The sequence below is a fragment of the Salmo salar genome, chromosome ssa16 (assembly GCF_905237065.1).
Source record: "Salmo salar chromosome ssa16, Ssal_v3.1, whole genome shotgun sequence".
In the NCBI taxonomy this organism is placed as follows: Eukaryota; Metazoa; Chordata; class Actinopteri; order Salmoniformes; family Salmonidae; genus Salmo; species Salmo salar.
In genome coordinates, this window is record NC_059457.1 from 63,548,439 (window position 1) to 63,658,714 (window position 110,276).

The 110,276-nt window shown below is 41.8% G+C and overlaps 3 protein-coding genes across 6 annotated transcripts; 1 reads left to right on the forward strand and 2 right to left on the reverse strand.

Moving 5' to 3' along the window:
• Positions 1-3,751: 3,751 nt before the first annotated feature.
• LOC106574380 (uncharacterized) lies at positions 3,752-6,888 on the reverse strand. The gene is made up of 6 exons (XM_014150234.2): positions 6,579-6,888; positions 6,300-6,362; positions 5,991-6,206; positions 5,578-5,722; positions 5,362-5,471; positions 3,752-5,251 (listed from the first exon to the last, which is right to left on the reverse strand). The coding sequence occupies exons 1-6, from the start codon at positions 6,711-6,713 to the stop codon at positions 5,144-5,146; spliced, it is 777 nt and encodes a 258-aa protein (XP_014005709.1). The 5' UTR covers positions 6,714-6,888; the 3' UTR covers positions 3,752-5,143.
• A 17,160-nt stretch (positions 6,889-24,048) lies between these two features.
• LOC106574379 (parathyroid hormone 2 receptor) lies at positions 24,049-52,142 on the forward strand. The gene is made up of 9 exons (XM_014150233.2): positions 24,049-24,140; positions 28,349-28,532; positions 36,318-36,471; positions 36,750-36,810; positions 37,529-37,595; positions 44,891-44,985; positions 47,336-47,474; positions 50,472-50,513; positions 51,304-52,142. The coding sequence occupies exons 1-9, from the start codon at positions 24,070-24,072 to the stop codon at positions 51,679-51,681; spliced, it is 1,191 nt and encodes a 396-aa protein (XP_014005708.2). The 5' UTR covers positions 24,049-24,069; the 3' UTR covers positions 51,682-52,142.
• A 37,721-nt stretch (positions 52,143-89,863) lies between these two features.
• LOC106574312 (1-acyl-sn-glycerol-3-phosphate acyltransferase gamma) lies at positions 89,864-106,162 on the reverse strand. 4 transcript variants are annotated; one of them, XM_014150146.2, is made up of 10 exons: positions 105,931-106,162; positions 96,537-96,594; positions 95,858-96,085; positions 94,339-94,508; positions 94,069-94,230; positions 93,362-93,515; positions 93,173-93,275; positions 92,934-93,009; positions 92,617-92,815; positions 89,864-90,896 (listed from the first exon to the last, which is right to left on the reverse strand). In XM_014150146.2, the coding sequence occupies exons 3-10, from the start codon at positions 96,033-96,035 to the stop codon at positions 90,805-90,807; spliced, it is 1,134 nt and encodes a 377-aa protein (XP_014005621.1). In that variant the 5' UTR covers positions 96,036-96,085; positions 96,537-96,594; positions 105,931-106,162; the 3' UTR covers positions 89,864-90,804. The 4 variants fall into 4 exon arrangements, with proteins under 4 accessions (XP_014005621.1, XP_014005624.1, XP_014005623.1 ...); XM_014150149.2 differs by lacking the exon at positions 105,931-106,162 and adding an exon at positions 105,805-105,827; XM_014150148.2 differs by lacking the exon at positions 105,931-106,162 and adding an exon at positions 102,115-102,198.
• Positions 106,163-110,276: the final 4,114 nt, after the last annotated feature.

Sequence of the window (110,276 nt, forward strand, 5' to 3'; positions counted from 1 at the left end):
GTTTTAAAGTCACCATTGGTCTCATGTTGAGCGTTTTTTCTTCTCCAGCAACTGAGTTAGGAAGGAGTTAGGAATTAGGAATTTTGGCACACAGAGTGAGTCCATGCAACTTATTATGTGACTTGTTAAGCACATTTTTACTCCTGAACTGATTTAGGCTTGCCATAACAAAGGGGTTAAATACGTGTTGACGCAAGATATTTAAGCTTTTCATTTTTAATTCATTTGTAAAAAAAAAACAACAAAAAAACAACATATTTCCACTTAGACATTATGCGGTATTGTGTGTAGGCCAGTGACACAAAATCCAAACGTTATCAATTTTAAATTCAGGCTGTAACACAACAAAATGTGGAAAAAGTCCAGGGGTTTGAATACTTTCTGAAGGCACTGTATACAGTATGCAGAAGTCTACTTTAACAATTTTACTTCACACATTTACTTGAGGAACAGTGCGGATGCAAAGCTTGTGTCACGACTTCCGCCGAAGTTGGTCCCGCTCCTTGTTCGGGCGGCGTTCGGTGGGTCGACGTCACCGGTCTTCTAGCCATCGCCGATCCACTTTTCATTTTTTTTGTCTTTGTTTTCTACACCCCTGGTTTCTATTCCCCAATTACATGTTCATTATTTAACCCTCTGTTTCCCACATGTTAGTGTGCGTGTCTATTGATTGTTCATGTCGGTACTTGTCGGCTGGTTATGTTTTCCGGGTTATGTATTTATGCCCGTTATTTTCGAGTGACCGGTATTTCTCAACACCTTGAGTATTGTCTGTATACTGGTGCTGTTGTGGAATTAAATACCTTGTACACTCATTTCTGCTGTCATGCGCCTGATTCACTGCACCAGTTACCCACCGCCTGACAGCTTGGCAAACGAATGAGAGTAAAATCTCCCTCAGTTTTTTACATAGCCACATTTTACCCAAATTCTGTTAAATATCTACTCTGAATAAAGATTCAAATATGTCTGCAGAAAAAGTGGGGTGTCAGCTACGATATGACACCTTGAGTTTGAAAAAATCTATTTTAGTTATTGAACTACAGTAAGCAAGGTTGACTCAACACTCGGTAACAGAATGACGGTAACCGAAGACACTAGACAATATTTCTTAAACCTATAGAAGGCAAATAATTTATGCAAAACTAAGTATAAATTATGATATTAGTTTGCAGGGGCCTTTACTTCAAGATTATTGTGTTTTTATGTATTTCTAATACCTTTTAATACTTCTTCTACTAAATGATTTCTAAGACCCCTTTTCCATTTTTGTAAGCAGACATTTTCAAGATGGGAAATGGTTGAAAAATGTATCTATGCCTTCATTTCCCCCAAATATAGAATCTTAGCTTTTATTTGACACCAAATGTTATATGCTCTTCTAAACTTCACATGTTGGCACTCAAATCAAATTTTATTGGTTGTGTACACAGATTTGCAGATGTTATCGCAGGTGCAGCAAAAGCTAGAAACACAGCAAAATGCTTGTGTTTCTAGCTCCAACCGTGCAGTAATACCTAGCATTAAGAAACAATACACACATAATCCAGAAAATAAATAGAAATTAAGAAATATCAGAATGTCAGAGACCGGAATATACATTTATATACAGTACCAGTGAAATGTTTGGACACACCTACTCATTCAAAGGTTTTTCTTTATTTTTAAAATATTTTCTACATTGTAGAATAATAGTGAAGACATCAAAACGATCAAATAACACAAATGGAATCATGTAGTAACCAAAAAAGTGTTAAACAAATCAAAATATATTTTATATTTCAGATTCTTCAAAGTAGCCAACCTTTGTCTTGATGACAGCTTTTCAGACTCTTGGCATTCTCTCAAACAGCTTCATGAGGTAGTCACCTGGAATGCATTGTGTGCAGGTCTGCCTTGTTAAAAGTTATTTTGTGTAATTTCTTTCCTTCTTAATGCGTTCGAGCCAATCGGTTGTTTTGTGACAAATTAGGGGTGGTATATAGAAGATAGCCCTCTTTGATAAAAGACCAAGTCCATATTATGGCAAGAACAGCTCAAATAAGCAAAGAAAAACGACAGTCATTACTTACTTTAAGACACGAAGGTCAGTAAATAGGGAACATTCAAGAACTTGTAAAGTTTCTTCAAGTGCAGTCGCAAAAACCATCAAGCGCTATGATGAAATTTGCTCTCATGAGGACCGCCACAGGAAAGGAAGACCTAGAGTTACCTCTGCTGCAGAGAATATGTTAATTAGAGTTACCAGCCTCAGAAATTGCAGCCCAAATAAATGCTTCACAGAGTTCAAGTAACAGACACGTCTCAACATCGACTGTTCAGAGGAGACTGCGTGAATCAGGCCTCCATGGTCAAATTGCCACAAAGAAACCACTTTAAAAGGACACCAATAAGAAAAGGAGACTTTCTTGGGCCAAGAAACACGAGCAATGACATTAGACCGATGGAAATATGTCCTTTGGTCTGATGAGTCCAAATTTGAGATTTTTGGTTCCAACCACCATGTCTTTGTGAGATGCAGAGTAGGTGAATGGATTATCTCCGTATGTGTGGTTCCCACAGTGAAGCACGGAGGAGGAGGTGTGATGGTGTAGCACACTTAACCAGCATTCTGCAGCGATATGACATCCCATCTGGTTTACGCTTATTGGGACCATCATTTGTTTTTCAACAGGACAATGACCCAACACACCTCCAGGCTGTGTAAGGGCTATTTGAACAATAAGGAGAGTGATGGAGTGCTGCATCAGATGATGAGATGGTTTGGGATGAGTTGGACTGCAGAGTGAAGGAAAAGGAGCCAACAAGTGCTCAGCATTCGTGGGAACTCCTTCAAGACTGTTGGGAAAGCATTCCAGGTGAAGCTGTTTGAGAGAATGCCAAGAGTGTGCCATCAAGGCAAAGGGTGGCTACTTTGAAGAATCTGAAATATAACACTTTATAATATAACACTTATTTGGTTACTACATGATTCCATGTGTGTTATTTTATAGTTTTGATGTCTCCACTATTATTCTACAATGTAGAAAATAGTAAAAATAAAGAAAAACCCTTGAATGAGTAGGTGTGTCCAAACTTTTGACTGGTACTGTACATATAATGTATATATTTATACATATAATCGTATGTTTTGTATGTAAACATTTGTAAACATTATTAAAGTCACAAGTGTTCAATCACTCTATGTACATAGGGCAGCAGGTGTAGGGTAGAGTACCGGGTGGTAACCGGCTAGAACAGTGACGAACATGGAACCCAAACCGGCTGTGCGCATGCGCCATCGTGCATAAATGTATTTTGTCCCCCCACACCAACCGCGATCACGACACGCAGGTTAAAATATCAAAACAAACTCTGAACCAATTATATTAATTTGGGGACAGGTCGAAAAGCATTAAACATTTATGGCAATTTAGCTAGTACTTGCTAGCTAATTTGTCCTATTTAGCTAGCTTGCTGTTGCTAGCTAATTTGTCCTGGGATATAAACATTGAGTTGTTATTTTACCTGAAATGCACAAGGTCCTCTACTCTGCCAATTAATCCACACATAAAACGGTCAACCGAATTGTTTCTAGTCAGCTCTCTTCCTTCCAGGCTTTTACTTCTCTTGACTTTATATTGCGATTGGCAACTTTCATAAATTAGGTGCATTACCGCCACTGACCTCGTTCGTCTTTCAGTCACCCACGTGGGTATAACCAACGAGGAGATGGCACGTGGGTACCTGCTTCTATAAACCAATGAGGAGATGGGAGAGGCAGGACTTGCAACGCGATCTGCGTCAGAAATAGAACTGATTTCTATTTTAGCCCTTGGCAATGCAGTCGCTCGTTGGTGTGCGCAAGTAGTGTGGGTGCAATAATTGAATAACATAGTTTTCTAAATTTATTTTGCAACGCTCGCATACGCGACGCGAGCGGTGTGGTCAGCCTATAAGAGTAGTGGTGACTGTTTAACTGTCTGATGGCCTGGAGGGAGAAGCTGTATCTCAGTCTCTCGTTCTCGGCTTTGATGCATCTGTACTGTCAACGCCTTCTAGATGATAGTGGGGTGAACTGGCTGTGGCTCGGGTGGCTATGATCTTCTTGGCCACCCTGTAACACCGGGCGGTGCAATTGCTGTACCAGACGGTGATACGGATACAGCCCGACAGGATGCTCTCAATTTCTTCAGCCTTCTGAAGTTGAAGAGGCATTGTTGTGCCTTCTTCTCCACGCTGTCTGTGTGAAGGGACCATTTCAGGTTGTCAGTGACATGCATGCCGAGGAACTTGAAGATTTTGACCATCTTCACTGGGGCCCCAACGATGCACTGCAAAAAGTCAGCTCTCAAAAACAAGGGAAAAAAACGCAGTAAAATTGGGGAAATATTACTTAAAGTAAAGATATCTAGTCTCAAAGAACGCAAAGAAATCTAAACTAGTGCGGCCAGACTAAAAACAAATACATTTGTCTGGATACAAAGAAAATATTTAAGAATTATTTTCTCAATATGTAGGAAAATGTGCTTAAATTTTGCATCCAATGCTATTGCAATCGTCTTGAAATAAGGCTATATTCCCTGGAATTTACAGAAAAATAGCATATTGTGCTTAAAATAAGTAATCCTGACTAAGATAAATGTACTTGTACTACTACTAGAAATGAGATAAATTTTCCTAAAGCAAGACTATCTAATTTCTTTTCACCTCCTTATTGAGGACTCAGTATATCCAGTGGCCGCATATGGGCAGAACAAAGGATGCAAAAACAACAACAGTCATTGGTGGTCAAGGTGAAAATGAAAATGTAAGACCTATGTCAAGATAACAAACGTGATAGTGCTTTAAACCTTATAATAAACAACAAACGCCCTGCCTATTTATTAAAGGTTATCGGATCGGTTCTCGGATCGGCCGATACACACAGTTCTGTTATCGGGACCGGAAATGAAAAAATTGTATCGTGCAACCCTAGTCAGTAATGAACTTTTTCCACTCGGCCATAGCCTTAGCCTGTCCCGGTCGTGGATGGCATCCGAGAGGACTTCTGTCTGCAGCACAGAGAGGAGTGTCGCAATGCACTTGGGATATGTGAGGTGAAAGGCATAATAACACGCCATAAGATACATTACGATGGCATAGATGTCCTCTTTTGGGAAGGTCAGCACAGGCATGTTCCAATGGCCAGTATGCAGATGGTTTCGCAGACAGTCACGACAGGGCTGAAGAGTGGTCTTGCCTGAAGAAAGTTGTTGGGGTCTTCTGCAGACTGACACAAACACAAAGAGAAAAACAAATATGACCACAAAAACAATTCACACTCTTTGTATGTTATGATCAAGTAATATGAAAATTCAGATACATGTACACATTTCTTACCTCAAGGATGTGAAGCATAGCCTCACTTGCATGTCCTAATTTCTTGGGTGGAGACACAGGTGATGGGAACATGTCTGGTAAAGTCTTCATCATGGCGATTGAGTGTTTGACTGTTAAAAAACAAAAATAGACTCATTTGATTTACTGCAGCCAGTTATTTAAACAAACATGAATACTTTCATGGGATTCTCCATTGTCAACAGAGCCAGTAATTACCTTTGTCCAGCAGCGGTGGCTTCATGACCTTTTTGAACACTCCATAAAACTGTGCCTGGTTGTAAAAGGTCCCCCAGCGGGTCTTCAGTTCAGGTATGAAGCGGGAGTTCCCTCGATCGAGGATCCGCCGGAGTTCATCCATAACCTGACACACACATACACACACAGACAGACAAAGAGAGAGAGACAGACAGAGAGAGAGAGAGAGCCTTACACTATCTAGCTGGAGGCATAGCACCAGACCGAATTCTCGCAAGCTCACTGTTTTACATTTGCCCGAAGTAGTTTACCCCTGTCCCTGCTATGGCTTCTAACGCTGCTCAGTTCCCACATCGTATCTCATTTGAGATTCAGTCTGGTGTTAACCAGGCTAAGGAAGCATAGGCCTACTTAAAATGAATACATTTGCTTACATGATCCAGTTCTCTGAAGCAGGGATACGCTTGAAGTATCTTGGTAGGCCTGTCCTGCTCCTTAGTTGTATCAGAGTCGATGAAGGCCCGTCTTGCTTGGAATTCAAGGTCCTGAAGCTGGGGAAACATCCTTCTGGTTGGATCTGGCCTTGGTTTTGTACATCTCCTGTAGAGTTTTATAATGTCTCGCCTGGTTCTGTAGGCTCTCAGTAATTTCTGATGCCAGAAAACATAACAAACCCCACCAATTAACATTTAAAAATGTAGCCTGAAATTAAGACCAATGTTTCATGTTTTCGCTGGTACTACCTGCTTCTTTTTGGGAGTTGTCACATTCTGAATCTTTTTCAAAAGCTGCTTCTTCACAGATTCCTAACATAAACAAACAACAAATTGTTTGTTTTATAAATCACATTAAACAAAATCAAATCCAGAAATGAAACAATACAAGCAGACACATGTTGCCCTGATTGATCTGGATGAAGCATATCCCTCCTATTTTGAGTGTCCAGATGTTTGCACTTTGATTACCAGGTATCAAACATTGCTGCGTTTGGAAACGTGTTGAATACCTGAGTAGTGACTTACCCACTCAGCTCCACTGGCTGCAGATCTGTTCCGCAGCATTGAGTAGTACTCTACGAGACGCTTCTTCATCATAGTGAGTTCACGGCTGCATGGATACTGGAAGTCATCCCCTGCCGCTCTCTTAATGGAAATCATGCTTGTTACTGTATTTCTGATTAATCGACAGCGAAGATCTTTGGAAACTATATAGTCTCCTTGTCCAGCATGGTGTTTTTCAAAAAAGGTGCTTCTTGATTGCTCCAACTCTGTGTCTGTGTATAAGACATACTGTGGGCTGACAAGCTGTACGGTTCTGGTGGCACCATGTTGGTCTCTTGGGTTTGGAGAGAGGTGGGGGGTGAAGGGGGGGGGGAGTGGAAGGGGGTGGAGGAGGAGGAGGGAAAGGAGGTGGGAGTGGGGCTGAAATCACAGGTCCCAGAGGAGGTGCCTGCTCTACACAGGTCTGATTCTTGACCCTGTATGACATACATTTATTCAATGGTAATTATAAAGGTGAAGAACACCACACTGTGTAACGTTTGCTTCCAGCTCACACTCTCAAACACATAGATCCCCTGAACGCAGCTCACTCTCCAGATCCCAATCACCTGAATTCTGGTCACCTGTTCAAATACCTGTATGTCATTTACACACACTATTTAGTTCAATTCTTTGCACCCCATCATTGTTAGGTATTGTTTATTTAGATACACATGTCTATATTTTCCGTATTAGTCCTCCTGTGTATCATAGTTTTTGTCCATCCTCACTAACGACGCCTTTTTTCCTATTCCCTGCCTGTACTTTTGCCGGATTGCCTGTCATCAACCTCTTGCCTGATACCCTGGACTACATTACCAGCCTTCTCCGTGCCAGTACTGTTGCCTTTTGGACCCGTGTATGACCTTCTGCCTGCCCCTGGACCCAGCTACCTGCCTCCTCCTGTGGACCTTTACAATAAACACCTGCTGCGCCCTGCGCTTGAAACCAGCTCTGTCTCCCATCGTATTCACTACACACTGTAACAACAACCAAACAGCAAACACCAAAAAAACTACATCTTTAGATAAAGGTATTGTAATGATGGCCAGGAAATGTTTCTTTGATAACAGGAAACACTGACTGCATGTTTAGATTAAATGCAATTTAAAAATAATTTAATGAACGGACAATACACGGACCAAAGTCATACTGTCCATAGGCTAATTGATAATTTTAGCGATAATGACTCTTATGGCTAAAGCTGGATTAATGTGAAAATAATCAATGATAAATAGGAACAAAACACTTAAATAGCTCTATTGGTGAAACTAAATACAATTTCAAATAATAATCTGTTTCTTTGATGTTGTAACGGCTGTCATAGAGAGGGGACCAAAGCCCAGCGTGTTGACTGCTCATGATGAATATTTATTATAACTCAAAACACTAAAGGAAAAATAACTAGGACCGCGCACAGTTCTGTCAGGTACATAAACTAAACAGAAGACAACTACCCACAAACACAGGTGAGAAAAAAACTCTACTTAAGTATGATCGCCAATTAGAGACAACTAGGACCAGCTGCCTCTAATTGGAGATCATCCCAAAAAACATAGAAATAGAAAACTAGATCCTAAACATATACAAAACATAGAAAAACACAAAACACCCCCTGACCTACTCTACCATAGAAAATAACATTTTACTATGGTCAGGACGTGACAGATGTGTGGTACACAGGACAACATTCAACCCGATCAGCTTCTAGCTAACTCCAGCATCACTGATCAGCAATTCCATACATCTGACTCAGATGAAGGGCAAAGGGGCATTGACCAACATGAAGCTGTCACAGTGCAACAAGTAAGTTACTTGGTTGGTGGCAATCTACTGAAAATGACCATATTTTTTAAAGTACTTGGCTTTTCTAATAGCATTCATAGTCAGTCTTCGCAACCACTTCTCCTGTCACAAACATTCTACTTGTCATGAACTAGTAATGTCCAGCCTGCACATGTCAGGATGCTACATTCAATGTCCACTTTTTTTTAGGATTCTGACAACACATGACACTGCTTTTGTGATAAATGCCAGAGCCAAGCATCGTCTCTCAGAGGTTTTTTTCTGAACAGAATTTGGTTAGTTACATTATGTAGAGCATTTTGTAGTAGTTCAGTGATGGTTGAGTTCATTGTTAGTGCTAGGTTGTCCACCTTACTATTGTTGATCCCTTACAGTGAGTGGGAAAAGTATGTAACGGTCATCGTAGTCAATGGACCAAGGTGCAGCGGGTACGTGAATGCTCATGTTTATTTACAAAATGAAACACAATGACCGCCAAACAGTCTTGTATACTCACACAGCAGTACAAAGAACAACCTCCCACAATTCCCAAAACAAACATACTCCTAATTATAGGACCTTCAATCAGAGGCAACGATAAACAGCTGCCTCCAATTGAAGGCGCCAATCCCAAATACCTAAACATAGAAAAAAACACCCTAGAACAGACATAGAAATATACAAACATAGAACATAGACCAAACCCCGGAAATCATAATTCAAACACCCCTCTACATAAACACACACTCAAACACACCCTGAACCACATAAAACAAATACCCCCTGCCACGTCCTGACCAAACAATAATAACAAATAACCCTTTTTCTGGTCAGGACGTGACAAAGTATTTGATCCCCTGCTGATTTTGTACGTTTGCCCACTGACAAAGAAATGATCAGTCTATCATTTTAATGGTAGGTTTATTTGAACAGTGAGAGACAGAATAACAACAAAAAAATCCTGAAAAACACGTCAAAAATGTTATGAAATGATTTGCATTTTAATGAGGGAAATAAGTATTTGACCCCCTCTCAATCAGAAAGATTTGTATGTCCTTATGTTAATTAATGACATTGTTGCTGGGTTACAGCAGTATCAATCATCACTAATGGACAACCTCAGGAAGCAGATGGAGGGAGTGCTAAAGAAGCATTCAGGAAGCACATCAGGTCAACTTGAAAAATATGCAATGGATATATTTGACAATTTCATTGACGCTTTTGCTGGCGTTGCAACAACATTTTGACAGGACAGTGTTATTAAGAAGCAGTTTAGCTGTTTGGACACAGAGGAAATTCCAATTGCTGAAACCATATGCAGGATCAAATGTGGAGGATCAAAATATTTTTTCATCAAAGACAAATTATTTCATTATATACCATTAGTCAAAAGTCTAGAACAGTTCTTATCACACCCAAGGATTTTGTCTATGGTTGAAAAGGACCCCAGATGTGCAGGGAAAGTGCTGTACTACACCCTAGGAAATCCAAATCCAAAATACAGGTCTAAACTGGCTGCTATCAGGCTGCTTGCCATGGCTAGATCAGCAGACCTACGTCAATCTGGTGTAGATGTACTATTGAATAGAATCAAGGAAGACATGGTTACATTGGGGGGTTAAAATGCAAACTATTAATGGAAAGAAAATTATATATGGTGCCATGGTCTCTCTCTGTGGAGATACCCTGAGACTGTATGAACTAGCAGGGTTCAAAGAGGGTGTGGGCTTTGCCTACAGTAAGTGCAGACACTGTGAGTGTTCTTTTGAGGACATGCCGACACACTTCAATGAGGATGCATATACTTAAAGGACATTGGTGAAGCATGTCAGACAGTGTGATGAAATAGAATAGGCAAAGATGGACTTGCTTCGCAACAGCCTGAGAACAACATATGGGATCAATAGCAGGAGCAAGTTAGTTGAGTTCCCAGCCTTTGATATTATACAACAAACTCCGCAATAATTTATGCATGTAATTCTGGAGGGCATAGCCCCATTGGAAATCAAATGTGTTTTGAATCACCTTGTTGAGTCAGGACAGATTGATCTGGACTCAGTGAATTCTGCTATTCTTGGTTTCCCTTATTCCCCTCTAGATGTTAGAGATCGGCCTTCCCCAATTTCTGTTAGTACATTAACGTCAAGTGATGGTAAACTAAAACATTCATCTGGGAAAATGCTTGTCCTGCTAAGGATATTGCCATTTGTTTTGGAACGTTTGGAAGTCAATGCATACATACTAATAGAGCTAATTGAGCTAATAGAGATTGTACAGATAGTATTTGCACCAGTTCTTTCCATTACGACTGTGTCTAGGTTGAAGTTACTCATTGAAAATCATTTGAAGCATTGGAAGGAGCTTTTTCCAGACCGCAATGTTACACCAAAACAGCATTATATGATACATTTGCCATCATAGATAAAATCATTGGGTCCAATGGTAAGACATGTGTATCCGAGTCTAAACATTGTTTCTTTAAACAATGGGGTTCCAAGCTAAATTTTTTCAAAATATTTGCAAGTCTTTGATTAATCAGAACCAAATATATGAATGCTGCCAAAATGTTGACATTTCAATGCACCCAATTTTTTCAAATGAAAGGGAGAGGTTAAATATCTTCTCACGCCCTGACCGTAGAGAACCCTTTTATTTCTCTATTTGGTTAGGTCAGGGTGTGATTTGGGTGGGCATTCTAGATTTTCTATTTCTTTGTTGGCTGGGTATGATTCCCAATCAGAGGCAGCTGTCTATCGTTGTCTCTGATTGGGGATCATACTTAGGCAGCCCTTTTCCCACCTGTGGTTGTGGGATCTTGTTTTGGTACTGAGCTTATGCCCTACTGAACGTTATGTTTTCTATTTATTTTGGTTGTTGTTTCGGTGTTCATCTAATAAATATGATGTACGCTTACCATGCTGCACCCTGGTCTCTTTCTTACGACGAACGTAACAGATCTACAATATTTATGTGGAAAATTGAGGGACTTCCTAGGTTTCAATGATAAATTGCTGTATCAGTCAAATGGCTTGTGATAAATTGTAATAAATACATAACTCAGAAGTCCATGATCTTTGCCAAAGTACTGAATGGTAATATGACAGACTTCTTTTTTGTCGATTCTAGGCTTTATTGTTTGGAATATCTACCATTTCAAACTATACGCTTTGATAGAAATGTCATGGCTTATCAAGTTGAGCTCCCACACTTTGCACAGGCCACTGAGTTAGTGGATGCTGAAAAGCTGGTTGATTTTACCTCTTATTACACAATTAACAACAAGAGCCAAGCTTCTGTACAAGTCAAATACCATCTTGGGGATGTAATAGAATTGTACAACAGTTGAAATGACTCAGTGTTTTCCCCAGATATGAAAAGTGTACTGTCTTTGTGCTGTACTGTATTTTGTCTATATGATTGCTGTGCTGTGTGTAAGAGACAACAGTGAATTCCATTTGGTCATTATCTGTTCTTAATATGTGAAGAGATGAAAAGGATAGGATGCTTGAAAGAAGAAATTCTGACTTCGACAAAGCAGTTTTGTAGTTGTCAGTGTTGATCAAACAGCTTTATAATTCTGGTAATTCTAGTTTCAAGTATTAAGTTACTCAGCATCAGTAATACAATTTTAGTAAAAAGTTATATCTTATTAAGATAATTAAGGACAAAAAAGCTTGAAACAAGTGAAATGCTCAAAGATAAAAACTGACTGGTAAGAAGAGATATCTTGTCAGACAAAAAAAAACATTTTCCTGCCATTTTTCCTGGCATTTTTAAGACACTCATGACTTTCCCAAAATGCATTCATTTTTAATTTATGTAAATTCGTTTTTAAGACACTCATGAGCGAACGCGAACACACACACACACACACACTGAATCGTGCAGACCGCTGCCGACATCTCTTCCCACATCGCAAAATTTCAGCACCACAGATAGCACCATTACGTTCAGCCGAGAAATGCAGTTATAGGTAGGTTGGTTAGGCTACAGTAGATATGAATAGTTATTTGGGTTGTCAGGTGTCAGCAGAAAACTCGATTTTACACGTCTAGCCTATGGATAATTCTGGTTGGAATTTTCTTGCGACTTTTTGACCGTAAAGAGTATTCGTGTTTAACATATATATTTTTAATGGCAATTAACGTTCGTGGCCCCTAAACGAGACAACATGCCCAAATGGTCTCTGTAAAGCAAACTTAGCCTACTAAAATTCTGTTTCAGAGAAAAAAACTACAACAGGACACAAGTAGCCTGAATGGCCAGTCATATAGCCTATATATTTTAAGGTACACAAGTGATCAGTAAACTTTTTGAACAAGTTTATGGTAAATCCTTATTTCAGACGGAAGACATCAAAACTCTGACCAATGCTACGCTATTTCTACGCCCTTTCTCCTGAAATCCTCTTTCAACAGACTTCCAAGAGCGTTGGATGGAAATACACAGAGTAGGCTAGGCTACATACAGTCGGACTAGCACGAGTTTGACACAACACCTGAACTACTGCGTGCTTCAAAAACACAGCTGATTTTTGAGTTTATCGAAACCTCTGTATGCAACGCTGTCCACCAATTATCTTCAAAATGAATACGATACTTCTGGGTAACTTTGCGAAGTTTCTTTTATGCTGGAATGTAGTTTACCTACACGTTTACGCACAGGTAAGTAGGCTAGCCAATCGAGTAATATTGTTTATGTATTTTTTTTGTGGAGGAATTAATCCACAGGGTTTACCCTTGTTTTGTTACAGGAGCCTACACTGTGCATATAATAAACCATACACATACGGAATTTGCATGAACATTTTACATAGGCTACCAGCCAGTGGCGGTTCTAGACCATTTCAACTGGGGGGGGGGGGGGCAAGCTGGGGCCAGTTGTACTGTTAGAGGGGCCAGTTACATTAGACGTTATTGTTGTCATATCGTTTTCTTCACTGCATTGCAGGCATTAGCAGGCAAAAGACCATGTTCATAATCATTAGTGTTCCGCGTTGCCACTGTCTAATAACGAATGTAAAAAAAGAAAGATAGCAAAAATGTGTTATGTAAAAATTATTTAATACTCCACATTTAGGGGGGCCACAAGGGGGTGCCCCCCCCCCGAACCGCTAGATTATATACACTGAGTGCACAAAACATTAGGAACACCTTCTCTTTCCACGACATACTGACCAGGTGAATCAAGGTGAAAGCTATGATCTCTTATTGATGTCAATCAGTATAGATGAAGGGGAGGAGACAGGTTAATGAAGGATTTTTAACCCATGAAACAATTTAGACATGGATTGTGTATGTGTGCCATTCAGAAGGTGAATGGGCAAGACAAAATATTGAAGTCCCTTTCAACTGGGTATGGTAGTATGTGCCTATTAGGGTGTTTCAAGAACTGCAACACTGTTGGATTTTTCACGCTCAACAGTTTCCCCTGTGTGTCAAAAATGGTCCAACACCAAAAGGACATCCAGCCAACTTGACAACTGTGGGAGGCATCCCTGTGGAGCGCTTTTGACACCTTGTAGAGTCCATGCCTCGACGAAACAGTATTACCCCATGTTTAGGCAGGCTATTGCAAGTCTAGTTGACAAAGTTCTTGGCATAATGAATTTGGTTGCTTTTTTCTTGCATCCACAATTCCCTATTCCTCTACTCCTTTACCATTTCCTCTCTGTCTATCTTTTAAAATATTTGTTCTGTAAATAATGGGAAAACTAAGATGGATATTTCTAAATATTTTCATTTACAAAGTTGTGGCCATCATCCAATTTCTTTTCCCCACATATTATGTTTCTTTCTTTGGTGCTATTTCATATGGAAATGTAATCGGTTATGTATTGTTATTCAGCCATGCACGCTTCCGTACTCATCAGTCAGTGTTTGCATATAAATTGTTGACTGGTACTCAACATCCACTTCCTCCTTGAATGCATTTAAATGAGGCGGAAGTATGAGCACAGTGCATCAGCGTGTGTGTGTGTCGATTGCTTACTGTGATGTATATGACTTATGTTTAATTTATGAAGTATGTGTTATGCTACGGTATACTGTATGTCACTGTAATTATGACATTAGATTTTATCAAAGTTTTTATATCAAAGCCACTTTACCATTTTTGCTCTTGTCATGTTTGAGATCCAAATTATCTCTGGGGTTAAGATTCCCCTAGGTACAGATCTAGGATCAGCTTCCCCTCTCCAATCCTAACCTTAACCATTAGTGGGGGAAATGCTAATCTGACCCAAGGTCAATATCTAAGGGACAACTTTTTGAATCAATGCTGCAATCTACTCTGTAGGTTCATCCAGAGGTCGGCCTCACAGCACAGGAGCAGATGTACCTACTGTATGATGTCAAAGTTGAATGCCATCAGAACATCTCCACACACAACCCTGCAGGTGGGCAAACACTGACTTACGTACATCGTTTTATCTTTGGGCAGCATAGGAAATGTACCAACTTTTTTGTTTGTGTTTCTGCAATTGGTACCCACTAAGCAGATGATTGGTCTACCTAGCTTTACCAGAGCCCCATTGGCCAGCGTGTTTCCAGGTGGATCCAGACAGACCTTTATGGTAACCGTAGCGGCCCGGGTGGCAGAGCCACCCACCATACTTCATCCTGTCTGAAGAGAACAAATCCCATAACTTGACCTGTTTTTGCCTCCTGCGTATTGGAAAAGGGGTTGTGTTTCGAGAGACGGGCAAACACTAGCCTGCTCCACGTCTGCCCACATTCTCCCAGGCTTCACTCAGTCAGAGATTGGAGTTGGTAAAAGAGACTGTATGTGGTGTTCCTGCATGTACACTTTGACACACTGAACTCCTTGCATTTCTCACATTGTCAGTCAATGTTCAACATGAGATTTACTGAATTGAGTAATGCTTTTAGCAAAAAATGTGTATTCTGATATTTATCCAAATTATTTATTATCCACCCCCAAATGATTATTATATATTTTTTAATTGGGGTAACTTGAGACAACTTTTGATACAGCATGGATGAAAACTACAACTACAGAAGTGGTCTTAGGGAGGGGGAAAAATAACTGGGATGATGGCCACCACTTAGTAAACGAAAACATTTCAAAAAATTCTTCTTAGTTTTCCCATATAGGCACTCTTGAAGAACGGAGGGAGGAACTTCTTGAAAAGCCTTTATTTACTTGGAATACCACTGCAGTTTGATTAGACAAAGATGACTTAAGATCACTGCTGTGTGTCTCCCTAGCCACAGAATGTGTGGGTGCTGAAATGTGGATTTATTCCATTCATTTGAATCTGCCAATTTACCAGTCCCAAACCTGCAGTTGTTTTTCTTTCTGGCTGCTGCTCTCCATATAACTATCCTCCATGTGTCCGCCCACATTCTGTAGCAGTGTGAGAGCTGGATAAAAACAAACCGCTTTGTGTGTTTGATCCAGAATCTACCAGCCGTTAAAACCAGGTGGGAGAATAGAAATATCAGAACATAAACAGATATTGGAGCATAATGGCTAATTACAGTGTATTTATTGTTTGGTGACTGTTTAAATATAAACAGACCAGCATCTGATACCCATCCAAATTTAGTCATGACGGAAGTATTACGGTTTCACTGGGAGGCAACATGAAAATACAGTTTGCTATATCCTCTGAGAGATGCAGAAATGACAGTAACACTTTATTTTAAGGGTCCATTATAAAACATTTATAAGGCATTTACAAACAGTTTTCCCACCATGTATTAATCATTATTCCCACATTTGTAAATATTAGTTAGCTAGTTATTCACACGTGTATATATACACATGACCAAAAGTATGTGGGCTTGCTTCCAAGAGCATTAGTGAGGTCGGACACTGATGTTGGGCATTTAGGCCTGACTTGCAGTCGGTGTTCCAATTCATCCCAAAGGTGTTCGATGGGGTTGAGGTCAGGGCTCTGTGCAGGCCTGTCAAGTCCTTCCACACTGATCTCGACAAACCATTTCTGTATGGACCTCACTTTGTGCACGGGGGCATTGTCATGCTGAAACAGGAAAGGGCCTTCCCCAAACGGTTTGCCACAAAGTTGGAAGCACAGAATCATATGGAATGTCATTGTATGTTGAAGCATTAAGATTTCCCTTCACTGGAACTAAGGGGCCTAGCCCGAACCATGAAAAACAGCCCCAGACCATTATTCCTCCTCCACCAAACTTTACAGTTGTCACTATGCATTCGGGCAGGTAGCGTTTTCCTGGCATCCGCCAAAGCCAGATTCGTCCGTCGGACTGCCAGATGGGAAAGCGTGATTCATCATTCCAGAGAATGCATTTCAACTGCTCCAGAGTCCAATGGCGGTGAGCTTTACATCACTCCAGCTGACGCTTGGCATTGCGCATGGTGATCTTAGGCTTGGGTGCGGTTGCACAAACAGTTCATGTGCTGACGTTGCTTCCAGAGGTAGTTTGGATCTCGGTAGTGAGTGTTGCAACCGAGGACAGAGGATTTTTACGCGCTATGCGCTTCAGCACTCGACTGTCTCGTTCTGTGAGCTTGTGTGGCCTACCACTTCGTGGCTGAGCTATTGTTGCTCTTAGACATTTCCACTTCACAATAAGAGCACTTACAGTTGACCCGGGCAGCTGAAATAGCTGAATCCACTAATTTGAAGGGGTGTCCACATACGTTTGTAAACATTCTGTGTTTCGTGCTTATTCTTTTACCAGTGTTAGGTTCTTGTTTTTCAGAGTAAATAACTCACGGACACTAGAGAAGCTAACAAAGTTTAATTCTGTCCAAAGGTTCTGTACAGCTGTAATTCAAACAACCCAACATTTCTCACATCACAGATATATATATCCCACTTAAGACACTCCTCCTTCTCTCCCATCCTTTCATCTTATGGTTTTACAGGAAAAGAGTAACAGGATACTAAACCCTTAATACTCCCTTCAGGGGATCTGACCTCACCTCCTTACCTCAACCCCTCCTTCACCTAATCTACAGATGTCCATCTGTCTTTCCTGTATCAACGCAGTGCTTTCCTCCCGTCCCCCAACACATTCCAACGCCGTCTGGCTTTCTACAGAGAACCATTAACTTCAGACATAAAACCCAGTCTCTTTCACTCCTAATATTCTATGCTTCTTCTCTATCATTTATTTAATGTCTCAATGTTCAAAATGTCGAATCCAACACCAGGTACTGCTGGAATGTTTACCAATGGCATGCATCTTTTTGTAGGAAATTACACTGGTCTCTGAAAACATTTATAAGCTATTTAAAAAGTATAAATAGTGCTCACTTTAGATTAGGGACTGAAAAATGACTTTACTAATCACACAATTTTTATAAATGCCATATAAATCGTTTATTATGGACCCTTAATAAAATAATGTGTTACCAAAATGACATCAATGAAACATCTTATTGGCTAAATGATATGCTGCCTTTCATAAGAGTAAAATAAATAAACATTTACAAAATTGTATAACCCCACTTTCCCTCAAACAGTGGTGTATTTGTCTATTGTATTTGGTTTTTCCAGATAACTAAATCCAGATCTAAATGATCTTGTGTTCCCCTTTCAATTTTAAAGGACGGGGCATCCATTTGGGATGGGCCTTTAAATGGATGATATATAGCAATTATATAGCTCTGTTGTTGTTTGATTCTGACATTGTCCCTTTAAAGGCAATGGTCCAATTCTAACCATTATTGGCCACCGTATTACTGGCAGGTGATCTCTCGTTAAACCATCAATATGGGCTAAGATCACCCACACACCTGATCCCAGTTGCAACCATTATTAGCCATCATATTACCATATTACCATATTACCACAAATACTGTTAACAAGGTCGCTGTTAACTTCAAAGATGCTATTTGAGCAGACTAAGGACGGCTGTATCTACAGTATTTGAGAATCATTTTATACATCTGAAATAAAGTATTTTCTCATTTACCACGACAAATCTACAGTGGCATTTTTCCCTACACAATTTATCTACTGAAAACTCATGTTGGTGTACATGAGTAAAAAAATAAATATTTGTTTCTAATTCATGTAATCCATTAATTATAACTTGGTTTAATACAGTAGGGCTATGGACATTTCAAGAGAGGAAAGTACAATATTTCTGAACATTGTCCATGTTTAAAATTGTAATTTAAATCAAGCCTATCATGATTGTGTTAATATTTTTTTAATCAAATGGCATTGTAGTCTTATAAAATTAATTAAAATTGCACAAATTATATTATAATTATGTTGACATGAAACAGTTGTATGATATAGAGTCCATTATTACAGTAAGTATTTTACTTTCATTCATTAGGCTACAAGCCTTATGATTGGCAATGCTCTTATAGGTCATTATTTCCTTGGAGTGGGAATAGAGAACCAGAAGCAGCTGTCAAACACGGTAACAACGAGACATCAACTAATCTACTCGTACATCTTGTGGGTTTTTTGTTTGAATCCTGATTATTTTAGCACGCAGGTTTATGTAATCTCCCATTAGTATTGTTTAAAGAAAACCAGTGCTAATATGCTGGAGCTCAGCTTCTTCTTTACGATTGGCCAAACATGTTCACTTAATGTCATGGGATTATGTAAACATCATATTTGTTGTATGAGGTGTTGTATCCAGACCCTGGTCAAATATATTCTCTAAAATGCATGACAATGTTCGAATTGTGCTTGATTTAGTGTACACTCTTAGAGAAAAATATTCTGAAATGGTTATTTGGCTGTCCCCATAGGCACAGGAGAACCTTTTTTTGGTTCCAGGTAGAACTCTTTTGGGTTCCGTGCAGAATCCTCTGTGTCTACATGGAATCAAAAAGGGTTATTCAAAGCATCCTCCTATGGGAACAGCCGAAGAGCCCTTTTAGGTTAGCATTTTTTCTTCTAAGAGTGTAGTTGTACTTTTTGGGACTATAACAGATACATGACATTTTATTGACAAAGAGATATGCTAACTGTGGATAACAGTCGTTCAAGTACAGCATAACTAGCTAGCTAGCAAAGCGATTCACATTTCCTGCTATCTAACCAAATGACACCTGCATCTCTAGATGTAGTCACCGAAAAACGACATGAGGGAAAAAGTTGGTCACTCACTCACTCCTCCAATGACATGACATCCTCCTAGCAGCTAGCTAGCTAGCTAACGTTAGGCTCCGTGTTTTTAGCTTGCTAAATAAATAGTTAGCTACATAAATCAATGCGCTAGCCCAGGGATGTCAAACTCAATCAGCGCACAGGCCATATTGAAAAAACACAATGAATTTGTGGGCCAGACATACAGTAGCCTACTTGCAACTGCGACCCAAACTGGCCATTGTTTTATTAGAAAAATATGTCCCTTTATAATGTCCTCTTATGTACATAGGATGCTGTATATAGCATCTTAACAAATGAAAACAAGAAATAACTAATATTTGTTTAGCTTTTGATACTATATTTGCAGATGCGCATAATATGCATCAAGCCTAATCAAAAAGTATTGAATAACTCCAAATCATTTTTTTTGCACTGCATCAATCACCAGTGCGGTTGAATGCAGCATTGCTGTATGGTGCACTCAAAATGTATTGTAGTTGAGTAGCCAGCCTAAGCTACTGCTCAAATGTTTCTGTAACAGGCCAATATGTTTCTCCTGTGCATGGTGTTTTGTTGCAAGTTTTGTTTTTTGGTTATTCATTGTCAAGCTTTAAAAACCGAAGCCAGGCTGCAACATTTTAGTAGCCTAGCTAGGACTGTTGCATGTATTTGTCTACACGTTCTCCCCGCTGCACGCTGTAAACGGGACACATGAAAGCAGCACAAATGATGTTGAATTCACCGATTCAGGGCACATCAGGCCATAATTTCATAAAGTAGATGTCTCAACTCATTTATACTCGCTTGTGTGTCCTAGTCGTTCTGTGGGCCTTGCTTGACACATGCGCTAGCCTATTAGCCACATTATGACTGACTTGTGATCATTGTCCTTGCTAGTTTGATTGTATTTGACATTCCCAGCCTTAGTTACAGTTGTCTGTTTTTGTCAAAATATTGGGTCACTGAAACTGAAACAGTGCATCCCAAATGGGTGGAGGCAGCAAACAATGTACCAGGCCATCTGTGATTTACAACCTGATCGCAATATCTTTTGGACTACCAAGAAATGTATTGGTAAAGGATATTAATCATGCATTGAACCACATCCATTTATACTGCCAACAATGCCTTACTTTACGTCATGGAATTTTGAGTGAAATAGAACCTATTTTTAAAACCTCATCAAGTTGGCTTTGAAGCATAAACTGGGAATTTGATATTTGTGACTGATATTATGATTGTCTGTTTGTTTCATATCTTCAAAGTAGTTAAAACACTGTCATTTCCACTTTAAGGTATTTCACACTGTCCGCACATGTGTTGACCTGGCAAGTGGGTCCCAAACCCCAATATGGCACATTTCCTGTCTGTCAGTTTAAATCGATACAACATGCGTTGATGTCTCAAATGATAATGTGACTCAAACCAGCTATAATCAGATCCAATTTGGCTCTGAGATAATGAAGTATGACAATATATGCATAGGAAGGCTACTGCAGCTGAGACACTGAAACATACAAATATCCACTTCTCTTTAGACCTGGAATGCAATCATAAAATACATGGATATATTTGAATCTATTTGCTTCTTATTTTCTCTCTCACTTAGGTCTTTATTACTCAGTCTCAGCGCACGTCCCAAATGGCACTAAAGGTAGTGCACTATAAAGGGAATAGGGTGCCATTTGGGACGCACTACCACCCCAGTCACTTGTTTCACTGAACCATCAGGAGGGCTAGCTGACAAAAGATGACAACCTATTACTCATAGTGCTCCCCCACTAGCCTACTCATCTGGTGGACAGATAGTGTATATATAGCTGTAATGACTATGAGCAATGTTCTTGCACTTGTCCAGCCACATGAGGTCTAGCATTGTCTTGCATTAGGAGGAACCCAGGGCCAACCGCACCAGCATATGGTCTCACAAGGGGTCTGAGGATCTCATCTCGGTATCTAATGGCAGTCAGGCTACCTCTGGCGAGCACATGGAGGGCTGTGCGGCCCCCCAAAGAAATGCCACCCTACACCATGACTGACCCACCGCCAAACCGGTCATGCTGGAGGATGTTGCAGGCAGCAGAATGTTCTCCACGGTGTCTCCAGACTCTGTCACGTCTGTCACGTGCTCAGTGTGAACCTGCTTTCATCTGTGAAGAGCACCGGGCGCCAGTGGCGAATTTGCAAATCTTGGTGTTCTCTGGCAAATGCCAAACGTCCTGCACGGCGTTGGGCTGTAAGCACAACCCCCACCTGTGGACGTCGGGCCCTCATACCACCCTCATGGAGTCTGTTTCTGACCGTTTGAGCAGACACATGCACATTTGTGGCCTGCTGGAGGTCATTTTGCAGGGCTCTGCCAGTGCTTCTCCTGCTCCTCCTTGCACAAAGGCGGAGATAGCGGTCATGCTGCTGGGTTGTTGCCCTCCTACGGCCTCCTCCACGTCTCCTGATGTACTGGCCTGTCTCCTGGTAGCGCCTCCATGCTCTGGACACTACGCTGACAGACACAGCAAACCTTCTTGCCACAGCTCACATTGATGTGCCATCCTGGATGAGCTGCACTACCTGAGCCACTTGTGTGGGTTGTAGACTCCGTCTCATGCTACCACTAGAGTGAAAGCACCGCCAGAATTCAAAAGTGACGAAAACATCAGCCAGGAAGCATAGGAACTGAGAAGTGGTCTGTGGTCCCCACCTGCAGAACCACTCCTTTATTGGGGGTGTCTTGCTAATTGCCTATAATTTCCACCTGTTGTCTATTCCATTTGCACAACAGCATGTGACATTTATTGTCAATCAGTGTTGCTTCCTAAGTGGACAGTTTGATTTCACAGAAGTGTGATTGACTTGGAGTTACATTGTGTTGTTTAAGTGTTCCCTTTATTTTTTTGAGCAGTGTATATTGGTTTTATAAAAACATTGTTTTTACTTTTCTGTTCACCTCGACGGCTCTGTGAAGTCCAGACAAGTGCTTTCTGATTGCTCATTGGACCATATGTGAAAGTTAAACCTACAGTTTAAATAAGTCCATTCACCACGAATGGGCCCATCAGCAGGCAATTAAGTCACTAAGTTGAGAGCCTGTGAGAAGGTCTGTGAGAGGGGTTTGTGCATGCAGGAACAGTCATGTACAGAATGGGTTTTTACATAATAGTGTAAGTTAACAGGAAGGTTAAACCAATGTCATAATATGCCGTCCATATATCCATATCAAATGCAAATAAAATTATCAGTATTGATGCCCACCACTAACATTACCTTACTCCCCTTTTCCACTACGTATCCAGATGACCTTTGTCCCCCTGGCTGGGACGGTCTGATCTGTTGGCCCCAGGGATCCCCCGGAGCGCTAACCAAGGTCCCCTGCCCCAGCTACATCTACGACTTCAACCATCAAGGTATTGGGGTATAGATAGGCAACACACTTGCTATACTCATGGAGACAGATTTACTAAGCGTTTGCACTAGGTGCAAAGTTTGCCTTTTCTTTTTGAAAGGTATATAACCCCCAAAGAAGTCTTTGTTTACACTTTACCTTAAAGCTAGAATATTTAGTTGCTATATCAATTTTTGGTCTTATACATTAATGCTATACACCCATTTGATTCTTGAAGAATATACACTGAGCATACAAAGCATTAGGAACACCTGCTCTTTCTAAGACATGACCAGGTGAATCCAGGTGAAAGCTATGATCCCTTATTGATGTAACTTGTTAAATCCACTTCAGTCAGTGTAGATGAAGGGGAGGAGAAAGATTAAAGAAGTTTCCCGTGTGTGTCAAAAATAGTTCACCACTCAAAGGACATCCAGCCAACTTGACACAACTGTGGGAAGCATTGGAGTCAACATGGGCCAGCATCCCAAGCAATGTACATGTAATGGATTTAACCTATTGAATTGTTTGATGAGCATGAAAACGATGTAAACCATATCCCATGGCCGTCTCAGTCAAGAGATCTCAGCCCAAATGAACACTTATGGGAGATTCTGGAGCGGCACCTGAGGCAGCGTTTTCCACCACAAACAAAACACCAAATTATAGAATTTATTTTTGAAGAATGGTGGCGCATCCCTCCAATAGAGTTCCAGTCACTTGTAGAATCCATTCCAAGTTTGCTTTGGACCTGTTCTGGCTCGTGGTGGCCCAACGCCCTATTAAGACGCTTAATGTTGGTGTTTCCTTTGTTTTGGCAGTTACCTGTATGTTGCAATGTAAATGACCAGACCATGTGTGTCCAGGTCATGCATACAGGAAGTGTGATGTCAACGGTTCCTGGGTTTCTGTGGAGGGGTTGAACCGAACGTGGTCCAATTATTCTGACTGCTTGAGATTCCTTTTACCTGGTCAAGAGGAGGAAAAGGTAATCCCAATCACCACTTCAGTCACACCAAAGATTCCAATTAACATTGTTGTGGTTGCAGACTTGACTCATGACAATACTTGAGTTGCTCTGACTCACGCTAACAGCGTAGCTACACTGTGGCGTTGGGAAAACGGTAGGTTTTTAGCTTCTATGCTAGACGCCTAACTTTTTGCCGGCGTAAACAGTGTAGCCAGCCTGTAAGATATCCATTTCTCTCTAGCAGGACTTCTTTGACCGGCTGTACGTCATGTACACCATTGGATATGCACTGTCCTTCATCTCTCTTCTAGGGGCCATTGTCATCATAGGCTACTTCAGGTAAGACAGCCTTGTGTTCCAACAATTGGTCCTTTCTCCAGAAGTGTACAATAGTTTTTTTAATTCTTATACCCAGTCATTTCCTTTCAGTCATAGACCAATGCAGAACAGACATGTTCCCTAGTATCCGGGTTCCCGTCAATGAAAAGTATTTGCTGCTCTATCCATCTGTGTAATTGCCACTGAGGTCATACAGCAGTAGGCCTCATCTGTTCATCACCATTTTCCAAAAACAGCCTCACAATAAATGATAAGTAAAAATAAATATCCTGGCCAATCCTCTTGACTCATCCCCAAGATGAAAAATAATGCATTACTTGAAGACCCACTTGGCACAGCATGCCACTTCAATGTGGAAATTTGGGTAATATTTGGTTGAGACGTTGATCAATGAGATTTCAATCTTTATTCACCCACTCAAAAAAAACTGCCAGAGGTTTTGTCACGGTTGTCGTAAGGAGAAGCAGACCAAAGTGCAGCGTGTCAATACATAAACAATCAACTGAACGAACAAAACAACAAACCGTGACGCAGAGGTGAAAACATACACTACTCAAAAACAATTTCCCACAAACCAGGTGGGAAAAAAACCCTACTTAAGTATGATCTCCAATTAGAGACAACGAGGACCAGCTGCCTCTAATTGGAGATCATCCCAAACAAAACCAACATAGAAATACAAAACTAGAACATGAACATAGAAATAGAAAACATAGAAAAACACCCCCTGTCACGCCCTGACCTACTCTACCACAGAAAATAACATCTTACCATGGTCAGGACGTGACAGGTTTGTTGAATTCCCAATGTGTTTTCACTATGCTTTCAACCATCTATAAGAACAACTAAATTCCAATGGAAAAACAATGTTCGATTTTTGGTGTAGTTGTCATCTAAATGTGTTATCACTGAACTTTCAACCATTTAAAAGCACAACAAAATTCAAATGGGAATACAATGTCATATTTTGTATTTATACAACAACTTAATGTGTTATTACTGTGCTTCATGGAACAAATTGCAAAAATCACTGAAGCTGGAGACATATCTCCCTCTAACTTTAAGCATCAGCTGTCAGAGCAGCTTACCAATCACTGTACCTGTACCCAGCCAATCTGTAAATAGCACACCCAACTACCTCATCCCCATATTGTTATCTTCTTGCTCTTTTGCACCCCAGTGTCTCTACTTGCACATCATCATTTGCACATCTATCACTCCAGTGTTAATGCTAAATTGTCATTATTTTGCCTCTATGGCCTATTTATTGCCTTACCTCCCTAATCTTCTACATTTGCACACACGGTACATAGATTTTTCTATTGTGTTATTGACTGTACGTTTGTTTATGTGTAACTCTGTGTTGTTGTTTTTGTCGCACTGCTTTGTTTTATCTTGGCCCGGGTCGATGTTGTAAATGAGAACTTGTTGTCAACTGGCCTACCTGGTTAAATAAACCTGTTGGGGCTACAGGTTAGCAATGAACCCCGAGCCGGGATTGCTAACAAGGCTGGAAATTCAAAACATCAAAAATCTAATAATTTCAATTTCTCAAACAATCAACTATTTTACACAATTTAAATGATAAACATCTCCTTAATCTAACCACATTGTTCGATTTTCAAAGAGGCTTTACGGCAAAAGCATAAAGTTAGATTATGTTAGGACAGTACATAGCCACAAAAGTACAAACATCCATTTTCAATTCAAGGTCAGGCGTCACCAAAAGCAGAAACCAGCTTGAATTATGCACTAACTTTTGTCAATCTCCATCAGATGACACTCCTAGGACATTATGTTATACAATACATGCATTTTTTTGTTCCATCAAGTTCATATTTATATCCAAAAACAGCATTTTACAGTAGCGTGAAATTCAGATTTTTTCTTCTCTGAAATGCTTCCGGTGAACATAACAAAATTACTATTCGAAAACATTGGTAAATTATAATATTGTCATTCAAAGAATAATATATTATCATCTCGTAATTGCTACCGAATGGCCAGATCTCAAAATAACTTTACTGGGAAATCACATTTTGCAATAAACGGGGTGCTATGCTAAGAACAACAGGCTATGCTATACAGTTAGCATCTTCTAAAATCGATAATAACATTGTAAATACCCCCTTACCTTTGATTATCTCCATCAGAAGGCAGGATCCCAGGTCCGGAAGGCATTCCAGGTCCGGAACAAATGTGGTTTCTTTTGACAAAGTTCATAATTTATGTCCAAATAACACCAAGTACTTAGCATTCATTATGCTCCCACAAAACGTGGTGTGGGGCTGGTAAAATCACGCCGAAAAGCAAAAAAAACCTAGTAAATAATCTATTTATGTTCGTTCAAACATGTCAAATGTTGTTTAGCATTAATCTTTTGGTCCATTTTTAACGTTAAACATCAGTAATATTTTCACACAACCTATCCTATGTCTAGATAAAAAATGATGACAAACTCACGTTTCTCAGATTTATGCGCAGGCGCAAAAAAATGAAGTGATGACATGTCAACTTCCTTGGATTCTAATTTGCTCTCTGTTTATCATAGACGCTTCAAACAACTTTATAAAGATCGTTGACATCTAGTGGAAGCCGTAGGTGTTGCGAAATGAATCCTTTCTCACTATGGTATCTATAAAACAATGACACTAAATAGTACAGTCACAAAATTCACATTTTTTTGGATCTATTTTTCACAGGTTTTTGCCTGCAATATGAGTTTTGTTATACTTACAGACACCATTCAAACTGTTTTAGAAAATTCAGAGTGTTTTCTATCCGAATGTGTTAATAATATGCATATCCTAGCTTCTGAGTTGGTGTAGGAGGCAGTTAAAAATGGGCACATATTTTTTTCAAAATGTCTCAATACTGCCCCCGAGCCCCAACAGGTTATTAAAGGTGAAATAAAAATAAACAAAATAAAATTCATCAAATAGCACAACCAAATAACCTGGATTACATATGAGATTACATTAAAAGTACATAGTGCAAGTGATCAATGCTGTTCAAGATTCTTCACAGGTTATTATAGAAATTGTAAAGATCTCCACAGACCTGCGACCTTTGCATGCTATCTTGAACATGCACACTTTCTTTGATTACATAAGAAGACATTTATAGTTACAGTAGGCTAACCTCAACATTTGGCCATGGATGTGTGACTCATTTTAAGGTTGAATAAACACTGTTACATTAGTTTGTAAGATAGCCTTAACTTTAGGCTGTTTGCTGTATTACACAATTATTATTGAATTGTGTTTGGTTGACAACTCAGCCAAATATCAACATTTTAAAGGATATCTAATACTTGGATAGTTTCATCTGAGCCACTGGCTTAATCATATTCTTCATTTTTGTTGGTTTAGTTGGAGACGTGAATCCTACATATTATTTGTTAACTTGTCGAAAGGTTAACAGGCTAGTTACTGCACACCAAAACTGAATTGTGTTTGGTTGTCAACACAACCAAATATCAACATTTAATGAGATGTATCTTTTGTGCCACTGACTTAGTCTGGCCTTAATTCCAGTTTGTCTAAAACACGCTTTGTACAAGTTAGGAGGAATGGGCCAACATTCACCAAATTAATTGTGGGACGCTTGTGGAAGGCTACCCAAAACGTTTGACCCAAGTTAAACAATTTAAAGGCAATGCTACCAAATACTAATTGAGTGGATGTAAACTTCTGACCCACTGGGAATGTGATGAAATAAATAAAAGCTGAAATAAATTATTCTCTCTACTATTATTCTGACATTTCACATTCTTAAAATAAAGTGGTGATCCTAACTGACCTAAGACAGGGAATTTTTACTCGGATTAAATGTCAGGAATTGTTTAAAACTGAGTTTAAATGTATTTGGCTAAGGTGTATGTAAACTTCCGACTTCAACTGTATATGTATTAACAGTACGTTTCCAAATTCCTCTCAACACAATAAACTATGTTTGAATGCCAAAAAACAAAAATGTAGATGCCTAGAATTTATCTCTAGGTTTCTACCTAGGTTTCTTCCTTCGAGGTAGTTTTTCTTAGCCACTGTCCTTTTGCTACTGCTTTGCTTACTCTTTGAGGTTTGGGCTGGGCAAAGCACTTTGTGACAACTGCTGATGTAAAAGGGTTTTTATAAAATGTATTTCATCGATTGAATATATTGATTGTTGAGCCTTGAGTGTTTTACCCCTGTCTGCCTGCCATGCAGACGCCTCCACTGCACCAGGAACTACATCCACATGCACCTGTTCATGTCCTTCATGCTGCGTGCCGTCAGCATCTTTGTCAAAGACAAGGTGGTCCACACCAACGGAGGTCTGCAGGAGTTTGACACAGCGCTCATGGACAACTACAAGACCATCTCTGCTATGCCCCTTGACAACTCCCAGTTTGTGAGTACAGTAATGTTCTTCCCTTCGACTTCAAGGTCAGTTTGTTTGCTGTATGACATGCACTTAAAAGCTTGCTCTCAAGTGTCAGCAACATAGAGGGGGTCGATAAATACACATCGAATACAAGACATTAAAAATCTAAATCACATAAAATGTTATTGGCCGCAAACACATATTTAGCCAGATGTTACTGTGGGTGTAGCGAAATGCTTGTGTTCCTACCTCCAATAGTGTAGTAATATCTAACAATACACAACAATACACACACAAAGTAAAAGAACGGAATTAAGAAATATTAGGGTGATCAATGAGTCTGGAGTCTAAATATACAGTGCCTTCAGCAGGTATTCATACCCCTTGACCTTTTCCACATTTTGTTACATTACAGCCTTATTCAAATTTTTTTTTTTTTTAATGCATCAGCAATCTGCACACATTACCCCATAATATACATTTTTATACAGAATTAAAAACTGAAATATCACATTTACATAAGTATTCAGACCCTTTGATATGAGACTTGAAATTGAGCTCAGGTGCATCCATTGATCATCCTTGAGATGTTTCTACAACTTGATTGGAGTCCCCCTGTGGTAGATTCAAATGATTGGACATGATTTGGAAAGGCATACACCTGTCTATATAAGGTCCCACAGGTGACAGTGCATGTCAGAGCAAGAAACCAAGCCATGAGGTCCAAGGAATTGTCCATAGAACTCCAAGACAGGATCGTGTCAAGGCACAGATCTGTGGAAGGGTACCAAAAAAAGCCTGCAATATTGAAGGTCCACAAGATCACAGTGGCCTCCATAATTCTTAAATGGAAGAAGTTTGTAACCACCAAGACTCTTCCTAGAGCTGAGCAATCAGGGGAGAAGGGCCTCGTCAGGGAGGTGACCAAGAACCCGATGGTCACTCTGACAGAGCTCTAGACTTCCTCTGTGGAGATGGGAGAACCTTCCAGAGGGACAACCATCTCTGCAGCACTCCACCAATCAGGCCTTTATTGTAGAGTGGCCAGGCGGAAGCCACTCCTGAGTAAAAGGCACATGACAGCCCGCTTGGAGTTTGCCAAAAGTCACCTAAAGACTCTCAAGCCATGAGAAACAAGATTCTCTGGTCTGACAAAACCAAGATTGAACTCTTTGGCCTGAATGCCAAGTGTCAAAGTCTGGAGGAAACCTGGCACCATCCCTATGGTGAAGCATGGTGGTGGCTGCATCATGCTGTGGGGGTGTTTTGGGGGTGTTTTTCAGCGACATGTACTGGGAGAGTAGTCAGGATCGAGGCAAAGATGAACGGAGCAAAGTACAGACAGATTCTCGATGAAAAACTGCTTCAGGTTCACCTTCCGAAGGTTCACCTTCCAACAGGTCAACGACCCTAAGCACACAGCCAAGACAACGCAAGAGTTGTTTCGGGACAAGTCTCTAAAATGCAGTTACATGTAGTGGAGTTACTTTTAGTTATTTCCATATTAATTCAACATTTACCAATCATTTTTTTGGCAACATCCATATATATGTCATTTTCATTCATGTTATAATATATTAACATTAAGATTCATATGTAAACAGAGCTTATCAAAAAATGGATCTACAAGCACAAAGACAAAAAAGTGTGGTCCAGCCAGAGCCCGGACTTGAACCCGATCAAACACCTCTGGAGAGACCTGAAAATAACTGTGCAGCAACACTCCCCATCCAACCTGACAGAGCTTGAGAGGATCTGCAGAGAAGAATGGGAGAAATTCCCCAAATACAGGTGTGACTTGAGGCTGTAATTGCTTCAACAAAGTACTGAGTAAAGGGTCTGAATACTTACACTACTGTTCAAAAGTTTGGGGTCACTTAGAAATCTCCTTGTTTTCCATGAAAACATACATGAAATGAGTTGAGGGTATGGCATGGCGTTGCAAAATGGAGGGATAGCCTTCCTTCTTCAAGATCCCTTTACCCTGTACAAATCTCCCACTTTACCACCACCAAAGCACCCCCAGACCATCACATTGCCTCCACCATGCTTGACAGATGGCGTCAAGCACTCCTCCAGCATCTTTTCATGTTTTCTGCTTCTCACGAATGTTCTTCTTTGTGATCTGAACACCTCAAACTTAGATCCGTCTGTCCATAACACTTCTTTCCAATCTTCCACTGTCCAGTGTCTGTGTTCTTTTGCCCATCTTAATATTTTATTTTTATTGGCCAGTCTGAGAAATGGCTTTTTCTTTGCAACTCTGCCTAGAAGACCAGCATCCCGGAGTCACCCCTTCACTGTTGACGTTGAGACTGGTGTTTTGCTGGTACTATTATTAAAAATATATATTTTACCCCAATTTCGTGGTATCCAATTGGTAGTTAGTCTTGGCTCATCGCTGTACGGACTCGGGAGAGGCGAATGTCGAGAGCCGTGCGTCCTCCGAAACACAACCTAACCAAGTCGCACTGCTTCTTGACACAATACCCACTTAACCCAGAAGCCAGCTGCACCAATATGTCAGAGGAAACACCATACACCTGGTGACCGTGTCAGCATGCACTGCGCCACAGGAGTCACTAGTGCGCGATGGGACAAGCACATCCCTGCTGGCCACACCTTCCCCTAACTCGGACGACTCTGGGCCACTTGTGCGCCGCCCCATGGGCCTCCCGGTCGCGGCCGGCTGCGACAGAACCTGAACTCGAACCCAGAATCTCTAGTGGCACAGCTAGCACTGCAACGGAGTGCCTTAGACCACTGCGCCACTCGGGAGGCCTTTGCAGGTACTATTTAATGAAGCTGCCAGGGGCCTGTGAGGCATCTGTTTCTCAAACTAGACAGTTGAATGTACTTGTCCTCTTGCTCAGTTGTGCACTGGGGCCTCCCACTCTTTCTATTCTGGCTAGAGCCAGTTGCACTGTTCTGTGAAGGGAGTAGTACACAGCGGTGTACGAGATCTTCAGTTTCTTGGCAATTTCTCACATGGAATAGCCTTCATTTCTCTGAACAAGAATAGATTGACGAGTTTCAGAAGAAAGTTATTTGTTACTGGCCATTTTGAGCCTGTAATCGAACCCACAAATGCTGATGCTCCAGATACTCAACTAGTCTAAAGAAGGCAATTTTTGTTGCTTCTAAATCAGCACAACAGTTTTCAGGTGTGCTAACATAATTGCAAAAGGGCTTTCTAATGATCAATTAGCCTTTTAAAATGATAAACTTGGATTAGCTAACACAACGTGCCATTGGAACACAGGAGTGATGGTTGCTGAAAATGGGCCTCTGTACGCTTATGTAGATATTCCATAAAAGATCAGCCGTTTCCAGCTACAATAGTCATTTACAACATTAACAATGTCTACACTGTATTTTACACTGTAACATCAATTTAATGTTATTTTAATGGACAAATTTTTTTGCTTTTCTTTCAAAAACAAGGACATTTCTAAGTGACCCCAAACTTTGAACTGTAGTTTATGTGAATTTGATATTTCAGTTTTTTATGTTTTATAAAATGGTAAACATTTCAAAACTTGTTTTTGCGTTCCGTTTTATGGGGTATTGTGTATAGAAAAAAACGATTTAATAAATTTTAGAATAAGGGTGTAACCTAACAAAATGTGGAAAAAGTCAAGGGGTCTGAATACTTTCCGAAGGCAGTGTGTGTGTGTGTGTGTGTGTGTGTGTGTGTGTGTGTGTGTGTGTGTGTGTGTGTGTGTGTGTGTGTGTGTGTGTATATACTGAACATAAATATAAACACAACATGTAAAGTGTTGGTCCCATGTTTCATGAGCTGAAATAAAAGATCTCAGAAGTTTTCCATACACACAAAAAGCTTATTTCTCCCAAATGTTGTGCACAAATTTGTTTACATCTCTGTTAGTGAGCATTTCTCCTTTGCCAAGATAATCCATCCACCTGTGACATATCAAGAAGCTGATTAAATAGCATGATCATTACACAGGTGCACTTTGTGCTGGGGACAATAAAAGGCCACTCTAAAATGTGCAGTTTTGTCACACAACACATTGCCACAGATGTCTCAAGTTTTGAGAGAGCATGCAATTGGCATGCTGACTGCAGGAGTGTCCACCAGAACTGTTGCCAGAGAATTCAATGTTAATTTCTCTACCATATGCCGCCTCCAATGTCATTTTAGAGAATTTGGCAGTATGTCCTACCAGTCTAACAACCGCAGACCACGTGTAACCACGCCAGCCCAGGACCTCTACCTCAGGTTTCTTCACCTGCTGGATTGTCTGAGACCAGCCACCCAGACAGCTGATGAAACTGTGGGTTTGCACAACCGAAGGATTTCTGGACAAACTGTCAGAAACCATCTCAGGGAAGCTTTATCTGTGTGCTCGTCATCCTCACCAGGGTCTTGACCTGACTGCAGTTTGGCGTCGTAACCAACTTCAGTGGGCAAATACTCACCTTCAATGGACACTGGCATGCTGGAGAAGTGTGCTCTTCACGGATGAATCCCTGTTTCAACTGTACTGGGCAGATGGCAGACAGCATGTGGGCGAACAGTTTGCTGATGTCAACGTTGTGAACAGTGCTCCATGGTGGTGGTGGGGTTATGGTATGGGCAGGCATAAGCTACAGATAACGAACACAATTGCATTTTATCAATGGCAATTTTAATGCGCAGACATATCGTGACGAGATACTGAGGCCCATTGTCGTGCCATTCATCCACAGGTATTACCTCATGTTTCAACATGGTAATGCACACCCCCATGTCGCAAGGATCTGTACATCATTCCTGAAAGCTGAAAATGACCCAGTTCTTCCATGGCCTGCATACTCACCAGGCATGTCACCCATTGAGCATGTTTTGGATGCTCAGGATCGATGTGTACGACAGCATCTTCTAGTTCTCCTTCGTACAGCCATTGAAGAGGAGTGGGAGAACATTCCACAGGCCACAATCAACAGCCTGATCAACTCTATACGAAGATGTGTCGCACTGCACGAGGCAAATGATGATCACACCAGATACTGATTGATTTCTGATCCACGCCCCTATTTTCTTTTTAAAGGTATCTGTGACCAACAGATGCATATCTGAATTACCAGTCATGTGAAATCCATAGATTAGGGCCTAATTTATTTATTTCAGTTGACTGATTTCCTTATATGAACACTAATTCAGTAAAAATTATTGCATGTTGCATTTATATTTTTGTTCAGTGTGTGTGTGTATAAATGTCTATGATGACATGTATAGACATTATGGATAGAATAGTATTTGTACAGCAATAGTTAAATAAGATAGGCCTTGACTAGAATACAGTATATACATATGAAGTGGGTAAAACAGTATGTAAACATTATTCAAGTAACCAGTGTTCAATTTCTATGTACTGTACATAGGACATCAGCCTCTAAGGTGCCGAGTTGAGTAACCGGGTGGTAGCCGGTTAGTGACAGTGACTAAAGTTCAGGGTAGGTTACTGGGCGGAGGCCGGCTAGTGGTGACTATTTAACAGTCTGATAGCCTTGAGATAGAAGCTGTTTTTCAGTCTCTTGGTCCCAGCTTGGATGCACCTGTACTGACCTCGCCTTCTGGATGGTAGCGGGGTGAACAGGCTGTGACTCGGGTGGCTGAGGTCCTTGATGATCTTCTTGGCCTTCCTGTGACACCTGGTGCTGTAGATGTCTTGGAGGGCAGGCAGTGTGTTCCCGGTGATGCGCTGGGCCGACCGCACCACCCTCTGGAGAGCCCTGCAGTTGCGGACGGTACAGTTGCCGTACCAGGCGGTGATACAGCCCAACTGGATGCTCTCAATGGTGCATCTGTAAAGGTTTGTGAGAGTCTTAGGGGCCAAGCCAAATTTCTCCAGCCTCCTGAAGAACTGCCTGTCTCTGTGGGTGGACCATTTCAGATTGTCAGTGATGTGTACGGCGAGGAACTTGAAGCTTTTCACCTTCTCCACTGCGGCCCCGTCGATGTGAATGGGGGTGTGCACCCTCTGCTGTCTCCTGAAGTCCACGATCAGCTCCTTCGTTTTGTTGACGTTGATGGAGAGGTTATTTTCTAGGCACCACTCCGCCAGGGCCCTCACCTCCTCCCTGTAGACTGTCTTGTCGTTGTTGGTAATCAGGCCTACCACTGTTGTGTCGTAAGCAAACTTGATGATTAAGTTGGAGATGTGCGTAGCCACGCAGTCATGGGTGATCAGGGAGTACAGGAGGGGTCTGAGCAAGCACCCTTGTGGAGCCCCTGTGATGAGGATCAGCGTAGTGGAGGTGTTGTTGCCTACCGTTAGGAAGTCCAGGACCCAGTTACACAGGGTTCAGACCCAGGGCCCCAATCTTAATGATGAGCTTAGAGGGTACTATGTTGTTGAAGGCTGAGCTGTAGTCATTGAACAGCATTCTTATATAGGTATTCCTCTTGTCCAGCTGGGATAGGGCAGCGTGCAGGCGATTGCGTCATCCGTGGATCTATTGGGACGGTATGCAAATTGCAGTGGGTCTAGGGTGTCGGGTAATGTGGAGGTGATATGTGTTCCTTAACTAGACTGCACTTCATAATGGCAGAAGTGACTGCTACAGGGCGATAGTCAATTGTATTGTTTCCTGCCATTTGTTCATTTTGATACTCTGATTATCAGCTGTAGTCAAACACGTGAGTCTGGAAAGACAATTCTCTTCAGTGTGCATTGAATTCATCCTAGCGAATGTATACTAGATATATGAAATCCTGGCTTTTACAGCGTACATTTTAGAAATGTCACATACTATAAATCTTTCTGTTTTTGCATACCCAATCAGAGTACTATTTAGAACACAGGTAGGGGTATTCAGACAGGCCCAGAGACTTTTTCCCATATGTTTATCTTTATTTAGACAGTTCAAAATCTAGATGTACTGTGGATGTATAGTTTGTGGAGGGGAGAAAGTGGCTGGGGCGGGGATTCAAACCCATGTCACTCTTATGCGTGCATGGTCGATTGCAGCACTACCGCTGCTCCACGCTGCTACACGTAACCAACGTCCTTGATAATGTTGATGACCTTGCGGTGGCAACGCCATATGACTTCAATGGAAAACAACACTGCGTCAGTCATTTTCTGTGTCGTCCTCATAATCCTCAGCTTGGACTGAACTTTATCAACAGTCTCTTCGTACTGTTTGTCATACTGTGAGTCTAAGCTTAGCCGCAGTGGGAAATGACTGGGAAAAGAGGATCAACGGTTGAGAATGTCATGTACGTGAAGACCTCGGTTGCTCTTTTCCTGTATGTCAGGATATCCCCAGGCAGGTGGCAATTTCCTCTATACAAATATCTCCATCACGACAGACCAACATCAGGGAAAGAGAATAATATTCAATGGTTTTTCTTTTCCCAGAATTTGTATTACTAGAAAAACATACTATTTAGTTAACTGTCTAGTTTGTATTACTAGAAAAATATTATTTACTCAGCAGGTAAATCATGAGAAAAATAATACAGATGTGACTATTTGTGCATAGATGAAAAAACATCTGTTTGCAGCTAAAACTGTAGGCACCAACACATCTGATATCCATGCTATGACTAATAATTCAATCAGTCGGGATATGTTTTGAGGTCACAAAGCATTCTGTGGGGTTCATCTTGTGGGGCTAGGCTAACCATCACATCCTTTCATTTGTGCTTTATTGATAGATAGATTAGAGTGGGAGATAAGTGACGAGGAGGGGACACAGTGAGAAGGGAGCATGCCGGTATGTGTATGGACCTGAAAGTGTTACCACTGGACCAGAGCTCTGCACTACAGGATGTTTTTAACAAGCTGTTGTTTTTACCAGGTTGGATGCAAGATCACCGTGTTGCTCTTCATTTACTTCCTGGCAACCAATTACTACTGGATCCTAGTAGAAGGGCTGTACCTCCACAGCCTCATCTTCATGGCCTTCTACTCGGACACCAAATACCTGTGGGGCTTTACCCTGATTGGATGGGGTGAGCTGCTCTGCCGTCTTAGAAACGCATGCGGTCACCCAATCACAACAGCGCTCATGTTGTTGACAGCCACATGTTACTACAGCTGTTATTCAAAATAGGAAAAGCACTCAGACATATGAGTTTGCTTGTTGCAGGTGCGTGGGAATAGTTTCATATCTTAAAAGAAGAAAACAAATCCCACTGCTCTTGCCAGTATCAATTTAATTTCTTCAGTGTACTGAATCTTGTAAGATCTTGAGACGGCAGTAAGCAATCATTGTCCTCTCTAATTTCAGGTGTCCCTGCTCTCTTCGTCGTCGCCTGGGCTGTTGTCCGGGCAACGCTGGCAGACGCACGGTGGGTGAGAGTGACGCTCAACTTCCTCCTTCACCTACCATATTCAAGACACCTCCAGCAGCACACTTTAAGTGGAGGAGCCCAGTGTAGCATGCAGGAGCCTGTTGAGGGACTCTGTGCATCAGCTGTCTAGGCTCCCCACAATCATCTGGTTTGGAAATAGGATCTCCCGAGGTGTTTTTGTTCAGGGGCTGAACAACATATTTTTTACCTTTTCAGCTCAGGGATTCGATCCAGCAACCTTTCGGTTACTGGCCCAACGCTCTAACCACCAGGCTACCTGGCACCCCAGTACTCTTGTTCTCATTCACAGTCAGCGGCCTACTTGCTTTATTGTTGCAGCTGCACACCTTTGACATGACACCATTACACTTTTTTTTGCCTCTTCTCACAGCCATTGTGTATGCGGAGCGCCCTGAGACTGGCAAGAGAGACTACACTTTTGTTGCACGACGACATACTCTTTTGAGAGCAGTAAGGAACTCCTGCAGTACAAATGTACTCTAATCTCTTTCTCTCTCTCTATCTTTCTTTCTCTCTCTCTCTCTCTGTCTCTCTTTCTCTATATCTCTCTCTCTCTCTCTCTCTCTCTCTCTATATCTTTCTCTCTCTCTCTCTCTCTCTTTCTCTCTCTCTCTCTCTCTATCTCTCTTTTCTTTCTCTCTCTCTCTCTCTCTCGCTCTCTCTCTCTCTCTCGCTTTTCTTTCTCTCTTAACAGATGCTGGGAGTTAAGTGCGGGTACCATTAAATGGATCTATCAAGTTCCCATCCTTACAGCCATTGGTGTAAGTGACTTCAATTGTAGTAAAAAACATGATAATGCCTCTCTTCAATTCATCAATCATAGCCAATGAGGCGAGAATCCGGTAGTTTGCATCCATTACTAGAAGGTTACATTGCTGACTATTATCTTGATTTTTTTTAAATAAAGGGTTTTATTCTCTATACAGCTGGATTCATGTTCAAGTTTTATCAACTTTGGTCAAGCTTATAGCTTAGTTTGCTCTGCACAACTTCACACCTGGAGTCTCTGGGCAAAGTCCTTATTTCGGGAGATAAAGTAAATAAATTAAATCAAGACAAATAAGAGAGAAGTTAAAAGCCTGATGCCAAAAACTGCTGACATACAAAAAATAAGTGATGGTCCTGGTTGCTTTTTATCATGCATAAACTATTTACTGTAGCTCCCAGACTGTAACTCTTGTTATGTATAATACTCTTGAAGAACTAAAATCCGAAGAGAGGATTTCATCTGCTTTTCTCCGGGCCAGAAGCTTTCTCTCTGCCCCTTGGAAGAGTGGAGTGACAGCAAGAAATAGAACCCTTGTAATGAAACGGAAATGTAACCATTTTGAATGATTGGACAGGAATTTAGCCTGTAAAAATGATTGTTGAGAATTTTCTTCCAGTTTGAGAGCCACATAAAATAAAATGAACAGGGAGGGAAGGACAGAGTGAATAGGGAAAATTAACAAAACAGAGAATAATAGTGGCCTAGGTACTCCCTAGTGTACAGTATACCAGTATACCCCTACCTGAGTACCTAAGCCTAGTGTATACCTTCCCCTGGCTGTTCTTACTCAGCCACCAACACTCTCAAACTGACACCACTGACTCAGTCTCAGCAGAGATACATACATTTGCATCTCTTTCAATACTATTGCTCTTAACCTGCCGCATGAGGTGGACCAAGGACTTAGGTTCTCCTAATGAAATCAAAGTGGACTACAAGCCTTGTCTTTCGATTGAAATGTAATCTCATACAAACCTTTGATGGTACAAGTTCAATGATATCATGGTAGAAATGTCATGATTAGAGATAACGGTGAGGTTGTTCATTTGATATGCTGTGTATCGATGCCCAGAATCTTTTTTTTTTTTTTTTTTTCTTTATTGAGACCAAAATGACAGAGGGGGAGACAGGCAGGTGGGATTAACAGATTAAAAGGGTTGGAGTGGGGATTGAAACCCGGTATCCGGTGGGGAGAGGAATGTGAGTCTAAGCCGGGAGCTAGGCCACAGGCACTGGACAATTCGTTTTTCTATCCAGACTCCTGAGTGAGAATGCCAACGCAGTGGGTCAGACCTTTGAAATTGTGTGCTGATAGAGCCTCTCCTTATAGTATTATTAGTGGGTTTAGTTCAGTAGGAGGAGTTTCAGAGGACTGACTGACCCGGCTGACATCTACTCCTCAGGGCCCTAGTGCCCATCCAGACAGTTAGACTGTGTGGACCAGAGTGAATCAGAGTGCAGCTGCAGGCTGAGCCTTCAGTTCCCTCTGTCTCTGTCATATTTTATCGGTGAGGAAGTGCTACATAAGAATAATATATTTGATTCCCAAATAGGGTTGCAAATTCCGGTACCTTTTCTAAAATTCCCTGGTTTTCTAGAAATCCTGGTTGGATTTCATGTTATTTGATTCCTGCATGTGTCAGTTCTGGTTCATGACAATACATTTGGATTTACAGTATTTGGACCTTAAGAACATTGATGCAATGAGACAATCTGACCATGTCACCTACAGAACGGTAGGCCTACTACAATGAGACAATCTGACCATGTCATCTACAGAACTGTAGGCCTACTACAATGAGACAATCTGACCATGTCACCTACAGAACGGTAGACCTACTACAATGAGACAATCTGACCATGTCACCTACAGAACGGTAGGCCTACTACAATGAGACAATCTGACCATGTCACCTACAGAACGGTAGGCCTACTACAATGAGACAATCTGACCATGTCACCTACAGAACGGTAGCCCTACTACAATGAGACAATCTGACCATGTCACCTACAGAACGGTAGGCCTACTACAATGAGACAATCTGACCATGTCACCTACAGAACTGTAGCACTACTACAATGAGACAATCTGACCATGTCACCTACAGAACGGTAGACCTACTACAATGAGACAATCTGACCATGTCACCTACAGAACGGTAGCCCTACTACAATGAGACAATCTGACCATGTCACCTACAGAACGGTAGCCCTACTACAATGAGACAATCTGACCATGTCACCTACAGAACGGTAGGCCTACTACAATGAGACAATCTGACCATGTCACCTACAGAACGGTAGCCCTACTACAATGAGACAATCTGACCATGTCACCTACAGAACGGTAGGCCTACTACAATGAGACAATCTGACCATGTCACCTACAGAACGGTAGGTCTACTACAATGAGACAATCTGACCATGTCACCTACAGAACGGTAGGCCTACTACAATGAGACAATCTGACCATGTCATCTACAGAACGGTAGGCCTACTACAATGAGACAATCTGACCATGTCACCTACAGAACGGTAGCCCTACTACAATGAGACAATCTGACCATGTCACCTACAGAACGGTAGCCCTACTACAATGAGACAATCTGACCATGTCACCTACAGAACGGTAGCCCTACTACAATGAGACAATCTGACCATGTCACCTACAGAACGGTAGCCCTACTATAATGAGACAATCTGACCATGTCACCTACAGAACGGTAGACCTACTACAATGAGACAATCTGACCATGTCACCTACAGAACGGTAGGCCTACTACAATGAGACAATCTGACCATGTCACCTACAGAACGGTAGCCCTACTACAATGAGACAATCTGACCATGTCACCTACAGAACGGTAGCCTACTACAATGAGACAATCTGACCATGTCACCTACAGAACGGTAGCCCTACTACAATGAGACAATCTGACCATGTCACCTACAGAACGGTAGCCCTACTACAATGAGACAATCTGACCATGTCACCTACAGAACGGTAGGCCTACTACAATGACACAATCTGACCATGTCACCTACAGAACGGTAGGCCTACTACAATGAGACAATCTGACCATGTCACCTACAGAACGGTAGGCCTACTACAATGAGACAATCTGACCATGTCACCTACAGAACGGTAGCCCTACTACAATGAGACAATCTGACCATGTCACCTACAGAACGGTAGCCCTACTACAATGAGACAATCTGACCATGTCACCTACAGAACGGTCGGCCTACTACAATGAGACAATCTGACCATGTCACCTACAGAACGGTAGGCCTACTACAATGAGACAATCTGACCATGTCACCTACAGAACGGTAGGCCTACTACAATGAGACAATCTGACCATGTCACCTACAGAACGGTAGCCCTACTACAATGAGACAATCTGACCATGTCACCTACAGAACTGTAGCCCTACTACAATGAGACAATCTGACCATGTCACCTACAGAACGGTAGACCTACTACAATGAGACAATCTGACCATGTCACCTACAGAACGGTAGGTCTACTACAATGAGACAATCTGACCATGTCACCTACAGAACGGTAGCCCTACTACAATGAGACAATCTGACCATGTCACCTACAGAACGGTAGGCCTACTACAATGAGACAATCTGACCATGTCACCTACAGAACTGTAGGCCTACTACAATGAGACAATCTGACCATGTCACCTACAGAACTGTAGCCCTACTACAATGAGACAATCTGACCATGTCACCTACAGAACGGTAGACCTACTACAATGAGACAATCTGACCATGTCACCTACAGAACGGTAGGCCTACTACAATGAGACAATCTGACCATGTCACCTACAGAACGGTAGGCCTACTACAATGAGACAATCTGACCATGTCACCTACAGAACGGTAGCCCTACTACAATGAGACAATCTGACCATGTCACCTACAGAACGGTAGGCCTACTACAATGAGACAATCTGACCATGTCACCTACAGAACGGTAGCCCTACTACAATGAGACAATCTGACCATGTCACCTACAGAACGGTAGGCCTACTACAATGAGACAATCTGACCATGTCACCTACAGAACGGTAGGCCTACTACAATGAGACAATCTGACCATGTCACCTACAGAACGGTAGCCCTACTACAATGAGACAATCTGACCATGTCACCTACAGAACTGTAGCCCTACTACAATGAGACAATCTGACCATGTCACCTACAGAACGGTAGACCTACTACAATGAGACAATCTGACCATGTCACCTACAGAACGGTAGGCCTACTACAATGAGACAATCTGACCATGTCACCTACAGAACGGTAGGCCTACTACAATGAGACAATCTGACCATGTCACCTACAGAACGGTAGCCCTACTACAATGAGACAATCTGACCATGTCACCTACAGAACGGTAGGCCTACTACAATGAGACAATCTGACCATGTCACCTACAGAACGGTAGCCCTACTACAATGAGACAATCTGACCATGTCACCTACAGAACGGTAGGCCTACTACAATGAGACAATCTGACCATGTCACCTACAGAACGGTAGGCCTACTACAATGAGACAATCTGACCATGTCACCTACAGAACGGTAGCCCTACTACAATGAGACAATCTGACCATTTCACCTACAGAACGCTAGGCCTACTACAATGAGACAATCTGACCATGTCACCTACAGAACGGTAGGCCTACTACAATGAGACAATCTGACCATGTCACCTACAGAACGGTAGACCTACTACAATGAGACAATCTGACCATGTCACCTACAGAATGGTAGACCTACTACAATGAGACAATCTGACCATGTCACCTACAGAACGGTAGACCTACTACAATGAGACAATCTGACCATGTCACCTACAGAACGTTAGCCCTACTACAATGAGACAATCTGACCATGTCACCTACAGAACGGTAGCCCTACTACAATGAGACAATCTGACCATGTCACCTACAGAACGGTAGACCTACTACAATGAGACAATCTGACCATGTCACCTACAGAACGGTAGACCTACTACAATGAGACAATCTGACCATGTCACATACAGAACGGTAGCCCTACTACAATGAGACAATCTGACCATGTCACCTACAGAACGGTAGCCCTACTACAATGAGACAATCTGACCATGTCACCTACAGAACGGTAGACCTACTACAATGAGACAATCTGACCATGTCACCTACAGAACGGTAGACCTACTACAATGAGACAATCTGACCATGTCACCTACAGAACGGTAGCCCTACTACAATGAGACAGTCTGACCATGTCACCTACAGAACGGTAGACCTACTACAATGAGACAATCTGACCATGTCACCTACAGAACGGTAGCCCTACTACAATGAGACAATCTGACCATGTCACCTACAGAACGGTAGCCCTACTACAATGAGACAATCTGACCATGTCACCTACAGAACGGTAGACCTACTACAATGAGACAATCTGACCATGTCACCTACAGAACGGTAGGCCTACTACAATGAGACAATCTGACCATGTCACCTACAGAACGGTAGACCTACTACAATGAGACAATCTGACCATGTCACCTACAGAACGGTAGACCTACTACAATGAGACAATCTGACCATGTCAACTACAGAACGGTAGGCCTACTACAATGAGACAATCTGACCATGTCACCTACAGAACGGTAGGCCTACTACAATGAGACAATCTGACCATGTCACCTACAGAACGGTAGGCCTACTACAATGAGACAATCTGACCATGTCACCTACAGAACGGTAGCCCTACTACAATGAGACAATCTGACCATGTCACCTACAGAACGGTAGACCTACTACAATGAGACAATCTGACCATGTCACCTACAGAACGGTAGAACTACTACAATGAGACAATCTGACCATGTCACCTACAGAACGGTAGACCTACTACAATGAGACAATCTGACCATGTCACCTACAGAACGGTAGACCTACTACAATGAGACAATCTGACCATGTCACCTACAGAACGGTAGACCTACTACAATGAGACAATCTGACCATGTCACCTACAGAACGGTAGGCCTACTACAATGAGACAATCTGACCATGTCACCTACAGAACGGTAGACCTACTACAATGAGACAATCTGACCATGTCACCTACAGAACGGTAGGCCTACTACAATGAGACAATCTGACCATGTCACCTACAGAACGGTAGACCTACTACAATGGGACAATCTGACCATGTCACCTACAGAACGGTAGGCCTACTACAATGAGACAATCTGACCATGTCACCTACAGAACGGTAGGCCTACTACAATGAGACAATCTGACCATGTCACCTACAGAAGGGTAGCCCTACTACAATGAGACAATCTGACCATGTCACCTACAGAACGGTAGACCTACTACAATGAGACAATCTGACCATGTCACCTACAGAACGGTAGCCCTACTACAATGAGACAATCTGACCATGTCACCTACAGAACGGTAGACCTACTACAATGAGACAATCTGACCATGTCACCTACAGAACGGTAGCCCTACTACAATGAGACAATCTGACCATGTCACCTACAGAACGGTAGACCTACTACAATGAGACAATCTGACCATGTCACCTACAGAACGGTAGACCTACTACAATGATACAATCTGACCATGTCACCTACAGAACGGTAGCCCTACTACAATGAGACAATCTGACCATGTCATCTACAGAACGGTAGTCCTACTACAATGAGACAATCTGACCATGTCACCTACAGAACGGTAGGCCTACTACAATGAGACAATCTGACCATGTCACCTACAGAACGGTAGCCCTACTACAATGAGACAATCTGACCATGTCACCTACAGAACGGTAGGCCTACTACAATGAGACAATCTGACCATGTCACCTACAGAACGGTAGACCTACTACAATGAGACAATCTGACCATGTCACCTACAGAACGGTAGACCTACTACAATGAGACAATCTGACCATGTCATCTACAGAACGGTAGTCCTACTACAATGAGACAATCTGACCATGTCACCTACAGAACGGTAGGCCTACTACAATGAGACAATCTGACCATGTCACCTACAGAACGGTAGCCCTACTACAATGAGACAATCTGACCATGTTACCTACAGAACGGTAGGCCTACTACAATGAGACAATCTGACCATGTCACCTACAGAACGGTAGCCCTACTACAATGAGACAATCTGACCATGTCACCTACAGAACGGTAGGCCTACTACAATGAGCAGTGAATCATGCTTGCTTTTTTTTGTTTTTCAGCTCAACTTTATTTTGTTTGTGAATATTGTGCGAGTGCTGGCCACAAAAATCAGAGAGACGAATGCTGGGAGATATGACACTCGGAAGCAATGCAGGTAGGGTTGGTGTTTCTTTAGTGTCTTGTTGCTTTAGTTTATCTTATTTATGTGATTTTTTGGGGAAAAAACATTAGATCGTGTAAATACCACTTTTCATTAAATTTGCCATTTATAGAAATAGCTTATTCTAAATGTGCCTTTGATGAGTTTAATCATTTTTCTGTTATATTCATGATCCATGTGTTTGTGTTTGCAAACCTTTCATGTAATTTACTCAGGCTTAGGATACAGGTTATGAATTTAGAGCAGGTTAATCTGTGTCTGAAACTCTGATGAAGGCAGCGTAGCTGTTGAAATGTTGTTATTTATTAAATGTATTGCATGAGATAACGCATCTTTTATTTTCTAATATGTATATTGGAAAAGATTCATTGAACATGACTCCCATAATGCATTGCGGTCAGGCAAAAAGCGTATTTTTTACGCCAATAACCAGTCTGAACCAGTGGAGGCTGCTGAGGGGAGGACGGCTCATAGTAATGGCTGGAATGAGTCAATGGAATGGTATCAACCACATGGAAACCAGGTTTCTGATGCCATTCCATTGAATCCATTCCAGCCATTATTATGAGCTGTCCTCCCCTCAGCAGCCTCCACTGGTCTAATCTAATCTTTAGCATATTAAACCCAGTTGTGGGCATCAGGTATCCTAGCGGTTAAGACTGTTGGGTCAGTAACCGTTTCGGGAGTGAACAGTCCATACATGGCTGGGGTGAGTGGGTCCTTGATGATGGTGCTGGACTTCCTGACTACTCTGTTCATTGCAGAGGTTGACAAGCTCATTGTCCCAGCTGCGGTGTTTGTACATGCTCTTCTCATATCTAAGTGCAAGACACATTTTGACATGCTGTGAAGCCATCCCTATAGGGCCGCCTGAGTCTTTGTTTAATTCCCACTTATGTCTGGGGTAATGTGTTGGTTGGCAGCTCTGTGCCAAGGCTGAAGGCTGAGGGGGTAACACTCCTGTCAACAATTAGTTAACAGACACAACAGCAGACAATACTTCTGATCCACGTTGTCTCTTGAGCCGCTCCATTCTCGCAGGTGTAGATAGGATTAACACTGATAAGGCTCTGGTCAAAAGTAGTGCACAATATAGGGAATATGGTGCCATTTGGGATGCAGACTTTGTTTTCCTCTTGCTCTCTCTGACTCTCTTTCTCTAGCTGTGATTTATTCCATTAAAAAAAAACTACTGAGCATCTTCAAACAATTTAGATGCAAACGTTGGCTCGATATTGATACTAACGTTACAGATTGTAATGTGTAATAATCCTTGGCTATTGACATTTGTATCACAAATCTGTTGAGGGGATTGTTTTTTGGAAAGTGCACACATGCACAAGGGAGCAGTGCTTGACTTGGGCCGGAGCTCACCGGAGCGGAGTACCGGCACCTCAAATGTTCTACTGCTTGAGCTCCTGTTCCTCTTATATTACCTCAAACTTATTGCGGAACATGTAGCTATATGTAAACAGTACCGGCACCCAAAATGAGTACCAGCATATATTTCAGTCCAAGTCAAGCACTGCAAGGGACTGTCAGATAAAGATGGCTGCCAAGAAATTCAATTATTTTAGCTCGATGCCAGCTGCATGTGGTCTTCTCCATCCTGTCCCTCTCAAACCCCATCACCACCACATGCACTTTTCCAGACACGTGTCAAATGCACTTTACCAGACACATATCACATACTTTACCAGACACATATCACATGCACTTTTCTAGACACATATCACATGCACTTTTCCAGACACATATCAAATGCACTTTTCCAGACACATATCACATACTTTACCAGACACATATCACATGCACTTTTCTAGACACATATCACATGCACTTTTCTAGACACATATCACATGCACCTTTCCAGACACATCACATGCACTTTTCCAGACACATATCACATGCACTTTTCTAGACACATATCACATGCACTTTTCCAGACACATTTCACATGCACTTTACCAGACACATATCACAGACAGTGTGCTTTCTCATATAGCCGCCTACTGCAGGGGTGTCAAACTCAATTCCTGGAGGTCAGAGTGTCTGCGGGTTTTCTCTTCTCCCTTGTATTTGATTGATCAATTAAGGTCATTGATTAGGTAGGAACTCCCCTCAGCCAGTTGTATAGGTCTTAATTGGACACACATCAAAAGGAAATAACAAAAATCAGCAGACACTCTGCCCTCCAGAGATTGATTTAGCCACCCCTGGCCTAATGTATTGTATTGCAATAATCTCTAACCATGTTGCAGGTCTGTTTTTAAGATATGTTTCATTGTTGGTTTGTTATATGTACATTGATTGTTGTATGATGCTGGTACTGTCCCTTTCACAGGAAACTGGCTAAGTCCACTCTAGTGCTGGTGCTGGTGTTCGGGGTCCACTACATAGTGTTTGTGGGCATGCCACACTCGTTCAAAGGGGTCGGATGGGAGGTCCGAATGTACTGCGAGCTCTTTTTCAACTCTTTCCAGGTGCTCGCTTTCACCCCAATTGGGGATCCTGTTTTGTATTGCATGTAACTGATCTGTCATATATTGCACATTGCTAATAGCTTTTGAACTGTAGAAAGCAATAGTGCTGAGCGATTAGTGCTTTTTGAGGTCGGCTCATTTTCGGTTCAAATATAAAAAAAGAATCACGGTTTTTCAATGTATTTTTTTTTTTACATGTATTTTTTACATTAAATGCCCTATGCATTAACACAGAATATTAATAAAAGCCCCATAATGGTAGTGACTGCCCATTACTTCTTATCACTTATTAACCAACATTTATTCACATGACTTTACTTTAATAAAATATTTGTTGTTGTGTATATTAGTTGTTTTATTTGAATACTTTGTTATTTCATTCCAAGTCATCATCTCATCTCTATAGAGCTGCTGCCTATGCTGTCTGACAAAATCACTATTTTAGTATTTCTTCAAAGTAAATACAGCATACTTTTATGAATGCTGAATACCAACTATCAATCACTTAGATCATGTATTTTCAGGTAGAGATACCTCGCGATGGAACTGCTCCATCCCTCTTGATCATGCGTTCTTCTCTCTTGTCTCCGGACAAGTAGGCGTGCATTGGATTATGGTAATTGTAGTTAATTAGCACATTTTCTGCGCTAAACAATGTCGAATTTTGGCCTGTTGTAAACTACTACTACAGTTGAAGTCGGAAGTTTACATACACTTAGGTTGGCGTCATTAAGACTTGTTTTTCAACCACTCCACAAATTTCTTGTTAACAAACTATAGTTTTGGCAAGTCGATTAGGACATCTACTTTGTGCATGACACAAGTAATTTTTCCAACAATTGTTTACAGACAGATTATTTCACTTATAATTCACTGTATCACAATTCCAGTGGGTCAGAAGTTTACATATACTAAGTTGACTGTGCCTTTAAACAGCTTGGAAAATTACAGAAAATGATGTCATGGCTTTAGAAGCTTCTGATAGGCTAATTGACATAATTTGAGTCAATTGGAGGTGTACTTGTGGATGTATTTTAAGGCCTGCCTTCAAACTCAGTGCCTCTTTGCTTGACATCATGGGAAAATTAAAAGAAATCAGCCAAGACCTCATAAAAAAATTGTAGACCTCCACAAGTCTGGTTCATCCTTGGGAGCAATTCCAAACACCTGAAAGTACCACGTTCATCTGTACAAACAATAGTACGCAAGTATAAACACCATGGGACCACGCAGTCGTCATACTGCTCAAGAAGGAGATGCGTTCTGTCTCCTAGAGATGAACGTACTATGGTGCGAAAAGTGCAAATTAATCCCAGAACAACAGCAAAGGACCTTTTGAAGATGCTGGAAGAAGCAGGTACAAAAGTATCTATATCCACAGTAAAACTAGTCCAATATCGACATAACCTGAAAGGCCACTCAGCAAGGAAGAAGCCACTGCTCCAAAACTGCCATAAAAAAGCCAGACTACGGTTTGCAACTGCACATGCGGACAAAGTTCATACTTTTTGGAGAAATGTCCTCTGGTCTGATGAAACAAAAATAGAACTGTTTGGCCATATTGACCATCGTTATGTTTGGAGGAAAAAGGGGGAGGCTTGCAAGCCGTAGTACACCTTCCCAACCGTGATGCACGGGGGTGGCAGCATCATGTTGTGGGGGTGCTTTGCTGCAGGAGGGACTGGTGCACTTCACAAAATAGATGGCATCACGAGAAACGAGAATTATGTGGATATATTGAAGCAACATCTCAAGACATCAGTCAGGAAGTTAAAGCTTGGTCGGAAATGGGTCTTCCAAATGGACAATGACCCCAAACATACTTCCAAAGTTGTGGCAAAATGGCTTAAGGACAACAAAGTCAAGGTATTGGAGTGGCCATCACAAAGCCCTGATCTCAATCCTATAGAACATTTGTGGGCATAACTAAAAAGCGTATGTGAGCAAGGAGGCCTACAAACCTGACACAGTTACACCAGCTCTGTCAGGAGGAATGGGCCAAAATTCACCCAAATTATTGTGGGAAGCTTGTGGAAGGCTACCCGAAATGTTTGACGCAAGTTAAACAATTTAAAGGCAATGCTACCAAATACTAATTGAGTGTATGTAAACTTCTGACCCACTGGGAATGTGATGAAAGAAATAAAAGCTGAAATAAAGAATTCTCTCTACTATTATTCTGACATTTCACATTCATAAAATAAAGTCGTGATCCTAACTGACCTAAGACAGGGAATTTTTGTGTCAGTGTCAGGAATTGTGAAAAACTGAGTTTAAATATATTTGGCTAAGGTGTATGTAAACTTCCGACTTCAACTGTACCTACTACATTACACTTTATGGGCTTGATCTGATTTATCTCTATTAGAGAAACTACAGTGAGAAAATGCAAATTGAGCTCACAGAAAAAAACTAAATAGAATTCAAATAATTGAAACAATTGAAATAATTGAAACGTCGGTCAATTAGTTGTGTAAAAAACGAAAAATAACATACATTTTGGTTAATCGCTCAGCACTAGAAAGCAATATTGATACAATTTTAAATGTGAAAATTTGAGCATCATAGCTAAAAGGGACATTACACTTTCAATTATTTCAGACGTTTTCAGACCTCTAATGTGGTCTAATGTCAAGATCAAACTACATCTCATGACAATCTAGCTATGAATAAATTAGGATGTGTGTCAATCTTAACTTTACGCTACTTTTGAGGTCTGATTTGTAGACATCCAGGGAAACATGGTATGTTTTTTTAAAGGAATTGTGTATAATAAAAAGAAGATGAAAAGTAGATACAGCAAAAACAAACCCCATCTATCATGTATTTGTTTTTTCCTCTAAGAGCTCTCTTTCCTGAGCACATCATGTTGATATTATTCTCCAAAGGTCATGGACACCTCTCATTCGTAGAGAAGGTCACATCATTTATACTGTCAGACGGAATTGGACCTTTCAACACATGCCTCTGACCTGACTCGCTTTCACCTTTTCGCAGGGTTTCTTTGTGTCCATTATCTACTGCTACTGCAATGGAGAGGTGAGTACTATTGACCAGACCCAGGCCAGAAGGTTTAAGGTCTTCTCCACTTAAACCAGAAGGTTTAAGGTCTTCTCCACTTTAAGGTCTTCTTCGCTTTCGAGAATCTATCATGCTGGACTCTCGAATTGAACCTAAGTCAGTTGCCCATTTATAAGTATAGTAGGAAGTTCTAGGAACTGACCATGATGAGAGAGCGAGAGATATGTTATTAGAACTAATGGAACTTAGTGATGTCATTTATTAGAAAAATAGAACACTCATAATGTGCACAAGTGCATGCTGTGCGTACACATTGTACCCATCAGTGATCCCCACCATTAGGATTTGAAGTTCTGTAAGAAAATAGGCTGTTTTATTTCTGATAGCTTTTAAAACCTCTGAAAAAGTCCAGTGAAAGCGAATATGAAATTTGTTGGCACCACAAAACAATAGAAACTTTGGCATTGGCAATAATATGTATTCAAGTCTTTATTGTTTTGTCTTGTCAACAAATTTCATTGTGAATGCCTGTCGGTAAAAACAACATTTAAATTCACTACTCTGTTTTTCTTGTTTGCAGCAAGTAATTTCATTGGGAATGGTTGGAGGCGTTCTTGTATTGTTACATTAATAAAGATTTCACAATAAAGGCGCTAACATTGCGTCCCTTCTAAAAGTTGTCCGAACTCTCCAAATAAGTTTCTGCCCTGACCCGTACTATAGGCTACCATACATACCATGACCCACACAATACCACGACCCATACTATACTATAACCTGACCCACACAATCCTCTTGTTCTCTTCAGGTCCAGGCAGAGATCAAGAAGACCTGGACCCGCTGGAACCTGTTGTTCGACGGGAAGGGACCGGCGGCATGTGCCAACTACCGGTACGGTCTCAACCAGACCTCTACCAGTCAGCCGCAGCCGCCGGCCGTGATCTCGGGCACCTCCTCCCTATTCTCCAGCCACGTTTACCGCAGCAGCCAAGCCAGGCACAGCGTCGGCACCCACACCACCTTGCCCGGCTACGTGTTCAGCAACTCTGAGGTGGATAGCCTGCCCCCATCCATCCCAGAGGAGCCAGACGAGAGAGCCAAGCAGGTGGACGACATCTCCCTCCGAGAGTCCTTACCTGTGGTGAATACCACCAGCATAGGAGAGGACTTGGAGGAGACACTGTAGAGAGAGAGAGTAGGGGGAAAGTGGGAATGTACAGCTGACAACAATTGTGTTTTATTTTTTTTGAATGACAGGACAGCGGGAAGGTAGAGCAGGAGATACACAAGAATGAGGGCCACAAACAGAAAGTGGCTGAGACTGAACTAAAGACTCGAATCCGCATCGCCAAGGCAATATGTGGTTCGGAGTTGGCAGCCTTACGACTCCGGCAGATATCTTTGATGTTTTGCGGCTACTGTATATCACCATATCCTTGTCTTACGCCAGATAGCGCTTAAGATTTGCTGTTTTTTTCTATATGGTCATTGGTTATTATTTTCATGGACTGTTATTTGTCACTTCGAGTGGTGGCTAGACAATCAGACAGGTCTGTGGCTAAATATGGACTGGAAGTGCTGCAGCTACAAATTAGTTTGTGTCTGTGTCATTCGTAATGCTGAAGACAATTACAGTTCCTTCAGAAAGTATTCACACCCCTTGACTTTTTCCACATTTTGTTGTATTACAACCTGAATTTAAAATGGATTCACTTTAGATTGTCACTGATCTACACACAATACCCCATAACGTCAGTGGAATTATGTTTTTAGACATTTTTACAAATTAATAAAAATAAAGCTGAAATGTCTTGAGTCAATAAGTATTCAACCACTTTGTCATGGCAAGCCTAAATAAGTTCAGGAGTAAAATAATAAGTTGCATGACTACCCCATTTCTGTAACCCACAAATAACATTTTCTGTACGGTCCCTCAGTTGAACAGTGAATTTCAAGCACAGATTCAACCACAAAGACCAGGTAGGTTTTTCAATGTCTCGCAAAGAAGGGCACCTATTGGTAGATGGGTAGAAGAAAAAAAGCAGACACTGAATATCCCTTTGAGCATGGTGATGCTATTAATTACACTTTGGATAATGTATCAATACACCCAGTCACTACAAAGATAGAGGCTTTCTTCCTAACTCAGTTGACGGGGAGGAAGGAAACAGCTCCGGCATTTCTCCATGAGGCCAATGGTGATTTTAAACCAGTTAGAGTTAAATGGCTGTGATAAGAGAACTGAGGATGGATCATCAACATTGTAGTTACTCCACAATAGTAACCTAAATGACGAGTTAAAAGAAGGAAGCCTGTACAGAATACAAATGTTCCAAAACATGCATCATATTTATAACAAGGCAAGTAATACTGCAAAGAACTTGGCAAAGAAATTAACTTTTTGTCCTGAACACAAAGCATTATGTTTGGGGCAAATCCAACATAACAAATTACTGAGTACCACTTCATATTTTCAAGCATGGTGGTGGCTGCGTCATGTTATGGGCATGTTTATCATTGGCAAGGACTATGGAATTTTCTTGGATAAAAAGAAAAGTAATAGAGCTAAGCACAGGCAAAGTCCTAGAGGAAAAGCTGGTTCATTCTGCTTTCCAACAGACACTGGGAGATCAATCCACCTTTCAGCGGGACAATAACCTAAAACGCATGGCCAAATATACACTGGAATAACTTACCATGACAACATTGAATGTTCCTGAGTAGCCTAGTTACAGTTTATAGGATAGCAGAGCCAAAAATGAATTATACATAATAAATAAAACACTTGATTGCATAATGCGCATTAACCAAATCAATCACATTCAGCGATAATATAGCATATGATCAACTTAAGATCAGGCTATGATGTAAGCTAGGCTATTATAGATTTTATCCCCTTACCAGGTTAAAGACCCTACTTCAAAGCCATATGTGTGTAGTACCGACCATATCCATGTTCTATGTCTGTATTAATAGAACCCCATTAGTTGTACTCCTGCCCTGTCATTTCTTCAGTACACTACATCTGAAACCCACATGGCACCCTATTCCCTTCATAATGCACTACTTTGACCAGAGCCCAGTAGAACTCTGGTCAAAAGTAGTACACTATATTGGGAATAGGGTGCCATTTTGGACATATACTATATGGACCAATTAATGGCCTTTATCTAGAAAATGCATTCATTACTGCTCAGCCAATTCCAGCCAGTAACACTCTCTGGTCGCTTTGGTTTTCTGTATGAGTAACAGGGGCGAAAATCTGATATCAACTTTGGAGGGGACAATTACATTAAATTTTCTCAAGAGCAATTCCTGAGGGGGACACCAAAAGTAGTGCTGTAACACATAGCCGACATTGTAATATGGTAAATGTATATTGAGGAACCAAAGAAATAAGGTGTTTGCCGTACTCCTAACTACCGGTAGCCAAAACCACACAACTAATCACAACAGCAATACCATTGCCTTTAACAAATCTTAGTTCAGTCACCAGTTTAAGTTGAGAGTGGGGGTATCCATGGCATTTTCCAATTATGTTCCTATTTTACAAGTCAAAAAAATGGAGAACCTTTCATAATGTTGCCAAACAAAGACTCAACAAACTTACCTGAGACTCCCTATCTCTGCCAGTCTGTCCCTGCATATCTGTCCCCAACTCTGCTGTCTGTGTGCCATCTGTTGCCTGCTCTGCCTAATGACATCATTGTGAAACATTTCCATTAGAATTTAATTTCTTTCTTATGAACATTTTATCAACTAGTCTTTGAGCTATTAGGCTACTGGGGTTCTTACTTTGCGTTTTGGTGTACTGAAAAATACTCTGATGTCCGTCTTTTATTTTTCTACCTGGCTGGCTACACACACACACAGTGTGTAGGTTATTTAGAGTAGGAGATGGGCTTCTATCATCTTATCTTTTATCATTCTATTTGGGCTTCGATCTAAAAGGTAGCTAGCAAATGTGAAACGGATTAAAATGACAAGAGTTGACAGTTGTATGAGTTCACCATTTACACAACATATGCTGCAACCTTTTGTAATTTTAATAGTTTGTTTCATATTGGCTGGCTTCCAACAATAGCTGAATTTGCAAAGCTAGCGAGCACCAATTCCGTTTCAGTGGTGTTTGCTATAATCTTTGCTACCTGGGTTAAATAAAGGTGAAATAAAATAAATAAATAAAAGTTCCCTTGCGACAATTTAGCTTTTGCAATGAGACCATTAAATATATTTAAGACAATGGTAGAAGAGAGTGTAGTTCTGTTCAGTTTGGACTTCAGTTTATCGCTAACCTTATCGCAGGGACTTTGAAGCACTAACTTACATCATCTGCATGCTGATCTTGGAATAAATTGACGATAGCAAAGATTCCATCTTTGACGAGGCCACATTAATGGAATAGGTACTAGCTAGCTTAATAGTTCATATTTGCGCGCTAGCTCTGCATATTCAGCTAGTGTGTGTGCACGATTGACTGGATTAACCTCACTTCAGTTATGTTCATTGAGTGCCTTTCAGACAGTAGATACGACCCCTCTGTTACCTTGCCAACTAAGGAACTGGCAGTGGATCAAAACATTGTGAGGCAAATGGTGGGGGGGTCGCAATCTTTTGAAACTTAAAAACGCGCTATTAAGTGTCTATAATCAGCACAATTGCTTTCATTGCGTATTATTAATATTATTTAAATTACATAGTTATGTTTCAGTGATATATTGGGGGGGACAAATCATATTTTTCCAAGGATGGGGGGGTCGTGTCCCCCCCGTCCCCCCCGGGATTTCCGCCCCTGATGAGTAATAGTTAATGACTATGAATCAGAATACAGAGTGGATTCAACAAAGAAGTGTGAGATTTGACAAAAAAGGCACAATCCCTGCAAATACCAATTTGGTTTTAAATGGAATGCCTGGGTGACAACTGACAACTAATGTACATACAGTATATATCTGGTTGCTTCACAGAGGAAACTCGTCAAATAAGCATGTGGAATTTCACCCAGCACAGCTAGTGGTAGTACGTCTGGCATTTTACTTTAACCTGGACCTCTCGCTCAGCTACAGAAAAATCTATTCTCCAAATGGCATGTGGTTTCAGCCACAGTTTATTTGAACATGTCAATTGGCTAGTTTGTGGTAGTACTGTAGTGAAGTAGGATACCTCTAAAATAAAAATGTCCATGTGTTTTCATAGCTTTAGAATTCATTAATAGCCCCATCTATAAATTTGAGAGTGGTTACATCTCCCCAGTTCCATACCTCAGCTTACCAAAAAAGTGGTGGGCGGTGACTGCTTTGTTGTTGTTTGAATACCAGATTGCCCCTTTAACCAAATACCAGGAAGACACTTTTCGGTAACACTTTACTTGACACCCAGTGTCATAACACGTTATGACACGGTCATAACCATGTCATAATATTTCATAACAGTTGACATAACTTGTCATAACCTGTCATAATATGGTCATAACACTGTCATGACCCATATATTTACACCTGTTGTGACATATATTGCATTATTTTATGGATGGTCAAAACCCACATTCATTCAAATTCGTTTTTTTCTCTGCCAAGAAGTTTCCTTTACTTTGAAAGTTTGTTTCTTAAATCCTTTATTGTTGTTTTAATTCATTCTTAAAAGTAATGTTTTTTCATCATATTTTAAATAACTTGTAGAAAATACACTTTATGACACTGTCAAGAAGCATTATGACCATCATAATCATGTAAGCCAGATAGGCCTATCACGTACATGCCCTTATATCAGTCATCAGTCAAAAAGAGGGTGTCTTGTCCTGCTCCTGAAATCTGCTCCTGCATTCATCCAGTCATCAGCAACAGAGCATTGGGGTAGGTACATGTCTGACATCAATGTGTGTGCAATTACAATTATAATTTAATATGGTCAATTAAAAAATTACAACAATGGCTATGGTGGCTATGGTGTAATGGAATGTTTTGCCTCGTGTGGTAGGTTTGTGGGTTTTGACACTCTTGTATAGGTGTCATAACCAGCCATGAAATAAACAATATATGTCACAACAAGTCTAAATATATGTGTCAAGACAGTGTTATTACCATATTATAACAGGTTATGACAATGTCATGACTTCCCCTCCTGGGTGAGGATCAAAGAGGGCCCACCCTCCACCAGAGAGGAGGGCGGGAAGTGAGGCGGGAAGTGAGCCGGTTGTATGACTTTAACGACCGGTCATAAACTTTCTCTCTCTTGCCTTTGCAGTATTGAGAATGGAATGTCTGAGTGTTACAACAGAGAGAGATTTTGCAGTACTTTAACATCAAAAGATTGGATATTGAAACAATATTTCTAACATAAAGAATGTGGGAAATGGTTGGTGGGGATCGAAACAATAATCATGTCATATCATTTAGCATTTTGTGATGTCATTAGGGATGGTATGGCAAGATAACTGTATCTCTAAGAGCTTTCACAATATAGATATCAGATTTGCATCTAAATGTTGTAAAACCTAATTGATTAAATATGAAACTAGCTGTGAAAAGATAGCAATGTGATTTTAGCCTTCTAAATGAGAATTGCTTTCTTGCAGAACTTGTGTCAGTTAGTGTCCACGCCCCGAATGAGGTCAGAGTTTGTGTCCAAATGATGAAATGCCCCTTTTTCAAGAGTGCATAAAAGTACTGCTAACGAAATTTACATTAGACCAGTATACATGCAGCGCGAGCTGAATACAGACCAGCGTGACCGACAGCGTGAGCTGAATGTAACGAAATGGTTAGAAACTCATGCCGGGTTGCTACCGGTGTGTAAAGTGGTCCTAGCTGTACCCTGAATAATCAACCGTTGAGACCAGAAAATGGTAAGACCCTCAAACTCTCGACAAGTGAAGGTGAAGACTAGACATTCACAGTCTGCAGCTGTATATGTAAAAGAGTCTAGGAAACTCGACTGAAGACGAAAGAAGAACATTTCCCTATGATCACCATTGTGGTACATCTGATGGATCTATTCTAACGGACACTCATAGACAAAGAAGCCTACTACAACTACTAAGGACATTGTGACCTCTGGTGGACAACCAGAGACTTGCATCGGACCACTCCCCATAGACGGACCGGGCGATTTCAACAGTGAGAGACGACAAAAACATACAAGCGTAAATATATACATTGTAATTATTTTCGAATGAGCGGTCGTTCATGTGCAAAGTATTCACATTCCCATGAGCATAGTGGTCTAACTATATGTACGATGGGTCCCCTCTCTGTCTCTCCCGCTCTTTCTTTCCCCACCCCTTTCCATTGTGTAACAAGCCGCCATATCAGGTTAGTCCACTAGCGACTTTTCATTGCATTATGTTAGTAATCAATTCAACCTATACTGTGTGTGTTTATGTATTTCGGTGTTATTGTTTAGTTAGTTAGTAAATAAATAATTAAGACAATTTGTGTATCGCTGAATCATCATTTAGACTAGGGTTCGGGCAGAGTTACGAGGCCAACGACATCAGAATGACACTGATATGAGGTAATAATGATTAATGGATGACTGGTATGATAACGATATATTCTGATATATTCTTGAGTTAATTCGGGATATAGCTGGAATTCAATCAAACTTGCTAGTGATGTTTATACAGTGTCTCACACACTTCCTGAAAAGTGAAAGCATAGCTGTGAGAGAGTATCTGGTTGTCATTGTATGTTTGTATACAGTGCCCAAGACCAATCTGTGATTTTATTTGAACATGGGAAAAAGAGCTGCTGCATAAACTTGTTGATTGACCATGTAGAACCATGGATCAATGTCTTTCTTTGGGATCTTAAAACTAAAACTGGTGTGGCGGCCTGTTAAATGATTTCCCATTTTCTCCTGGTCTTTTTATTGAATTTCGGACACGTGCTATTAGTTGAACTCTTGGGCTGTGAAAGCAATTGGTATATTGACTTGAAACTCTAGGCAATAATTCTGATAAATATTCTAAACTAGCCCCAGGAGCATAATAACCGTCCTCTCACTTCTTTCACAAAGTATTACCCTTAACCATGAGTAGCACACAGTATGACAAGTTGTCTAAGAAATTAAATCGCTGACTAAAAACAATACAGAATAAATGGCTGTAGCCTACTGTGGAAAATCGACTAACTTTTGCAAAATAATGGAGAAATTAGCCATTAACAAAATTCATGTTTACCATTAGCAAAATGTATGTCTTTATCTCACACTGGGATAATGAGCAGCCAGAGAGTAAGAAAATGGCAGCCACATTTTCACACCAGTAGCTAGGTATCCATCAGATTTCCATGAGAATGTTATAAATTCTGTATGAAGAAAATATGCACATTTTCCCACCAGTGGTGTTTCCACCAAACTCACTTTTTTTTAAGTTCAATGTGTTTCCATCACATTTTCAACTCTACTGTCAGTTTGTCACAAAACTGTTGTTATTATTAGCAAGTGTGCCTGCTCTGGTGTTGGCAGTGCACTTTAGCCAACAGCTCTCAGATACAGTGCGGGTAAACTGTGCGGGTAGGCTAGTCTACATGATGAGATTATTATGGATGAGGCAGGGAGAATATTTTTATTTGTCAAACGGCAGTCAAACATCGATCATCATGTACCAGAATAAGAACCTCTATATTTATTTGAAAGCAGTATCAACCTGTTCACCGTGCACTTTCACCACCCTGCGAAGTTCTTCAGGCACCTTGTAATTTATTTAATCTCTAGCTGTCGCGTCCTGACCATAGAAGCTTTTATTTTCTATGGTAGAGTAGGTCAGGGCGGGGTTGTGTCTAGTTTAGATTTTCTATGTTGTCATGTTCTTGTTTCTGTATTTCTATGTTGGGTTTTTTGGGATGATCTCCAATTAGAGGTCATCGTTGTCTCTAATAGGAGATCATACTTTAGTAGTTGTTTTTCCCACCTGGGTTTGTGGGAGATTGTATTTTGAGTAAGTGTATGTTGCACCTCTGCGTCACGGTTTGTTGTTTTGTTTATGAGTTTATTTGTATGTCTTGCATAGTTTCACAGTTTAAATCAAATGTGGAATGGTACACACACTGCGCTTTGGTCCCATTCTTCAGACAGCCGTGACAATAGCCTAATAAACTGCATGGTTTCCTGAGTCAGTGGGAGGACCACACACCACTTCATCGCGTGACTCCAAGTTTACTTCGATATGATGGTTCTTATATCAATATTTGTGCATGAAGGCATTTCCACCACCATTTCTCTCATAATCAATTTTACAGGCACAAAAAGATCCCACGATGTTGAACAAACAAATGATCTGTCAGCATTTATCAAATTATACCGAAGCTATTCTGTTTCCATTTCAGCATTAGGGTAATGTATGATTCCACTATATGCACAGTGTTATTGAAGTAGTTACACTGTGAGTGCCTCTGCATGATTAGCTCATAACTGAGAAACACTCAGCCCACTAGGCACAGAAATCACTTCAATGTCTATACTATTCCAATGTTTATTTAATTGAAATGGCGTGGAAACAACGTTAATTCAACAAGTGTTTGCACAGTGGGCGGGGCTCTTCATCCTATACCTTCCTGATAATAGTACTCCACACAATTACAAAATCATTGAAGTACCTGTATGGTAACAAGAAATGGAGCTAACTCTGCAAATAGCATTGCTGGGGGATTTTAAAAGTCATAGTCAATCAATAGTATAATAATACTTCTAGCAAAAATGTTACAATCTGTAGAAACTATGAGAATAGAAAGATTCAGAACTTTTGTGAAACATCACAGCACAGTTGAAAAATATATGGCAAATATAAATGAAAAATGGATAGTGTTAAAAGATAGATTGGAGGGGTTGAGTGGAGGTGAAGGATGGGACTAAAAACAACAAGATAACTAATGTAAAATATACTGTGTCCGTAAAATGTATACAGGCTCAGAACTTTTGTGAAACGGCACAGTTAAAAATATATGGCAAATAGAAATCAATCTGGATGGTCTTCAGAGATAGACGGGAGGGGTTGAGGGTTGCTGAAGGATGGGATTCAAAGCAAACAAAATATAACTATTGTAAAATACATTGTGTCCGTAAAATGTATATAGTATGTATAAACTGGAAGTAGAAGCCTAAGTGTTATTGTCCATTAGTTTACTCCAATTAGGGGAGGGGTGGTAGGGTTAGGGAAAACAATAAAGGAAAATATATAAAATAATATATTTAAAATATGAATAATATACATATATACAGTGCATTCGGAAAGTATTCAGACCCCTTGACTTTTTCTACATTTTGTTACATTACAGCCTTATTCTAAAATGTATTAAATACAATGTAAAAACAGAAATAGCTTATTTACATACAGTACCAGTCATAAGTGCGGACACACCTACTCATTCAAGGGTTTTTCTTTATTTTGACTATTTTCTACATTGTAGAATAATAGTGAAGACATCAAAACTATGAAATTACACATATGGAATCATGTATAACCAAAGAAGTGTCAAACAAATTAAAATATATGTTATGTTTGAGATTCTTCAATGTAGCCACCCTTTGCCTTGATGACAGCTTTGCACACTCTTGGCATTCTCTCAACCAGCTTCATGAGGTAGTCACCTGTAATGCATTTCAATTAACAGGTGTGTCTTGCTAAAAGTTAATTTGTGGAATTTCTTTCCTTCTTAATGCGTTTGAGCCAATCGGTTGTGTTGTGAGAAGGTAGGGGTGGTATACAGGAGATAGCCCTATTTGGTAAAGACCAAGTCCGTATTATGGCAAGAAAAGTTCAAATAAGCAAAGAGAAACGACAGTTCATCATTACTTTAAGACATGAAGATCAGTCAATCCAGAAAATGTTAAGAACTTAGAAAGTTTCTTCAAGTGCAGTCGCAAAAACCATCGAGCGCTATGATGAAACTGGCTCTCATGATGACCGCCACAGGAAAGGAAGACCCAGAGTTACCTCTGCTGGAAAAGTTAATTAGAGTTAACTGCACCTCAGATTGCAGCCCAAATTAAGTAACAGACATCTCAACATGAACTGTTCAGAGGAGACTGCATGAATAAGGCCTTCATGGTCGAATTACTACAAAGAAACTATTACTAAAGGACACCAATAATAAGAGACTTGCTTGGGCCAAGAAACACAAGAAATAGACATTAGACGTGTGGAAATGTGTCCTTTGGTCTGATGAGTCCAAATTTGAGATTTTTGGTTCCAACCGCCGTGTCTTTGTGAGACGCAGAGTAGGTGATGATCTCCGCATGTGTGGTTCCCACAGTGAAGCATGGAGGAGGTGGTGTGATGGTGTGGGGGGGCTTTGTCAGTGATTTATTTAGATTTCAAGGCACCCTTTACCAGCATGGCTACCACAGCATTCTGCAGCAATACGCCATCCCATCTGGTTTGCGCTTAGTGGGAGTATAATTTGTTTTTCAACAGGTCAATGACCCAACACACATCCAGGCTGTGTAAGAGCTATTTGAACAAGAAGGATAGGAGTGCTGCAACAGATGACCCCCACAATCACCCAACCTCAAACTAATTGAGATGGTTTGGGATGAATTGGACCGCAGAGTGGAGGAAAAGCAGCCAACAAGTGCTCAGCATATGTGGGAACTCCTTCAACACTGTTGGAAAATCATTCCAGGTGAAGCTGGTTGAGAGAATGCTATGAGTGTGCAAAGCTGTCATCAAGGCAAAGGGTGGCTACTTTGAAGAATCTGAAATATAAAATATATTTTGATTTGTTTAACACTTTTTTGGTTACTACATTATTCCATGTGTTATTTCATAGTTTATATAATATATATATATGGGGGATTGGAAATGATGCAGACAATTACAATGATGGAAGCTACAATCTATCTGCTATAAAAAAGCTGATAAAAAAAATGGGGCAGATTGTAATGAACTTGAACATTGCATCAAGATAATTGTTCTTAGTCAGTACAAGTTAATTGTTATGGTTATCACTTTTCTCTGTCCGTCCAAACGAAAGGCTTTAATATGATGAAAGGGGAAAAATGACAGGGCATATAGGTGCATCGACGAACACCCAGAAGGGGTGTCGATGAATGTCCTTAGGTTCAGTAAATGGTGAGTACAGAATTCCTGTGCTGTGGCACATTAGATTCAGTAGCAAATTAGTAACTGCACTTACTTCCATACTTAGGCATCATCGAGCCACATTACTTTCAACAAAGCACAAATTGTGATTCTGTTAAAACTCCACACACACACAATATAGGAATAACCTGTGTTGATCTCCGCTGTTCCAATCTAGCCCTGCATGGTCTATTAGACCATTCACACACAGCAGGTATTAAAATACATGTTATACAATAGTTTGTCTTGTGATGTGCTAAAAGCTATAGGGAATAGGGTGCAACTTGGAACACAGCCATAGAATCCCATGACACTGCCAGACTTTTTAATGATGAGATCGCCCTGGAACCTCTACCTCTCTGATCATACTGTGCGCAGTAATGAGAGGAATATGTGGTATTATTTTCCATATATAACAATGCAGATACAAAGTGAAACAATGACACAAAGGGAGTGTGAAAAGACAACTGTACATTCTTGGGGGGATATAATGACAGGAATGTGAATAATGGAGGTGGAGACCGATGGGGCACACAGTGGCCCAACATCAATACACTCTGATCCCAATCATCTGAGGGGCATTGTTGTCGGAACAAATAGTGCAATAACGCACCGAGGGAACATTGAGGAAACCACTATTCTGGGGAAACTGTGCTCAATTGAAGATAGTAATGTCTCCATCTCTGATAAGTGACAACACACACACACACACACACACACACACACACACACACACACACAGAAATAATGAGCAATGATCTTCAGTAGCATACACCCCTTATCTGTAGTTATCATTATTAGCCTCTGTAGTGTTTTATTGTGAAATGTGTGAGTGTGTGAGTGTTTTTTGGACTACCGTGTCGTGCTGTGCAAGCATGTGGGCAACACAGAGATAGTGAGAAGATGTGCTGTTGGCCATTGATCTAATACTCTTTGAGTTAACATGACATTTAGTGAAACAAACTCCATGCGAAATGGCACCCTATTCCATATATAGTGCACTACTTTTAACTAGAGCCCTATGGGTCCTGGTCAAAAGCAGTGTACTTTAATTTGGGATGCAGACATGGTTCATTTAAGCAATAAGGCCAGAGGTGTGGTATATGGTCAATATACCATGGTTAAGGGCTGTTCTTAGGCAGGACGCAAGTGGTATGCGGTCTGACATACCATGGCATCAGCCAATCAGCATTCAGTGCTTGAACCACCCAGTTTATAATTTTCATTAATCCCTCTCATCTCAGAGTGAGAAATATTATCAATAAAGATTTTCCTGACCTTCGCTGTCAAGGATAAGAATACCACATTTTTTATTCACAATTTTGTTCTTCACAGTTTTGTATGATATATGAATGAATTAAGCATTAGAGGCTGAAATACATCTAGCACTCAGAAAAAATGTAATGTACATTCTCTGGCTGCACTGATTCAGGGTGACTAATCCTGAAGAACAGTGATGAGATGTTATCAATGGTAGAAAGTACTGGTTGTACTTGTTCAATCAAGAGAACTTTGATCTATTCCTCAGAATTTCTGGGTTTATCCAACAATGCCATGCTTTGGCAAGTATAAGATAGCTGAAGGGCTAAGCATCACATTAAAAGCCCTGAGGGCTATGGGCTTTCTGGAGGTCATTATGGAGGATGGGACAGATGAGTGCAAGAGCTTCCAGGTCATCTACAACACCTCCCTCCACCACTGAGCCTCAGACCAGTTAAAACTGTACGCAGATAGCCTGGTCCCAGATCTGTTTGTGCTGCATGATAAAGACCATAGGAGTTGGCTATCCAGCACAAACAAATCTGGAACCAAGCTATGAAATGTGTGCTCACACTCCAGGTATTATAGATAGATACAAGCCTTTGAAAATAGAGGTCTGTATATACGCTGATTTCACAAATCATTAAGAACACCTGTTCTTTTCTTGACATAAACTGACCAGGTGAATCCAGGTGAAAGCTATGATCCCTTATTGATGTCACTTTTTAAATCCACTTCAATCAGTGTAGATGAAGGGGAGGAGGCAGGTTAAAGAAGGATTTATGCCTTTGAACAGGGTATCATAGTAGATGCCAGGCACACCGGTTTGTGTCAAGAACTGCAACGCTACTGGGTTGTTCACTCAACAGTTTCCAGTGTGTATCAATAATGGTCCACCACCCAAAGAACATGCAGCCAACTTGACACAACTGTGGGAAGCATTGAATTCAACATGGGCCAGCATCCCTGTGGAACGCTTCAACACCTTGTAGAGTCCATGCTCCGATGAATTGAGGATGGTCTGAGAGCGAAAGGGGGAAGGACCGCCGATCCACCTTCCTGTTCAAGTGAGTCCAAAAATGTCTTGTATAATACTACATAAATTATGTAATATGCCAGGAAGATATGTATACTGTAGCTAAGAAAGTAATACTAAGTGTATGTTGTGTAGTAGCCCATGTGCCTCACCCTAATAATTTGGTCTCTTTCCCCCTCAGAACTTAGCCTACTCTTCTGACTTGGTGGTGCACATGTACTGTAGCCTATAGCCTGTTTTAGAGAATTGTCATCATCAAATTTTGTAAGAGCTTTCTTTGTCTGCTTATATGCCCCCTTTATTTATCCTACGGTTCTGACTTGGTGTACAGGGAGAATACTGTAAGAACGGCCCATGTTCTGAATTATGTCGCTGTACATATCAAAAGTTCTTAACAAAGAGTTATATTGACTACGTCCATCTTAGCTCGCTCATTAATATCTTAATCGAAATTACGGATTGCCTCTTATCCACTCATCGTTCCCTTATGTCATAGTTTGTACACCTCAATTGTTATAGACATATTGCTTATATAGGTATAGCTCATTAGTATCTTATTCATCATTTTAGGCAACGTTGGAATGATTTCATTGTTTTGCTTACTTTGTGTATTATAATTAGCTCATGTGCTTTTCTTGACGAGGAGGAGATACTATATAATGTTGTTGGTCTGTAATCATGTTTGTCAGTGACAGTCTCTTCCCATTCAAATATTTGTTTTCAACAAAAAGTTCAGTAATAGACCCATGTAATTCCAGTTGATATTTTAAGGGTGGTTGTTTTGTTTGCGCAATGCGCTGTCTGTGCGTCGGTATGTTCTATATAAAAGTGTATCCTCGTGATAGTATTTTCCTTCCTTTTAAGACCACATAGGCCTAATAAAATACTTCAATGGTAGACTAACCGAGTCTCTCTCTCTCTCTTTCTCTCTCTCTCTGTGTGGTGACTTAAAGAAGAGTAAAGTTAAGGCCTCAACATCTTGCTGAATTTATCTGAACTAACATCTATCTGTATTTCTGTCGGTATCCATTTTGAAAGTGCTGAACGAATTAAGCCTACCTCATCGTAGCTCGTTTGCGTGCACTTGCTTATACTTAGAACTAAGTGTTAATGATATAAGAATAAACATTAAGAATTTATTGAACATAAATGTAATAATGTTCGTGCTTGGTTCAAAAGTCAAAACTAATTTTGGCATTTGTTATTATTGAAAGAGAATGTGATTCTTATTGGCTTACACAAATCCACAAGGAGTCAGTAACCACATTTGTTTAAGCAAGTCAGCCATATTAGCTATGTTTTTTTTTAAAAGCAGTAAATGAGGCTGAATGAATTGTTTCGCTGCCAGACAAGGCTCACTGATAGCCAGGTGTAGCGGTGGTAAGGATTCACTCCATGGTGCTTGTTACGAATACAGGTAGTGTGTATGCTGTATTTGTATTTCTTTTCTCTCCTTCTCCCCTCACAGGTGACAATCATCATTCCCCCAATCAGTCATCAATCAGTCCCCAATCAGAAGACACCTGCTCCTCTTCCCTCACCCAATCACAGCCCCTTTCCCTTGGTTTAAAAACCCAGTCAGTTGTTTTCTCCCCAGATCAATCTTTGTGTTCATTTGCTCAATCTCTCTCTGTGTCCCCCTCCTCTCTCTCTCTCTCTCTCTCTCTCTCTCTCTCTCTCTCTCTCTCTCTCTGTGTCCCCCTCTCTCTCTCTGTGTCTGTGTCCCCCTCTCTCTGTGTCTGTGTCCCCCTCTCTCTATCTCTGTATTGATCTCTTTTGTTTTTGCAACTACATGTCACATTTGTCTGGTAATCCTGTGAGTATTGTTTTGTTGTTTGACTGTTTGTTTGGTGGGAAAAGGGGGTACCAAGACAAGTCGCCCATGGGCATACATTACCCGTAGGAATACTTTGTCTAAGTACCCTAGTTAGAACTGGGCGGACCACCCTCTGTATTTTTGGTTAGTTAGCTAGCTGTTCTTGAAATAGGCTAGTCTAGCTTAGGGGTGTTTTTGATTATTGTTTCTTTGCTTGGGTCCAGCTCAGCCCCTTTTCTCACACCCCCCTTACCGTGTGTTTAAAATAAACCTTTTGAGTTTGACGGTAGATTTCAGTTGTCTGTGGTTTTTGGTTCTCACTGTTCTTTATCACTATAATTTGCATGATTTTATGTTACGGGTCTCGTATCCATCCCCCCTAGACTGCTGGGCCAAAGGGATTCGTAACAGTGCTGAAGAGAAAGCTTTGCTGTTGGGACAGCTTTATGTAGGCCCTAACAGTTTGTTGGCACTGTTTGTCACCATTTTAGTGCATTTAATGTACAGTTGAAGTCGGAAGTTTACATACACCTTAGCCAAATAGATTTAAACTCAGTTTTACACAATTCCTGACATTTAATCCTTACGTAATCCTTGTGTAAGGATTAAATGACTTGTGTCATGCACAAGTAGATGTCCTAACCGACTTGCCAAAACTATAGTTTGTTAACAAGAAATTTGTGGAGTGGTTGAAAAACAAGTTTTAATGACTCCAACCTAAGTGTATGTAAATTTCCCACTTCAACTGTATGTGTTGTGTGGTGGCTTTTGCTTGCATGCATCTAAAAACAAATGCTGAGTTTGCCCCACCAAAATGTACATGCTAAAATCAACACTGGTAGACACAGATTGACAACCGCTAAAAGTACCATTATACATATGTGAGATAAGACCAACAGATTTCCACTATACAGATCTACACTATATAGATCTACAACAGCCATTACTCTCGGACGTACAGGGTTATTTATCCCTTTCTCTCACTATCTAAAATCCAATGAATGTGCTAACCTTGGCGTTGTCTTTTGGTGTTTTGTGTACCATGGTCTGTGAAGTTTAAAATACATTTCTACATCATACAAGGTCTGAGGGTGACATATGGGCCAAACCAAAATCTAGCAGTGCATCCATCACCACTTTGTCATCATCACTTTGTGGTTCTAAACTACCTTCACTGCATTGTTAGCGATTGCTACTATATGAAACCAGTAATTATATCCCCAACCTGTGGTTCACTTCATCTAAAACATTAGCATCTTGCTAGTGTCAGGTTAGTGCATGACATTACCTTAGATTTGTATTTTGGTTGGGAGGGAAGCAGCTGGTGAGCTGGAGTTAGCTTCAGACAAAAGAAAGGTTGCCTCCTCTGTCCAATGGGCAGATTTCCTTCAGTGGGTATCATAGTTGAAGCAAAAAGCAATGACAAAAGTCTGAGTTAGTGGAAGTCCTAAATATCCCAGTCACTTTTTCCTAAATAATGTTTTAACACTCATCAGCAGTTTAGAGACTTATCTGTCAGTACACAGTTATTATACAATTGAACTGATGACTGAGAGCTTGCTTCAGCACAACAGTTGACTATTTTGTGGGGAATTTGCACATCAAATAGATATTTTGTAGACTTACCCTTTGGGGTTGGAGTTCTCGAGCAACATGGCACATCACCACTTTTCAATGCTGGCATGTCGGTTTAAAGGTGGTGAAAAAAGTGGATTGCCATTGACAGATAACAGAAATTTGTGTTTCAAACAAGTGCAACTAAAGGTATATTTTTCAGTATTATCTGAAGACATTTCATTTCTGGGTGACAGTTATTTCATCTATTTCAGCTGGGAGAAGTCGAACTGGACACCCATTGTCATGTACTCTGTGTACTGTAAAAAATAATTAGATGCTAAACAATTGTGCTACATCAAAATAAGGACACAATTAAACTATTGGTCTTACCATCAGCATAAATACTCCCAATTGTTCTCCTGTTGGGGAAGGCCCTAATTTAAGGAGGACAAAAATATTCCACACAAAGAAACATCAACACCTTGTGGACAGCAGGAGTTATTATGCAGTAATGTTTGAAACAATGTGAAGGCTGGTAAAAAAAAAACGTACAATGTCAGATCCACCTATCTGAGTCCACTGACGGGATGATATACGCTGTGCATGTCGTGAGCTACTCATTACTTTTGTAGCTTTCAAATAGGCATTCTCCTCTACCCTGCAACTCTTCCCCGTGTCCTTGGGGTACAAGATATTTGTTTTCTGTCAATATACCTGGTAAAATAATGGTTAATAAACAGTATTTATCATGACAGACCCCGTAAAATAATATTTTGTATTTTCCCGGATTCAGTTTCTCTGTTTTATTTTTCCGGGTATAGGATTTTAAAACGTTTTTTTTTACTCTCAATATTACAATTATTCACAGAAAAACAACGAAAAATGTATGTTTTGAGTCCATATTTCGATTTTTACATTTAGAATTTGGAGTGTTATTCCTCTTTAATTGCCTTCTAGCTGGAGAGAAATAACGGTCGGCCACATCCAGCAAGAAGAGAAGGCAGGAGGACATTGAAGGAGCACATCAGAGAAGGAAGGCGGAGAGCTCGCTTGTTTGAAATTGAAAAGTGTCGCGGTAGCTTTCGATAAAGAATAACATCAAGACGAAGCACCTGCATTATAAATTGAATGCACTGTTGAGTGCTACATCCCGAGGGGTTCGTGCTGATTGTACGGTGATTGTGACAGCCGTTTAAATGGCATCCCTTGAGAAGGCAAGAACAAGATGTATGTCAGGAGAAGTGCAGTATTATCATAAGGAGACTTATACTTGGAATACGGAGGAGAAATGGAGGGAAAAAGAGAGGCAGAGGAGGTCTAAGAGAGAGAGGGAGGAAGATGGTGAGCTTGAGTCGGTTAAAAATGGTGGGAAAATGGTTCGTTAAAGAAGAATGGTAGAAGGTGTAAGCAGTGAGCTGAACACAGGAGTAGAAATGGAAGTGAATGAGGGCAGAGTATCCAGGGTGGTGAAGTTCTCGGGCAGATTGTGGCTACTCTGGCAGATGATTACAAGGGCTGCTTTATATAATTACATAATAATAATAAGGGGTCAGTGTCTCCTGACCCCTCCTGTCTCAGCCTCCAGTATTTATGCTGCGGTAGTTTATGTGTCGGGGGGCTAGGGTGAGTCTGTTATATCTGGAGTATTTCTCCTGTCTTATCCGGTGTCCTGTGTGAATTTAAGTATGCTCTCTCTAATTCTCTCTTTCTTTCTTTCTCTCTCTCTCTCGGAGGACCTGAGCCCTAGGACCATGCCTCAGGACTACCTGACATGATGACTCCTTGCTGTCCCCAGTCCACCTGGCCGTGCTGCTGCTCCAGTTTCAACTGTTCTGCCTGCGGCTATGGAACCCTGACCTGTTCACCGGACGTGCTACCTGTCCCAGACCTGCTGTTTTCAACTCTCTAGAGACAGCAGGAGCAGTAGAGATACTCTCAATGATCGGCTATGAAAAGCCAACTGACATTTACTCTTGAGGTGCTGACTTGTTGCACCCTCGACAACTACTGTGATTATTATTATTTGACCATGCTGGTCATTTATGAACATTTGAACATCTTGGCCATGTTCTGTTATAATCTCTACCCAGCACAGCCAGAAGAGGACTGGCCACCCCTCATAGCCTGGTTCCTCTCTAGGTTTCTTCCTAGGTTCTGGCCTTTCTAGGGAGTTTTTCCTAGCCACCGTGCTTCTACACCTGCATTGCTTGCTGTTTGGGATTTTAGGCTGGGTTTCTGTACAGCACTTTGAGATATCAGCTGATGTAAGAAGGGCTATATTAATCAATTTGATTTGATTTGATTAATAACATTTCATTATTTATTTTTTCATAATTTCTCATTGTTTCTGTGATCAAAAAATACAATTAACATTAAATGAAATTCTTTAAGAGTCCTGTGTAGTATTTTAGTATTTTGATACTTTGTGCAAGGCAATTGATAAGCATTAAAAACTTTGTGGATGGAGCCTCCCGAGTGGCGCAGCGGTCTAAGACACTGCATCGCAGTGCAAACTGTGCTGCTACAGATGCTGGTCGGCACAATCGTGACCGGGAGACCCATGAGACGAAGCACAATTTGCCCAGCGTTGTCCGAGTAGGGGAGGGTTTGGCTGGCCGGGATAACCTTCTCCCGTTGCTCTGTAGTGACTCCCATGGCGGGCCAGGCGCAGGCACGGTCACCAGGTGTATGGTGTTTCCTCTGACACAAAATAGTTTTTTTTGTGGATGTGTATAAATTGTATAATAGTAATGTTTAAAATGACTAAACCGGGTAATTTTGTATACATTTATTTACATTTACATCGGTATGCTTCTGGAGGGTATTCTGGTAAGATGATGGCAAAGTCAGCTGAATTCCGATAGACAGAAATGGCCTGATGTACTTGGGCCGATTCTGGGCACTCATTCATTTTGATTCTGAGCCAAGTCTGACACCCAATTCTGGGGCGATTCAATCAGTTCGGGCCTCGCGGAAGAGGGCTGCTTGTGGGCCGATTCCTCATTGCTAGCTGGGGAGCTACAACCCAGCACAAGTGATTTAGGTGCCTTCTAGGATGCCTGGGAGGAGCTGCTTTCTCACAGGCTGATGTTTAAGCAACTCCACCCATTCTTCCCCATCAGCCAATAAAATTCAAATAGCAAACGTGCTCTGCCCCATCAGCCAATCATATTCAAATAGCAAACGTGCCATTGAGAAAGAACAACTATTTTCCACCGTAGTGACCTTCACAGCTAGGTAACATTAGCACATCAAATTGGTAAGCACATTGCATCAAAAAACACAAAAAATAAATGGCAAGACTATTTTCATATTATACTGGCTAACCTTCTAAAACACTGAAATGGCAAGACTATTTCCAAATTACACCGGTTGACATTTACAGTGCATTCGGAAAGTATTTAGACCCTTTGACTTTTTCCACAGCCTTATTCTAAAATTGATTAAATTGCTTTGTTTCCTCACCAATCTACACACAATACCCCGTAATGACAAAGCAAAAACAGGTTTATAGATTTTTTTGCAAATCTATTCAAAATAAAAAACGGAAATATCACATTTACATAAGTATTCAGACCTTTTACTCAGTACTTTGTTGAAGCACCTTTGGCAGCGATTACTGCCTCAAGTCTTCTTGAGTATGATGCTGCAAGCTTGGCACACCTGTATTTGGGGGAGTTTCTCCCATTCTTTTTTGCATATCCTCTCAAGCTTTGTGAGGTTGTATGGCGAGTGTTGCTGCACAGCTATTTTCAGGTCTCTCCAGAGATGTTCGATTGGGTTCAAGTCTGGGCTCTGACTGGGCTACTCAAGGATATTCAGAGACTTGTCCCAAAGCCATTCCTGCATTGTCTTGACTGTGTGCTTAGGGTCTTTATCCTGTTGGAAGGTGAACCTTTGCCCAGTCTGAGTTTCTGAGCGCTCTGGAGCAGGTTTTCATCAAGGATCTCTCTGTACTTTGCTCCGTTCATCTTTCCCTTGATCCTGACTAGTCTCCCAGTCCCTGCTGCTGAAAAACATCCCCACAGCATGATGCTGCCACCACCATAGGGGTGGTGCCAGGTTTCCTCCAGACTGTCACACCCTGATCTGTGGTACTAATAGAAACCAGGACAAAACGCCCCATACACTTCCTCCCTGCGCTATGTAGCCATAAAAAATATCCACATTTCACCAAGCGGCCACATCGTACTTAAACTAAAACAAAGAGAGGCATTCTGGCGGTACTGCTTAGACACTGTGGATCCAAAGACGCTAAACAATGATTTTTCACTGTCCTCGTTTCTATAGTGTTGTTGCATAGATTGTTTTGGTCTCTGTGTCTCCTGATTCACACCCAAATATCACATACTGCATATATATTTTGACATGGCTTATTGATAGGCTAAATAGGGAGTCTTGCTTATCTTGTTATTCTGTGCTATAATTTGCCATTTACCTTTGAAACATATATCATTATATTTGTTTACATTGTTGTCTGTCAATGGGCCACTGGGCTATAAATAGGATCTAAGTGCAATGGTCAGGTCACTCTGAGGAAGACAGCTTGACATCAAAACGTCAGTCACTTCACATCCTGTACAAGTGATTCATTTCTGCTCACTTTAATCCATCTCTGCCTTTTTATTTTATTTTGCTTGGCAAGTAAGTTAAGAACAAATTGTTATTAACAATGACGGCCTACCCCGGCCAAACCCTAACGACGCTGGGCCAATTGTGCGCCGCCCTATCACGGGTACAGTACAGTTCCGCTTACACCATCTCAGTTCCCTGCAGCAATTGTATTCAAATACTGGGCTTAGGAATTAGAACCAGCTAAAAAGGAATATCTTTTAGTGTATTTATGATTATTGTAATTTCATACTGTACATTGTTAACATAGATTCAATCACCAAATAAGACCAACTAAATGATTAAAATATCTTTCTATGTCTCTCTTTTTTCTTCTGTTTGTCTTTCTCTTTCTAGGAGAGGCTCAGGAACTGTCCGCAAGTGTTGGGAGGCTGGCAGCCAGCATGGTTGATTTAAAGACCATTCATGTGGTGGACACAGTGGCCTCCAAAGAGGCTTATGCAAACTCGTTGAATTTAAGTAAGTCTTTTTAAGAAGAAGAAAAACGACTAAAATGTCATTCACATCATGTGGTAGTTCTACTCAACTTCCTAAGGTGCCAACCATCCCACATTTACAACAAGCGCTTGCGCACGCACACACTTAGCACTGTGCAGGACTGAAGTTTCACCGGGATACTGTATGGGTAAACAGGTAAACAAATTTCGCACAAAATCCTGTTGAGTATATACAGGTTTCCTGCCACTTTGAGTTGCCTCAAGTACAGCTAAGTCCCATACTGTTGGAGTGTTTCTTACAATTGAACAACTATTACAGATGTACATCTCTGTAAACCTGGGTGTAAACCTTGCCTAGCATGTGCTTTTTTATGTAATGTATTGACGATTATACATTATACATCTACAAAAGTAGACACAATCACAAAGATGTCCATGAAAGCGATAGGAAATGTATTTGTATTTTAATCAAATAATAGCCCCACTATTATACCCTTGCATGTTTATGCTTTAATGAGTTACATTTGTAACGCAACACAATGTTTTATTCTTATCAAAGAGCTGATCAACTCCAACGTCTAAAAAAAAATCTTCAACCTGGCCACCCATGGCCTTGGGTGTGAACTCCATGAAGTTTACAGAAGAATATTTGTGCAATGTGCTGATGCACAAATTGAAGCCCTAAAAGGTATGACTTGGGTCTGTCCTTCTACATTTCATTTAACTGTGGTGTTTCAATAATATTGTTAGCTAGGTTTGTCTGTCAAACATGCTCAATTCACTGAAGAACAATATATCTGAAATGTACATTTGCTCGTCAGGTGAGAGACTAGAAGAGGAAGAGGCCTAGGTCTATGTTGCTTTATCCAGGTCTGCAGTATGTTGCTGTATACTACTGTAGATAGTTTCTACTGTGTCTGTGTTAACCTGTGTTCAAGTTAAACCATCCTTAACTTTCTGTTTACTGTAACTGTTTACAACTGTGAATGAAAGTAACGCATCCTCACACAAACTGTTGTATCAGAAGTATTTACGTTTTTAAGTTGTTGACGGTTTCCTATTTCATTGAGTACACTGAACAACAATTTAAATGCAACATGTAAAGTGTTGGTCTCATGTTTCATGAGCTGAAATAAAAGATCCCCGAAATGTTCCATGTGCACAAAAATATTTTTCTCTCAAATGTTGTTCACAAATGTGTTTACTTCCCTCCTTTGCCAAGATAAACCATTCACCTGACAGATGTGGCTTATCAAGAAGCGAATGAAACAGCATGGTGCACCGTGCTCTAGGGACAATAAAAGAGCACTCTAAAATGTGCAGATATGTCACACAACAGAATGCCACAGATGTCTCAAGTTTTGAGGGAGTATGCAATTGGCATGCTGACTGTAGGAATGTCCTCCAGAGCTGTTGCCAGAGAATGTAATGTTAATTTCTCTACCATAAGCCGCCTTCAACGTCGTTTTACTGAATTTGCCAGTTTGTCCAACCGCCCTCACAACAGACCACATTTGACTATGCCAGCCCTGGTGGGCTTCCCAGGTGTCGCAGCGGTCTAAGGCACTGCATCGCAGTGCATCGCTTGAGGCGTCACTCCAGACCTGGGTTTGATCCCAGGCTGTGAATTTCAAGGCCTACCTTCAAACTCAGTGCCTCTTTGCTTGACACCATGGGACAATCAAAAGAAATCAGCCAAGACCTCAGAAAATAATTTGTAGACCTCCACAAGTCTGGTTCATCCTTGGGAGCAATTTCCAAACACCTGAAGGTACCACGTTCATCTGTACAAACAATAGTACAGAAGTATAAACACCATGGGACCACACATCCGTCATACCGCTCAGGAAGGAGACACAATCTGTCTCCTAGAGATTAACGTGCTTTAGTGAGAAAAGTGCAAATCAATCCCAGAACAACAGCAAAATACCTTGTGAAGATGCTGGAGGAAACAGGTACAAAAGTATCTATATCCACAGTAAAACGAGTCCTATATTGACATAACCTGAAAGGCCGCTCAGCAAGGAAGAAGCCACTGCTCTAAAACCACCATAAAAAAGCCAGACTACGGTTTGCAACTGCACATGGGGACAGAGATTGTACTTTTTGGAGAAATGTCCTCTGGTCTGATGAAACAAAAATAGAACTGCTTGGCCCTAATAACCATCGTTATGATTGGAGGAAAAAGGAGGAGGCTGGCAAGCCAAAGAACACTATCCCAACCGTGAAGCACGGGGGTGGCAGCATCATGTTGTGGGGGTGTTTTGCTGCAGGAGGGACTGGTGCACTTCACAAAATAGATGGCATCATGAGGAAGGAAACTTCAACGTCAGCAAAACAAAGGAGCTTCAGGAGACAGCAGAGAGAGCACGCCCCCATCCACATCGACAGGCCACAGTGGAATGGTCCATCCGCATAGACGGTGTGGTGAAGAAGGTACAAAAGCGCCTCTTCAAATTCAGAAGGTTGAAGAAATTTGGCTTGGCCCCTAAGATCCACATGAACTTCTACAAAGAACTGAGAGCATCCTGTCTGCTGTGTGCACCGTCTGCAATCGCAGGGCTCTCCAGAGGGTGGGGCGGTCACCCCAACGCATCACCAGGGGCACACTGCCTGCCTCAAGGACATCTACAGCACCCTGTGTCACAGGATGGCCAAGAAAATCATCAAGGGCCTCAGCCACCTGAGACACGGCCTGTTCACCCTGCTACCGTCTAGAAGGCAGAGACAATACATATGCATCAAAGCTGGGGCCGAGAGACTGAAAAACAGCTTATATCTCCAGGCCGTCAGGCTGTTAAATAGTCACCACTAGCTAGCCTCCGCCCAATACCCTGCCCTGAACTTAGTCACTGTTATTAGCTGGCTACCACCTGGTACTCTACTCTGCACCTTAGAGACCGCTGCCCTATGTACATAGTCATTGAACACTGGCCACTTAATATTTTTCATTTTGAGTGTGAGTAGCCCTACACTCTTAGAAAATAAGGTTCCTTATAGAACCAAAAAGGTTTCTATCGCTTGCTTCAAATATGGAACCCCTAAAAGTGTTATATAGAACCGTTTATAGGGTTCTTTGATCAGAATTCAAGAGGTTATTCTTCACTGAACCAAAATAATTCCATATAGAACCCTGCATGGTGCCAATTATGAATTATGGCTACTAGTATTAAAAAGTAATATTTTGAGCTAAGAATATAAGAATTAAATAATGGACAAAAGAATACCAGCATAGTTTTTGGAATTTATTATCATTATATGAAAACATAGTTTGCAAATATACACTGGTTGCCAGGGAGGCATCTCTTTGTTTGAATGATGGCCCACATCAACTCTGTCTGACTTCTTTACAATACAACACAATATACTTTGTCCGTTAGTTACAATGAACAACAAAAATGTGTCTTCTGGTCCGTTTTAAATCCCCCCAAACAGCAGATCTCGCACATACAGTTGTGATGAGCACAGGTTCAAACTGCATGCAGTTAAAGGTCTTGCTCAAGGGCTGTAGGCTAGTCCCCTCTAATTGACTCCACACTGAAATACTGAAATAAAATAAACAATTAGCTAATTGCCAATGTCATGCTCGGTCTGTAGCACTATTTGGCAGATCCCATAATAATAAAAAAAACTTGTTAGCTTGCCAGCTTGTAAAGTGGTGAATTAAAGTAGCCTATTTCTTTCTGTTTACCTAGCTAGCTTACAAACGTGCTCAAATGTATTGAGAATTTTCCAGAACATGTGTGGCCATTGTACATTTCAGGATAGTCTGCAAGACTAGTGCACTATATATGTGCTCTGGGTCAATAGATACCATTAGACATGCACCTGTCTGGGGAGTGGACTTGACTGGTTATTCCTGTAACAAGTGGTATGGCCTAATATTTACATTTACATTTACATTTAAGTCATTTAGCAGACGCTCTTATCCAGAGCGACTTACAAATTGGTGCATTCACCTTATAATATCCAGTGGAACAACCACTTTACAATAGTGCATCTAAATCTTTTAAGGGGGGGTTAGAAGGATTACTTTATCCTATCCCAGGTATTCCTTGAAGAGGTGGGGTTTCAGGTGTCTCCGGAAGGTGGTGATTGACTCCGCTGTCCTGGCGTCGTGAGGGAGCTTGTTCCACCATTGGGGTGCCAGAGCAGCGAACAGTTTTGACTGGGCTGAGCGGGAACTGTGCTTCCTCAGAGGTAGGGAGGCGAGCAGGCCAGAGGTGGATGAACGGAGTGCCCTTGTTTGGGTGTAGGGCCTGATCAGAGCCTGAAGGTACGGAGGTGCCGTTCCCCTCACAGCTCCGTAGGCAAGCACCATGGTCTTGTAGCGGATGCGAGCTTCGACTGGAAGCCAGTGGAGAGAGCGGAGGAGCGGGGTGACGTGAGAGAACTTGGGAAGGTTGAACACCAGACGGGCTGCGGCGTTCTGGATGAGTTGTAGGGGTTTAATGGCACAGGCAGGGAGCCCAGCCAACAGCGAGTTGCAATAATCCAGACGGGAGATGACAAGTGCCTGGATTAGGACCTGCGCCGCTTCCTGTGTGAGGCAGGGTCGTACTCTGCGAATGTTGTAGAGCATGAACCTACAGGATCGGGTCACCGCCTTGATGTTGGTGGAGAACGACAGGGTGTTGTCCAGGGTCACGCCAAGGCTCTTAGCACTCTGGGAGGAGGACACAAGGGAGTTGTCAACCGTGATGGCGAGATCATGGAACGGGCAGTCCTTCCCCGGGAGGAAGAGCAGCTCCGTCTTGCCGAGGTTCAGCTTGAGGTGGTGATCCGTCATCCACACTGATATGTCTGCCAGACATGCAGAGATGCGATTCGCCACCTGGTTGTCAGAAGGGGGAAAGGAGAAGATTAATTGTGTGTCATCTGCATAGCAATGATATGAGAGACCATGTGAGGATATGACAGAGCCAAGTGACTTGGTGTATAGCGAGAATAGGAGTGGGCCAAGAACAGAGCCCTGGGGGACACCAGTGGTGAGAGCACGTGGTGCGGAGACAGATTCTCGCCACGCCACCTGGTAGGAGCGACCTGTCAGGTAGGACGCAATCCAAGCGTGGGCGGCGCCGGAGATGCCCAGCTCGGAGAGGGTGGAGAGGAGGATCTGATGGTTCACGGTATCAAAGGCAGCAGATAGGTCTAGAAGGATGAGAGCAGAGGAGAGAGAGTTAGCTTTAGCAGTGCGGAGAGCCTCCGTGACACAGAGAAGAGCAGTCTCAGTTGAATGCCCAGTCTTGAAACCTGACTGATTAGGATCAAGAAGGTCATTCTGAGAGAGATAGCAAGAGAGCTGGCCAAGGACGGCGCGTTCAAGAGTTTTGGAGAGAAAGGAAAGAAGGGATACTGGTCTGTAGTTGTTGACATCGGAGGGATCGAGTGTAGGTTTTTTCAGAAGGGGTGCAACTCTCGCTCTCTTGAAGACGGAAGGGACGTAGCCAGCGGTCAAGGATGAGTTGATGAGCGAGGTGAGGTAGGGGAGAAGGTCTCCGGAAATGGTCTGGAGAAGAGAGGAGGGGATAGGGTCAAGTGGGCAGGTTGTTGGGCGGCCGGCCGTCACAAGACGCGAGATTTCATCTGGAGAGAGAGGGGAGAAAGAGGTCAAAGCACAGGGTAGGGCAGTGTGAGCAGGACCAGCAGTGTCGTTTGACTTAGCAACGAGGATCGGATGTCGTCAACCTTCTTTTCAAAATGGTTGACGAAGTCATCCGCAGAGAGGGAGGAGGGGGGAGGGGGGAGGAGGATTCAGGAGGGAGGAGAAGGTAGCAAAGAGCTTCCTAGGGTTAGAGGCAGATGCTTGGAGTTTAGAGTGGTAGAAAGTGGCTTTAGCAGCAGAGACAGAAGAGGAAAATGTAGAGAGGAGGGAGTGAAAGGATGCCAGGTCCGCAGGGAGGCGAGTTTTCCTCCATTTCCGCTCGGCTGCCCGGAGCCCTGTTCTGTGAGCTCGCAGTGAGTCGTCGAGCCACGGAGCAGGAGGGGAGGACCGAGCCGGCCTGGAGGATAGGGGACAGAGGAAATCAAAGGATGCAGAGAGGGAGGAGAAGAGGGTTGAGGAGGCAGAATATGTACTGTTGCTATGGTTACACCTCTTAGGACTTTTCCAGAACAGGTGTTCCTTTCAGAGGAGCTAGTAGGATGACATGTCTGGTTATTTTTGTAAAGTGCTATGGACTGTTGCCTTGGTCCTACATGCATGCACCTGTCTTAGTCGAGAACAAGTCTGTATTTTAGATCTACTGGTGTGGCTCTACAGTTTCCATGCCCTAATATGAAACCAAACTAAAATGAGTGTAAGGCAATAAGATCATGGTGGCTAAATGCCAGAGCGGATGAGTCATTAAGAGGAGTAACTGTGGGTGTGACGTAAGAAGGAAAAATGTATAAGAAGTGTGTGGCAAGACTGGGAAGTTAGTTGTTTTCATGAACCAGCTCCGCTTTTATTATGTCATAATAAAAGTCTATTTGAACTCACATGCTCCGGTATTTGTGAAATATTATTGACTGAATAATTCCACGGCAAATTCTAATAACGTTTCAACTTTATTTATCTAGCCTACAGTTTATCATGACTTTGGCTTCATAGATTTGATTAAATAATCAACTTTGCTTACCATAATACTATGAAAAATAATGTGCTTATTGGTAGGGTATTTGCAAGTTGGTTCAACCACATCCTCCTGCGTCATCATGCTGGAATGGATTGGCAGTTGGTTTTTGGAATGGCAGTGACAAGGTTCTATATAGAACACCTTTTTTTAATCTGAGAGTGTACTTTCTAAAACACATTATTTCCTCCTGCTTCTAGCTAGCATTTAGATTACAACAGTACAGGTTTGTATGAATCTTGCTGTTTTTCACTCAGACTTCGGCAACAATGTTGCAAAATACGAGTTCGATCTTCAATTTGGCCAAAGAAAATGGCTCAACAGAATGAAACAAAACAGTTGTTGCATATTTAAAGAACTGGTTTAAACCTTAACAAATGTTTTGAACAGGCTTATATTGCAGCAATTACCAACAAAGGTGAGTGCTTACTGTAGGCCAACACAACAAATGACAGCAATAGGCTAATGTTATTTATTTTATATCAGGCCTACTTTTAATCTATCTTAAACTAAATACAAAACAAAATATAAAAGACAGTTCGAACTTAATTTAGCCATCGAAAATGTCTCAACAAAATGAAACAAAATACTTTTTTGCATATTTAAAGAACTGGTTTAGATTTTTGAATAGGCCTACAATAATAATAATGATACGAAATAATAATAATGATGACAATTTTTTTTTAAATAAATATGAAAATATTTAAATACAAGTAGAAAATTGCATCAAACCTGAATAGCGAGCTGCACACAGTCAATTTGGCCGTACTAACGTTCTTCTCAACTTTATCCACTCGGGGAATGTCCCCGAGGACATTCCTCTTGTCAGCTTCTTTTCACTAAAATCTTTCTCCTCTGACTTTCAGTGTACTTAAATGAAAAAGGCCTCCATCTTTGCAATAAACAGTAGCCAAGGCCAAGGCTTCTTTCACTAGCTCCCTCTCTCTCCCCAGCAGCAGGCAGATGTTAGGTAAGCAGCCGGAAGGACATAAGCTTAACGTTATTAATTGAGTTGCAAGTGTCTGACACAGATAACAAGCTTGCGCAATTCTTATCACCTCACACACATTAAATTAACCGGTATATCAATTTCAATTGCACATACCCGAGACCCATAGCAATTATATCAGACCCGAACCAGATCTGAAACAAAAGCCAGAATTTTAGGACCCATCTTGGAACTCTTGGACCTGTAATGTGAAGCCACAGTCCAACGATTCCTGCCTGAACATTGACTCCTACATGAGGGGTAATGCACTTCAGTGAGACCAAGTCTACCATCCAGACGGATACCTCTATGTACCTATTCAGCTTTGAAAACAAGCTGTGTTCAATTCAGCTGAGCTATCATGTCAACACGTTTAGACATTGAACAGCTTCCATACTCATTTGAGTAGACTACCTAAATAACATTGAATAGTTGAAAGTGACTCCTCTAACTTTTCTTACACCAGCTGTATGTGAAAGTAAATTCGGAGTAAGGTTGGGTTTATATAGGCTACATTTACATCTGATTTGCTTAAAGGACACCATTTCAACGTGAAGCTAGTTATACAATCATTCATCCATTGTTGATTAAATCGTTGGAAATTTAGAAGTATTTACCATTAGCCCTATAAATAGGATGTCAACTTTTACCTTCGGGTATTGTCTTTGCAGTATGTATACTATCCAAACAGAAGATCCTTCAAATGTTGATATTTGGTTGCGTTCACAATTCAATATCCAGTTTGTCTACAAATGAATGATTGACATGTTGGAGTCATGTCTCCATCTCAACCTGAAACAAAGTTAAAGAATAGCACTACATCAAATCAAACTTTAAATGCACTTCAAATAAGTTTGATTTGATTTAGTCCTCGTCTTCAACTTAGAGTTATGGTTGAGATGTAGACATGAATGCAACATATTAATAACATGTAGATTACACTTTAAATCAACCAACCATCCTTTATATACACAATAATATTCAAAGGTAAAAGTGTATTAGTAATATCATACATTTTGGTATCCTGTTTATAGGGCTAATGGTAACTACTTCTAAAGATCCAATCAACCATTGATGAATGAAAGTATACCTAGGTACACGTTGAAGTTATGGTGTCCTTTGTTGGGAAAATCAGATGTAAATGTAGCCTATATAAACCCAACCTCACTTCAAATGTACTTTCACATACAGCTTGTGTAAGAAAAGTTAGAGGAGTTACTGTTTATTTTATTATAATTTTTTGTTGCACATTTTTCCCCTTATTTAGGTAGTCCATGCAAATGAGTATGGAAGCTGGTAGTCCATGCAAATGAGTAAGGATTATATTATAATTATATTATTATTTTCAATGATGTTCTGATTTAATCTCTGCAGTTTTTCTTAGAAAGGGAAGGGTTAACACCGAAGAGAAAAAAATATCCAATCAGGATTTTTCTTTGGTGGTCTCTGGGGGGATAAATCTAGTTAGCTAAATCAGCCATTGGCTAGGCCATCAGACACTTGATAGAACGCATCTGCCGTTCAACTGTATTAGGGAAAAACATTTGGAGTGACAGTGGAATCAATCAATCATATTGACTTGTAATGGGTGGAACCGTTCTTACAAAAATGTTATGGAAACTTCTGCCTTCTCAAAGGCCAACAGGTCACTGTGCAATAGTGAACTGTAGTTACACTGCAAAACTACTGCAGTAAAAAAAAACGGTGTTATTTTGGACGCAGTATTTGCAGCATACTGCAGTTATACTGCACTCTGATTGCAATATTTTTTTTGTAAGGGAACAGTGCATGTTGACTGAATTGCACATCGCAAATAGCCTAATAACCAACTTTTTCAATACCTGGTTTGCATATCCGTTGTTGCCTTAGTTAGCATTTACTGGTAGATATAAATTGGAACATCTTTCCTACCTACCAGCTACCAATGTCATTCTTCTGTGAGCTGCTCCATGCCACAACCAGTTGAGAGCTGCATGCTCTTGTTGCCTGCAGATGATATTCTGCTGAAACTAGGCGGTGTGCATCTGAATATATTTCACATTTTTCGATTGTGTAGGCTACTTTGTGCATGATTTCTCTATTGTACTACATAATTAATTTGTTGTATAACTCCAATATACTTTGATACACAACAGTAGGGATTAAGGAATGGGTGTAGGCAATGCCCACTGAAAAGAAAGTGGGTATGGGTACAGTATACCTGTCAGGGGCGAAAATCTGATATCAACTTTGGAGGGGACAATTACATTACATTTTCTCAAGAGCAATTCCTGAGGGGGACACCAAAAGTAGTGCTGTAACACATAGCCTACATTGTAATATGGTAAATGTATATTGAGGAACCAAAGAAATAAGGTGTTTGCCGTACTCCTAACTACCGGTACCCAAAACCACACAACTAATCACAACAGCAATACCATTGCCTTTAACAAATCTTAGTTCAGTCACCAGTTTAAGTTGAGAGTGGGGGTATCCATGGCATTTTCCAATTATGTTCCTATTTTACAAGTCAAAAAAATGGAGAACCTTTCATAATGTTGCCAAACAAAGACTCAACAAACTTACCTGAGACTCCCTATCTCTGCCAGTCTGTCCCTGCATATCTGTCCCCAACTCTGCTGTCTGTGTGCCATCTGTTGCCTGCTCTGCCTAATGACATCATTGTGAAACATTTTCATTAGAATTTCATTTCTTTCTTATGAACATTTTATCAACTAGTCTTTGAGATATTAGGCTACTAGGGTTCTTACTTTGCGTTTTGGTGTACTGAAAAATACTCTGATGTCCGTCTTTTATTTTTCTACCTGGCTGGCTGGCTGGCTACACACACACACAGTGTGTAGGTTATTTACAGTAGGAGATGGGCTTCTATCATCTTATCTTTTATCATTCTATTTGGGCTTCGATCTAAAAGGTAGCTAGCAAATGTGAAACGGATTAAAATGACAAGAGTTGACAGCTGTATGAGTTCACCATTTACACAACATATGGTGCAACCTTTTGTAATTTTAATAGTTTGTTTCATATTGGCTGGCTTCCAACAATAGCTGAATTTGCAAAGCTAGCGAGCACCAATTCCGTTTCAGTGGTGTTTGCTATAATCTTTGCTACCCGGGTTAAATAAAGGTGAAATAAAATAAATAAATAAAAGTTCCCTTGCGACAATTTAGCTTTTGCAACGAGACCATTAAATATATTTAAGACAATGGTAGAAGAGAGTGTAGTTCTGTTCAGTTTGGACTTCAGTTTATCGCTAACCTTATCGCAGGGACTTTGAAGCACTAACTTACATCATCTGCATGCTGATCTTGGAATAAATTGACGATAGCAAAGATTCCATCTTTGACGAGGCCACATAAATGGAATAGGTACTAGCTAGCTTAATAGTTAATATTTGCGCGCTAGCTCTGCATATTCAGCTAGTGTGTGTGCGCGATTGACTGGATTAACCTCACTTCAGTTACGTTCATTGAGTGCCTTTCAGACAGTAGATACGACCCCTCTGTTACCTTGCCAACTAAGGAACTGGCAGTGGATCAAAACATTGTGAGGCAAAGGGTGGGGGGGTCGCAATCTTTTGAAACTTAAAAACGCGCTATTAAGTGTCTATAATCAGCACAATTGCTTTCATTGCGTATTATTAATATTATTTAAATTACATAGTTATGTTTCAGTGATATATTGGGGGGGACAAATCATATTTTTCGAAGGATGGGGGGGGGGTCGTGTCCCCCCGTCCCCCCCGGGATTTCCCTCCCCTGATACCTGTGTATAGCCTCCAGTCAGTGGTGACCTGTCATTCAGGGCAGGTGGGGCAGGAAAAAAATATATAAATAAATGGGCTTGCCTGTTTTGCATGTTATTTTGGCATTAATACGTGTCACATATCAGTTTGCAAACAATGTAAAGAATAATATACACTGCTCAAAAAAATAAAGGGAACACTTAAACAACACAATGTAACTCCAAGTCAATCACACTTCTGTGAAATCAAACTGTCCACTTAGGAAGCAACACTGATTGACAATACATTTCACATGCTGTTGTGAAAATGGAATAGACAACAGGTGGAAATTATAGGCAATTAGCAAGACACCCCCAATAAAGGAGTGGTTCTGCAGGTGGGGACCACAGACCACTTCTCAGTTCCTATGCTTCCTGGCTGATGTTTTGGTCACTTTTGAATGCTGGCGGTGCTTTCACTCTAGTGGTAGCATGAGACGGAGTCTACAACCCACACAAGTGGCTCAGGTAGTGCAGCTCATCCAGGATGGCACATCAATGCGAGCTGTGGCAAGAAGGTTTGCTGTGTCTGTCAGCGTAGTGTCCAGAGCATGGAGGCGCTACCAGGAGACAGGCCAGTACATCAGGAGACGTGGAGGAGGCCGTAGGAGAGCAACAACCCAGCAGCAGGACCGCTACCTCCGCCTTTGTGCAAGGAGGAGCAGGAGAAGCACTGCCAGAGCCCTGCAAAATGACCTCCAGCAGGCCACAAATGTGCATGTGTCTGCTCAAACGGTCAGAAACAGACTCCATGAGGGTGGTATGAGGGCCTGACGTCCACAGGTGGGGGTTGTGCTTACAGCCCAACACCGTGCAGGACGTTTGGCATTTGCCAGAGAACACCAAGATTGGCAAATTCGCCACTGGCGCCCTGTGCTCTTCACAGATGTAAGCAGGTTCACACTGAGCACGTGACAGACATGACAGAGTCTGGAGATGCCGTGGAGAACGTTCTGCTGCCTGCAACATCCTCCAGCATGACCGGTTTGGCGGTGGGTCAGTCATGGTGTGGGGTTGCATTTCTTTGGGGGGCCGCACAGCCCTCCATGTGCTCGACAGAGGTAGCCTGACTGCCATTAGGTACTGAGATGAGATCTTCAGACCCCGTGTGAGACCATATGCTGGTGCGGTAGGCCCTGGGTTCCTCCTAATGCAAGACAATGCTAGACCTCATGTGGCTGGAGTGTGTCAGCAGTTCCTGCAAGAGGAAGGCATTGATGCTATGGACTGGCCCGCCCGTTCCCCAGACCTGAATCCAATTGAGCACATCTGGGACATCATGTCTCGCTCCATCCACCAATGCCACGTTGCACCACAGACTGTCCAGGAGTTGGCGGATGCTTTAGTCCAGGTCTGGGAGGAGATCCCTCAGGAGACCATCCGCCACCTCATCAGGAGCATGCCCAGGCGTTGTAGGGAGGTCATACAGGCACGTGGAGGCCCACACACTACTGAGCCTCATTTTGACTTGTTTTAAGGACATTACATCAAAGTTGGATCAGCCTGTAGTGTGGTTTTCCACTTCAATTTTGAGTGTGACTCCAAATCCAGACCTCCATGGGTTGATAAATTGGATTTCCATTGATTATTTTTGTGTGATTTTGTTGTCAGCACATTCAACTATATAAAGAAAAAAGTGTTTAATATGATTATTTCTTTCATTCAGATCTAGGATGTGTTGTTTAAGTGTTCCCTTTATTTTTTTGAGCAGTATATATCATTGAATGAATAAAGTCGCATACAAACATGGTCTCTTTTTTGTTTTCTTGAGTAAGTCAGCTCCAAAATGCAGGTATCTCAGCCTAGCTCAGTGCTTTTTGATATGCCACAACTGTCAGGTGGATGGATTATCTTGGCAAAGGAGAAATGCTCACTAACAGGGATGTAATCAAATTTGTTAACAACATTTGAGATAAATAAGCTTTTTTTGCATATGGACAATTTCTGGGATCTTTTATTTCAACTCATAAAACATGGGACCAACACTTTACATGTTGCGTTTATATTTTTGTTCAATATAGATTGATGTAACAACATGTTGAGTTAAGTCAATGTATTTAAGTTCCAGTTTTACCCTAATTCTAATGTTTACAATGCTGGTTGAAATGAAAACAGTACTGGTTGATGACAAAAAAAATCCTATGTATTTTCCACATTGATTCCACATCACAATACATTGACAAAATTATGTTGAAACAACGTTGATTCAACCATTCTGTGCCCAGTGGGACCTCTGTTTGATCATATCTGGGATCAAATTAAGCAGAAATTTGTTTAATTTTATTTAATGTTCATTGAGAACCTCGAGAAACAATTGGAGAGGTGTGTGGTAATTAAGTGCTGCCCACATGAAAGAATACTATAGTTCACTTTCGTGAACTAACACTCACACTTGACACTCACATGTAACTTTCTACCCCTTACTATCTCTGACTGTGATGATAGCTACTTTATTGAGGAAAAATTGACTTACTATGACTTTGATATGTGGTTGTCCCACCTAGCTATCTAAAAGAAAATTCCACCTAAAAACTATATTTTGGTATTTGTTTCATTACTCCATTGTTGACATAGTGCCAACATGTTTTGCTTGTCAGTAATCAAGTTTTCAACATATGTAACTTTCAAAATACAGAAATCATCCTTGTATGTAAGTCAGCAAAAACACTACAGCGAATAGTGTAGTATTTACTGTGGTATTTACATATAACCATACTATACATGCCATAGTGTATATACTATAGTAATGAATGTAGAGTTTTTGCAGATGGTAGTATACTGTAGTATTTACTCTAGTAGTGTTGTAGACTGTAGTATACTGTAGTATTTACTGTAGTGTTTTTGTAGCTGTAACTGTGTTTTTATTTTATTATCTTTGAGATAGAAGTATAGGCTTTCTCCTTCAGGAAACCTAGTGGAGAAATACTAAAAGAGCAAATGTTACATATGCGGTAGCTAGCTAGGTAGGTCTGAACAGATAGTTTAGAAGCTCTGCTCTTTTCTATAACCTGTAGGGAACACAATATAGTCTATACTTGACATGTAGGTTTCTCTCTAGTTATGGGTGGCACAAATTGTGTTATGGGGAGGTGAATGGGCAGGGTATAAGCAAATACAATTCTGTAGTATTTGTTTATAGTTAAAAAAAGTAATGTTTTTGTGGACTGGTATTTTTGTGGACATTACTGTAGTATTTTTTTTTTTTGGGGGGGGTAATACTGTATTGCCTGTAGTATTCTACGGTATACAACAACATTCTATAGTAAGTTCTACACATGATCGAGGGATACTATTGTGTAGTATAGTTTTGTACAGTACACTACAGTAAACTGTAATATTTTTTAATCTGGGTGTAAGGTGCATCCCTCTCGTTTCTAAAATGAAGCCTGTGCTGCTAAGGATTGGTTGGAAAGGGAAATAGCCTCCTCCAGTAGAGATACGTACAACATTAATGGAGTTCATTGTACAGTAGAAAACTCAGAATTCACCAACACACATGCCAGTGGTTAATTTGCCTTTTAATCATATGATTTACTTAGAGACCCTTGTCAAACATTACCCTCTGTGAAAACTAGAGGTAGGCAACAGTTTTAGTGTTGTTAACACCATGCTCTAGTAGTCTGAGCCAATCAGAACACACTGTTTAGACATTTCCCCGGTCAGAATTGGAAGAAGTGGTGAGAGGCCTTCGGAAGCAGCGTCGGCATGGAACCCATCTGCCATCTGGTGCCCATGCCTAGCAAGTCCTACCTGGCACCAAACCTCTGTCACCTGGTGGCCCAATCCTACCTGGTCCCCGGGTTATTCATGTAACACATGGAGCCCCTTTCCACCACTCTGGCATGATCAATGGACCCAGAGGCAAATAGCATTGCCCACCACCCAGAGTACCCATGTGGCTTCCCATGCCCCTGCCCAAGCCAGAGCCCAACTCCACCCTGGGCTTCTGTCCTGCCTGCTGTGGCTGATCATGGACCAGCAGCTCCATCGGTTGGATATGCTGGTTCTGTTGACTCTGATGATCCAAGCAGCAGCAGGAACAGCAGCAACAGCAGCAGAAGAAGCAGCAGTAGGAGCAGCAACTGCATTAGGACCCGCACAACAGCAGGGGCAGCAGCAACAGCAGCAGAAGAAGCAGCAGTAGGAGCAGCAACTGCATTAGGACCCGCACAACAGCAGGGGCAGCAGCAACTGCAGCAGAAGAAGCAGCAGTAGAGCCACACAGCAGGAGCAGCAGAAACAGCAGTAGGAGCAGCAGCAGTAGGAGCAGCAGCAACAGCAGTAGAAGCCACACAGCAGGAGCAGCAGAAACAGCAGTAGGAGCAGCAGCAACAGCAGATGAAGCAGTAGTATCAACAGCTTTGCTTCCTCCACTGTCCAACTGCCCCATACTGGGCTCATCAATACATACCTGGCTAACTAGCAAAAAGATAATCTAGTCTGATCTAATTATTAGACCAGTGGGGTATTAATGCAGATGGTTAACCCCAAGCTTTAGCCATCTATATATAGCCACTATGCTTCATCAGTTTTATACACTGTAGGTGATCAATCTTATTGCTATAATAACACGCCCGTCTGATAATATGGGCCATGTAGGCCTACTTTTTAATAATATATTATTGGGATAATTTTAGGGGGTGGGAGGGGTAAAGCATTTTAAAATGCCAATAACTGGCCATGTACAAAGTGTTATGCTTTTTTTTCTTATAAAATGCTGTAAAATCCAATCATGGATATGGGAAATCCACTCTGCAAATGGCCTGTGGGGCACTCACCTGCTCTTCGTAAAAGCATGAATCTATTCTGCTGGCAGCCGAATTGGATGGTAGGGACAGCCAGTGTTAGTGATGGTGTTGTCCTCAGACGAGTCCTCAGCTCTTGGTCACTGGACGACTGCTATACTAGCTTTGTGTCCCCTTATGATGGGCCTAAAGGCATTCAAACTGTGGTTACGGATTTTATATTGCATACACTAATGGGGTCGAATAGACAGGGGACGGGGTGTGGTGGGATGGTAGGCCTAACTATTTTACAATTAATTTGTGTTAATTAGATGTTGACCTACCATTGCCAAAAAAATGCTCTTCAAAACCCTCTGAACAATTCACTCCGGCATACTGTAGGGAAATAAATGTAATCCCACCATTCAATCACTTTTGCATATTCAATGGAAACCAAATTATAATTGTTTTATTGTTTATAACAATCAGTATTTATGGAATCTACAAGCAATTCAGAAATCAGCTCAGGCCCAAACCTGGCTTTAAAGTAACATTAAATACTGCATTTTATTGGTGCGGGGTTGGCCATCACGTCTGTGCTTTTCTGGGAAGGACGGGAGGAGTAGCAGCATGCTCAATCTCGTTTGTGTCAGGATTCAGCACAAGTTTCATTAAGAAACAGACGAACAAATAACAGGATGTGCTCAGAGGTGTTAAGATTCCTTCACCTCCACACCCAACCTTCATCGGGGTAAGGGTGGGGAGCTAAAGCATGCTGGGAATCTATCTTCTCCAGACAGTAAAGCCCCTTGCTGAAACTACAGAGGGACGTAGGACTGGTGTTGGGCTGGCCCAGTCAGATATACTGAAGCAGAAAATGTGAATCTTTGATAGGTGGAGAGCACTTCTTTAGGGTGGGCTGCTGTGGCAGGAAGTGGGGTGCATGTTGGAGGAAGTGGTACCGCTGAAACAGGAAAGTTCTGGAGCATGTGGCTGAGGTGAACCACAATGCTGTGCGGAGAAGACCAACAGGGGGCCTCAAGCTGGGGTGCAGGGAGTGTTTGGTGCTAGAGAGATACACCCTCTGGTATCTACCATTCAGTCCTGCTGTCTGTCACCCCCCTCTCACTGGAAGGATGCATTCACAGGGAGTCAAATGCAACAATTCCATGAAAAATTTTGTTCTGTGTCACAATCATAATTTATATTTTAACTTACGTCTAAAAAGTTTATTCAGTTATACCCCCCACCCTCCTGCTGAGTTGTAACTTATTTTTGAAGGAGGATGGCTGCACAGGGTCTGTCTGTGCGGGGACCGCAACAACCGCTCAGACACCGAGCGTTGACAGTAGAGGGACCGTAACGTGACTGCCATAAAGAGTTCTAGTTTTCCTTTTTGCCCTCCATTTTGCCGTAAGTAGAGCCGGTTTTGTTCACCTCAGATACACTGATCAGGCGGCGCACTGCTATGGAGGCTGTGGAGAGAGAGACAGAGAGATTTGTCAATAATAGTAGAAAGAAAGAAGAAGACAAAAAAACGGAGGTATAATACAAATTAACAAAGTGCAGATACAGGAGTAGGTAATCACATATAAATACTATACAGGGCTCAACACTGTGACCAAAACACTCACATTCAGTCATCATGCGCTGTTTGAATTAACATTTCTAAAGTATTTCCCAAAAAACGTCCCCAATTAAAATGTTGACTGCAAAGATAGAATCTGGAAAACAGATTTTACGAAAAGATAAAACTGATTTTATAGGGCCCTACAACTGTAGAGTGACACTGTTCAAAATCGCTAACAATAGCACCTTTTTAGAGATTGCGCAAAGGATCGTTTTTTCCCCCCCCTCAACAAACAATCAATGTGAATATGATAGTCAGGTTAAAAAACCCTTAGGTCAAAGGGCCCAGGGCTGGGTTAGCAATTTGATTTAGAATTTTAGGTCTCCTGTAAATATAAAAAATATATATAGTAATTATTTCATGAAAAATTGAATTTGGTCTTACTGCTATTAGCCCGTATTAACGTATTGAATAACATATTCATACATGGCACAACAGACAGTCCAAAAATACATCAAAAGGAGATATGTTTTGAAGAGACAAATTCTTATTATTTTTACCTGTATTTAACCCCTTTTTTGGCACTAAAGTACTTCCATATATTTTCCCATAATTTTTTTTTTTTTACTCGTATCGGTCTGTCTACCTTCAGACGAGGCTTGTGAGGCTTGTGGGAATCCTGTATGTGTTTGTGAGAGATATCTTTCCATAGAGGGGTCATATTAGTTTGTACCGCAAACCGTTCCGACACTACAAAGGTTTTCGTGAGAAGACTGATTTTCAGGATGTCTCCTGGTCTGACAAACACAGCTGTAGCTCTGCCACCTTCCACCCCAAATGCAGAAGGCCGACATCGGAGGATGCGGTGGCTTGAGCAGCCCATGCAAAAACAACAGATAACTATCTTAAGCAGAGAGATTGACTTAGATGGGAATTTTTTTTATGCTCATTTGATTTCCGCAGGGGCGCTTACATAATTTAAAAGATGGCTAGTTATTATCAGCCTTGTTCTGTATGGAATGCAAAACCACAGGTCAAGTCATTAACCGGCGCTCAGTTGCGAAGAAATTGGTGCGTCCAAATCTTGTGCTGGTGCTATCAACTGAAAAAGTCCCACCAGTGGAAAAAGGTAGTCTAGAGCAATGCTATATGAAACTATACATTTAGAGCAGAATAATTTAATATTTTTTAAATATTTATTTATTTAACCTTTATTTAACTAGGCAAGTCAGTTAAGAACAAATTCTTATTTACAATGACGGCCTACCCGGCCAAACCCGGACGACGCTGGGCCAATTGTGTGCCGCCCTATGGGACTCCCAATCACGGCCGGATGTGATACAGCCTGGATTCGAACCAGGAACTGTAGTGGCGCCTCTTGCACTGAGATGCAGTGCCTTAGACCACTGCGCCTCACGGGAGCCCTAGTCCTGGAATAAAATCCATGCTTCATGGAGAATCTCTATTGAAATAGCTTTTTAGTCTAGGACTAGGCTTATTCTGTGTTCGGGAAACCAGCCAATAACGAGTCAAAATGAGATTATTTAGTATAGGCAGGTCCTAACGACATAAGAACTTGGAAAAAGCAGTAGGCTAAGCGCAGGCTAAATGGGTGGCATCCGCACCGATGATGCAGAAGATCAAGAAGACGACGATAAGGACGGGAGAGCCGCTGACAAACACCCCACAGGCGAAGTTTAGGAGGGGGGTGAGAAGCAGGGTGGCCCAGAAGAGGAAGTTGAGCAGCGTCCACAGCCGACGGGGGGGCTTGATAGCGGGACCGGGGAAACTGCCCTCCTTCTCGTAGTGCTCCTGCAGTGCATCCTACAGAAAGAGAAAGGAAGAAAGAGAGAATGTTGTCAATATTTAATTAGTGGAGAGAGTCATTGACTTATGGCTAGAAAGGGTAAAGAAATGGGACGGAAAGGTGAGTTTCCGGCACCTTCCGCTGGTAGAGCTTGTGAAGCCAGGTTGCACACTCCTTCTCATCCTCTGGGATTTCCTCCACTGGGTACCGCCTATACAGGAAGAAGGGGAACTGTCAATTCAGTACAACGCTACTAAAGGGCAGCAAGTCACTGTACTGGTGATACAGTAAGTCAGCAGGTCAAAGGACCCATAGGTAACTGTTAGGACCAGTGCACTGCCTTTGTTTGTGGGAGAGGGATAGGCGCCACCTACGTGATATTCATATCCGCCATGTACTTCTTCCCACTGACGATTCCCAGCAGTGTTGGGACCTTCTTGTCTCTGAAATTTAGTGTCACGTCGTACACAGCAGATACTGAGAAAGGAAAGAGTGCGACCATAAGTGTGATGCAGCAAATGTGTGTGTGTGTGTGCACGTGCTTGTGTGTGCTTGTGTCCCACCTGTGCCTTTGAGACAGCTCAGTGTTGTGGTGAAGCCTTTGGTTCTGGGCAGTAGATGGTATTTGAGTTTTGGTAGACCTTTACTCTCTGCTACCTCCATACTGATCTCATGCTTCTTCGGTGTGAAACGGGTGCCTTCACAGTACAAGAGGAACTGAAGAAAGAGAGAGAAGTCGACACACGCGCACACTGTTGATGTCTTTGGAAGTGACCCTGTTGATGTCTTTGGAGCGGTAAACACTTAACACACTAAGCTCATGACCTTGTAATCCCTACGTGTCCCACTGGAAACAACAGAAGGTAGGAACGCCAACAGAGGTGAACTACCTCAGACACACCCTGATGTGCCTCTCTGGCAACACTGTCCACAGTAACACGTACACATGTACAAACAACATACACACAGAATCTCAGTTGTATTTCTTTGATTCCTCCCCTCAGACCCTCTCTTCCCTCGCATTTTCCCCCATGAGAGTTTGTCAGATTACTGGCTTAAATTGTGTGCACGTACCCGCCAACGAATCTGGGGCGTGTTTATTTGGGCACTCAGTGGAAAACATTATTCAATGGTAAACAGAAATGGGCATTTTTCATCTGTTTGATGCCTAATGAACACGCCCCAGGGTACAACTCCATACAGAGACAGGCTGATGGTCAAAGGGAGAGGGGCAAACGTCATTTTGTTGTCGGTTTGTCGTCCTACTCACCCACATAAACTCAGGGTAATCCTTTAGCTGGGTCAGGCCATTGAACACGGTGTCTCTGTCCTCCTCCCACTTCCTCTTACAGAAGACAATCTCCAGGAAGTACCAGGTCCAGCCAATCAGAGGCACCTTCAGCAGTTCGTACTTGGCCAAGACCTTTGAAGCCTGAGAAGACAAGGCGAAACGACTTTGTTCAGCCAACCTACCAAACATGATATTTTCATAAACAGTAGATATAGGCAGCTAAACACATCCCCTCTATCACGTACTCACTCCAAGCACGCCGTAGCGTTCACACATGGTCCAGCCGCAGAGGAAGTCGATCTCGTAGTTGTGGTTGAGGATGATGATGACGTGCTCCTTGCCAAATTTGTCCACCGTGGCCTGGTCTGTGAATATGGTGCATTCTGTACCTGACCACCACTCCAGCAGCATCACCAGCTCTACAGGACAGAGAGTGCCAGCAGAGAGTTAACAACGAACCGGTGTAAACTCCGTCACAATGACCCACCCACCCACAATGACCCAAACTGGTGTCAATTTTGTCCCCCCACACCAGACGCAATCAGGAAACGCAGGTTGAAATATCAAAACCAACTATATTAATTTGGTGACTTGTCTATAAGCAAACATTTATGGCAATTTAGCTAGCTAGCTTTCTGTTGCTAGCTATTTTGTCCTGGGATATAAACATTGGGTTGTTATTTTACCTGAAATGCACAAGGTTCTCCCCCCGACAATTAATCCACAGATAAAAGGGTAAACTGAGTTTGTTTCTAGTAATCTCTCCTCCTTCAGGCTTCTTCTTCTGACTTTATATGGTGGTTGGCAACCAACTTTAAGGCACATTACCACCACCAACTGGACTGGATTGTGAACCTTAGTTCGTCTTTCAATCACCCACGTGGGTATATGCTCCTAAAAACCAATGAGGAGATGGGAGAGGCGGGACTTGCAGCGCATCAAGTGTCACAAATAGAACCAAGTTCTATTTTAGCGCCTGGCTACGCAGACGTGCGTGGGCAGAGTGGGTGCAATAACAATAACGTGTACATTTATTTTGCAACGCTCGCGCATGCAATGGGAGCGGTCTGGTCAGCATGTAACCAGTCGCAACGAACCGTCGCAATGAACTACATTACATCAGTCTCAATTCCTGTAAAAATCAGTGTAAACTCAGTGAAGAACAGTGCAACCACCACACACACACTCCAAGCATGCCGTGGTGCAGCCACAGAGTACTATCTGCGCATCAACCAGTCCATCCTAAGTCTGCTCATGATTATTAAGAACACCATCAATGACTAACCAAATCATTTTTATGTTTTCTGATTATAGTTGGTCCAACCGAAGTTGGCTCAATTACTCAAATTCCATTTTGTTTTTTTGTGAGCTCAAAGGGCATTTCTCAAGAGAGAAATCCTATCAAGCACGAAAGACATCAAATCAAGAACTGTGGGATGCTGTAGGGAGTCGTAGTTTTCAATAGACAAATATTCAACCTAGTTCAGAAAACGTGGTAATTAACTACAATGACCAAAATCCATTGCGCCCATTGTTCACCGGCCGCCCCACACACAGACCGCATGAGAGAGGAATGCACACAACACAGCAACTAGAGGGATCGAGGGAAACACCAAAACCAGTACAACATGTGGGTGGAGTTTGCACTGCATTTAAGACTGGTTTCTTTTGGGTCAACAGCCAGAATGTGCTGCTCTTTTTCGAGCCTAGCCCCCCCCAGACACACAAACAAATACACACACGACTCAAGACTACGAGTGTGACTCACGGCTCCAGAGGGAGTAGGAGAGGCGGGTGTTGATCTTTCTGTAGAGCTGCCTGTCGATGGGCCATAGGACGCAGGTGCAGAGCTGAATGAAGTTGATGATGAGGCCGCTGACCACAAACACAAAGCCAACGAGCAGCTGAAGGATGAACAGGCTCTTGATGTACGCTATCAGCCCCATGGCCAGGGCTGTCTGGGGGCTAGCAGGGCTACCAACACACTACGGCCGACCTGGGGGAGAACACCATAAAGAAAAAATGCATTTCCGTTTAATTCTGTGGAAAATGCCACCAGCTTGCACCGGTTCTCCATATGATGTTGAGAAATAGTGCATTGTGGGTAGTTCTGAAGATATCCAAAATAAGTTCATAAATATGTTAAAAAAAAACATGACTTTGATCGTGACTACAGTAACTAAGTATTTGACAACACTGTTGTTACTTCGGTGAGTAAAAACGAATGCATCCTACCCTTTAAAAGAGAATGTTTATGAATATGAGGGCAAGGAGTTTCACCTGACTAACAGATCTGACCAGGAATAAGTCTGAGCCTTATTGGCTATGACGAGGACCCAAAGTTTTCCTAGTCAGGTCACACGGTCAGGGAAAACTCCTGACCCCTTCGATGAGGCTGGGTTAATAGTGGAAGAGAGATCATTTTCTGAAATTCCAGTGCAACTTACCACGGTGGAATCCCTTCACAAGCCCCGTTTGCACGGCCCGTCAGCCAATACCACAGACCTGTGGGACAGAGAAGAACCCCATTACAAACTATTCACAATCAGTTATTTAACTCGGCAAGTCAGTGAAGAACACATTCTTATTTACAACAGTGGGTTAACTGCCTTGTTCAGGGGCAGAACGACAGATTTTTAACTTGTCAGCTCGGGGATGCGATCCAGTAACCTTTCGGTCACTGGCCCAACACTCTAACCACTAGGTTACCCTGCCGTCCCAGTTTAAAGACGGGAAGATCTGAACAATCTTAACTCTTTCCCAAAACAGAATCTAACTTGCACCAAATGGCCGCAAAAAGAAAAAAAACTGCAAACAACATAGAACTGAATTATTCAGAGAACTGTGACAAAAAAAGGAAAGAAAGAGCAGGTTAATTCTGAGAAGTTCAGCAGACAACCAGTTAGTTTCTGTGATTCAGTTTCTGTGATTCATTTCCATTTATATTTCCCCAATATAAAATAGGAAAGTATCAGGCTAAAAACACAGCTTGCCCACAAAAATAAACTCCTTTTCACCCAAATGGCGTTGCACATAACCTCCCTCTCACTGATATGTACATGTCCGCACACACACACACACACACACACACACACACACACACACACACACACACGCCCTTTCACCTCGTTGGAACACGGTCAGCAACACGCTCTCTTTTTCACACACACACAGACACCCACACCAGGTGTCCAACTCCTAAACTAGCCCAATTCAGTGTTTTGACAACTTTTGTTTTCAACGTTTGTGCAGCAAGGCACAAACTTGCCTTGCTGCAGCACAGCTGCGATCCCCAAGGTAGCGTTTTCACCCCTTCTCCCGCCGCACACCCTCTCCCCTTGCTTCTGTGCCTGTCAATCTATCAATCTAATATATTTTATACAGCCCTTTTTACATCAGCAGTTGTCACAAAGTGTTAACAGTTTGTGCGCTCTTGCTGTGACTTCTGTTGCAGATAGATACTCCCAGAATTGAGTGGGAAAAGTCGCCAAATGCTATCAAAACTCTCCAAGGCAGCCTGATAAGTAGCTGCATTTGTTGCTAGGCTCTTTTAACAGTAACGGTCTCTGGAGCAGTTTCAAAACTTGCTAAATATAGCAACAACGGCTCTAAATTGGCAACATTGGCCCCATTCAGCATCTCTGGGATTCTGGTATGTCCTCTTTGCTAACTCTAGACCCCACACACACCCTCAAACAGCAGGCCTGCACCACTCCACTCCCTCCCACATGTTACGATCATTAGTAATACTACAGAATTAGTAATACTGTATCCACTAGATTTCATCTACTGTGCCCCAATTCCTATGTCCAGTCTCAGGAATAAAATAGGCTACTTTCCAAAGCTATACTGAACCCATCCTAAAACACTGATAACTACACAGTGGCCTAATAACAGAATGAGCATTAAGTCAAAGTCACACTGTTTTTGTCAAATCAATATCCTAGAAACAAAGAGTCAAACCAATGGCTGTGTGTGTGTGCGTGCGTGCTACAGGCCTGCTGTACCAACTCTATAGGAGGTCCCACTCACAGAGCGTGGACTTGAGTGACCTCAAGCATCTGATCAGGGGTCCGCCCTATGTTCCCTCCAGCCCTGTGGTCCCTCCAGCCCTGTGGTCCCTCAGTACCCACTGGACCAATTTCAATCAAAATTGGCACCAATGCTTATTGTTATAAATGTAGAACATGCTGAGTATTTCAGCATCTACACAAATGTGAGAGTATATATGGAACCTACTGAACTGTTTAAATCACTATGACCTTGACCTTTTGTCAATATTCCAGCAGCCCAAAAGGCATTTTCTGAGATGTATGTATGTATGTATGTATGTATCTCAGCATCTACTCAAGTAATTTGAACATATAGGGCTGTAGGAACTGAAGGAACAGAGGGCTGTAGGAACTGAAGGAACAGAGGGCTGTGGGAACTGAGGGAACAGAGGGAACAGAGGGCTGTGGGAACTGAGGGAACAGAGGGAACAGAGGGCTGTGGGAACTGAGGGAACAGAGGGAACAGAGGGCTGTGGGAACTGAGGGAACAGAGGGCTGTGGGAACTGAGGGAACAGAGGGAACAGAGGGCTGTGGGAACTGAGGGAACATAGGGCTGTGGGAACAGAGGGACCATAGGGCTGTGGGAACAGAGGGACCATAGGGCTGTGGGAACTGAGGGACCATAGGGCTGTGGGAACTGAGGGACCATAGGGCTGTGGGAACTGAGGGACCATAGGGCTGTGGGAACTGAGGGACCATAGGGCTGTGGGAACTGAGGGACCATAGGGCTGTGGGAACTGAGGGACCATAGGGCTGTGGGAACTGAGGGACCATAGGGCTGTGGGAACTGAGCGACCATAGGGCTGTGGGAACTGAGCGACCATAGGGCTGTGGGAACTGAGCGACCATAGGGCTGTGGGAACTGAGCGACCATAGGGCTGTGGGAACTGAGCGACCATAGGGCTGTGGGAACTGAGGGACCATAGGGCTGTGGGACCATAGGACTGAGGGACCATAGGGCTGTGGGAACATAGGGCTGTGGGAACATAGGGCTGTGGGAACATAGGGCTGTGGGAACATAGGGCTGTGGGAACATAGGGCTGTGGGAACTGAGGGAACATAGGGCTGTGGGAACTGAGGGAACATAGGGCTGTGGGAACTGAGGGAACATAGGGCTGTGGGAACTGAGGGAACATAGGGCTGTGGGAACTGAGGGAACATAGGGCTGTGGGAACTGAGGGAACATAGGGCTGTGGGAACATAGGGCTGTGGGAACTGAGGGCTGTGGGAACTGAGGGCTGTGGGAACTGAGGGCTGTGGGAACTGAGGGCTGTGGGAACTGAGGGCTGTGGGAACTGAGGGAACAGAGGGATGAGAGAACATTAACATGGTCCCGCTGAACAAACACTCACCATCCTCTGTGTGTGTGTGTGTGTGTGTGTGTAACGGAGTTGGATTCATAACCTCACTACTTAGCGTGGGTGGAGACATTTCAAGCTATTGAACTGCTAGGTTTTCTATAGTTGGCTAAGACACGGTCAAGAGGACAGTAGTGGTGCCGTGACCCGGATCTGCAGCTGCACTCTGCTCAACAACTGGGGTCACTGTGGAATGAGTTTAGAGCTTGAAACGTCTCTGTGCTATCGAACTGCTATCTTTTCAACAGCGTAGTCCACAGTGTAGTCAAGTGCGGGTCACTTGTGTTTGAGAAGTAGAGGATCCGAGATCAAGGGTCGGTAAGGACTTGTGAGGAAGGAAGCTATACTGTTGAGCAAGCACAGTGACGCGTGTGCATATTTCTCTGTGGGTTGACTATGATTTCCCAATACACTTTCTAAATACTTCAAAATTCTATTCTAACTTCACTGCCCTGAGGAGTTGTGATGGATGCCATAAAGCCAAGGCATAACAGGGTGTGGTGTAGGTCTGTAGGACCCATGTTTTAAATGGCCCATTAAATGAAGGCCGTTTCATGCAGATAGCACTGAAGAGGGACAGAAAACGACCTTATCCGAAGCTCAAGAATCAAGCAGACTTCCACAAGGGTGACATTCTCTACGGATACTGATCTTTTGGCATAGGCTAATCAAACTTCAGGTTTGTCCCACATTGACATCAGGTTGCAATGCCTTGGACTGCTTCCTTCACCAAACAACCACGGCAGTCAAACGTCAAAAGGTGCACCCACGCTAAGTCAACTCTGCAAGCGGTCTAATAATACAAGCAGTTGCTACAGTGCGTCTGGCACCTGCGAGCAGATAATAGCATGCATGGTTAAAATGCAGTTGATCTCCATTGAAACTACCGGTGTAGCCTATTTCTCTACAGTAGGAGCATCAGTTCACAGTCAAACAGGTGATTCTGAGTTTTAACACGGTATTACTAAGGAAAAAATGGCTCCATCGTCTCAACGAGGTCAATATTCATAAATAACATCCCATTCCCGCCAATAACCCCTGGGAAAGCAGCAGAAATACCACTAACCTTGTTCTGGAAGAGAGAGCTAGTAGTTTTGTCAAAGTGTGAAGCCCTAGCTTCGCCCACAGTCAGGAACAGAGTGAGAATTACAAATAGTGGGAAAGAGAGCGCGAGAAACACCAGCCCTCCTCAGTAAACATGAGTGAACTTTGGAGTCTTGCCTAAGAGACTAATGACATCTCACAAGGCCGTCCATTAGCAGAGTGGGAAACTTGTCCCCACACAGGAAAGAAAAGGGAGAGCGAGACAAAACAAGAGAGGGAGACGCTCCCCCAGCCTGCCTGGTGGAGCGGGTGTGTTTGGGGGGGAGAGGGAGGGGAGAGTCTGCTATCACCTGATCCCCTCAGACGAATGGCTGGCCTCAATACTGGGACAACGAACCGAGTGAGACACACACACACAAAGAGGTTAAAAAAGTTCAGCCAGAATTTCCCCCCCAGGTATAAGGGCGGTGGGGGAGACTGTGTCCTGCGTTCTTCTCCCCTCCACACACACTATTCTAATTACTGAATGAAATTGAGTGGAAGAAATAGAACACGTGTAAAAAAAAATGATAATAATTACAAATAAAAGTCTATACCCAGGCCTAGAGGTTTTTTGGGGATGTTCAGATGTCTCTCAACTCATATCTTGCTTTCTATGGGCATGGTGCTTGTATAGGCTGCTTGTCTATTAGTTTGAAACCAACTGGTGTGTCCGTGTTATTTGATGATAATTTGATGATTTACCCAAACATTTCCTAAGAAGTCCACTGTTTCTCAACTAGGGGGCCTCAGACAGTTTTCAGTAGATAAAACTACAAATTCAAAATAACAGCAGTAAGGCTAAAACATCTTACATTTAGTATGTATGTAGGCATTAACACATTGACACTTATAAAAATAACATTTCACAATGTGATTTCCGCTGTAGGGGTCCCCAAATATTTGTGTAAGCATTTCAGTGAGTCTTGAAATAGAAAAGATGTACAACCCCTGGCCTAGCCTACAAGGCATGCAAAGGATGTAAATTGCCATTGATTATGTACCAGGTTAAAGCCATTTAGCAGGCTACCAAGTACGCAAGGGTACACACACACACACACACACACACACACACACACACACACACACACACACACACACACACACAAAAGGCCTGATTGGACGTGGGACGTGGCAGAGATTAGCAATAGCCACTCAGGGCTAAACTGATTAACAGGGAAAAACAGTCTGGCCTCCATTGGCCTTCCAAAGGCCAAAATGGGCTAAACTCGGCCAAGATGTCCAGCAGCAGAAGGACCCGAGCCACTCCAGAACAAATAACAAGACAAACCCACAGAAGTCAACTTAATTTAAAGTGCTTCCGAGACAACAACCAACCAAGCCCAGTCTACACTCCCAAAAACCAGTGTCAGGTAGTACAAGAGATTTTAGATTATAGTTTGTGGTTGCACACAGCCTCAAGCAGTTGGAGTCAACGAACGGACTCACTGTGGAAGCGGAACCATTCATGTCTATAAAGTTCTTATAAAGTTCTGACGCGGTCCTTCACTGCTCCCTCAACAGGACTTACCAGTAGGTATAGTAGGCGATCGCCAGCACCACCAGTGCCCCACAGAGCCCTGTAAAGAGCATCACAGCCCCCTGGTTCAGCATCTTCGCCCCCCTCCTTGATTACCTTCCCCCCCAGGAGAAAAAAAAGGATCACGGGAAAAAAAAGAGATAAAAATCTCCAAAGCGTTTTAAGAGGAGGACAAAGGGGAGTCAGTGTCCACGGTGCCTGAGACTCATGCTTATGTTAATCCCCATAGGAGACAAGATAAATGATGATGATGACAGCATGAACGCTAAGTCCCAAGGAAAAGAGGAGGATGAGGAGGGAGTGTCCATCGGCGCAACAGGAAAGCAACTCAAGTGAGAAACGTAAGAGCTAGTCGGCGACGGCTTCGTACCAGATCGCCGCGAGACGAGAACAACCACCAAGACACACTGGTTTAAAAGTGTTAAAACAGACGGAACACAGAAGGAGCCTCTCCTTTGTACAGAGAGGAAAAGGAGAGATGTTGGATAACGTGGCTCTAATCTGGTCCAGAACAGATTAGCACTGATTAGTGCTCTTGCAGCAGTACCCTGGATAAGTCACCTCTCATTTCCATCCATATGTATGGGGGGGTTGGGTGGAGAAGCTCAGCTGCTGTGATGGGTCCAGCCATGACGAAGGGCCTGGGTCGCATTCATTAGTCACCAAATGGAAGAAAACAGATGGAAACAGGGAGTGCCTGAATTGATCTGATAAGATGCACATTTTAACTTTCCGTTGCTAAACGCTTTAAAAACGCTTTGTTACAGTGCTTTCACGGAGGTGATCAGGCCCCACAGCACTATCCGATCTTGGACTCAAAACTGGTGGTCCACTTCAGGCATGCGCAGACCAGCTCGCATTACCATTCCTGAAGCTGTTTCGCTGATCGTCCCAATACCTAAAAACAACCGGCCAAAAGAAAATAACGATTTACGCCCTAAATAGATCAAAGTTTGTATCAATTTAACCTTGTTTGTTGAAAATGTGTTAATGTTCAGATTGAGCTTCGGGGCTCTTAACAAAACTCCCCCTACAGAAGATGCCTTTACTCTTATGTGACATGTAATGGAACTGAGTCATGGTCAAGGGCTAGTGGTTGACTGACATTAGCTGGTCTAATTCATTCACACGTGGGAGCGTATTATAAACATAAATACCTGTTGGTTAATTCCACATGCATATTTAAACTGACTTTAGTTAGCAAAATAGTTAGCAAACACAGTCCAATTTTCATGTGAATGACAGCTTTGATATCATAAGGTGAATGCACCTACTTGTAAGTCGCTCTGGATAAGAGTGTCTGCTAAATGACGTAAATGTAAATGTTAACTGAAAGTCACAGCTAGCTAGGCTAACTTCTGCTAGCTATCTAGTTTCTCTCTAACGTTAACTCGAACTTGGTCATAACCATAATATGTGAATTGAGTTGAGCCTGTTATTTCAATTATTTCAAGGTTAAAGCCTACAAAAAAATCAATTGTGAAGCATTTGCGAGTGCGACACACTAGGTTGGCAGGAACATTAAGCGCTCGGCATTTAAACATGTTGTATTAAATCAGTCTATATATTGTGCATTTAGACTGTGAATTACTTAAAATTAAATTAAACTATAAATTACTTATTAGGCTCAGTCTACAGTCTGAGTCTGTGGCTTCAAGCTCATGAGATGGTGCCTGGAGTGCAGGCCAGCAGCGGAGAACACCCTCTCGGTGCGGTGTGGTTCCAGGACAACAACCTCTCCCTCAATGTGAGCAAGACAAAGGAGCTGATCGTGGACTACAGGAAAAGGCGGGCCGAACAGGCCACCATTAACATCGATGGGGCTGTAGTGGAGCCAGTCGAACTATCGTGGTCCAAACATACCAAGACAGTGGTGAAGAGGGCACGGTAACACCTTTTCCCCCTCAGGAGACTGAAAAGATTTGGCATGGGTCCCCAGATCCTCAAAAAGTTCTACAGCTGCACCATCGAGAGCATCTTGACCGGTTGCATCACCGCCTGGTATGGCAACTACTCGGCATCTGACCATAAGGCGCTACAGAGGGTAGTGTGTACGGCCCAGTACATTACCGGAGCCAAGCTTCCTGCCATCCAGGACCTATATAATAGGCGGTGTCTGAGGAAATACCAAAAAATTGTCAGAGACTCCAGTTACCCAAGTCATAGACTGTTTTCTCTGCTACCTCATGGCAAGCAGTACCGGAGCGCCAAGTCTAGGACCAAAAGGCTCCTTAACAGCTTCTACCCACAAAGCATAAGACTGCTGAACAATTAATCAAATGGCCACTGGACTATTTACATTGATGCCCCCCTCCCCCCCATTTGTTTTGTACACTGCTCCTACTTGGTGTTTATTATCTATGCATAGTCACTTCACCACTACCTACAAATTACCTACAAATTACCTTGACTATCCTGTACCCCCGCACATTGACTTGGTATCGGGACCCCCTGTATATAGCCTTGTTATTGTATTGTGTTATTTTTTTACTTTTGTTTATTTGGTAAATATTTTCTTAACTCTTCAGGGGGTTAACTGCCTTGCTCAGAGGCAGAACGACAGATTTTTACCTTGTCAGCTCGGGGATTCAATCCAGCAACCTTTCGGTTACTGGCCCAACACTCTAACCACTGGGCTATTTTATATTATGTAAGAACAATGGTGCGACACTAATAAAAATGATATTATTTTATAACAAATGCACATTCTCCCACATTGGATAACGGTCACTGTCCGCGGTTCTGAAACATCAGTGTGCTGTTGCATTGGCGCCTTTTCCTAGACCATGTTGCTATGTGCCTAATAGCAAAGTTAACCAGCATATTGGTGTTGAGAACAATGCGGCGGAGGCAGCAGTGGAGTTAGGAGATGAGAACTGTCTTGTGCAAAACATCAGGCCAAGGTAAGCCTACACAAAACAGTCTTTATTTTAAGTGTTTCTAAAATCCCTTATGTGAAAAGTGAATGGTGGAAAAATGATTGGAACCATTTCCTGTTTGACCGCTAGGTTTTATGGATATTATGACTCATGCTGTGGCATGAGTAGCACACAAGTAGCCTACAAAAAAATGTCATTAAATAAATACAAAAAAAGTAGCCTACAAATGCTTGATGGGCAGGCACACCAACAGTGTTGTTGTGCAAAATGGTATGCACTATCATCTGGATGTGTGCAACAAAAGAACATTCAGCTTCTACTACCATTGTCAAGCCGTCTACACATACAGTTTGATGCATATATTCAATAAATCCAATGTATGCGCCATACTGAACGTACTACAACTGCCTCTGCAAGGCAAACGCAGCGTTCCATTTGAAATTAATGTACTTCTGCTACCAAAATGCAAACACTGTCAGTGTGATCGAGGCGTGAGCTCATGAAGTGAACGCTACTGGAGAAGGCCGAAGTTCCAGCCTTGGGGAAACTCGTTCTGCGCTCCAGTCAAGTTGGGCACACTCGGCTCACATACTGTGGTCACAACTCCCAACCCACGAAGGCTGTCTGTGCCAATACATTCTGTCTGAGTCCAGACTGCTACGCCGTGATATGTTAAATTAGGTGGCATGTTAGCTGGCTACTGCAGTGGTTTTAGCTATCTAGTTAAGCAGGGGTGTATTCATTACGAAAACCGTTTAAACACCAAACAGAAACAAACTGAATGAAACGAGGAGGGACCTACCATTATTTGTCCAATAGAAACTCTGGTTTACGTTTTCCGTCTGAGTAAACGTTTTGCAACAGAATCGACGTAAAGATGATTTACACCCCTGCTAACTTGGATAGCATTTTAGCTAGCTAAAGTTACCTGATTTCTGGATCCTGACGACGATTAACGTTACCAAACAGGTCCAACGCGTTGGTTTTCAACTCAACACTGAAACAACATTGGTGTCTTTGCACCCCAGAGCCATAGACGTATTTATTTTTCAACATAAAGGTTTATCTTTGAGCAAACTAACTTCTAGCTAGCTACATCCTTCTGTGAAATATGCAACTTCCTGTCTATCCACCCACAAAATGTGTCCCCCTGGAAACAATGCATGACAATAAAGATAATCTATTATATTTTCAAGATAATCGAGTGACCGCTCTAACAATGGAAATACATGTCCTCAAAGATGGAAGGCAGCCGGGAGGTGGCGAGATCAGGTGGGACCATTCTAGCCAATGAGAGGCCAGATACGCGTGTGCACAACGGTCACAACTCCATAGACGCAACTCGGATATAACGTTGTTGTTTTTTCTGCCGAAATGCTACGCGCATCCAATTATATCAGTGTATTCGTAACAACCTAACCATGACCAAACTTATGTTGGTTGAAATAAGCCTCACGTAGCAAATTCATTGTTTTTTGTTGTTGACCAAATTCGACTCTCTCATCGACCTCGTTGGCAGAGAGTATACACTCTCGCTTTGCCTCTTCCTCTCTGATAACAAGCCAGCATTCCCATTATGTCCCATTTTTCTCCCAACACCTGTGACTGAATTGTAATGCAGGTAGATGTCCCTGTGCCTCTTTTCATCCTGAATATGTTAGGGTTTTTTCCTACTCTACCATGAACCTGTGAATTCCTTCAGATCATACATACTTTTTGCCAGTTCAGTCAAGGGTGACCACAAGAGTTATGTCATTTTATGGGTTTCCATGGCAACATTTTCAGATTTTAAATGTTCTCCACAAGCTGTTTATGCGTTTTGTGTCTTATAATAACTGAAGTATACACTCATGAAACATTTATGATCATTAATTGACAGCCCCATGCAGTGAGAGGGGATGCAGCTTTCAGCAGACAGTATTGATGACCCTCCAGAAAGTAGGTGTTTAAGCAATGCTTGACTTGGGCAGGACCTCACCGGTGCTAAGGAGCTCACCTGCTTGAGCTCCTGTTCCTCTTATATAATATTAGCTCAAAAGTATTGTGGAGCTCCTGCACCTAAATATAAACAGTACCAGCACCCAAAATGAGTACCGGCACCTATTTAAGCCCATGTCAAGCACTGGCTATAGGTATCCTCTTAGGTATTCTAACTCTGTGCAAACTGGTATACCTGTGTTCAGTTGAGTATAGGTAGACAGCATATGTGAGTATGATCATTCATTGACCATGCCATATAGATATACAGAATACGGTTTTCGGCAAGCACCCTACTAGTGTCATGTTCATGAATTCAATGAAATTGTCAACCTTTGTTTGTCTGCTGTATTGGAGGAAACTAATATTCATTCTTCGTTGCTTGTAGTAAAGTGTCCCCTGATAGGCATGCATTGACTTATGTACATGACAAGCATCGTATGGGATATGTTACCAGGAAAGATAGTTACCCGACATTGCAGGTAGATATTGAATGTACAATATAGATATTTTTGCATGTAATTTTTATATGCCACATTTTTTACGTACTTTCAGTTTTAGCCAACTATGGACTTCCATGACCGGCCCCTTCCTTTGGCAGTGTGTTGATACTCATTTACTTACAGAAAAAAAGCAGGTGGATATAATATAATCATTACTTTATTTTTATTGCATCATAACATACATATTATATATTATAAATGTGGATTTGTACACTACAATCTTCATTGTAACATGTTATAAAATATTCAGGCTCAAAAAACGAAGCACTAAAAACTTTACCAAACAGTTAATACATTTCATTGTTTGCCCATTGAGAAAAGAAAATGTAAAAAGAAAATCTTCAACATAAGAACAAAAGGAAGAGCCAAGCATAGACTGGTCACTGTTAAAACCACTAAGGGACAGATACAGTTACAAAGGCAGGGGGTAGTAGGGGGCATTCAGTTACGCTTAATGCTTTGTTCGTAACCAAGTGAGAAGTGGGAATTTACCACATACACCTGGGGAAAATCCACTTGAACGGCCCTCCAATTGGTAATTACTTGTGGGACACTCGTTCACCATCCTGAGCTCCCCTTTCTCCTACATGCTGACATCATCTACTAAGGACATAACCTCGAAACTGCATTTCCGGCAGTTAAATTCAACAAACATTATTTATAAAAAATGTATTAATATCGTTTTTGAACACTATAATTTGTTTACAAGTGTGACTGCTGTACTTTTAGTTTATGGTTTTCGCAGCTTGTTGGCCATTAGTCAATCGACGAGTTCAAAGCAGGTAATTGCAACCAACTAGTATTTACGACTTCACAACTTGTAAATTCCCACCTCCCACTTGGTTACGAATGCTGCATTAGTCAAAGATCTCCCTTTCTGTACTGACATCATGGTTAATGTTCTAGTGTTGCCTACTGTTTCTTGTATACATATGGCAAGAGTACATGTTATGATACTTTGCCAAGGGACTATTTTAGGAGAGAGTCAACACTACAGCAAACACAGTGGTCCAAACAAAGAAACATGTAGGGGTGGGCATTTTTTCTCACTTGTTCTAAGACCAAGACACAAAATGTTGCACAGCATGTCAACAATCATCCTTAACCTAATTTTTTTTCATCACTACTGCAATCGAGCCACGTGCTATTGGCTGAATATTAGGGAAGAAGAGATTCCGGAATGTCCCATCTGATTCAAGGCAGTGCCCTCAAATATATGTTTCAGAAATTGGCCATATTTTTGGCACAGATTCATGATCCACAGTACATACATATTCCACTGACCACGACATATTTATATATAGTATATATAGATATATATATATATATATATATATATATATATATGTATAAATAACATATATTTTGTAATCCACTGTGAACTATCCCACTACGTTTCCCCCAGGGAATGTGCTAAAACATTGCTGCAACAACAGTCAATATGTTCAAACTGTTTCCATGGTTTCCCACAGAACACTGGGAGAGCTGAAGATTTGGTTATGTGACCAGACTCCATTTTGCAAGGCAACCCACTTCAGACCAACATATATATCTTGCCAGAAGACACAGACAGCCTCGACCATCCAACTCCCCAAAGCTCCTGCTCAAAGTACACACTCGGACCACTCAATGGCAGTTTTAGGTGCTTCCGTTTTGGAGTTCAATGACCACATACAGTATTTGGGTTCAAAAGCTGGCACAGCCAACAAACCTCACCACCACTGACTTAGTCAGCAGCTGGGTTATTCCTATGAGAGCACCGGAAAGGCTAGTTTCTGGATGATAAGTCATTGCTTCTCTTCTTTTTTTTCCTTTTTAAACTAGTTTCCCCCCACCCCACCACACCCCACCCCACACCCTCCCCTAAAACCCCCAAACCCCATTACAGGAAATATACACTTACATACACGTACATACTCTCACACACACACACGCAAACACACAAATGTACAGTAACGCACAGTTGGGAACATAGATTAAACAGTTCACTGGTTTCATGAAAAGCTGAGGAGTAAGTACATGTCAGTCAGAGCAGAACTAACCCCTGATTGGTCCTGCACACGGACACCCCCCCCCCTGTCTGACGAGAAATGGTTGGTTCCTCAACTTTGAGTCCCTGTAACATAGCATCTCCAGAAAGATCAAATCAGCTTTCTCCACATTGTTAATTCTTCAGAACAGAGCGTAAGATATGGAGAATTTCCCACAAAGCAGGGGCAGACAGAAAACTTACAGCAAGTTGGCTAAATAACAGGATTCATATTAACTTTATTGCAATTTCATGTCTGTATCAGGAAACAGCCAGTTCGGCACTCTCTAACATAATTTGATTTCACAAGTTTGGCACAGACAGAGAAACCATATCAATATTAATCTGCCCAAGATATGTAAATATACAAATACATAAAAAAGTATATGAATGTTTTGCACGTATAAAATTAACAGTGTAGATTATCCTTGCTAGTCCTTGCAACCAATTAAGACCAACATAAAAGACATACGCATGGTAATTCCAATAACATTGAAATTTGAACACACAAGGATCATACATCAACAAATGTTGAAATGATAGATCTCTAGCATTTCACACATTGTAAATAACAAATAACAAACAACACACAAAAACATAGAACCACAAAGTTAGTGACGTGCTTACAATGATCATACGCTGATCATGATCTAAGCACCGAACATGGACAATTGATTTAAGAATCAACATACCCAAAACTATTGTCCTGTTGTGACATATGAGGTAAAATGTTTCTAAACCACCACTCCTCCACTGAAATAAGTG

What these genes read in the sequence shown, in the direction of transcription:
- LOC106574380 (XM_014150234.2), bottom strand. Translation starts at nt 6,713, where the DNA reads ATGATTTCCATTAAGAGAGCGGCAGGGGATGACTTCCAGTATCCATGC. An exon ending in CAACTCCCAAAAAGAAGCAG is followed by an intron (nt 6,207 to 6,299) that starts GTAGTACCAGCG and finishes TTCTGGCATCAG; the next exon opens with AAATTACTGAGAGCCTACAG. An exon ending in CTATGCTTCACATCCTTGAG is followed by an intron (nt 5,252 to 5,361) that starts GTAAGAAATGTG and finishes TGTTTGTGTCAG; the next exon opens with TCTGCAGAAGACCCCAACAA.
- LOC106574379 (XM_014150233.2), top strand. Translation starts at nt 24,070, where the DNA reads ATGTACACCATTGGATATGCACTGTCCTTCATCTCTCTTCTAGGGGCC. An exon ending in GTCATCATAGGCTACTTCAG is followed by an intron (nt 24,141 to 28,348) that starts GTAAGACAGCCT and finishes CCTGCCATGCAG; the next exon opens with ACGCCTCCACTGCACCAGGA. An exon ending in TCTTTTTCAACTCTTTCCAG is followed by an intron (nt 47,475 to 50,471) that starts GTGCTCGCTTTC and finishes ACCTTTTCGCAG; the next exon opens with GGTTTCTTTGTGTCCATTAT.
- LOC106574312 (XM_014150146.2), bottom strand. Translation starts at nt 96,035, where the DNA reads ATGGGGCTGATAGCGTACATCAAGAGCCTGTTCATCCTTCAGCTGCTC. An exon ending in CTCCTACTCCCTCTGGAGCC is followed by an intron (nt 94,509 to 95,857) that starts GTGAGTCACACT and finishes TCTGTCCTGTAG; the next exon opens with AGCTGGTGATGCTGCTGGAG. An exon ending in ACAAGCTCTACCAGCGGAAG is followed by an intron (nt 92,816 to 92,933) that starts GTGCCGGAAACT and finishes CTCTTTCTGTAG; the next exon opens with GATGCACTGCAGGAGCACTA.